General features: G+C 42.8%; 1 protein-coding gene across 6 annotated transcripts; it reads left to right on the forward strand.

Moving 5' to 3' along the window:
• The first annotated feature begins 52,883 nt into the window (after positions 1 to 52,883).
• On the forward strand, positions 52,884 to 113,312 carry CD36 (CD36 molecule (CD36 blood group)). 6 transcript variants are annotated; one of them, XM_074952635.1, is made up of 14 exons: positions 52,884 to 52,982; positions 70,578 to 70,799; positions 82,702 to 82,862; positions 84,707 to 84,851; positions 86,629 to 86,808; positions 88,294 to 88,385; positions 91,232 to 91,278; positions 93,843 to 93,912; positions 96,158 to 96,345; positions 97,183 to 97,301; positions 99,843 to 99,916; positions 102,892 to 102,946; positions 104,104 to 104,263; positions 109,539 to 110,332. In XM_074952635.1, exons 2-14 carry the CDS (start codon positions 70,680 to 70,682, stop codon positions 109,559 to 109,561), a joined length of 1,434 nt encoding a protein of 477 aa, XP_074808736.1. In that variant the 5' UTR covers positions 52,884 to 52,982; positions 70,578 to 70,679; the 3' UTR covers positions 109,562 to 110,332. The 6 variants fall into 6 exon arrangements, with proteins under 6 accessions (XP_074808736.1, XP_074808711.1, XP_074808719.1 ...); XM_074952610.1 differs by lacking the exon at positions 52,884 to 52,982 and adding an exon at positions 54,064 to 54,234 and having other exon boundaries at positions 70,575 to 70,799; XM_074952618.1 differs by lacking the exon at positions 52,884 to 52,982 and adding an exon at positions 54,064 to 54,234.
• Positions 113,313 to 114,043: the final 731 nt, after the last annotated feature.

Genomic DNA, 114,043 nt, shown 5'->3' on the forward strand with positions numbered 1-114,043 from the left:
TGCCGATCATGCTGACCAACATTATCCCCTTATTTCCTTGTTCCCCTCTGTCTGTCTGTCTGAACTCACCAGTTGTCTCTTGTCTTATAGCTAGACTGGAAGCTCTCTGGGGCAGGGACCATCTTTTTCTTCTGCATTTGTATAGCACCTAACGCAATTGCATCCTGTTCCACAAATAGGGTTCCTAGGAGCGATGGTAGCACAAATAAATCAAGTATTTCAGGATTTGCCCTGTAAATAATAGCCAAGGGAAATACCAGTGACCAGATAGAAGCAGGTGAGGTTCGCTATGTTTTCAGACAAGATGTGAAATGAGAATGAGTGCCGAGGGGGCAGAGAGACGAACAGAGGCCTGAGGTCAGGAGCAGCAGAGGAGAAGTTTGTGGCACCCGTAGTGGCCAGACTGTCAGCAGTAAGAGGAAGGAGGCCAGTGCTGGATGAGGTGAATGTGCAGAGAAAGGAATAAAGAGAAAGCAAGCATGGTATCAATTGGCTACATTCCCCTTGGAACAAAATGGGGAAATGTCTTAATTGAGGACTAGATCCTTTCCTCTGTGCAGGTCCCATTAGGTAATAGGCATTATCCCCATACATCAACAAGACAATATAACCCGGTGCAGAGGTCTGCAGATTTGGCTCCTTCATTATATCCTTGTTACTCACTGGTGTAACTCTACCAGAAAACAACATATTTAATGACTCTCTGCATTGCTCTTCTGTAGGCGTGGAACCAGTTGCTAAGTGTCAACAACTGAGTTTTGCATATTTATTTGCACAGCCAAAAAACACTCTGCTGTGTTAAGTCAACATTCCTGCTATATTTATTCTTTAAAATAGCAGGTAATAAGATCTCTGTGCATAACCAAATCTTTCCAGTATTTTTTTAAGAGATGAAATCACAGAGTCACATCACTGAAAGATTTGTGCCAGGCATTTGTTTATCAGAATTCGAGCTCCGATTAACTTCAGAGCATTAGATTTTTAGAGCAATACATCTATATATATATAAAGTGACTTACAATTTAAATGATAAAGTCACAAGCCTAGAGGGAAGAATTGTCTCAAAACTATGGGCCTAATTCATCACTGTGTTACTCCAGCTTTATACTGATGATACACATGCATAAAACTGGAATAGGGAAATGGTGAACTGGACCCTATAATGGTTCTTCAGTTCCTTGCACCTTCTGTTGTCATGTATAGCAGCACAAGGTGAGTGTAAATAGGTCAGAATGAGAGTGTTACATCCTCTTTGCACTCAACTTGGCACAGGAGCAAGGCAATCAAAAATCAGGTCTATAATTTCCACAGCATTTAAAATACAATTTTCCCGCTAACTCTAGTTGCTAGTGTGATTATTTACAACAACTCACTTCAATTAAATTGCTAGCTTAGGGGAACTGTAATGAAAGTCAGTAAAGATAAAAACAAATACTGGTATTAATTAGGTGTTATTTGGTATATTATAACTATAAAAGTAACATTAGACCTGTGTACTGCCTGTCTCCCAAATCGTATCAAAATATTTCATTAAAAACAGTCTTACTACTTTTTATTCATATTAGCCAGTACAGCTATGGGAGAATAAAATGGGTTTATTCTGGCTTGATCTCTAAACTAACTACATTTGATATCAAATTTACTGGGAAACAATAAGCTTTTGGACTATAACTGCTCATTAAAAGGATAAGTAATTCAATTTATGTTACTGGATTTGTGCTAGGAATGCACAGTAGATGGTGCTAGTATTCAAAGCAGTGTGTGGTAATGGTATTATTTTTTTGGCAATAAGGGAAATGATAGAGAAGAGACTTTTTACATTATTTTTTTAAGGAATAGGATCAGTTTGAAAATTTGGATCTGTATCTGGATTCTGAACATCCCAAAATAAAGGGCTGTTCAGATCCAGGGTTCTGATTTGGCAAATAATAAGAGAGTCTGCAAACTTTTGCAGTGGATCCAGTTTTGAATTTCAAAGTTCTTCAGCATTCTTTTCTTCCTAATCAGAGAGAGAGAGCCAGGTGAGGAAATCTGCCCCCGCATGGCTTTTCTTTCTTTCTTTCTTTCTTTCTTTCTTTCTTTCTTTCTTTCTTTCTTTCTTTCTTTCTTTCTTCATATTGTTACAGTAAAGAATGACATTTTATAGACTGGAGTCTGCTCATAATTTCCGCTATCACTAATGTTTTTCCCAACCATTTCAATGAATATCAGTGAGAAGAGAAGGAAATTTAATCAAGCAAAACAATTGAGTAAGTCTAGGATCTGTACGTTTTATGGACCTGATTCAATGCACATTGGACTTAATGGAAGTGTTATAAATCACGTTAATGCACATTGGATTGTGACCTATATGATTGTCCCAGGAACCATGCACATGAGAAAATGGAACAACTCCAAAGTTATTTGGATCATGAGGATGGTGAAAGTTTTCTATCATCCTGCTGAAGGATACCACAGCTTTATGAACCTACCTGGCAATTGTGTTCTTTTTCTAGTATTAAAGCATTTAGGAGATATATGGTTTTTCATATTGATTGTCTTTAATTTGATTTAATTGCTTCCATCTTTTGTATTTTAAAATTTAAAACACTGAATGCAGGTTTGGTTCTATATCAAGATGAAGTGCTGAGCTCCCCACTCTTCTCTTCCTCACACTCTCCTCTCCCTTAAGGAGCACTCAAATGCCAGCTCCGAGAAGGGGGAGATTGGAAACACTTCTGCTCCTTTTGGAACAGTCTGATAGCCCCTTCTAACCCCTAGTAACCATGCAGTAGTGTAGCCCAGTGGGCTAGCTTGCCCACAGGGGATTCTTAAATATTCACTGCTTTGCATTATATTCTGCTTTTATTATATTCAGCAGTAATGCAAGGAACCTGCAGGCCTGTATCCTGTAAGACATTAGCTTCAGCAGTTAGCATAAGGCTTAAGGCCTATGAACTTTGAACAGATAAACTTTGAACAGATAAATGAGCAACAGAAACCCCAAGTCTTGGGGAACTGAAAATAGAGTGTTTAAGGGGAAGTTCTGACCACAGGAACATGATCCAACCACAAGAGCATTGGGGTAACGCACTGATGTATATAACAGGTACATGAGCTACATCCGCAGATACCTAGCCACAAGAGGGCCATGGTACGGAATTGAATTATATGATAATAAGTTGAGATCATTGATATACTAACCTATAGTAAAGACACTCCAACATTAGTAAGGTGAGGAATAAGGAAAAGGGGAAATGATCCTACTGAATGTGCATCAAACATAGTGGCGTCAGCATAACATATAAAAGTCACATCCCAGCCTAGGGGCAATCAGAGGAGATATAATCATTGGAAGGTGCCAAAATGAGGGCCAGTGGTGGTGAGGAGGAAGGTGATGGTGATGAGGAAAATGATGGCTAACATTTCAGGTTGTTCTGCGAGGGATGGTGTGATTATATGAATGTGCAGATGTACGTTCTGTCTACCTTACTGAGTTGGGGTGTTTGTGACTGTGCTAAATGTATTAATAAACTATTGGTAAATATAGAGGAGTTCCTCTATATGTTCCCAACTATATAATAATTTGTATTATACTGGGCCTGATCTTGAGACAAGAACCTGTCAACCCTCAAAGTAATAACTGGGGATTCTTAAATCTATCTATCTATCTATCTATCTATCTATCTATCTATCTATCTATCTATCTATCTATCTATCTAAATAGATATAGATATAATCTATAGATTGGGCTCAAGTAGTGATATGGGACTTCACTTTTGTGGCATGTAGTTATAAGGAAATCCATGCTAGCATTTATAGTGCTTCTCTGCATCCTTGGTATCTTCACCACTGTTTCAGCTGTCAGGTGAGTGTCATAAACATACAGTCCCCTAGAGACACTTCATGGGATGGAGAAACAGTGGCCCATATTAGGCACCCACCACTAATGTTGGGTGAGATATCCACAATAAATTGCAAACCTACTTGAAATTGAAAGTTTTCTGATACTGACACCTTTTTCCACAGAAAAGTTTGCCAAGTTTCTTGGATTTCCCAAGCAAAAACATTTCAGAATCAAGGGCCCTCAGACAAATTTGAAATGATTAGGTCTTACTTTTTATATTTGATTAATTCTTGGTAGATGGAAACTGTGATGTCATTCTTCTTTCCCTTCTCTGCCCCTCCCTTCCCATTCCTTTACTTTTCTGCTTTTTGTGGGTTCTTTTTTCTGTTCTCCCCTCATTTTGGGGGGAAAATCAATAAAATAAAAACACATAAATAAAAAGATATCCCTGTAAAAATGATCCAGTTTTCAAGTAGGAACAGGTCAGTTACTACAACTATTAATACCCTCCTTACATTATTCCTCTTGTTGTGACATCTCTTCCTTGTGCAACATGTTTCCCATGAAGCTTAAGAACTATGTTATCTAACATGTTAGCCTCTTCTGGACCTGCTGGCTTTAATCGCTGGGGTCTAGATTAGCTTTCGTCTACTGATTAAGCCTGCTTTCATCCTGCTGCTGCTATCGGGACAACAAATCTACTGCATTCAGCTCTTGACTCTGCAGAGATTAGCTTGAGTGTTTCTCTAACATAGCTTTTTCAATACAGTTGTAGGTGTACTAGTCCAGAATTGAATGCAATATATAATTAGATTTCAACCCATCCATGCAGTGAGGAGCTGTCACCTTCACACTCCATGGTATGACACCACTGCCAAAATAACTAGAACAAAGTGGAGAAGAATATCCTTGCACTGTGTCTCTAGAGCTGGGCAGAGGAAGGGAATCCTGTTTCACAGAGTATTGCAAAAATTGTGAAATTTGGTTTGTTGTAGAATGAAAACCCAAAATTCGGCATGAAAGGGAATGGAGTCCAGATCCACAGCAGATCCTGCATGCTCTGACAGCCTAGGCTGCTCAGAAGACAGGCCCTTGAAGTTTAGGCTCCATTGTTCCCAGAGCTTCTAGTCCTGGCACCTTGGCAGCCTTCCCTGCAACCTTTGGAGGAGCCCAGGCAAAGCCAAGGAGTGTTGGAGCCACAGCTCCCAGGCTTCCAGCTCCCTCGCAACTCAGCTGGGGGCCTGAAGGGGAAAAAGGAGCCTATAAGCACCAGCAGAGTCTGGAGCCTTGGAGCTTGGGAGCCACAGTTTCCACACTCCTGGCTTCCCACCAGGAGAGCTTGGATGCCAAAGCCCCAGGGCTTCAGGTTCTCAGCTCCCTGTCAGTTCACCAGGCAAGCTGCTGAGGAACCAGATAGGCAAACTGGTGGGAAACCGATTAGGTTTCAGATGGAATCCTGCCTGTGTTCCATCACAACTTTGTCAAACTGGAACCATCTCAATGAAACATTTTGCTTTAAATGAATCAGTATTTTGAAAAAAAAAAAACACATTCAGTTGGAGAATCTCCAACCAGCTATAGTTTTAACTAAGTAAACAAAAGTGGATGTTATTGAGACTAATTGGAAAAGTTTAATTTATTTGCATCCTGATCCTGCACAACTTTGCCTTCTCTCTCTACGTGCTGCAATGGTTTGATAAAAGCACTTTTGACGTTCCAGCTCCTTTTTAACTGTTGGTACCTAGCAGGTACCCACACCCTTTTCCTGTTACCACACCTTGCTCCCGCTTCCTCGCCCTAACACCAGCTACTGACTCCAGTTTGACCTTTTGTGTGGCTTGTGACTCTGGCTTTGACCCCTTACCATGACCCTGCTCTGGGCTCCAAGCACTAGGTCAGACTGCCCATGCTATGGGCTCTGACAGACTGTGAGTGGCTGCTCTTCTGCCTGGAGGGTTCCCTTATGACAGGTACCAGTCCTCATCAATGTTAGCTCACTGAGACTGTTAGGAAAGTTAAGCCACACACCAGCCAAAACATAATGCAGTGTGATGAACAGTGGGAGAACCCTGCAGCTCCTGAGCCATTTGCAGGTTTACTATTATGACTATGGGTTGATGCTGCTCCATTCCTTATAAGGCTGTTTGACATTTCCCCCAGTTTACTACTGCTGTGGATACAGCTTGTATTTAGAAAACATAGGATGTAGACTTTCAGAAGGAAAAGTGATGATCCTTGATGTCTAAGTTGAAAAGTTCATTTGCCAAGTACAGGGTGGACATAGTACATGAAGGAACAGCTTAAAACAATGAGAACATCTTTCTGTCAACATCCCATTCCGGCTTATTTCAATTCCCCTGGGAGCAAATCTTTAGAACCAATTTTCATGTGTTGAGTAGAGCCCCCCATTTTAACCTTTCCCTCCTAGACCCAATTAACACAAGAGCAAATAAACAACAGATTAAAGCACACATTTTTCCATGGTGCTCATGAGGCAGCAAGCTCCTCCCTTCCAATTCAGTGAGCACGTTCCAGCAGGCTGACCTTTGAACAGCATTTAAGCAGCATTTAAGTGACAAACAAGGGTTAGGACTTACAGATGGAAAGCACTTGTATGCAAGAGTCCTCAGAGGACAAATACGCCTGATGGGCCCACTTCCTCATGGGATGGATGAGTCAAATAAAAAATATCCCTGAAAAAGCAGCTCTGTTCAGCATAATTGTTTCTAAAGAGTTACTGAAAAACATTTTACTGCCAGATTTTCAGGTCACATGTATGTGCAATGTAGTCTTGTGCTATGTAATCAGAGGGAGAAGTCTATGGCTTAAAAAGTTACGGACTGGGTGACAACTTGCTGCATTAAGAGTAGGTCCTTCTTTGCCTTTTTTCTCTGGAGGAGCTGTGGAGATGTTGACTATAATCCCCACCCAAGGGACTGCATGTTCTTCAGAGACAAGGAACTGCCCCGGGTGTCCTGTGCTGCAGGGATCTTTACTACTACCCTGAGTAGAAGCACTGCCAGTGGTGGTAGTCTAAGTCTTTTCTCAAAAAGAAAAGGAGGACTTGTGGCACCTTAGAGACTAACAAATTTCTTTGAGTCAAGGTTCCTTCCCCACCCTCAACTCTAGGGTACAGATGTGGGGACCTGCATGAAAGACCCCCTAAGCTTATTCTTACCAGCTTAGGTTAAAACTTCCCCAAGGTACAAACTTTTGTCCTTGGACCTTAAGCTGTCACCACCAAGCCTGTTAAACAAAGAACAGGGAAAGAGCCCACTTGGAGACACCTTCCCCCGAAAATATCCCCCCAAGCCCTACACCCCCTTTCCTGGGGAAGGCTTGATAAAAATCCTCACCAATTTGCACAGGTGAACACAGACCCAAACCCTTGGATCTTAAGAACAAGGAAAAAGCAATCAGGTTCTTAAAAGAAGAATTTTAATTAAATAAAAGGTAAAAGAATCACCTCTGTAAAATCAGGATGGTAGATACCTTACAGGGTAATCAGATTCAAAACATAGAGAATCCCTCTAGGCAAAACCTTAAGTTACAAAAAGACACAAAAACAGGAATATCCATTCCATTCAGCACAACTTATTTTATCAGCCATTTTAACAAAACAGAATCTAATGCATATCTAACTAGATTACTTACTAAGTTCTAAGACTCCATTCCTTTTCTGTTTCCAGCAAAAGCATCGCACAGACAGACAGACCCTTTGTTCCCCCCACACCAGCTTGGAAAGTATCTTGTCTCCTCATTGGTCATTTTTGTCAGGGGCCAGCGAGGTTATCTTAGCTTCTTAACCCTTTACAGGTGAAAGGGTTTTGCCTCTGGCCAGGGGGGATTTTATAGTTCTGTATACAGAAAGGTGGTTACCCTTCCCTGTATATTTATGACAATCCCTGACTAAGAGAATCCTCACGTACCATTCAGCTGACTGAATGATTTCTATGCCACCCTCCTTCCCGGAGCCCAGTGCAGGGAGAGAATGTAGCTTGAGGAAAAGCCGAAATGTCCCTACATCCTGGTGATACCCCACTGTCATTACAGTCCCTTGAGGAAATAGGCAGACAGCTGTAAGAATGGGTGATCTTACACCAGGGAGCAGTCTAGTTCCTGGCCATTCCCAAGATTTGTGGGCTGAAAGTGTGACTAAAGCCGCCTTTACATGCCCCCTGCTCATCTTGCACCAAGCCCATGTTTGCTCAGTCCAGCTATTCTGCATAGACAACACAGAGTTCCACATTATGTATTGCCACCCTGAATCAGGACATTCTGATCAATGCCTGTGTGATCCTGAACTATTCAGAGCTACAAGCTCGATAGGCCCCATCCACACAGATGCAGCACACAGGGGCATTAGTAAAGCCTGTCACTGTTTGGTGATTTTGAGAATAAGAATACAATGGTACTGATACCATATTAATACCCATATCGCTTATGCTGCAGCATCCTGCTAGCTGTCCATAGATCTTGCTGACACTTTCCATAGAAAGGAAAGTATTCTCCTGCAAAGGACTCTGGGAGAAATGGAGGATTACCTCGTCTCTCCTTCCCCCATACTCAAAGGAGGAACTTTAAGAGCTAAGTATTTCCACTTGAATGGGACCGTTGCCCTCAAATGTTCTTTTTCCAGCATCAGAAAGGGAAAGAAAAAAAAAACTAACGTCTCTTCTGAATGTAATTAGTGTAGCTCTGAGGCTCCCTAGATCCTTAGGGAAAGGGAAGGGAGTTCCTGTCCATATGTTCAGGAAGCTTCACCCACAGATTAACAAAAATAGATGGGAAAAAAGCTCTTCATCCTCCTCACGTCCTCTCTCCAGGAAATTTCAAATACACTTGCCCTGCACAGTTGGTGAAAATAGTGAATAGGTTCAAACATGAATCACATTTATGGATGAGGAGATTGTTCTTTCCATGCCCATCTGTATGTGTCCTACCATTAAGGGTGACAATTAGTGCCACTTGTGGCAGTGGTTTTGAGACATGGACACATCTTTAATAGAACCTGGACTGGCGCCTCCAACTGATTTCACCGAACAAACAGCCATGAGCTGGTAACAAATTTGAGTCAATATCAGTCTGGATGGTAGTAGAATAGTTTCATCTTTCTCTCCTTCTGCATTAAATTCAGGATCCTCAGCCACATATTCAAGGTCTCACACAACTTTACCCTACTCCACATTTGTGGTTCCATTTCATGTTACCTCCCTCCTTACCTGTTTCTCTTCTAACTGTGCCTTGTGCTACATTCTCACACTCTCAACTATGTGCCTCCTTATACTCGCACCTGTACTTGCCAAGCCTCTTTAAATCCAGCAGAGCCCCAGCAATAAGAGCACTGCCTCTTTTCACACCTGGCCTGGGCAGGACAGGGCAGGTTATAGCAATCTGAAGGCTGCTCTAATCCATGCCAATAGCCAATGGTGTCAAGTTTATTCCTCTGAGCTTTTGTGGAGGGTTGGAGGTGAGATATGTGTGTGGGCAGGTAAGTGACCCACTGACTTCTTATGTATTCTGTAGAGCATAATGTCTATTTACAGAACTACAGATGTTAGTTGTAAATATGGCTAAAATCCCATCTTCAATCCCCTCAACACAACTCAAAAGTTTTCTTACTGGGATCTTTGTGATGATCTTTTTCTTGTCCTTCCATTTTTATTTCTAATTCTTTTGGTACTTTCATTTTAGAGGATGTTGGTATCATACAAAATTGGGCAGTTCCCGATAACTGGTTGTTTTATGCCTCCATCAATGAGATCTCCTGCAGTACATTAGTTCATTAAAATAGTTATGTTTGCTTTGAAAATAATGATGAACATAAGAATTTCCATAGCAGGTCACAACTGGTCCATCTAGTTCAGATCCTGTCTTGGAGAATGGCCAGTTCTAGATGCTTCAGAAGAAGGTGCAAGACACCCCATATCAAACAATTATGAAATAGCCTATCCATCCAAGCATCTTCCTAATTCCTGGCAGCTAGCAGCTATCTTATACGCAGAAGCATGACAGTGTAATTACTTGAACAAATGTTCTTTAATGTAACCAGTTATTACATGATTGCACAGGGCTATAACTTTGAGTCAAATGCCTGCTTATTCTGCAGACACGAATGGGCTGACCCTCCTTTCATTTATGTTGGCTTTATGTCAGTGCAACTCCATTTGATTTCATGTCTGTCTGTCCATTTAAACTATGTTCATCACCAGTAGTGGCCTGAGCATCGAATTTGCTCTGTGAATTCATCTCTAATTAAACAGCGAGGCTGCAAGGTCTTCAGGGCAGGGACCAAGTGTTCTTGTTTGTGCTGTAAACACCTTGTACTCCCCTGGGAGCTGTAAAAATAAGGAACATTACCCACTGCTGAAGTGGGGGTTGCAAGTTGCTATTAGTGCTCCTTAATCCTGGGGCTAGTATGCGCTGTGCTAGTCCCTCAGAACAGGTTATAGCAGTCTGAAGGCTGCTCTAATCTGTGCCAATAGCCAATGTCCTCAAAAAGCTGTTACAGCTGCCTCCTCAGGAGGAGGGCGCCCGAAGTCATGACTGCCTTTTCCCTGGCTACATCCTCTGTGCTAGCAAGGGGGAAAGTAGTTCCTTAAAAGCTGCTACATCTCTAAGTCTCCCAAGGATCACTGTATGCAGACAAGATCTGCTGGACATCAGATCTACTGGGCTAAGGTCCACTTTGTCCTAGTGAGATAGTGCAAAGCACTTGAAGTGTGGCTCAGGGAAAGAGCATTTAAGCTGAAAAGCCTAGTCACGTCTATAAGGATTTGTTACTCATAGGAATTATCTAGACTAGGCAAGAGGTTGAGTTCAAAATGGGCTAACTAAACCCGACCTAAACTTTACTTTTCCTAGTGCAGATACAAAATAACACTTTACCTTGATTGTAGAAGGTTGTATTATAGCATATATTAAACAGATGTTTTTTAAAGTAATGTAATAGGGAAAGGGAAAGATCCTATATTCTAGAGGAAAAGACATTTCCCTTTCAGAATTACATCAATTTTTTGATTAATAGAAAAATCCCCCTCTTTTTAATTAATAATGTCTGTTTATTTTAAAGGCCTGTGGGAAACACTGAAGTAAAATCTCTTGGCCAGAAAGCATGATTTTCAGATGAAAATGGAAACCAAAACAAAACCACTGTCTCCTCCAGCTAAAGCAGTGATATGAGTTAGATGCATAGCAGTTAATTCCAACTACCACATGTTATCTTGTCTGTGAGTCATGCTGCCAGTGGAAATGGTTTGCGGTACTGGAGTTGTAAAGTTAACTGGTACATGGCCCCTCTTTTTTGAGTCTTTATTTTTCCCAGATGTGAAACACAGAATTTGTGTAACATATAAAGTAAATAACCAGGATACCAGGAAATATAGAGTTAAGCTTCAGTTACACTATACATTAAAAAAATTCATACTGCATTCAGGCACATGCTACAAACTCCTCTTCACTCATAATATACCAAGTTTACTTTCTACATATATTGTGACCTAATACTTTTTCTGCTGCTTCTTGTTTTCTGCTTTGTTAATGACCTTCTGATATTGCCCAGAGCATGGCCACGTTCATGGCTATGAAAATGTGTAGAAATGTCTGCCTTGTGCCAGTGTGGAAACCTGCTCATGGTCTAACCTCATCTGGAAAAGTGGCAGATATTGGAGAGTGTACTCTGGGAGATGGGAAGAACAATGGCAATCCCAGCATGGTTCAGTGAGCGTCATATGAGTGAATGCTCAAAGCACTTCCACATTTGGGCCTCAATAAGCATCCTAAAGACTGGGACAGATGTAATAGGAGGACATACACCTCTTAGGCTTGAAGAAAGAATGGGAGTGGATGGGTCATTACACAAAGTAAAACTATTTCCCCATGTTTATTCCCCCTCCCCCCCACTGTTCCTCAGACATTCTTGTCAACTGCTGGAAATGGCCCACCTTGATTATCACTACAAAAGGTTCCCCCACTCCCCCCGCTCTCCGGCTGGTAATAGCTCACCTTACCTGATCACTCTCGTTACAGTGTGTATGGTAACACCCATTGTTTCATGTTCTCTATGTATATAAATCTCCCCACTGTATTTTCCACTGAATGCATCCGATGAAGTGAGCTGTAGCTCACGAAAGCTTATGCTCAAATAAATTTGTTAGTCTCTAAGGTGCCACAAGTACTCCTTTTCTTTTTGCGAATACAGACTAACATGGCTGCTACTCTGAAACCTGTCATTTAGAGTATGTTTACACTGCAAAGAAAAACCCATGGCATCAAGTCTCAGAGCCCAGGTCGATTGACTTGGAGTTGCACGGTCAGGCTGCAGGGCTAAAAATTGTCATGAATTTGTTCAGCTGTGGGCTGGCACCCAGACTCTGAGACCTTCCCCCCTTGACAGGTTTCAGAACCTGGGCTCCAGCCCAAGCTGGAATGTCTACACTGCTATTCGTAGCCCTGCAACTTGAGCCTGAGTCAGTTGATCTGGGTTTTGAGAGACAGTGCCACGGGTCTTTTATTGAAGGATTACACATACCCTATGACTCTTCCTCTGCATGTTAAATGCTTCTCAGATGACAGTGTTAGCAGTTCCCAAAGTGCATTTAATTAAGAATGTCAAGAAACATTAAATGTGCACAAAACTACCACTTGTGAAATACGCACTTCCAGAAGAAACAAGGTGTCAGATGAGTCCACTGAAGAACAGACCTCCGCAATAAAGCTAAGGCATGTAGATTCAACCTGTTAATATATGAATTAACTAAAGTGACATATTAAGGTTATTACAAGAAATTAATTTGATGCTGCAAAATTATTGCAATGTATCTGCCTAGCACAATAATGTGATTATTGCTAAATAAATCCTTGTATGTTAGTACTCATATTAGTGTGTGTTTTGTTTTTTAAACATTAAAAAAAACAGGAGAGAGAAGGGGAGGAAGGTTACTGTGTATAAAAAACTGTTCTGTCTGTACTCATAGTAATCAAATAAAGACAAGGTAGTCTAAGCATTAGAAAAGAATTAGCATACACAGAGTGTATCATTATCATATTAAAAGTTAACATGTCAAGCTGAGCACCCAAAATTAGAGGCCTCCTTATAGAATTCAGTAACAAAGGCCAAATCCCTTAGAAATTCTAGGATTTTCCTTTTGCATTGCATGGTTTCTCTCCCTCACACCCAGGCTTGTCCGTGGAATGGTATACCACTATACCACTCCACATATTTAGCCCGTCCACCAAAATAGTCCTTTCGGCTACTCCCAAAGCTCCTAAAAACAGTTTCTCTCTGCTTCCTGAAATTACAGTGAAATGGTGCACCACAGTGCCTGGTAGTGTGTGCCAGATTACAGCAAAGCCATTTAGGTACTTTACAGAAAATTACAGGGATTTCAGAGACATTTTTTTCCAGTAGGGGACTTATCCTGCAACCTTTAATCATGTGGGTAATCCATTGTCTTTATTTGGACTTCAGGACTGAAGCCTATGAGTGGCAAGAGTGCTGAGGAGAAGAATTGTAACAACAGCAGGACATGAAATTCATTCAGAACAATTCATAATGGTTTGTCTAGTTACTGCGGAGAATTTGAGGTCAATATATTTTTTTTTGTATTGTGAAAAAACAAAAAGTCTATAGCAACTGTGATTCACATTAGTGCTGAATTGAACTTTTCTCCACAAATGCTTTTCCCTCAGGATTTTTGGGAATGGGACATGTTTGTCCTCAGAGACTTCCCTCCAGCCACTAATATGAGGTAATTGTTTGGCCATTCTGTGTTTGTTTCCATCTTAATGGCGTGTGTCTAATCAAAGAATTGGAACATTGACAAGGCAGTGATATAAAAGGCAGGTGATAAGCTGTGGTCTCTGCTTATTGTATGGCAACTTGCTTATTTTACTGCTCCTTGTCCACCTTTCTGCCCCATCTCCCAGTTGTTTGATTCATTAACACTTTGCATCTTGTCATAATCTGAACCGTGAGCTCTCTGGGCCAGGAACTTTTTAATGCATGTCTGTTCAGTGTTTGGCATAATAAAGCACTGATCCTTCACTGGTGCCTCTAGGTGCTACTCCACTACACATAAGTAAAACCTAATAATTAATGGCAGAATCTCTAGCAATGCACAGAACTTTTAAAAGTCAGTAGCCACTCTCACCATTCATGAAAGTAATAGCAGTATCTATGTGCATGTGTACTTAGCATTTCATCTGTAAGAGAGTTTATAAAAAATAATTAATGACAATACCTCTGAGGTAGACAGGTAAGTGTTTGTATTCCCATTTTACAGATGAGGAGTGGATTGTCCATTCCCTCACACCAATTTTACACCATTGACTTCACTGGAGTTACTCCAGAGTAGACAATAAGGCCCAAGGACTCTGACAGGCCAGAATTAGAAATTAGAGTTCCTGACTCTCAGCCCTGATCTCAGACCACGAGGCCACATTCTTGTCCCTTTCTCTTGATGGGCCAGACTCTCTAAACTGGCCAAACATTGCTTGGCACAAGTCTTGATGGGAGGAAAGAAGCCACAGCTCCTCGTGGGATCCCCCTTAAAGGAGATTCCTTGTCCTGGAGAGGGCTTTATGGAAGAGGTAATACATTTCCCCTTCGAGGGCTGTGGGGGAATGATGTGTTTCTCTCAGCTCCATTGCCCTAACTTCAACCTGCCCATATCTCCTCTAGACCACTCATTCTTCACTCACCTGGGATAGAATACAGACCAACACATTGACCTGCTGGGTCATAATGGTTCACATTCAAAACCTCCTAATTGATCAACATCATAGAAACCCAGCAGAGACCTCTGGTCAAACAAAGATTCCTGAACCATCCTCAAGCTCATCCCAGCTCCATGAGATGTGGGTCTGATGTCAGCTCTCACAGGGACTCATAATAATTATTAATAATTATTTCTTTGCTAGACATTGGAAATATCATATACTCCAGTTTATTATTCCGAGAAAGGCAACACTCCCATTACAATCAGTAAGACCGGAGTAAGGATGAGAGAGAATCAGATCCTTAAAGCAATATTTTAAGAGTGCACCTTAAGTTTGTGCAGATGTTGTACAATGCACATATCACCTTTGGTTCTTTTACATATTGCCTCTCTTCATACATTCTTCTACTCCACCTTTCTGAGTCTTAAAAAAGAAAATAAGCATTATGTGTTCTAGATATAAAATGATTTCACGCCAGTGGTGGTTCTGTTGCTGGGTAATCAGGACACAACCCACTCAGAAAAAAGAGGAATCAAAAGAAATTTGCCCCCAGTTGTGTGTGTGCTGCACTCACCTGCTAATTTAACCAGAACTCATTCTTATAACCTAGACGAAAGCAGGGCAAGCAGAGGCTGTTGCTGTGTAGCATACATTCCACCAGAGGTCTCCAAAGCTATAGCTGAAAGGATTCAAGAAAAGTGTTCTCACAGCATGAACAGCAGCACAACCAGCCACAGCACTGTAGATGGCCCTTACTTATGGCCTGGTGCCAAGAGGAACTTAGCATGTGGAACTCCCAATGGGTGACAGTCACCCCTGTGCATATGACAAGCACAAGAGTTATTCACCACTTAAGCACTTGTGCAGGCCCCGTGTGCAGCAGGGAATTTCACCCTTTGAGAACATCCACTGTTACATAACGTTTGATTTTTTAAAAAATACAAGGGACATATGCAATTATGCTTCAAGACATAACCCATCCAAAAACAGATGGGAGTCAGGAATAAAGTTTCCCTGTGGGCAGGTCATACCATCATGCTCTATTATGGAGTTTCTTGCATCTTCTTCTGGAGCATCTTGTATTGGTTTCTGGGCGATAGGATGCGGGAGTAGATGGACTGATCCAGTATAGCACTTCCTAATCCTAGGACACCAATGGGAGTTTCAAGGTGCTCAAGATCAAGCCTTTAATGAGGCTCTGTATGTTTCAAGGGCAAGTTGCTGTGTCTCAGTTAATGTGTTTGCAGCTGGAAGGTTAAATAGCAAATTAAACACGTTTGATCTAAAATGACAGTACCAATTAAACTTAGTGGGACATGCTGAAATGTTGAAAAGGCAGCTTAGGGAGGGGGAGAGGGGGCTCTCTTAATATTAACTTTTTTAAAATTTGCAACAAAATTGAAATTAAACTGAAAATATATATATAAAAAAAGTCTACAAACTTTAAAGTCATGATGAAACTTTAAAGCTGTTGGTGTGGACTTTTGAATACATTAAGTGTATTAGCCAGTACATATATGTTAGGTGTAGTATACACAACATTAATAGGTATTACTTGCATGGTATTAATATCATATACATTCTACATATGGGTCGGGAAGTTATATTAAATGAATGTTTTATGTTTTATTCACAACTCTGTTTACCCATGTGAAGCATCCTTCAACACTTTGGAAAATAGGAACCTTGTTAAAGCAAAGATGCATAAATACTTTGTACCAAGTACAGTTGGGGAGTACTTTCAAGTGGGATGTAGTATTCAGAATAAGATATGTAAAAGTATAGGGATGTACCTTCGCAGACCAGTAGCTGAAATGCTAGTATCCAAAACAAAGATAAGGAAGGTCCAGAACAACAGGTTAAGGAACTTGTACAAACTGGTAAGTTGGATTTTAATGAAGCATAAAAAGTTTTGTAACTTGTAAAATCATCTTATAAATATTACTAGCTGAAATGTGTATCTTTGAAGCATCCCTTCAGTGTAAGAGGAACAAGCTGTGAAAATTTGCTTCTTGGATGGAGGGTACATGTTATCTCCTTTTCATATAGTACTGTTTTGTCTTTAGACAAACCGTGTAGCTAAGTTCAGTTATTTGGTCTCTTCTTTTTAAGAACAAACTGTTGGTGTACTCAAGCCAGTGATCCTCCACTTGGTAAGGCAACTTCCATTTTTTCATATGCTGTGTATTTATACCTCCCTACTGTATGTTCCCCTCCATGCATCTGATGAAGTGGGTTTTAGCCCACAAAAGCTTATGCCCAAATAAATTTGTTATTCTCTAAGGTGCCACAAGGTCTCCTCATTGTTCAAGCCATTGGTTCACTTCAAGTCAATAAGTGTAAATAGTTGGGAGCCTTCTAGTGGACACCTCTGTCCCCTGTTTGAGTAGCTATGCCCTGCCAAAGATGCACTGTAGATATGTAGCTAGGTCTTCTGTATTTGTGCATAGTTAATAAACAATTGGACTCCAACTGTGCCTGTGTGGTTATTCCCATATTTGTAATGTTTTGTAAAGAGGAAGGACACAATGTCATATAATAGGGTTGGGTTAAACCCAGCGTATGAAACAATTAACTGAAACCAAAGCAGGGACTTCAGGAGCTGCACCTGGACCACTTTTGTTATAGTTACAGAACTGGGGTGCTGATTCTGATTTTCATACTAGTTTTAGACTGGTGTTACTCCACTGAGTCCAATGGAGTTATTTCAGATCTACACTGGTGTACAAAAGAGTAGAATTTCTGCTCATGGACTTAAAAGCAGGTGGAATGAAGTCTTTGTAGTACTCTGAAGAATAACAGCGAGGTGCCAATGTCTTTCATAGGAAAAGAGTACAGGCCTCTTTAAATAGTTTGTGAGACCTCTAGTGGGGCTTACTATGGTCTATGTTGCAGAGCCACCACAAACTTGTCAGAGTAGCAGTAGGTATGTACTACACATCTCTGTGTTTATATAATAAACATATTTATTTGGGACCACGTGGTCCCTGTGGTTTCTTCATATTGTTTGTAGTTTTTAAAGAACAAAAGACAACAATTGGCTACACCCCAAAGTAAATCTTTAATCTAATTACAATGTGTATGGAGTAGGAGGGATGATGATTTAGCACCAGGGCATAAGCAAACAATTCTTTGTGGTAAGTGTTCTCATTATCACATGTCCTCCCAGCTGGTCTGATTTCCCTACTTCTCCTGCAGTGATGTCTCAGCAAAACTCTAGCATTTTGCAACAGAGCAGTTCATAGAATAGAATCATAGAATATCAGGGTTGGAAGGGACCTCAGGAGGTCATCTAGTCCAACCCCCTGCTCAAAGCAGGACCAATCCCCAATTTTTGCCCCAGATCCCTAAATGGCCCCCTCAAGGATTGAACTCACAATCCTGGGTTTAGCAGGCCAATGCTCAAACCACTGAGCTAGTTCCTTCAGTTAGTTACCCCATGGTCATTTTCCACTTCTGTGCCTCCTTTTGACATGCACAAAAAAGTGAATATTCATCGAGCTGCAGGAAGACTCAGAATTGGAGGGGACGAAAAATACGGAATTTTGAAATAAAAAACAGGGACAAATTATTTGCAAAAATGTTTGTGAGAAATGTCCCTGTTTTTCAACCTGGGATGCAGCTGTGGGGGTAGCAGAGTCACAGGGCTGTAGGAAGCACAGAGGAGGAGGGGAGCCCTTGCTAAGGATAGCCTGCGCCCAGGGAGCATTGCAGAAAAGAACGCCCACTTTAAGGGCTACAACAGGCATGTATGAGACTCTTTTTTTTTTTACGCTTAATTAGAAGAGTTACATTTTCATAGTGCAGTTTTGAGAGTTCCACCTTAAAAAGGTCTCATTTCAGTACAAATGCAACTCTTCTGTAGTCCTGAAATCACTCATTTCCGAAACCTCTGACTCAGCACTAAATCTCAGCTCAGAATCAACTCTTCCCTTTCTGATGCAAACAGTACTTGAAAGCCAAGTTCTTCTACGGACAACAGGAAACTCAAGGGCCAGTCTCTGTGCCCTTGGACAGCTTTTGCTAATTACCGATGCAGCAATACAAGGAGAATATTATCAGGCATGTACAACTATCTTGAGAACAGTTCTGGAGCCATGCATACTAGCCACATACTTTGGGAATAATGATCACATTCAACCAATAAAATACCTTTTAATGGTATTTCATCTATTCTAAACCTAGTGCTCAGTAGATCTGATGGTGCCCTGGAAGAAATAATTGACAGAATGGAATGTTTAGAATGGGTTGAAAATTTTCCTAGAAAATAGTTTTTCATTGGAAAATGTTGATTCAACAGACATGCAACATGCTGTGACAGAGCAGAGAAACCCCACACCAGCAGAGAAAGGGTTAAAGAGAGCCTGTGGGTCCAGCTAGCCCTGCCCCGCTCTGCCTGCAGCCAATGTCAGGACTGGAGGGGGAAGAAAAGGAGAGAACCTGACGCAGTTCAGGGCTAACAGGCAAATATTTGGGAATATGTAAATATTTGTGATCAAATAATAAGTATCCAATAAAAATAGCCAGCAACATTCTGAGCCCACCTGAATCCTTCCCAATGTCATTATTCTCAGGAAGACTGGTTAAATATTGGAAACATTTATTTGAAATTCTTTTAGCTAGATTATGCTATCTGACCTAAATTAGGTGAATCTTAGGGAGGGTTAAGGTGTCCACTGTATATTTCAAAGTGTGTTCTTTAAATATCTATTTATTTAAGAAATACTTGATTAGAGCAGCCACAATGAAAATAAAAGATGGGCTTCTAGTCTGATTTCCTGCATAAGACAAGATGCAAAATTACAGCCAGCTACTGTATTGAGTCATTTTGTATTAAGTTACTGTATTAAGTCATCCAGTAACTAGTGTTTGACAAAAGCATATCTTCAAACACAAGTTATTGGACTAGATCTGTATCCAGGCTTCTCAGTAGCATTTGGAGCCAGGGCTTTGTTTATGCCCATCTCTGGTGTAAATGAGTGCTGTGCACCAGCCAAAGTTGAGCTCCAAGGTAGAGATGAGGTGCAACTAAAAAGTGCAAACTATATCTTATCTGACGTGTGTACCTCAGTAAGAATAAGGGAGGGTGATTGGTGCTGACCTTATTAAAATAAAAAGAGATGAATTCCAATATGTGTATTGCTTGATTGAAAAAACAGAAGTTCATAGTATGTACATGTTAATGCATTTATAGCAAATCATGATACATTTTTGATTTGAAGCTCTGCTTTTGGGCTGACCAATTAACACCTCCTTGTCCAGTGTTATATTTTTAAATAGGCCTCTTGTTTGTCGTCTCCCTAGGTGATCTATCAGGATTGGACAGACCTACAGGGAAATTCTCCAGGGGCACTTAAGGCTTGTAGTACTCCCAAGACCTGGCAAAGCAGTGGCAAATGAAGTGCAGATCCATTTTTTCTGTCGACCCAAGTCCTTGCTGTATGGGGTCCTAAAGTTGAAGAGAGTTTAGCTCCTCAGATCTACCAGAGGGTCCCACTGCTGGAGAAGGAGGTGGAGAAGGTAAGGATTTAGGTGGGGTGGGAGCCAGCCTTGATTGCACTGTTTCCTCGTATTTGATTTCTGCTCACCACCAAGTTATATATTTTGAGTATGGTCTGAGAATACTCCATAATGACACCCTACATTCAAACACAAGAGACAGCAAATGTTAGGAGGGTAGTGTGTTTGTCAGGCCAACCCCTGAGGCAACTGCACCCATCAAAGAATCACAGTATGAAGCTTTAGCAATGGTCTGGTTAAGCTTCATGCATTTCCAAGTACCTCATGCTTGGATGAAAGCTGCATTCTGACCACATACAGTGTGATTCAACTCTTGTAATTATTGCCAGCAAATGCAAGTAAAGCCAACCTGTTCACTACCAGGGATATAGTCAGACATGAATACGTAACACCCATTGCTCAGGTTTCTGCACTGGCAGTCTGCTGGCTCCTGGTGCAATTCCAGGTGTCTGTTGCTCTCTCCAAAGCTGTGAATGGTGTGGGGCCCAGCTATGTGAGATACTACCTCTAACCATATACCCTGCCACTGCAGTTAAGATCAGTCCGGGAGCATTTGCTAGCAGAACTTAAGCTTAAACACTCCAGTCCCAATTTAGAAATGATCGGGGTGTGTCCTTCTCTGGCTCCCGCTGGAGGCATCAGTGCCCTGACCTCCCCCACCCTCTGATCAAGGAAAACCCACTCTCATCAGGCTACCACATGACTTTAGTGCTCCAGAGGCCCAGAAAAGCTAGGAGGAGACACTGGCCAACTGGGAGCCAACAGGCCAGTTAAGAAGGCTTGCCTGCTGCTTGTCATGGGCAGTGTGGGGTGAGGAGGAGGTTCAGAGGAGGTTTTCCTCATTGCTAGCCCCGAACCCCAGAGCCAGGTCAGAACTTGCCTTGGGGGTGTTTTTGTTTGCTTAAAGGCAGACAGCCAGATTCTGAGTTTTGTTAACCGTTCAGAGACTGATGCTGAGCTTTTGGCACTGACTGCCCTGCTTCGAGCAGGCAGCCTCAACCCATGACTTATGCAGGAAGTGCCTGCAACACCACACTTGGCCCTGCAGGAGGTGCTATGGAACAGCCCTACCTGTGACAGCCCTACCTACACCCTACTGTATCCTATGCTTTCTTAAGCCCTCCTGTTGGTTACTTTATCCTACACCTTTTTACCCCCCACCCCACTGGTTCCTTTATTTACTACAATTCTGCCTTTCTACCCCTTCGATGTGAAAATTACAGCATGTTATGCCCACATTCCAATGTGTCACTATCAGCACATATAACTAAGAATTTAGCTGATACACCCAGGCTCTGCCTGGAAGTATGGCTTCCTCTGCTGAGGGCCGTGCTTTTAGAATATGCTCCCCTTAGAAGGCCATTGAGGCACGATGCAGACGCATGCATATTTTGATTAGCTTTTTATTAAATGGTTTTTGTGACCCTTATTTTTGTGCTTGAACTTGCATTCCTCAGCCCCTGCAGCTAAGCTGATTTAGGTCCTATGCTTATTAGTAATAAACCATCCTAAATACAGGTTTCAGAGTAGCAGCCGTGTTAGTCTGTATTTGCAAAAAGAAAAGGAGTACTTGTGGCACCTTAGAGACCAACAAATTTATTTGAGCATAAGCTTTCATGAGCTACAGCTCACTTCATCGGATGCATTCAGTGGAAAATACAGTGGGAAGATTTATATACACAGAGAACATGAAACAATGGGTGTTACCCTACACACTGTAACGAGAGTAATCAGGTAAGGTGAGCTATTACCAGCAGGAGAGCGGGGGGGAAAAAACCTTTTGTAGTGATAATCAAGGTGGGCCATTTCCAGCAGTTGACAAGAACGTCAAAGGAACAGTGGGGGGGGAGGGATGGGGTGAATAAACATGGGGAAATAGTTTTACTTTGTGTAATGACCCATCCACTCCCAGTCTCTATTCAAGCCTAAGTTAATTGTATCCAGTTTGCAAATTAATTCCAATTCAGCAGTCTCTCGTTGGAGTCTGTTTTTGACGTTTTTTTGTTGAAGTATCCTAAATTCGTTTCTTTTGAAAAAAGAAAAGGAATTTCTAAACATTTTTGAATTTTCCTTTAATTAAAATTTATTTTTAAAGTTTGAAAATGCAGCTCCGGCTATCTGCGTTCTGTCCCACAGGTACCTGAGCTGCTGATGCTGCCCCTCCTGGGACAGGGGAGCATCTGGCAGATCCCTTCCAGCAAAGATGAAATCCACTCCCCCTGCATGGAAGCTGAGGATTCAGGCTCTGTGCAGGTGGAATGCAGAGTGTCTCAGGTGATGAAATCCAGACTCTCAGCCAGAGTGAGAGGCTGCCTATGCCCCTTCATAGCTACTGTTCAATTCTATGGGCTGGAATAGCATTTGCTATTCCCCTCTGTGCCCGGAGTACGAGGCCACTGAATCCATATAGATGTGAATGTGCAGCCCCTCCTCAGGCCTGCCCTATTGTGGCTTTCCATGCCGGACTACGCAGACCCAGAGACCCTTTTGTAGCACACAAGGGGCGTGCAGGCAGCCTTGTTGACTGCTCTGCTATGGACCCCCATCTGCTGTGAGGCCTCAGTGGTGTTAAGAGAGACCCTGGTGTTGTTCCTCCTAACCAGGGTGCATTTCATCCTTAGTGACAACCCAGTGCATACTCTGGTCAGCGCTTTGTTGCTCCTCTTTGCCACATTCCTCCTTATTTCTCCTTGTTCCTCCTTTCCCCTTTGTTCTACCACTTGCTGCTTTCTTTGCTATTCCCCCTTCTACTTTTTGGGCAAGCAGGCCAGTTCTCCCAAGCACTGCTCATGTGACCTACAGTACTAATAGCATGTGATCTATAAAATTAATACTAGAAACATGTAAGAGGAAACCTACTGAGGTTTTGGTCATGACTGCCCTATAAATCGTATCTTAAGGGTTTTTTTTGTTCAAATTCAAAACTTCCGGAGCTGCTACTTCCCCTTTTGTGCAGATGGGAGAAGTCTTGGCTCCACTTCCCACTGTTTACCAGTCATGATATCTGCATCAGTGCATCAGAAGAAATCCCCGTGCTAAAAATGACACCTTCATTTCCTGTGTAGACATATCATCATAGGTAGGTCATTTGCCCAAGGTCAAGCAGCAGGTCTGTGGCAAAGTCAATGGCTGAAACTAGATTTCCCAGCTCCTTGACTTGTGCCTTAAGTTTGTTTCTACTCCTATTCAAGTCAATGGAAAAATTCCTACTGATGTTGATTAATTTAATCAATTTAATAGTATACATTAAATAGTAATCAATAATTAGATAAATTCATGGAGGACAGGTCCATCAATGGCTATTAACTAAGATGGTCAAGAATGCAACCCCATCCTCCGGGTGTCCCTAAACCTCTGACTGCCAGAAGCTGGGACTGGATGACAGGAGATGGATCACTTGATAATTGTTCTATTCTGTTCATTCCCTCTGAAGCATCTGTCACTGGCCACTATTGGACCACAGGATACTGGGCTAGATGGACCATTGGCTTGACCCAATATGGCCATTCTTATGTTAATGGAACAAGCTCTTACTCACTAGACCATGGTTCTTTGGAAAGGTACACACAGACTTGGAGACACACACAAATTCCCTCCACCAAAATATCACTTGATTGTTCTTTATATTGAAAGCGTGCTGATAAATAAACTTGTGCTGGCCAGACTCTCACATAATCATTGAATTAGAGCAGTGGTTCCCAAACTTGTTCTGCCGCTTGTGCAGGGAAAGACTTGACTGCCGCTTGTGCTTCCTTGCACAAGCAGTCGAACAAGGTTCTGAAGATTCAGAGCAGGCTGCGCAGTGGGGACAGGAGGACGGTGAAGAAATTTGGCAACATGTGACCTCCAGAAGAAGAAGGGGGAATGTCCATGTACCAGCAACGGAGATACAGGTAAGTAACCGTTTTCATGTTCTCTCCACAGGTACCATTGCAGGGAGTGGCCCAGATGATAAGTCTGGGGGAAGGGAGCAGAAGGAGACTCCACCAGTTGAAAGGCATGAGATGCACTGTCCTAAGGCTGGGGGTTCCACGACCACCACTCCCAAGAGAAGGAGGCAGGTGGTGGTGGTCGGGGACTCTCTCCTCAGGGGGACTGAGTCATCTATCTGCCGCCCTGACCGGGAAAACAGAGAAGTCTGCTGCTTGCCAGGGGCTAAGATTCGCAATGTGATGGAGAGTCTGCTGAGACTTATCAAGCCCTCGGGCCACTACCCCTTCCTGCTTTTCCACGTGGGCACCAATGATACTGCCAAGAATGACCTTGAACGGATCACTGCAGACTACGTGGCTCTGGGAAGGAGGATAAAGGAGTATGAGGCGCAAGTGGTGTTCTCGTCCATCCTCCCCGTGGAAGGAAAAGGCCGGGGTAGGGATCGTCGAATCTTGGAAGTCAATGAATGGCTACGCAGGTGGTGTCAGAGAGAAGGCTTTGGATTCTTCGACCGTGGGTTGGTGTTCCAAGAAGGAGGAGTGCTAGGCAGAGACGGGCTCCACTTAACGAAGAGAGGGAAGAGCATCTTCGCAAGCAGGCTGGCTAACCTAGTGAGGAGGGCTTTAAACTAGGTTCACCGGGGGAAGGAGACCAAAGCCCTGAGGTAAGTGGGGAAGTGGGATACCAGGAGGAAGCACGAGCAGGAGCGTGTGAGAGGGGAGGGCTCCTGCCTCATACTGAGAATGAGGGGCGATCAGCGGGTTATCTCAAGTGCCTATATACAAATGCACAAAGCCTGGGAAACAAGCAGGGAGAACTGGAGGTCCTGGCAAAGTCAGGGAATTATGATGTGATTGGAATAACAGAGACTTGGTGGGATAACTCGCATGACTGGAGTACTGTCATGGATGGGTATAAACTATTCAGGAAGGACAGGGAGGCCAGAGAAGGTAGGGGAGTTGCACTGTATGTAAGGGAGCAGTATGACTGCTCAGAGCTCAAGTATGAAAGTGCAGAAAAACCTGAGAGTCTCTGGATTAAGTTTAGACGCGTGAGCAACAAGGGTGATGTCGTGGTGGGAGTCTGCTATACACCACCGGACCAGGGGGATGAGGTGGACGAGGCTTTCTTCCAGCAAGTCGCAGAAGCTACTAGATCGCACGCACTGGTTCTCATGGGTGACTTCAATCATCCTGATATCTGCTGGGAGAGCAATACAGCGGTGCACAGACAATCCAGGAAGTTTTTGGAAAATGTAGGGGACAATTTCCTGGTGCAAGTGCTGGAGGAACCAACTAGGGGCAGAGCTCTTCTTGACCTGCTGCTCACAAACCGGGAAGAATTAGTAGGGGAAGCAAAAGTGGATGGGAACCTGGGAGGCAGTGACCATGAGATGGTCAAGTGCAGGATCCTGACACAAGGAAGAAAGGAAAGCAGCAGAATACGGACCCTGGACTTCAGAAAAGCAGACTTTGACTCCCTCAAGGAACTGATGGGCAAGATCCCCTGGGAGAATAACATGAGGGGGAAAGGAGTCCAGGAGAGCTCGCTGTATTTTAAAGAATCCTTATTGAGGTTACAGGGACAAACCATCCCGATGTGTAGAAAGAATAGTAAATATGGCAGGCAACCAGCTTGGCTTAACAGTGAAATCCTTGCTGATCTTAAACACAGAAAAGAGGCTTACAAGAAGTGGAAGACTGGACAAATGACCAGGGATGAGTATATAAATATTGCTCGGGCATGTAGGAATGAAATCAGGAAGGCTAAATCACACCTGGAGTTGCAGCTAGCGAGGGATGTTAAGACTAACAAGAAGGGTTTCTTCAGGTATGTTGGCAATAAGAAGAAAGTCAAGGAAAGTGTGGGCCCCTTACTGAATGAGGGAGGTAACCTAGTGACAGAGGATGTGGAAAAAGCTAATGTACTCAATGCTTTTTTTGCCTCTGTCTTCACGAACAAGGTCAGCTCCCAGACTACTGCACTGGGCAGCACAGCATGGGGAGGAGGTGGCCAGCCTCTGTGAAGGAAGAAATGGTTCGGGACTATTTAGAAAAACTGGACGTGCACAAGTCCATCGGGCCGGTTGCGTTGCATCCGAGAGTGCTAAAGGAATTGGTGGATGTGATTGCAGAGCCATTGGCCATTATCTTTGAAAACTCATGGCAATTGGGGGAAGTCCCGGAAGACTGGAAAAAGGCTAATGTAGTGCCCATCTTTAAAAAAGGGAAGAAGGAGGATCCTGGGAACTACAGGCCGGTCAGCCTCACCTCAGTCCCCAGAAAAATCATGGAGCATGTCCTCAAGGAATCAATTCTGAAGCACTTAGAGGAGAGGAAAGTGATCAGGAACAGTCAGCATGGATTCACCAAGGGCAAGTCATGCCTGACTAATCTAATTGCCTTCTATGATGAGATAACTGGTTCTGTGGATGAAGGGAAAGCAGTGGACGTGTTATTCCTCGACTTTAGCAAAGCTTTTGACACGGTCTCCCACAGTATTCTTGTCAGCAAGTTAAAGAAGTATGGGCTGGATGGATGCACTACAAGGTGGGTAGAAAGTTGGCTAGATTGTCGGGCTCAACGGGTAGTGATCAATGGCTCCATGTCTAGTTGGCAGCCGGTATCTAGCGGAGTGCCCCAAGGGTCGGTCCTGGGGCCAGTTTTGTTCAATATCTTCATTAATGATCTGGAGGATGATGTGGATTGCACCCTCAGCAAGTTTGCGGATGACATTAAACTGGGAGGAGTGGTAGATACGCTGGAGGGTAGGGATAGGATACAGAGGGACCTAGACAAATTGGAGGATTGGGCCAAAAGAAATCTGATGAGGTTCAACAAGGACAAGTGCAGAGTCCTGCACTGAGGACGGAAGAATCCAATGCACCGCTACAGACTAGGGACTGAATGGCTAGGCAGCAGTTCTGCAGAGAAGGACCTAGGGGTGACAGTGGACGAGAAGCTGGATATGAGTCAGCAGTGTGCCCTTGTTGCCAAGAAGGCCAATGGCATTTTGGGCTGTATAAATAGGGGCATTGCCAGCAGATCGAGGGACATGATCGTTCCCCTCTATTCGACATTGGTGAGGCCTCATCTGAAGTACTGTGTCCAGTTTTGGGCCCCACACTACAAGAAGGATGTGGAGAAATTGGAGAGAGTCCAGCAAAGGGCAACAAAAATGATTAGGGGTCTGGAACACATGACTTATGAGGAGAGGCTGAGGGAACTGGGATTGTTTAGTCTGCGGAAGAGAAGAATGAGGGGGGATTTCATAGCTGCTTTTAACTACCTGAAAGGTGTATCCAAAGAGGATGGATCTAGACTATTCGCAGTGATAGCAGATGAGAGGACAAGGAGTAATGGTCTCAAGTTGCAGTGGGGGAGATTTAGGTTGGATATTAGGAAAAACTTGTTCACTAGGAGGGTGGTGAAACACTGGAATGCGTTACCTAGGGAGGTGGTGGAATCCCCTTCCTTGGAAGTTTTTAAGGTCAGGCTTGACAAAGCCCTGGCTGGGATGATTTAGTTGGGATTGGTCCTGCTCTGGGCAGGGGGTTGGACTAGATGGCCTCCAGAGGTCCCTTCCAACCCTGATATTCTATGATTCTATGAACCACTGAATTAGAGACAGGTCTGAACCAGAATGCTGACTCAAAGCTTCCCAAACACTAGCACATTTCAAGTGTAGATCTGATCTTTGGAAATGGGCCTTGTTTATGCAACAGGCTGAAACAAACCCTGGATCCAAACACCCTCAGAGTTTTCATCTGGATCTGCACTGTAGACATCCATTTTAAGGTAACCTCTGTCCTTTTTGCATAAATAGAACATGTCATTTGTGTATATGGCAAACACTTTGCACTGCACAAGGCTCAGTGATATGAATATATGATTTTTGACTGCAAAGAAGTCAGTGGGGATGCTATAACTCTGAATACCATTGAAGATTACATGCTGTTAGGGGGCTTATTCCTTCACCCACTTACTTCCCTGGTCCTTCTCGCATGAACAGAGAGCAACAATACCCGAAGTCCAAAGGTGCAAACAATTCGATGTTTATTGGGGTGAACTTCCAGCAAGCATGATTCCAGTTTCCTTCCTTAGTGTCCCCCTTCCCAGCTCTGACACCACAGAGCCTTACACCTGTGTCCCTGTTCCCATTCCTGCCCTTAGCCAAACATGATTCCAATTTCCCCACCCCCATTCCCTGTTCCCATTTCCCCCTTTAGCAAAACATGGTTCCAATTTCCCCACCCCCATTCCCTGTTCCCATCTCCCCCACCCACACACCCACTCACTCACTTCCTGATTGACTGCAGGCTATATAGTAAAACTTGAGTTCTGCTTAGCTATACCTTAACCAATCATTTTCCTGAAATTTAACTAACCAATCCTAACATATTGTAACATGATTATGTAACCAGCTATATCCCACCACCTTAATTAGTTTACACTCAGCAAAATTAATGATACAGCAGACAGAAACAATCACAGAACCAGACAGAGGTTATACAGACAAACAATAGCAAAGTGGGAACTATAATAAGACAATACAGAAGTGAGGATTTCACATCCCAGCTATTGATAAGTGAGTTCTTGCCAGACAGGATGCTATCAAACTAAGTTTCCTTTTACATTTTCTAGGCACTTCGCTTTCTCTGGAGGTGATAGGCATTATCAGGACAGGACTGTATTCCTAAGAGCCCAATAGCACCTTCTTTCAATGTGACTAGTTTGGAATGTGAGGATGTGACGGTTCGCTTCCCAGCTTATGGCTGCCTCTGCTGCTTAGCCAAAGGCCTTAGCCTAAGAACAGGGCCTCAGACTGTCACAGTAAGAGAAGGCCCTTATACCGGCAGACGGTGATTTTGATTCTTTTATATCTCTATAACTAGCCAAGTGATAAGAATACACCTAAATTCTTAAAATACAGGCCTTTGCAGACAGGCCTGAATATCTATATCCTAACACATGCCTGTTATCTTCTATATGTGAAAAATACAAGCATCCACCATTATGTAAGTATCCACTTAAGGAGGGTACTTCCTTCACAGGGGCTGACTTCTCCCAACACACATAACTACAACTCGTGCCCTTTTAGCTGTCACTGCCTCTTGCCACTAACTATACCATTGGTTATAATGAATGGGAAAAGAAACTCCACTAAATCTAAAAACTGCATCCACAAATAGAAGAAAGGAACCGAGACAACAGGAATGCAACTAAAGCAGAACTCATGAGCTGCAGTCACCTCTGTCCTAACTATTCTCTCCATCCTTGTCTGTTTCTTATTCTTTGTCTAAGTTATAGTGTAAGCATCTCAGAGCAGGAGCAGCTCCTTTTCCAGGCCTGTTAAGCACTGACAGTCCATTACTGAAGAAGTAAATAATACTACTAACCTCTCTCTAGTTCTGTCAGCTAGTTTATGCATTGTAGCACTACGCTGAGGATTAACTGTTTGCTGAACTTGATCTGGACACGTATTTCTGCCATATTTTAACTTCACAATCTGTTGGTATTTGAGATGATGTATCCAATTTCCCTCATGCTGTTTAAGGCTTTTCCTTCTGTCTCTGGGAATACTTTCACATCTGGGGACAGTCCATAGTTGTTTTTTTTTCCTGCCATGACCCCAATTGCCCAAATATACCCTCTTTGTACTTTCTGATCAGGTCCTGCGATATCAGAATGTGGCCTCTCCTTTTCTCTTCAGCAGCCCTGTAACAATGGCCCTCTAAGGGCTGTGCTCAAAGTTTGCCTATTGAGACCACTAACTCCCCATGATGCTGTACCCGCAGTCTGCCTCTCATATATATGGACTTCTCTTGGTGATATCATAAGGTTAAGAACATAACATAAGAACGGCCATATTGGGTCAGACCAATGTCCATCTATCCTAATATCCTGTCTTCCAATAGTGGTCCGTGCCTGGTGCTTCAGAGGGAATGAACAGAACAGGTTATCGTCGAGTGATCCATCCCCTGTTGCCCATTTCCAGCTTCTGGCGAACAGAGGCTAGGGACACCATCCCTGCCCATCCTGGCTAATAGCCATTGATGGACCTATCCTCCATGAACTTATCTAGTTCTTTTTTGAACTCATTTATAGTCTTCATTAGTTTGGATCCACCACATTTTGGGTGAAATTCACCCCCTCACTACAAAGCTTATGCCTTGCTTGGGTCCTGAAAATAAATGGAGCTTAGTTCAGTCCTGTGTCCTAGAAAGCAAAAGAAGACAAGCACACACAAAAGGGGAAAGATAAGAATAGCAAAGATAGAAAATGAAGCTTAAGTCTCTGGTGTTGACTTTCACTTGCAGCCTCCCTATTGGAAAAACACAAGCACAGCATATCGTCTTGTCAGCCACACCAAGACCTGGCAAAGTTATACCAAGGCTGTTTGGGCTATTGCTTTTAGCTGCCTCTCTGGTCATAGGCTTACAGCAGGATTGCAAAATATAGTCTTGGCTGGCTAAGCCAGACTTTTATTAGACAGAAGGCAAAAAGAAAGGGATAGGAAAGAATAGAAATAAGATGGGGGAAGAGAAAGGACACACTGGGAGTGGGGGAGAAGATGTGACAGGGTCTTACATGCCAGGTGGTGTTCAGGAATCAGCCTGAGCCACTGGAGGTGGTGACATCATCTGCATCCCTCACTTTGCCCTGGTTCAGTCAGAACATCTCTCAGGATCAGGATGACGATGGCACAATTGTGTCATGCCGAATCCCAGGGTCCCAGGAGGTGGTCGGGGTAGCAGCCATGAGGGTGAAGCTTGGTCCTTCCCCTTTACACTTAACCCTTTACATATTCAAAACAAGGGAATGACTGAGGGAGTAGAGAAAGGTGAAAGCAGAGAGGGGAATAGTTCTTGGGGGCAGAGAAGGAGCTAATAGAGAAGGTGGCAAAATAAGTTATTTGGGGAAGAAAAGGAGGAGATCTTGGGGTAGAGAAGGGCAAGTTGTTTGGTACAATGAAGCTGGCAAACAGGGAAGCTATTGGGGGCATATATTTACAATCTTGGCAACAATGGAATGTACAAACGCTTCATTAAAGTGGCCTACGTGAGCTTGTTCTCCAAACCTAGAAATCTAGATAAATGTGTCACTGGTTGGAAGCATCTTAAGTTTCAACAAAGTTGACCACCAGACTCACTGTGAAGCCTTCCACTTAGTTAGTTTAAATATATCTAATCCTATCTCCAGGGGTTTTCCCCATAAGAATAATCACCCCAATACAAATAAATAATTACATACTGGACTGACAATAACATCGATCCATGAAGCCAACCCTAGCAAATCCTTGTATGTCAGTCACCACACTCTCCTTCAGCCAAACCCTTCCCCAAACAGCCAGGAAATGAAGTGGGTTTTGCTGCATGACCATGATGTTAAAAAGCCTGGACTCTGTTGGACTACAGCTACAAACACATAAATTGAGTTCCTCTCCCTGTTTATCAGATGTGAGCTCAATCCCTTGACCAACGCTCCCTCTCGCTTTCTCATTCTCATCACCATGGTATCCGCATGCTGCCTGCTCATGCCATATGCTGTTTCTAGCAGTTTAGGGAGCCTTGTTTGGCTATTACCTAGTTTTGCATTGTTGTGGTTTCTCATTTTAATCATCACTAGTGTTTCCTCCTCCTCTGAGTTGTCATGATGAGTCAGTTGTGAGCTTCAGAGTCAGTTGTGAGCTGTCATCGGCCACCTTCCTTGGTTGCAGAACAGCTAGACCTAAACTTCAGAGGCTGTGGCTTCCTGTCCTTTGCTTAACACTGAAATCTGGCAGAGGGTGGACTACGCCAGACTGTATTTCTCTGCAACCCTTGCATAAACGTAACACTCAGTAGTTATCAGTTCACTTCATTGTCCACGTATGGAATTGTTTCAGTAGCACTCACAGTTAGCAAATGTCTGTGTAATCAGTGAATTTTTATTCGACTATTTGCATTGCATTAATGCCTAGCAGCCCCTGCTGACATCACAGCCCCATGACACTAGGCATTGTACAAATGGGTGAAAGCTAATCCCTGCCTCAGAAAGCTACCAGTCATACAACCTAGACAAAGGGTGGAAGAAAGAGAGTACTACTTTCCCTCGTTTACAGATGGGAAACTGAGACACAATTGTTTACATACTGTGTTCCAATTCCTGAAGTCCTTGCTCCGCTTTTCTGATGTCCTTTCTCAGAGAAACTCCCATTGAGTAAGGATTGACTTTGCCCTACAATGTCCTTGTGGACTCTTATGAAGAGGATTCAGTTGTTCATTATTAAACACTGTTATATTGCAGTAGAGCCTAGACCAGGGGCACATTTAGGTCAGGCAAGGGGGGAACTGTCCTCCTTCCCCCCGCCCCCCCGTGCTTCCTATAGGCCCTGTCTTCCTGTCCCTTGTCAACGAGAGAGAGAAACTGAGCTGCCTCTCCCCCTTTTATGGATCCCAAAGATTGTAAATGCTGACTGCCTGCTTAGACGGTAAACAACACGCCCACTGGGGGAGCAGCACCGAGATACAGCACAGGGTCAGACTGCAGGGCTGGAGAGAATCAGGAAGGAAGCCTGATAAGGCTTTTCCTGGGCAAGTTTGTAAGTACCGTGCATGGCTCTCTGGAGAGCCCAGATCTCCAAAGGAAGCTTTTTAAACTAAAATCTGTATGGAACCTATGGATACCCAGAGGGCTCTGAGATCCACTGCTTGGATTCACCAGTGAAATGCCTGAAGCTGGGTGAGAGAACGTGTTCTTTCCCTTGCTCTCACCCACTTTCTTTCCCGCCTCCTTATCCCCCAGTGTGCAGCCCTCCCTGCTATCCTTCATGCCGTGTTTCCCACTGTTCCCCTAACCCCAGTGCTGTGCACCTGCCATCCTTCCTGCAATGTGTCCCACTGTTCACCCTCAGTGTTTTTTCCCTCTGCTCTCAGCCACAACCTGCTTGGAGCAGTTTGCCCCACTCATGCTGGGGTTCCACTGTTCACACTCACTTTCTCGTCTCTCCTCCCCTTGCTGGGACTGTTCCCCCTCTCTGTTCTCCCTTCCTGCTTGGATTACCTCCTCTTCACCCCTCCAAACTCTGGGGCTATTCTCCTTTGTCATCCCTCATTTTCTTTCTTTCTCTCTCTCTCTCTCTCTCTCTCTCTCTCTCTCTCTCTCACACACCCTTCCTATGCTAGGGAAGGGGGAGGAAAAAGAAAACATCCTGTGCAGGTGACTGAGTGGAGGCCAAAGGTACGAGCCACCTTTCTCTAAAGGAGATTGGATTTCAGGACTTCTTGGTTTTGCTTTATAATAAAAAGGGGCTAGTGGGTTAAGTTTTCAAACTGGATTATCTATGGTTAGGCACCTAAATCCATGTTTAGACACCTAAATAAGGGCTTGACTTTCAGGGAGCATTCAGAACTTTCACCATCGTCCGTAGAAACTTCAAAGGGACTCATAGCTATGACTTTGCAGGACCCAAATCAGCAACCTCAGCATTTGTTTTCTTGCTCCGTCTAGGGCAATGAATTCCAGAGCTGAGTAGCACATCAGTAAGAACACTCTGCCTATACACGTTCAGACTGAAGGTCTATTAACAAAAGTAGCCCGGATGATCTTAAATGTTATGGCTGAGCATAAGAAAAAAAGGAGGAAAGTGGTCTTTCAGCTAGTTATTAGAGAGAGACAGAGAACAAAAGAACCAATAAACTCAAGGGTTCTATTTTATAATTTCATCAATTGCATTATTACTAAGTTCTTGCCTTGTTTCTTTAACAGGGTAAGCAAGAACAGCTCTCCAATATAGTAGGTTTGGGGAAGGATTGAGTTGGTGGTTGTCTGGAAGGACGAGAAGAGAGGAAGGAAAGGAACCCAAGTGAGAGTTGTGGTCAGCACAGGAGCTATACTGTTAGTTGAATTCATCTGTTACAGTTTATAACTTGGTGACGATCCAGGTTCTTTAGATGCCATTGGAAAGAGGATAAATGGCAACACTAGAATCCAGTAACAAATGTCTGAACACTTTGGTTAAGATAAGCATGATTTGCACTAAATAAATATTTAACAAAGTATCGGAAAACAGAGCTTTATGGCAACTCGGATTGCTTCTGCTCTCCATGAAGAAACAAACCTCTGAAAGCTCTGGCTGCGTGGTGATTTTTATTAAAGGAGTAAACAAAATGTCAGAAAATCTAAACAGAAACCAAAAGCCCTATTTGCTACCAACCCTCCATGCCCCCCTCCATTCCCTGCTGGAGTGCCAGCAGTACCTGCAGTACAAATATGCATACATGGCTTCATCATCATGGATGCAAAACTATCCTTCCCAGACAGCCATGGCCAGTTGAATAATCAAGTAAATGTAAATTGTATTCATGTGTAGAAATGTGCTGAACTTAAAAGTTAGTAAACACCTTCAACAATCAGTTATATAGCTATTTAAGTTTGCTTTTCTCATGCAGCAGCAAACAATACCGAGTTGGATCATTTTTCAGCTAGCGTGCTTAGAAGTTTCTCTTCAACTGTAGGATTCAACCTTTTTTTTTAAGCTATTCTCAGTTGGATTAACCAAGTTAAATTGTTTATCAGAAAAGTAGCAACACTAAATATATCCAATTTGACGGGTAAATGTATGGAAGTAGCGGGTAAGATAATAACAAGAGGTATTGATGTTCTGTGTCTACAGAAAACATGATGGACAGGGAATGCAGCAAAGGAGTTGGGCTTAGATTGGAAACTCTTCTACATGGATGACAAAAGGGGCCACAATGGAGTCGGAGAGGAGAGATGAGGAAGACGGTATTTGAAGTTATTAGAGCAAATGACAGACTGATGGCTGTATGAGTGCAAGTTAAAGAGTGTATCATGTTTCTGATATCAGTGTATGCATGTCAACAGAGAAGGAGAGTTTCCGTCAAGACTTGAAGGCACTAATGGACACAACAGCCCCTGAGGAGGTGCTGTTGGTGCTGGGCGACTTGACTGCACACAAAGGCAAAAACAGAAGGGTGTGTGAAATAGGTTTAGGCTCTATGAATTAGGAAGGGAAAGTGCTTCTAGACCTGTGTATTGCCAACCAATAGATGACAGCCAATACACAGTTCCAAAAGAGGGAGAGTCATTTGGTTATGCACATTAATGGTAGAAAACCAGATTGATATGATAAAATCTCAGTGGTGTCAAATTATGGACTGCAAAATGATACCTAGAGAGTGGGTAGTACTGTAACACAAAGGCCTTGCAGCAAAGATTGCTGCAGAGTGTTGAGCAAAGAGGTAACTCAGCTGAAAAGAAACAAGGTCAAAGTACAGACAGTTAGAGGGAAGTGTGGCAAAGATGTTTTTGCAATCAGTACCGATAGATGTCTGGAAACGGATTTGGCATGAGCTGAAGACAAGTGGAGCCACCTCAAAAGAACATGGATTGCAGTGATTGAAGAGGTTTGTGGATGAAGTAGATGGGAAAAAATAAAGGAAAGAGAGGAGTGGAGGTGGTCTGATGGAATATAAATAGTGATCCAAACTAAGAAAATTCTGTGTAAAGAAAAAGGAAGTGAATCCATTGAATGGAAATGAAAAGGAATACAAAGAAACAAGTGAGCTGCCAAGCAGGCAGTGAGGAAGGCCAAAGACAGTGCCCTAGATGGTTTGTACACCAACCCTGTAAATGACTCAAATCTGGATGGCAAAAAGATCTGTAACGTTGCAAAAATAAGACCCAAAGAAAAGGGGGATGATATTATAACATTATTTGTAAATGATGATGTCAAGGTTCCTTCCCCACTCTGAACTCTAGAGTACAGATGTGGGGACCTGCATGAAAACCTCCTAAGCTTACTTTTACCAGCTTAGGTTAAAACTTCCCCGAGGTACAAACTATTTTACCCTTTGCCCTTAGACTTCCACCATCAAACTTTATGTGGGTTCCTGAGAAAACGTTGTTTGGAAACGTCTTTCCCCCCAAAATCCTCCCAACCCTTGCATCCCACTTCCTGGGAAAGGTTTGGTAAAAATCCTCACCAATTTGCATAAGTGACCACAGAACCAAACCCTTGGATCTTAGAACAATGAAAAAGCATTCAGTTTTCTTACAAGAAGACTTTTAATAGAAGTAAAAAAGAATCACCTCTGTAAAGTCAGGATGGTAAATACCTTACAGGGTAATTAGATTCAAAACATAGAGAATCCCTCTAGGCAAAACCTTAAGTTACAAAAAAGACACACAGACAGGAATATTCATTCTATTCAGCACAGCTATTTTCTCAGCCATTTAAAGAAATCATAATCTAACGCATCTCTAGCTAGATTACTTACTAAGTTCTAAGACTCCATTCCTGTTCTGTCCCCGGCAAAAGCATCACACAGACAGACACAAACCCTTTGCTTTTCTCCCTCCTCCCAGCTTTTGAAAGTATCTTGTCTCCTCATTGGTCATTTTGGTCAGGTGCCAGCGAGGTTACCTTTAGCTTCTTAACCCTTTACAGGTGAAAGGATTTTTCCTCTGGCCAGGAGGGATTTTAAAGGTGATTACCCTTCCCTTTATATTTATGACAGATGATCAGGGGAGATGGCTAGTAATGCCCAAACAAGTGAAGGAGAGGTGGAAAAATATTTTGAGAGTTTCTCAAATGAAGCAAAAGTGGAGTTGCCAACATGTGATACCAATGTGGTGCCTGAGCCTGACATAACAGAGGAGGAGGTGAGAAATGCAGTCCAGGAAATGAAGAATGGTAGGCAACGGGACCTGATAAAGTGATGTTGGACCTGGTGACAGGCTTGGGTGAGAGAGACATAAAATGGGCGAGCAGAGTGGTGAAAGCTTATGGCAAAATAAGAATTCCTGAAGACTGGTGCAAGTCTATCCTGGTCTCAATACATAAAAAGGGAAGTATCCAGGAATGTAGAAACTATTGAGGGATAAAGCTATTGTCACATGGGATGAAGATTGATGGGATAAGGGGAAGAAGAAGAAGAAATTGCTTGCACTCTTCTTTCAGGTACTTACCGTGCCTTAGGCTGGGATTGCAAGTGCTGGAATCCTCTGATTGCTGATGGTGCCTAAGTGAGAAGATACCATGGATGAGGGATAAAAAAGTGGAAAATTCGTATCTCCATTTGACCTCATCTTGGCTGTCTGCTTTGGTAGTCAAGTGCTTGCTTCTCAGATGATGACTCATGTCCCCATGTCAAAGAAATCTGGTACCATATCAAGAAACTAGGAGTAGAGCCACACTACAGTTCTATGAACAGGACACTTTCCTCTCAAGTGAGATTGTTTATTTGACTTTAAAAGCAATGAGGAGTCCGGTGGCACCTTAAAGACTAACAGATTTATTTGGGCATAAGTTTTTGTGGGTAAAAAACCACTTCTTCAGATGCATGGAGTGAAAATTGCAGATACAGACATAAATATGTATTGGCACATGAAGAGAAGTGGAGAAACAGTGTTGAAGGCCAATTCAGTCAGGGTGGATGTAGCCCACTCCCAATAATTGATGAGGAGGTGTCAATACCAAGAGAGGGAAAATTGCTTTTGTAATGAGCCAGCCCCTCCCAGGCCCTATTCAAGCCCAAATTAATGGTGTTAAGTTTGCAAATGAATTGTAGCTCTGCAGTTTCTCTTTGAAGTTTGTTTTTGAAGGTTTTTTTTATTGAAGAATGGCTACTTTTAAATCTGTTATTGAATGTCCAGGGGGATTGAAATGTTCTCCTACTGGCTTTTGTGTATTACCATTCCTGATGTCTGATTTGTGTCCATTTATCCTTTTACGTAGAGACTGTCCAGTTTGGCCAACGTACATGGCAGAGGGGCATTGCTGGCACAAGATGACATATATCACGTTAGTAGATGTGCAGGTGAATGAGCCCCTGATGGTGTGGCTGATGTGGTTGGGTCCTCTGATGGTGTCGCTAGAGTAGATATGTGGACAGAGAAGGGAACGGGGTTTGTTACAGGGATTGGTTCCTGGGTTAGTGTTTCTGTGGTGTGGTGTGTAGTTGCTGGTGAGTATTTGCTTCAGGTTGGGGGGCTGTCTGTAGGTGAGGATTGGCCTGCCTCCCAAGGTCTGTGAGAGTGGGGGATCGTTTTCCAGCAGGGTGGATTTGATTTAAATCATTATTTAAATCACTAGTTGGGAAGATTTGATTTAATCATGGATTTCTACATAAAAGTGCATTCTTGTTGGTTGTTATAACCTTAATAGATATTCTTCACAACTCAGTGATAGATGTAGGTTTCATTTTTACAGAAGCCCCTGGAACCTCATAAAATTGGGTCCCTAATCCATGAACTATTGGAACTCATTTACAAAACTTTTCTTAAACATTACATGAATATATTGTCTCATACTATAGAATTAGAATATATAATCCCTATTCCATGATGAGTTACCTTTGAGCTGTAATGTATCTTAATTAAAACTATCTTTAGATAGGTTTTTTTCCTCAAAAAGCATTTTATCAAAAAAATCCGATTTAAATAAAAAAAATCTGATTTTTAATTTTTTTTTAAATCATTGATTTTTATCCACCCTGTTTTCCAGGATAGGTTGTAGATTGTTCATGATGCGCTGGAGAGGTTTTAGCTGAGGTCTGTGTGTGATGGCTAGTGGCATTCTGTTATTTTACTTGTTGGACCTGTCCTGTAGTAGGTGACTTCTGGGTACCCATCCCGCTCTGCTAATCTGTTTCCTCACTTCCCCAGGTGGGCATTGTAGTTTTAAGAATGCTTGATAGAGATCTTGTAGGTGTTTGTCTCTGTCTGAGAGATTGGAGAAAATACGGTTGTATCTTAGGGCTTGGCTATAGACAATGGATCATGTGATGTGTCCTGGATGGAAGCTGGAGGCATATAGGTAAGTATAGTGGTCAGTAGGTTTCCAATATAGGGTGGTGTTTATGTGACCATCACTTATTTGCAGTGTAGTATCCAGGAAATGGATCTCTTGTGTGGACTGGTCCAGGCTGAGGTTGATGGTGGTGTGGAAATTGTTGAAATCATGGTGGAAATCTTCAAGGGCCTCCTTCCTGTGGGTCCATATGATGAAGATGTCATCAATGTAGCACAAGTAGAGGAGGGGCACTAGGGGACAAGAGCTGGGAAGCGTTGTTCTAAGTCAGCCATAAAAATGTTGGCATACTGTGGGGCCACGTGAGTACCCATAGCAGTGCCGCAGACTTGAGGGTATAAGTTGTCCCCAAATCTGAAATGCTTGTGGGTGAGGACAAAGTCACAAAGCTCAGCCACCAGGTGTGCCGTGGCCTCATCAGGGATACTGTTCCTGACAGTTTGTAGTCCATCCTTGTGTGGAATATTGGTGTAAAGAGCTTCTACATCCATGGTGGCCAGGATGGTGTTTTCAGGAAGATCACCAAAGCATTGTAGTTTCCTCAGGAAGTTGGTGGTGTCTTGAAGATAGCTAGGAGTGCTGGTAGTGTAGGGTCTGAGGAGAGAGTCCAAATAGCCAGATAATCTTGGTGTAAAAGTGCCAATGCCTGAGATGATGGGGTGTCCAGGATTTCCAGGTTTATGGATAGTGGGTAACAGATAGAATACCCCTGGTCAGGGCTTTAGGGGTGTGTCTCTGTAGATTTGTTCCCATGCTGTAGCAGGGAGTTTCTTGAGCAGATGGTGTAGTTTCTTTTGGTACTCCTCAGTGGATCAGAGAATAGTGGCCTGTAGAATGTGGTGTTGGCGAATTGCCAGGCGGCCTCCTGTTCATAATCTGACTTGTTCATGATAACTACAGCACCTCCTTTGTCAGCCCCTTTGATTATAATGTCAGAGTTGTTTCTGAGGCTGTGGATGGCACTGTATTCTGTACAGCAGAGGTTATGGGGCAAGTGATGCTGTTTGTTCACAATTTCAGCCTGTGCACATCTGCGAAAGTACTCTCTGTAGAAGTCCAGTCTGTCTTTTTGACCGTCAGGAGGAGTCCATGCAGAATTTTTCTTCTTGTAGTGTTGGTACGAGGGTTCCTGTGGGTCAGTGCTCTGTTCAGTGGTGTGTTGAAAATATTCCTTGAGTCGGAGATGGTGAAAGTAGACTTCCAGATCATTGCAGAACTGTATCATGTGCGTGAGGGTGGTGGGGAAGAAAGAGAGTCCCCAAGATAGGACAGACTCTTCTGCCGGGCTAAGCGTGTTGTTGGCTAGATTAACAATATTGTTGGGTGAGTTAAGGGTACCACTGTTGTAGCCCCCTGTGGCATGTAGGAGTTTAGATAGTTTACTGTCCTTTTTCCTCTGTAGAGAAGTAAAGTATGCATTGTAAATGGCATATCTTGTTTTTGTAAAGTCCAGCCATGTGGAAGTTTGTGTGGAAGGTTGGTTTTGTATGAGAGTCTCCAGTTTTGAGAGCTCATTCTTGATTTTCTCCTGTTTGCTGTACAGGATGCTGATCAGGTTGTTCCTCAGTTTCTTTGAGAGTGTGTGGCACAATCTCTCTCCATAGTCAGCGTAGTATGTCAATTGCAATGGATTTTTTTACCTTCAGTCCATTTGGTATGATGTCCATCTGTTTGCACTTGGAGAGGAAGATGGTGTCTGTCTGTATCTGTGCAATTTTTTTCATGAAGTTGTTAGATTTCCACTTCATATGGCTAAATTCAGTGCCTTGCATGGTACCAAGTATCAGAGGGGTAGCCGTGTTAGTCTGTATCCACAAAAATACAAAAACACTTGTTTCACCTGTGGGGATCCAGGACATGTGAGGAAGCAGTCACAACAGAACAGTAGCCCAACGAAGAGCAGAGTCCCAATGGGAGATGAGAAAAAAAGAGACAAGCCCGGAGAAGGGCAAGGGGTCCAGAAAGGACCAAGAGGAAGTGCCAGATAGCCAGAGGGGGTGCACTAAGATGGTGGAGTAGGTGAAGGGGCCAAAAGGGAGAAGAGAAAAGAGAGATTGGAGAGAAGGAAGAGTCCTTCATAGGTCCAGTTGAAGGTTATGGGAACTAATGGAGATTAATTGAGGCGAGCTGGGAACTCAGACTCTGGGAGAAGAGCCTCCAGAGTAAGGGCCAGGTCTATAGGAGAAACTGAAAGCCACCAAGCTGACCTTGTGAGCACTGCGTGAAGACTCAGAGTTCCAGAGAGTGACATTCAGGGATACCATGGAGGAGAATGGCAAGTTGCTCCTCATGGTGAGAAACCTGGAGCACAAGGAAGATGAACTGCAGGCCCAGCTGTGACAGCTCCAGGGGAGAAGGTACCTGCCCACCTGAGAGTTGCAGTCTTGAGGGAGAAGGTATGTGATGGAGTGTTCACCCCACATTTGCCCTGAAAGGGTTAATGAAGATTAAGAAGGGGGCTCATTAACCCAACAGGCCACGGCTGAGAAGAATCAGGTGGCTATGAAATCCTGGGACTGAGGGAGACAGCCCAGCTGTGGAGGAATGAGCTGGGCTGCACTTATAATGACAGGAAGTTGGCAGCAGAAAGGCGGCTGTTGGGAAAGGCTGCAGTCACTCCCTGGGAGGCAGGAGAAGCAGTGTTTGGCGCCTGCAGAGTTATGTAGCCTACAGTTGCTCCCTGGGAGGAGGGAGTGGTGACGCTGGCAGATCCAGAGAAGGAAGGGAGAGACAGAAGGTTAGGAAAGGACTGTGGGAAATGCAGCAACTTCTGGGGTAGAACTGAGCTTGACTGCTGACTAGAGGGTCCTTGAGCTGGAATCTGAGTAGGGGGGTGGTCCCGGGTTGCTCAACCTACCAGTGGGGCAATGAATAAGAAGACTGCCTTAGCCTGTTTGTGGGAAGGGACTTTCACTGTTTGGTGAGCTGGCGAGAAGGTCAAGTCACAAAGAGGCAGCAGCAGCTTGTGGAGTGAGAGAGGGGCCACAGACCCAGAGACAGAGGTGGAGGATGGCAACCATTGGAAGGGGTGCAACCATGGGAAGGGGTGTTGACCTTGTGAAACAGAGTGGCCAGGAGGAGGCACCATCCTAGTGGTGAGTGGACCTCCCTGTCACAGGTATCTATTTAAGCTCTTCTCCATAACCATGATGGCTAGAAACTTACCTTTTTTTCAAAAGAAAGCTGAGATTCTCACTTGAGTGTGTGAGCTGGGGCCTTTAGGAAACAAACCAGATATTTCAAGGCTTGCAATAAAATCATGAGGTGGTAGTGGCAACACTGATTATTATAGAAATGCTTCTATTAACTTTATTTTTTTATTGGTTTTACTCCAGGTTTGGCAAATGCCATGTGTTACAATGTCTAAATTTTGGGCCACATTTGCTCTGATGACTTTAATATCTCCCTTTCCTCCTTCTCCTTTCTTAATTTTGTTTGGCATTTTTAGTGTCTGTTTGGACTTGTGTCTTTACTTTTCTTCTGATTTGTCCCTGAAACTTGGGTGCTTCAGAGCTTTCCCTTTGCTGACTGCCCAATCCACTGATGATATTCAGATAGTGTTTCTTACAAGGCTGTTTCCTTAATCTTTTCTTTTACCCTTTCACATGCTGTTTTGGAATTTAATACTAAAGAGTGCCAATTTTTCCCAATTAATATTCTTTCTACATGCTCAGAACAAGACGGTTAAAAGATGATGACAAAAGCCAAATAACTGTGGCCCACTTTCTTGGTGTTCTTCTGAGGATGGCTTGTGCAACTCCAAAAAATAGCCCAATGTCTTCTTGCTCTGCAGAATCTGGCCAGCTGCTATTTTCTATTTGCACAACAATGGCCAGTTACATTAAAGAAGCCTAGTGCTGTTAGTATCAGAGTTGGACACCAGCTCCAAAGGTCAGATTCAGATCTGGGTCCAGGCTTCACAAAATTCAAGGAGTGTTCTTGTGACACACCGCTCAGTTTCTGTATGATCTACAGAGGATGAGATTCTGGTACAATTGCAAGCTAGGGGATGTGGTTTATATTCTTGAACCTAGAGTTTGTGGGTGAATTCATATTTTGAACTCAGGATTTAATCATGATAGTTTACTTATTCCATAAAGGGGAAATTCATCCCTTTCCAGAGAGACAGCATAAGAACTGTGAACCAAATCAAGGCTTAACTTGGATTTAAGTGTCCAGAGGACACTTTCTATAATACATAAAATGTGTGCAATCTTGGTGTCTACCAGGTTGCCTTTATAGATGTTTCTTTCCCTTTTGTGAGTACTGAGCAACACTTGGGAATATGAATATAACAAATACCTGTTATTTGGGGAAAATGCAATAACCAAACCTATCTACAAATAAAAATGAGCCAAACCACACAGTTTGAGGCCCAACTATTATTTGCAAGTTAATCCCCACTCATCTAAAACCTCACTCAATAATCCAGAAAGACTCAGTGATGGCCAGATGAGCTCTCCTGTGCCTGCTGGCTCCAGTCCAGCAAAGCCAAAACCACCAGGGCCTGCTCCAACCTGTGGCTCCCCAGTCCAATTTCACTGACTGCTCCTCCTGCTTAGCTCCTGCCCAGTGCAGTCCCTCAGAGTCAGCTCTGCTGCCTCCAGTCTGATGACACAAAGGTCCAAGACAGACCCACAAGGTCAGCTGTACACAGGGTTCTGTCCTTCTAGGTAGGAAACCCAGGGTAAAACAGAAGCCCTGCTCCCTCAGACTCCTTTGTATTTGGGCTCTTTACCCAGCCAGTGACTACTACCGTCAACTCAAGGTGAGCTACAGGGTATATTTTACACAATTTATCTTCCTTTCACTAATACCAATATGTTAAGAAACTAGTATCATTCATCACATCAGATCCTAAACTCCAAATAATGCAGCACAACACACTATTGGAAACTATGGGTTAGCAAAATTTTGAGTTAAGTGAATTAATCTTGATAGCAACAAGACTTTCCCCTTTCTCCTATAGGGTACAGCAGAGTTCTATCCATCTTAAGCCACACAATCTCAGTTATTAAACTGTTTCAATTTCAACACATCAACTTTATTCTTCACTATTTCAGCTGCTTTTTGGAATTCATACAGCTTTCACTCTGCAAAAAAATTAGTCACTTTCACTTTTGTTGGTCAGTTTCTAGTAATTTTTGGCCAACATTTTTTAAAACCACCAGTAATTCTGAGTGTCTCATTTTTTGGGTGTGCCCAGCAAAGTCACCCTAATGGCACAATTTTCCAAAGGTGGGAGTTCAGCACTTTTCTGAAAATCAGGCCCTTTTAAGGTGTCAAGTTGGGCCACTAAAAATTAAGGCACCCAGAATCACCAGCCACTTCTGAACATCTATGCTTTTTGGTTTGTATATATCTGTGTAATGCTGCAGTGTTTGGGTTGTGAAACTCAGCAAGGAGACATTTCATTTGGGGCAGGATCAATTCTCTGCAGGATTAATTCTCTGAACAACAATGGGTCTTGCTGTGACTTGGAAAAATTGAGTAAAAGAACAAGACTCCCTGAATCCATTTCTCCTCTTCCTGCTGCTGGTATAACTAATTACCTGGATGAGTAATTCTTTATGTGCACTGTAATGAGAAAAAGAAAAATCAGGCCCTATGTTCTTTTTCCCACCCATCTTGCCATGTACTCAAAAGTGTCTCTCATTGACCATCCGCCTTTGCAGACACTGTACTCTGCCATACTCCACCTGTGTGAGACACCTAAACAAGGCACCAACATAAGGTATCATTCACAGCAGATTGTGCAGCTCTTTGTAGGATCATTCCTTTTCTTTTTTGTATGCTGTGCATGCAGTGACAAAAGTAGCTTTTCATCTCTCTTCTTTCTTGGGTGCTTTGATCATTTAACAATACCTGTATTGATATTTTAATCATTCTCCTTAGGCTTTAGACTTAATATCATATTGTTTACACCTTTTAGAGCTATTGATCCAAGCTGTTTAGTTTGGTTTATGCCTACTTCATAATTTGATAGGGTGTGACATTCTGTACCTCATGGGAATACCCTACACCCCCATGTTCATCCTAATAATATGATTGTGTGGTATCTAATGCATAGTTTGTCATATCGGCTGTGTTCAGAAGGCTCATGATGTACTGAGCATTGATGTTATGGTAATGTTATAGTAATCGTTGTTATAGTAATGTTATAGGTTGTAATTTCATGTATATAGTTATGAGGCTGAAAATGTGTCCTCATGCCTTAAAGCAATCCCAGGCAAAAACTCCCCAAGAGCAGAGGGACAGTTCACACCTCACCAGGGCACATATGGGACAAACCCAGCCCATCCTCATAGGAACAAAGGACACTGGCCTAGGCAACAACAAAGGATCCGTTGGACTCAGTGAGTCACCCCTCTTTCTTTGGTCAGTTTGGGACTGCGATGAGGTAATGCTCACCTGCCTCTGAAGGGCGGGGGGGGAGCCAAGAGGGAAGAAAGAACATGATAAAAGGGAGAGACGTTTTCCATGCTCTCTTTGTCTTCTACCTCCATCTACAGACATCATCACCAAGCAACTGAAGCGCTGATCAAATTGGAGAGTCTGGCTGAAGGGCAACCAGCCAGCCTGTGGTGGGAAGCATCTAAGTTTGTAAGGGCACTGAAAGTGTTAAGATCAGCTTAGAATGCGTTTTGCTTTTATTTCATTTGACTGAATCTGACTTGTTATGCTTTGACTTATAATCACTTAAAATCTATCTTTATTCTTAATAAATCATAGAATAGATCATTAGGGCTGGAAGAGACCTCAGGAGGTCATCTAGTCCAATCCCCTGCTCAAAGCAGGACCAACACCAACTAAATCATCCCAGCCAAGGCTTTGTCAAGCCAGGGCTTAAAACCTCTAATGATGGAGATTCCATCACCTCCCTAGGTAACCCATTCCAGTGCTTCACCATCCTCCTAGTGAAATAGTGTTTCCTAATATTCAACCTAGACCTCCTGCACTGCAACTTGAGACCATTGCTTCTTGTTTTGTCATCTGCCACCACTGAGAACAGCCTAGCTCCATCCTCTTTGGAACTCCCCTTCAGATAATTGAAGGCTGCTATCAAATCGCCCCTCACTCTTCTCTTCTGCAGACTAAGTAACCCTAGTTCCCTCAGCCTCTCCTCGTAAGTCATGTGCCCCAGGCCCCTAATCATTTTCGTTGCCCTCCGCTGGACTCTCTCCAATTTGTCCACATCCCTTCTGTACTGGGGGAACCAAAACTGGACACAATACTCCAGATGTGATCTCACCAGTGCCGAATAGAGGGGAATAATCACTTCACTTGATCTGCTGGCACTCTGCTGCCCCCCGAATAGAGGGGAATAATCACTTCACTTGATCCTTCTAATACAGCCCAATATGCCATCGGCCTTCTTGGCAACAAGGGCACACTGCTGACTCATATCCATCTTCTCATCCAGTGTAATCCCCAGGTCCTCTTCTGCAGAATGGCTGTTTAGCCAGTCTGTCCGCAGCCTGTAGCGGTGCATGGAATTCTTCCTTCCTAAATGCAGAACTTTGCACTTGTCCTTGTTGAACCTCATCAGATTTCTGTTGTCCCAATCCTCCAATTTGTTTAGGTCACTCTGAACCCTATCCCTAAGCTCCATCATATCTACCTCTTCCCCTAGCTTAGTGTCATCTGCGAACTTGCTGAGGGTGCAATTAATCCCATCATCCAGATCATCTATAAAGATGTTGAACCAAACTGGCCCCAGGACCGACCCGTGGGGCACTCTGCTTGATACCAGCTGCCAACTAGACATTGAGCCATTGATCACTACCCGTTGAGCCTAACAATCTAGCCAGATTTCTATCCACTTTATAGTCCATTCATCCAATCCATACTTTTTTAACTTGCTGGGAAGAATACTGTGGGAGACCACATCAAAAGCTTTGCTAAAGTCAAGATATATCCCATCCACCGCTTTCCCCATATCAACAGAGCCAGTTTTCTCAACATAGAAGGCAATCAGGTTGGTCAGGCATGATTTGCCCTTCGTGAATCCATGTTGACTGTTCCTGATCACCTTCCTCTCCTCCAAGTGCTTCCGAATGGATTCCTTGAGGACCTGCTCCATGATTTTGCCGGGGACTGAAGTGAGGCTGACCGGTCTGTAGTTCCCCAGGTTCTCTTTCTTCCCTTTTTAAAATATATTTGCCTTTTTCCAATTGTCCGGGACCTCCCCTGATCACCATAAATTTTCAGAGATACTGGCCAATGGCTCTGCAATCACATCAGCCAACCCTCAGCACCCTTGGATGCATTAGATCTGAACCCATGGACTTCTACATGTCAATCTTTTCTAAATAGTCCTTAGCGTGTTCTTTCACCACTGAGGGCTGCTCAGCTACTCCCCATGCTGTGTTGCCCAGTGCAGCAGTCTGGGAGCTACCCCTTGCCTGTGAAGACCGAGGCAAAAAAAGCATTGAGTACTTCAGCTTTTTCCACATCATCTGTCACTACGTTGCCTCCCCTATTCAGTAAGGGTCCCACACTTTCCTTGACTACATTCTTGTTGCTAACATACCTGTAGAAACCCTTCCTGATACCCTTCATATCCCTTGCTAGCTGCAACTCCAGTCATGCCTTGGCCTTTCTGATTACACCCCTCCATGTGCTAGCAATATTTTTATACTCCTCCCTAGTCATCTGTCCAAATTTCCACTTCTTGTATGCTTCCTTTTTGAGTGTAAGCTCACCAAAGATTTCACTGTTAAGCCAAGCTGGTTGTCCACCATATTTTTAGATACATAGATATTAAGGTCAGAAGGGATCATTATGATCATCTAGTCTGACCTCCTGCACAATGCAGGCCACAGAAACTCACCCACCCACTCCTGCAATAAATTTCTCACCTATGTCTGAGCTTACTGAAGTCCTGAAATCATGGTTTAAAGACTTCAAGGAGCAGAGAATCCTCCAGCAAGTGACCCGTGCCCCATGCTACAGAGGAAGGCGAAAAACCTCCAGGGCCTCTTCCAATCTGCCCTGGAGGAAAATTCCTTCCCGACCCCAAATATGGCTATCAGCTAAACCCTCAGCATATGGGCAAGATTCACCAGCCAGATACCCAGGAAAGAATTCTCTGTAGTAACTCAGATCCCACCCCATCTAACATCCCATCACAGGCCATTGGGCCTATTTACCATGAATATTTAAAGATCAATTAATTGCCAAAATCATGTTACCCCATCATACCATCTCCTCCATAAACTTATCGAGTTTGCTATTCTCTCTGCACTTTGGGATGGTTTGTTCCTGCGCCGTCAATAAGGCTTCTTTAAAATACAGCCAGCTCTCCTGGACTCCTTGTCCCCTCATATTAGCTTTGCAGGGGATCCTGCCCATCAGTTCCCTAAGGGAGTCTAAAAGTCTGCTTTTCTGAAGTCCAGGGTCTGTATTTTGCTACTCTCCTTTCTTCCTTTTTTCAGGATCCTGAACTCAACCATCTCATGGTTACGCTGCTTAGGTTGCCAGCCACTTCTACTTCCCCTACCAAGTCTTCCCTGTTTGTAAGCAGCAGGTTAAGAGAAGCACGGCCCCTATTCAGTTCCTCCATCACTTGTACCAGGAAGTGGTCCCCAACACTCTCCAAAAATTTCCTGGATTGTCTGTGCACTGCTGTATTGCTCTCCCAGCAGATGTCAGCATGATTGAAGTCCCCCATTAGAACCAGGGTCTGTGATCTGGAGACTTCTGTTAGTTGTCCGAAGAAAGCCTCTTCTACCTCATCCTTCTGATCCGGTGGTCTATAGCACATGCCCACCACGACATCACCCTTGTTGCTCTCACTTCTAAACTTAACCCAAAGACTCTCAACAGGCTTTTCTCCGGTTACAAACTGGAGCTCTGAGCAATCATACCGCTGTCTTACATACAATGCAACTTCTCCACCTTTCGTCCCATCCTTCCTGTCCTTCCTGAATGTTTATACCCATCCATGACAGTGCTCCAGTCATGTGAACTGCCCCACCAAGTTTCTGTTGTTCCCATCACATCATAGTTCCTTGATTGTGCCAGGACTTCCAATTCTTCCTTCTTGTTTCCCAGGTTTCTTGCGTTCAAGTACATTGTGGGTCTGCACAAGTTCAAGTGCATGGGGTCAAGTGCAGACCCCATGCACAAGTTCAAGTGCATGGGGTCTGCACACTGGAGGGTGGAATTGTCCCCTGTGCAGAAGACTATCACATGGCCAATGCATAACTAGAGTCCCACATAAGATATCAAAATAGTATCTAAATGGTACAGGGGCCTGGTAGTGGCTTTTTTCACCCTGAGAAGGGCAGGGTTAAGTAGAAATACCATAGTCATCACTTATCTAGCTGTTTACATTTACCAAGTACAATGCAAGCATAAATTAAGTCTCTCACCACTCTCACAACTGGAAAAGTAGATAAATACTAATCCCCCTATTTTACAGGGAGGAAAACGAGACCTAAAGGCTAAGGACTTTCCTATGACTCACTAGTCATGACTAAATTTTCAAAAGCTTGTGTGGGCATAAATCCCTATGTGTGTGTATTTCAGGATGCAAGAGAGGGAGGGAGGAGTTTCTAAAGGGGGTGGCTGTGCATGCTCAGGGTGTTTGTGCAATGGAAGATGAAAATGATACAAATGGGTTATGAGCATGGCCATAGACTTCCAATATCTTTGGAACAGGCACTGTGTGTGTGATTATCCATGAATCTGCATATTTGCTTATTTGCTTGGTTGGATTAAAGCCAGAGTGTCAGTACCTTGCAGAATACAGCCCTAAACTTTATTTTGTTCTTGACTTGGGCACAGGAAAGTAAAATATACACAAAAACATCTGTTTATTTTACCTTAAACACAAATCTTCATCATAAACGGGACCAATACGTGAGGCAGCATCACTTGGCAATGCATTTAGATTAAGTGCCCTTAACTGGGAATGTTTATAACATGCTCATTAATCATAAATATACTGTAGCATGGTGCCTATATGTAGACCTGTGCAAATAATGGATTTTTTGGTTCTCTGGTAATTAAAACATTGTGGTTTGGGGTCAACCTAACAATTTGTTTTGTTTTAAATTTTTGGCAAATCAAAAAAGTCAAAATAACTTCATTTTTGGTTGAACTAAACGTTTTGTTTCATCTAGAACGAAATGTTTCATTCCAATTTTGACCATTTTAATATACTGGGATTTTTAAAGGAAATTTAAAAACAAAAATAATTCTGAACTGAAAGATCAAAACATTTTTATTTTGAAAATGTCGAACCAATTTGACACTTCTGGAATTTTTGTTTGTTTGTTTTAACCAAACAACTTGGTGAAATTGACCCAAATTCACAAAATGTTTCGGTGTCCCAGAATCTACATTTCTGTTTGCTGAAAAGAGCTTGCTTGAAAAATTTTTCTCAGCTCTACCCACATATGTAACCAGAAGGTGGGTGGTGATAAAAGTCTGAACCTCCTATCAGACATGATCTGTCACTTAGTGCTATCTTAAGGAGCATTCCAGAGGCAAACAACTTGCTCTTTAGTAGTAATTTCATGACCCTCATGGAGGAGGCCTCTCTTCCAGGAGTCATTTACTAGTCTCCATCAGGGATAGGGATATAACCAAACTCTTCCATCCGTTAAGTGGCAGAACTTTAAAAGGATGTTCCTAAGAATCATCTCCAGCACGTTTGTACCCATCTAGTTCTAAGAAGACTTTTAGGTGTATGTGTATATATATCTTGAGACATGAAATTCTGGCAGGCCAGGGATAAATAGATATAGATGTCCATGCAGAGCAAACGAGACTTTTGCATCCTCAGATGGGCGCATGCACTTTTGCACATGTCTGTGCACACTTGTGTTTTCAAGAACTCATCAAGCCATATGCACTTAAAGTACAACCATAGAATCACAGAAGTGTAGGACTGGAACGGACCTCAATAGATCATCTAGTCCAGCCACCTGTACTCTAGGCAGGACTGCGTAATAACTAGACTGTTCCTGGCAGGTGTTGGTTTAACCTTGTTCTTAAAAACCTCCAGTGATGGAGATTCCACAGCCTCTCTAGGCAATTTATTCCAGTGCTTAACTACCCTGACAGTTAGGAAGTTTCTCCTAATGTCCAACCTAAACCTCCCTTAATGCAATTTAAGCCCATTGCTTCTTATCCTATCCTTGGAAGTTAAGGAGAACAATTTTTCACCCTCCTCCTTGTAACAAATTTGTATGTAGTTGAAAACTGCTATCATGTCCCTCCCTCATTCTTCTCTCCTGGAGACTAAATAAACCCAATTTTTTCAATCTTCCCTCATACGTCATGTTTTCTAGACCTTTAATCATTTTTGTTGCTCTCTTCTGGACTTTCTCCAATGTGTCCACATCTTTCCTAAAATGTGCCTCACAGAACAGGACACAATACTGATAAGGCCTCAGCTGGAGTAGAGCAGAAGAATGACTTCTCGTGTCTTGCTTACAACACTCCTGCTAATACATCCCAGAATGATGTTCACTTTTTTTGCAACAGCGTTACTCTGTTGACTCCTATTTAGCTTGTGATCCACCACAAGCCCCACATTCCTTTCTGCAGTACTCGTTCCAGGGCAGTCATTTCCCATTTTGTATGTGTGCAATTGATTGTTTACTCCTGTGGAGTATTTTAAATTTGTCCCTATTGAATGGCATGCAATGTCCCTCTGTGAGGTGAATGGCTGAGTTGACAATCTGAACCTTCAATTCCAGATATTTCAAACCTGATGCTCAGGCATCCTGTGGGAGAAGGCAGACAGTCTGGCTGCAGTGCTGCAGAGAGTGGCGAGGAACTCTGTGTTAGCGTGTGGCAGCTGAAGGGAACTACAGTGAAAGAAAAACTGGCATATAGCTGGCAACATCAGACTGGAATGCACAGCACAAGAAGCTGTTGCCAGAAGCTGTAGGGAACTGGCTTTTGTACAGTTGCTGCCCTGTGCTATGTGATCTTGCTGTTGTCCCTGCCCAAGGTGGCTTGGGATTGTCCTGCTGCAGCTTTTCCAATATCCACTTGAAAGCCTAAGTGCTTATTTGTACAGAAAGGAGAGGCGTGTGTTGGTTGCATGGGCGTAATTACAGGGAGTGATGAATGCAGCATCACAAGCAGGACACACACGGTCCATGTCTGGAATGGGCTGTTTATAATTCTGCGAGCTCTTCCCTATACACTTTTTAAAATTATTTTTAAATGCTAAACTTAAAAGAAACCCTTGTTAATTTTTCTATTGAAAACACAGAGGTGGGGGGGTGGTGGTGGTGGTGGTGTCATGCTTCCAGCTATGCCAAGGGCAGAGGGGATAGAAGTGTCTTGGTCATTCCAAAGGCTGCAAAAGACCCCTGTGTGTTTATCTCTGCCTCATTGCTATTCCCACATCTGCTGAAGCTTGAGCTACTTCACACTCCCCCCCCCCCCGCGCACCATCCCATAAACCACTAAAGTCTGCCCTCTCCTGGCAGCTTGGCAGGTGAGTGGCCAGGAAGTGACTGACTCTCTGCCTTGCCTATCCAGACTTCCTTGTCTAGGCAGATCTTTCTCACAGTTGAACCCAGTCTTTCCAGTGAGGCTGACTGCAAGGACAGTGCTGAACTACCATCGGGGCAGAAAACAAAATCAGGTGGATAGGGGAGCAGCAGCAGCCTCTCCTCTCCTTAGGGAGTTAGGGAGGGAAGACCAGGGTTGGGGAGGGATATTAGAAATGGGAAAGAGTTAGACAATCGGGTTTGAGAGACAGGGAGAAGGAGTAGGGAAGGGAGTTAAGGCTGGGTGGAGCAAGAAGGAAGATATGGATGTATGTTTGGGGGAAGGGCAGTGACTGGGGCAGGGAGCAGAGTGAATGAGGGGAGGGCTGTGAGGCTGCGGGTCTGGGGGGAGGAGAGGACAGGCTACAGGATATGGTGGTGAGGGAGGGGAACAGTAGGAAGGGGAGACATTGGATGAAGGAGTGACTAGGAGGATTTCAGGGTGGGAAGGGGAACTGGGGGGACTGGAGGCTGGGAATCAGGAGGACTGTGTTGGGTGGGAAGAGAGTGAACCGGCGTGCTTCGGGGAAGGAAGGGAGAGGCATGGCAAGAAGCTGAAGGAAGCTACTGGGAGGCCAGGTGAGGCTCAGGCAGGGAGCTGACCAACAGGATCCCAAGGAGGCCAGACAATGAGGAACAGCGTCAAAGTAAGTAGAGCTGGTTGGAGAATTTCAACACCAGTGAAAATCTCTAGGCAAATGGAACTCAAATTCCATGAATATTTTTTCTCTTTCCTTGCCCCTATCTTCTGACTAGCTCTAAAAGTCAGCGATGAGGGGGAAAGCTCATAGGAAGTGGGATGAGGAACTCATCATGCTCCTGGGAACCTCCTGGGGAAGTAGAAGTTTCCTAGTATAGCTGGGAAGCAGTTTTATTTCCCCAGTTCTCTCCCTGCCTTGGGGCTTGATTATCTCTCTGAGCAAGTTTTATCCTAATCCCAAAAGGCTTGTAGTTTAGGGGCTGCAGTGTCTGCTCGCCATCACGGTCCTGGGGGAGTGGAGTGAGGCAGGTGCCCTAGACCTGGAGTGCCAGTCTGAGACTGGCAGAACGTTGGAGAAGCTCAGTGCTTGTGGTGGAGAGGCCTAGCCAGTGAGTTGGGCCAAAAGAGACAGACAGAATGGATAGCACTGATATATTGGCCTACATTTTCTTTGTCTAGCCAATAAGGTCCCAATCCAAAGCCCACTGAAGACTTCCATTAGCCTGAGTGGGTTTTGGATCAGCCCATAAGTGTAACCCTCCTCTAGGTCCACATGCATGAGCCCACATTCTCCTAGCGGACCCCTGGCCTATCACTGTATTTTATACATAGCTATAAGAATTCCTGTGGAGCTGTAGAGATTTAGTAGTGATATCTCCCCACCTAGCTCCAGTGAGTGTTGTGAGGACTAGTTAGGATTAGTTTTTGTTTGCAAAGAGCTTTGGAGATGAAGCACCACATAAGTGCTAAGTATCATTACCAAGGTTTTTTTTCTCAATTAAACCTGTTCTCCTGGATAGTCCAATATATACCTGATACATTGCTTCTGAGCTCAGTTATTGTACTGGGGGAAGAGATCAGATACAGGGGCTGGTGTGGAAAGGGTTTCTCTAGGCTGGTGTTTTATGTGAAGGGGAAGTGGAAAAATGGGTTGTCTTTGGCCACAAGGGTTCTTATGTTTCCATCTCTCATGAGACAGCTTCGTCACAAGGGGGTTTAAAAGTTCTCTGCAACTTGCTTTTCTTTCTTTGTGGCTGATGAAAGATCAACGGACTCTTAGTGGACTGGCCAGCCTGGGTTGCTGTATGGTTGCTACAGTAACAGATTTCTCTGTGAATAAGGAGCTAACTTTGCAGGCTCTTCTGCAACAATCCCTTTCTGCTGATGGGGGTATTGAGAGTAGCTGTCTCACCATACAGGTATGTCTGTACCTTAATAAATTAAGTACAGTTTCAGAGCATGCCATTTGTCAGTGTGTCAGTTCCTTTGGGAATAGCTGTCAGTGAACCATGTTGCCAGAAAATGCATTTCTATATTTAATGGCATCTTCAGCAAAAGTTATTCACCTCATGTTTCTTGTCTGTTTAGCTCTCTATGAATTGCACATTTTCTAAGGCAAAGTTTAGGAAATAATAAAACACATTTGTATGTAGTGCTACTTAAATGAGTTACCATACATGTTAATGAATAATATTTTGCTAATATTATAATTACTAAAGTTGTGTATGTATATATAATATACTATATATACACCCCAGAGTACATAAATTATTTTGCTGCATATCATAAGTGTGTGTGCATGTATAGTGTAGTTAGGATTGCCAATGGTCCCATATTACAAGGGACGTCCCTTATTTAAATGGAAAATTGCCTGTTCCATACTAAGTTAGTATGGGACACCTTTACCCCGTATTTCAACAGTAGGGGGCCAGTACTCACTGGTATATCTTTCCACTCCCCTCCTAACCCTGGCCCATGAGTGTGGTCCCGTCTGCTTTCCCTGCGCAGCACTGAAGGGCCAATGTCACGAGGGGAATGGAAAGATGTACCTGCGAGTACTGTCTCCTGACTGGACAGGGCCCTCTGCTGACTCCAGCCCTTGAGTGAAGCCCTGTCTGCTTTCCCTGTGCAGGCTCTGTCTGGCAGGACAAGTGGACAAGGCTGTATGCCCTGGACTGTGCTGAAGGGCCAGGGTCAGAGCTCTGTCTGGCAGGGGAGTCAGTACTCCTAGGGTGTAGCCTCCTTGCTCACAGATTCTCTGCCAACATCCCCAGCAGAGGGGCATAAATGCTGGTTGGTGGAAGCTGCAGCAGTGGGGAGCAAGAAGCGCAGGGAGCCTGGTCTTGGCAGCCGAGACCACCTGCACAGAGCCCTGTCCACTTCCCCTGCCACACAGAACCCGCTCCTCAGTCTATCCTGCAAAGATTTCTTCATCTCTGTACAACAAGATCAGGAGGTGCTGAGTGCTGCAAAAGCAGCAAGAAATACCTCTGGCGAATGTAGATGAGTACTAATTATTAAGTGCTAAGCAGAGGTGCTAAAAAAATACAGCATTGGCAACCCTAACTGTAGTGTATACTATAGCTACACTATATGTATTCATATATGGGTGTACATTACATATAGTGTGTGTGTGTGTGTGTGTGCAAAACTTAAGTAATTATGATCTACTGCCAAATAGTATAAATACTGGGTTGTATGTTACATACATTATTATATTTAAGTTTATTAGTATATTTGATAAATATGTTTATGTAAACAGTTAGTGGGGGTTTTTTTTTTGATGTACAGGTCCCAGGTTCAACCTAGAGAGACTGCTGAATTGGAATTAATTTGCAAACTGGACAACATTAAATTAGGCTTGAATAAAGACTGGGAGTGGATGTGTCATTACACAAAGTAAAACTATTTCCCCATGTTTATTTTCCCCCCCTACTGTTCCTCACACATTCTTGTCAACTGCTGGAAATGGCCCACCTTGATTATCACTACAAAAGGTTTTTTTTCTCTCCTGCTGGTAATAGCTCACCTTAACTGATCACTCTCGTTATAGTGTGTATGGTAACACCCATTGTTTCATGTTCTCTGTGTATATAAAATCTCACTATTGTATTTTACACTACATGCATCCGATGAAGTGAGCTGTAGCTCACGAAAGCTTATGCTCAAATAAATTTGTTAGTCTAAGGTGCCACAAGTACTCCTTTTCTTTTTACAACCAAAAGTGTCATTATAGTTAGCACAATAGGTATCTTAAACTGTGGACAGATAGCTAGATAATGGTTTTCTTCTTTTGTCTCCCTAATTCATCGAGATTGCTAATAGATCACACTATCAGAAAAACATCAAATTCATAATAACTTGGGATGTTTTCATCATCTGATTCCTTTTAACAACCCAGCATTAATTAAGATAATGATTTTGTGCCTGTAAAAATCTTATAACAGCAGTGAATTGTAGTAAACAATGTAAAATAACTATCTCCAGTTATTTTGTTACATTGTTTAAACATGACTTACAGCACCCTTTCATCATTTTTCGTGCTAGGAATATAGACAGTGGTGTAGGTTTTTCTCTATTCTATTATTACGTTTTGGAACAACTCAAGGCATAACTGATAGTTATGATACAGAAATATGTCAATGGTTTGATGTAAAGAGATAGGGACAGTTCTTCAGTTTATGAAAATCACTGTAATTCCAATGACCATAAGAAAGCTACTCTGATAAACTAAGTAAGTATCCAGCTAAGTATCTAGCCCATGTCTTTCACAAAGATCATAGAAGTCAGAGTTATTACACACCTATTAGGTCAGCTGCTCCATCCCTTTACAGTGCAGGGCTGTCCCTGACAGTATATTTCCTTGTGGTCTGTCCTGCATAGTTTGAAATGTCTCTTTTTCTACAATAATTCTTCACATATTGCTCTTAATCTGTTCTATGCCCTTTGGGACTTCATCTGATGCCAAGACGGTGTTTCACAGGGCAAGGGTTAATTTTATTTATTCTAGTCTTCTTTTCTCTTGTGACTTGGGTTCTTGTACCTTGTTTTGTTTGCAAAAGCAAAGCGTCTTCTCAATGGGAAAACAAAACAAACAGGAAGCTTTCCTTTTTCATTTTTGTAAGGAAGAAGATGTTATTGCCTGGTGCAAGGTGGAGATGGGAAAAATCCTCCTTTTGCATAATAAAAGGCATTAAGCTGTAGGACACTGTCTCCTCTTCAAGTACATGATGACTTGGGCTCTGAAATATCCATGGGAAGAGGACATGGAAGGGGAAAAACTCCATAGCAATCCTGTCACAGACTTTTTTTGGAGTCATATGGGTAGCATTTCAGAGTGATCAGATCCCAGGAAATCTACAGGAGGCCTGGAACCCCAAGCTACCCTGGAGAACCCCTGGCTTCCCACAGGCTTTCTAACGGTGTGGCTTCACTGTTGCCATGACTTCCCTCCAGCTCCTGTCTTCTCTGGGATTCCCCACAAATGAACTTAGCATGGAGGGATCTTGGGCTATATTAACTCTCCCCATGGCTTTCTATAAGGCTTATACCCAAATGATGTGCTTGGCTATCCTGTCTGTCACCACTTCTGTAGTCACTAGATCACTTTCACATATTTCTTTGTTCTGTGCTGGGGGCTATGTAGCTTATCTAGACCACTATTTGCTTCTTACATTTTTATGAGCCAGCAAAGGCAGACTGGACTTCCCTCTCCTCATGAATAGTACAAATTAGAAGCTATGCTAGTGGGCATGGTGGCTTGCCAGAGGATAGTTCCCTGGGGAGAGGGAGGGAACCCAGCCATTAATTCTCTGCAGAGGAGTTAGCAATGGGCAGTTGCAGTGAGGAACCCAGCACAGCATGACTGGGGAGATGACTGTGCCTCCAGAGGAGGAGACCTGAAGGACACATGGAGGGATAATTATTAATAATAATAATAATACTGTGTGGAAAAGGGAATGTTGCCTTGGCAGCATCATTTATCTAACTTCTCGCAATACGGCAAAATGCCTCCAATTGGATTTGGCTCTATACTTGGGGGCAGATGGAAAGGTATTTGGTGCACCCACGCAGGATGTGAAACTGAGCAACATTGTGGGCGTCAACAGCTGGTGATGACCCACTGAAAACAAGTCTTATACAGGCCCAGCTCTAGCCCTCTGCCCTTTTAACCCCCAACCCAGGGAAAAAAAATCCTTAGCAAATACATGTAAGCAGTGTCAGGATGAGCTTCACCCTTACATCTGGTGGTGAGGTGTGGCAAGTTGTGGAAAAGAACTTCAGGGGCCGAGCTCATTGCATAGGCACACCCACCCCGCCTAGACTGAGGCCATAGCTGCCCAAATGGTCACTTTGGCTGCTGTGGGATCCCCAGTGTCTCTGTTATTGGGGCAGGAAGAATAAATTGTTATTACCCTGATTATGGGAACTGTGCTTGGAACTGTACTTGGCCTTTTGTTATGATGGAGGGACTCACCATCAACTAAGTGGCACTCGCTAGGCAAGGGTCATGGGTTCCAAAACTCTGTGAATTGAGAGAGGTTGGGGACAAGTATTAATACTCGGTGGCATGGGCCCCTTGGTGAGGGCCTTACATGCTAATTGCACTTCTTCCTCTCTCCACTGTGGAATATCAGAGCTAATTTTGATTCCATCAGGAGTCTAGTTACAGGCTGCTGAGCTCACTTTGGGCTAATGGTGCACCAGCACTGGGGCTCCCCTACTACAAGCTGAATTCACCAAAGAGCTGAACTGACTAAGAGCTGAAATCACTGAGCGTTGTGTTAAGTAGTGGGGGAGCCTGAAGATATATTGTGGAGAAGTTTGCGGGACGGCTGGAGTGCCTTGTGGACAGGCTGATGGAGCAGTTCATAGGACGGTGGGAGCTGCTGGTGGGACACGGAGCAGTTCGTGGGACGGCGGGAGCTGCTTGTGGACCGCAGAGCGGAGCTGAGCAAAGCAGTTCGTGGGGCGGCTGGTGGAGCGGAGCGAAGGCCTATGGAGCTGTGGGGCGGTCAGCTTCAGATCACGTAAGGTGCCTTTTACCCCCGCCCCCATCTCCACCCAGGTTGGGAGGTAAAGCTCTGCAGATAAACTTTTGAACTCTGGGGCTGCCCTGACCAGGGACAGAGACTTTTGGGTCACTGGACTTTTGGGACTTTGGGTGAGTGGGGTTGCTGGACTCAAGAACCAAAGGGAAAGGGCATGCCCCGATTTGCTTGGGGTGGGTTTTTTGCTCATGGGTTGTGTTATGAATCCTGTTGGTGGTGTTTCCCCAACATAATGCCACATTGTTTCTCTCTGTTATTAAAAGGCTTTTTGCTACACTCAGACTAGGTGCTTGCAAGAGGGGAAGTATTGCCTCTTGGAGGCGCCCAGCGGGGGTGGTATATATTTGTCCCAGGTCACTGGGTGGGGGCTCGAGCCGGTTTGCATCATGTTATTGGAATGGATCCCCTAGATATTGAACCCGGCCCTTGTTGCTGCCAACTCTGACGGGCAGAAGGGTTACATACAGATCACAAAATAGTGTCCCTTTTCATATCTCTCAACCTTAAAACCTGCCACTATGCGACAGAAACAGCTGGACACATAGCAAGTGGTCGAAACACTTGGGTTTTGTTGCATGTTGTGCTGTAATTGGCAGATTATGATGATCTTGAACTATGACACTTGTTGTTCCAGATGTTTTCTCTCTGTGCAAATAAACCAGATTTTTAAAAAGAGAAGTGGGAAATCAGGCATTCCATCATGTGCACCAGTCACCAGGGTCTTTTTTTAAACAACTGGTTGGTTTGACTCACAGACAAGGTACGTCTACACTGCACACTCCTTATTGCAACATATATATATATGCTGCACGTCACCCTAGGAATGTAGACAGTAAGGCACTGCTTAGGCAAGACATACCCTGCACGGCTCACTATGTGCCCGAGACATGTCTCCCCCTTCTACACTGCTACTTTTAGCAGTATAGTGCCCCCCTACTGGAGCCTTTCCCCTACTCAGGGAACAGCTGTGGCATGGGGGGGCGGGGCAGGCAGAGATGAAAGGCTCCTTGCTGCCAGAGCCTTTTTCTGCTGCCTCCCCCCGGCAGAGCCGTTCACTGATGCGTGCTGCGGTTTGCTTTTCACTGAAGCTTACAGATACGCATACCCTACACCCTACCTCGGGGGGTGGGGGGTGCCGTGTAGACATCTCCACAGAGAAAACATCTTGAGACAGAGATTTTATAGTTATAGTTGTCAGTTATTAACAGGAATTGTGCTGACATGGTGATAGAAAGAGCCAAGGAACCAGTGCAGAGGAACAGGCTTCCCCACCCCCCGTTGGACGGCCTAGTCTATGCGCTTCTCCAGCTCCACACACAACCCAGGGGTTGGCATCACTCTGATCCGTGATGGCCACTTGATAAAAGTACCGTACTTAGTGACGGACATTGGGACGGGGTGGGGGGTGGGGTTTGTCATTCAGTCATTATATTTTTTGAAAAATTATCATGGACCTCAACATTTTTCCCACTGACACTTATGTCCGTATCTGGACACACTGCTGACCCCTGACACAGCCTGCAGGATCTGTTGTGGGGAGAGGAGGGCAGATCCCTGTTATTTCATGGGGAAAGGAGTCCAACCATGGCCCCTGAGGAAAACATTTAAAGTCATGTAATTTCCTGGCCCTGTGTAGGGTCCTGTAGTGCTTTTTGAGACTAACACTGATTTTAAAAAAATAAATTGGTTAGTCTCTAAGGTGCCACAAATCCTCCTTTTCTTTTTGCAGATACAGACTAACATGGCTGCTACTCTGAAAACTGATTTTTTTAAGGGCAGTAGCTAAAGAAAGTTTGTGATACTACTTTGCTTATGTTGCAGTGCACAAGAAAGAGGCTGCAGCCTACAGTGGGAAAGAAAGCACCCAACTTGTTGAACTCTGACACAAAACTGTCCATAGAAATAACAGCCTGCCTCCTGTTCCTATTATTTCAATATAATAAGGGGAAAGGATACAGATAAAGATAAGTAAAGAACACATCAGAGCTCTTCTGACTAATTTGAACTCAAATCAGTGGGGCCGGATGCTGTTCACCCGAAGGAACTGAAGGAATTTTCTGACGAAATCTCGGAGTTACTGTCAATAATATTTACAAGCTCATGGATGATAGGAGAGGTCCTGGAAGACCGGAGAATGGCTAGTGTACTGGAGAGGTGGTGGGGGGAGGAGCAGCCAGGGAACTATAGACCAGTCAGCCTGACTTCAATACCTGGGAAGCTACTAGAGCAGTGTATAAAACTTGCAATTTGCAAATACCTGGAGGGTTAAGGGATGATCACTAGCAGCCAGCATGGATTTATCAAGAAAAAATCCTGCCAAACCACTTGGTTTCCTTTTTTGACAGGGTAACTGGTTTGGTGGGAGTGAGGTGGACATACTATACCTGGACTTCAGCAAGGTTTTTGACACAGTACCACATGACATTCTGATAAGTAAGCTGGAGAAATGTGGGCTTGACAGAACTAACATTAAGTGGATACAGAATTGGTTAAACAACTGCAAACAATGAGTAACTGTTAATGGAATGATGTCGGACTGGAGGGAGGTCTCAAGTAGGGTTCCACAGGAATCTGTTCAGGGACCAGTGTTTCACATTCTTATGAATGGCCTGTATGTTGGCATAGAGAGCAGACTGATCAAGTTTGCAGATGGCACAAAGCTAGTGGGGTTGCCAACACTTTGGCAGACAGAGCTAAAATTCAGAGTGATCATAATAAATTGGAGAATTGGGCTGTAGGCAACAAAATGAAATTCAGCAAAGACAAATATAAGGTGTTACGCGTAGGGAAGAAAATGCACCAATACAGAATGGGGGAAAACTGGTGTAATAAATATAAAAGGAAGGGTAAACACCTTTAAATCCCTCCTGGCCAGAGGAAAAATCCTCTCACCTGTAAAGGGTTAAGAAGCTAGGATAACCTCGCTGGCACCTGACCAAAATGACCAATGAGGAGACAAGATACTTTCAAAAGCTGGAGGGAGGGAGAAACAAAGAGTCTGTCTGTGTGATGCTTTTGCCGGGGACAGAACAGGAATGGAGTCTTAGAACTTAGTAAGTAATCTAGCTAGAGATGCATTAGATTATGATTTCTTTAAATGGCTGAGAAAATAAGCTGTGCTGAATAGAATGGATATTCCTGTCTTTGTGTCTTTTTGTAACTTAAGGTTTTGCCTAGAGGGATTCTCTATGTTTTGAATCTAATTACCCTGTAAGGTATTTACCATCCTGATTTTACAGAGGTGATTCTTTTTACTGTTTCTTCTATTAAAATTCTTCTTGTAAGAACTGAATGCTTTTTTTCATTGTTAAGATCCAAGGGTTTGGATCTGTGGTCACCTATGCAAATTGGTGAGGATTTTTATCAAACCTTCCCCAGGAAGGGGGGTGCAAGGTTTTGGTGAGGATTTTGGGGGGAAAGACGTTTCCAAACAACGCTTTCTCAAAAATAAACCCGGTTAGACGTTTGGTGGTGGCAGTGGAAGTCCAAGGGCAAAAGGTAAAATAGTTTGTACCTTGGGGAAGTTTTAACCTAAGCTGGTAAAAGTAAGCTTAGGAGGTTTTTATGCAGGTCCCCACATCTGTACCCTAGCGTTCAGAGTGGGGAAGGAACCTTGACAACTGGCTTAGCAGCAGCACTGCTGACAAGGATCTGGGAGTTGTGGTGGGTCACAGTCTTAACATGAGTCAGCAAAATGAGATGCTGTTGCAAAAAAAAGCAAATGCAATTTTAGATTGCATTCAGAAAGGCACAGCATGCAAGTCACGGGAGGTGAGAGTACCGCTCTACTTGGTGCTGGTTAGGTCTCAGCTGGAGTAGTGTGTCCAATTTGGTCACCAATGTATAGAGAGGATATAGAGAAACTGGAAAGGATCCAGAGGCGAGCGACAAAATGGTCAAAGGGGTGGAATGCAAGCCATATGAGCAAAGGCTGAAGGAATAGGCTATGTTTAATTTGGAAAAGAGGCGATTAAGAGGGTTTATGATAGTGGTCTTCAGATACTGGAAAGGCTGCCATAAAAAAGATGGAGAAAAGTTGTTCTCTTTTGCCACAGAGGGCAGGACAAGAAGCAATGGATTCAAATTACAGCATAGCAGATTTAGATTGAATCTCAGGAAAGAAAACTTCCTAACCATAAAAGAGTAGGACAATGGAACAGACTCCCTAGGGAGGTTGTGGAAGCTCCTTCACTGAAGGCTTTCATAAAGAGGCTGGATAGCCATCTGTCTTGGATGATTTAGACACAACAAATCCTGCATCTTGGCAGGGGGTTAGACTAGGTGACCCTTGCGGTTCCTTCTAACCCTATGGTTCTATTATTCTAATTCCACCCGTGACAGTAACACGTGTGATTAAATTTGAGTTATAACTTGTCTGGCATTATGACAGCCCACTGCCTGTAATTGTTTGTATAACAAAACAATGACATCCTAAGATTGTTTTAAAAAATGATGAGTATGCATATACTTTATTTATTATTATCTATTTATTATAAGAAGTATGGAATTTATTATTTTTATTACTCAGCTCCATTCTTTTAATCTGGCAAATGGGACAGGCTGCAGAACAGATTACAGGCAACTAAATAAGTGAGTTCCCCTTTATCTCCCTGACCCCTGCCTTACTTGGATCAGAACTTGACAAAAAATACAGCTGCTGAGTATTTTACCACCAGATATAGGTAATGGGTTTTAGTCAGACTGTAAAAATAGATCCCATACAGCAATACTACATCACTTTTCCTTCTAGCAAATGATAATATTCAGGGAGGTGACATATTCTGGAATATATAAACCCTCCCACAAGTTTGTGTTTTCAGTGCGGGGATTTAGATGCTTATGTCCTGGTAACACTGAAAGTCATATGCTGAATCCTGGTGTATTTAGCTGAAAATCAACTCACTCTCTTTCAAGGTAAGTCATATGATGGAAATGTAATAATGAGAGGAATCTCCACCTATACAGTCCTTGGTTTAGTGGGAGAAGAGATCCCCAGGATATTTACTTGTAACTTGGTGGGGGGAGGGAGAGAGCAGATTTTGAAAAGTTCTACTTATTTAAATCACATTGTCCAATTAATCGTCTATTAAAACAAACATTTTTTCTTCCCCGTTACTAGTAACATATGTTCAAGGTTGCCAACTTTCCTCATTTTATTGCAAGTGCTGTGATATTTGGTGATTTTATTAAAGCTCCAGTTCCTTGTCAAGTGAATATGTGGGAATCACAGCTTTCATTTTTTTAACTAAATGTAACATTGTAGCCCTCAGTTGTGGAGAAAGCTTGAAAACATGACTTTAATGCACACCAAAGGATCAAAAAACAGAAGGCAAATGAAAATAGCTCCTAAAGTAAATTTTTTAATCATCATGATTTTTAAGACATGACTCATAATTTTTGAATACATGAGGTTGTCAGAACTGTTTATTATTAACACTGAGATGTTTCAGAATCCATTTCACTTTTCACTATTTATGCTATTTGTTTCCCATTTGTATTTCCCTCTGCTGGGACAATGACCATACAGCAGTGGTTCCCAAACCTTTTACCTCACTCTCCTCCTTACCCCTGACCGCATCCCCACCCCCACCGGGACCAGGAGTGGGGCCGCAGTTCCAGGAGGGGGGGATGTGGACAGGGGCAAGAGGGCCAAGGCTGGGGCCACAGCTGGGGGTGGGGGCGGGAGCGGAGCCTCGGCCGTGGCCGGGGGCCCAGTGCGTGCGGGGCCGGGGCCAGGAGTGGAACTTGGTGATGTTCCCTCCCTGCCCCCACATAGGGGCTGGTCTGGACCCCAGCCCTGCCTCCTGATTGTTTCTCCATGTCCCCCTGTGGGGCATGCCCAACAGCTGGGGACCTCTGACATAAAGGATGTCAGTTTTGCTTTCAGGAACATAGGGCTCCAGTGTCTGGGTTGCTAAAAATTGTAAGGCAGTGCTTATTTGTTTAAAAACAACTGTCTGAGAGAATGCAAAGAACACCCTAGGAAAAGTCTGACACAGTTCTTAGGTTTTTGTAAAGGCTTTTTTTTACGCAATCTAAATTTTGGGCTAAACTTGATTAGGCAGTGTACCTTTAGACTGGCATTCATAACACATAAATAGCCCTACTAAATGAAGCCAATGAACAAAGTTGTAAGGGCATTTTTTTGTTTCCCCCACTATTCACAGGGGTTTGAAAAGATATTTAAGCTGTTCTCATAAAATAAAGAGGATTTCAAAGATCAACTTCATAGACAGCAAAAAGTAAAAAGACTTAAATGATCTTCATGCCCAGCATTGTAGAAGGGGATCACTGTTGGATAGTGTTGCTAATGCTAAAATCAATTTGTTAATACTAAAATAAAATTGTTTCATGGCATTATATATAATATTCTGTTTTGCACAATACATATAACATAATGATGGAGTGGGTGTGCTCTGAACTGGAACTTGTTTTATCAATTGTTATGTCATATTTTTATCTTCATGTTATTTAGCTGAAAAATGATGATAGCTAAGGGTTACATACTTATTTCTATCTGCAGTTGAAGGTTGTCTGTAACCTTGTTATCTGAAAGTAATTAGCCATTACACAAGATTTCTAGATTGCATAACTTGGGATGCATGTAGACAGTTATTGCATTGTGTTTGGTAGGAAAGTGGTGAATGCTTTAGAGTTACAAAAGTAGGGAATTATGACAAAAGTTATTACTAACAATTGGCAAATCGAGTTTGCTACTTTCAAAAATGCATAGATTTTTAAGGCCAGAAAGTAATTTTAGATCACCTAGTCTGACCTCTTGTATAACGCAGGCCAAAGAATTTCACTAGAATTGGTCAGAAAAACTTTGATGGAACAATATTCTGTTTGGATATGCAGTTCTGTTGAAAGTGAAATACCAATTGGAATAAAAGAAGTTCAGACAACGTTACAATGTCCTGTTTCAACAGTTTTGGAAAAACACATTATAGATTATGCTATAATGCAAATAAAAAAAGTCAAACTTGAAACAAGATGATATATATTTTAGAATTTTTCTTCACAATTTTGAAATATAAGGATTTAATTCAGATTGAGAACAAAGCCAAATGTCAAAATCTTGACATCCTTTGCAATATGGACTTTTTGTCCTCTGCAGAGCTCCAAATTAACCCAGTTTCCCCTGTTCTGAGGCCAGTGGCTTGTGTTTGACTAAATCATATCTTCCAGAAAAGCATCCAATCTTGATTTGAAGATATCAAGAGATGAAGAATCCTCTGCTTCCCTTGGTAGTTTGTTCCAGCGGTTAATCACCCTCACTGTTAAAACTTTGTGCCTTATTATTAACTTGAGTTTAGCTCCCAGCCATTGGTTCTTGTTATGCCTTTCTCTGTTAAACTAAAGACCCTTTTAGTAACTTGGTATTTTCTCCCTGTATAGTGTATTTATACGCTATTAGCAAGTAAACTCCCACTCTCCTTTTCGATAAACTAAACAAAGCTCCTTAAATCTCTTTGTTACCGGGGTCCTAGTGGGAAGCCAGTTGTGGTCACTCAGTTAGGGTGAATGGCAAAGAATGGGGCAGCCAAACCCGCAAAAGCTCGTCGATATTCCAATACTTAGATTCACCAAGCCAGCCTAAAACAGCTTCTTTATTACCTTACTGGTTACTCAGAAGTCCGAACAACACAGTTTCCTTAAAGTGATCCAACCTCAGGCCTTCATCCAGGTACCCATGTCAAATATGATGAAAATTTCTGTAAATCTTATTTCATCATATAGAAGAAAAGGTTCTACCAATCCCAAAGGATTGGACACATTACCTCCCAGGTTAATGACTGTTTCAGATCTTACCCAAATATACGCTACAGCCAATTCTTATTAACTAAACTAAAATTTATTTAAAAACAACACAGAGAGAGTATGGTTGAAAGATTAATATACATACAGACATGAGTTCAGTTCATTGAGGTTCAGATTCATGGCGGAGATGATGAGCTTTGTAGTTGCAGAGTTCCTTTTTAGAATTCAGTGCATAGGTCATAATCCAGTGTCCAAATATCATATTCAGGGGTACCAGCATAACTGGGACCTCAGTCCTGTGACTCAAACTTCCCCGATGAAGCTTAAGCAGATCTGAGATGACAGAATCAGAACCCAAGGATCTTTTATATAATTTCATGTCCTCTTTGACAAGTTGGGATTTCCTCGGGGAACAAAAGGTAATTAGCATGACTTTGAAGAAGGTCCATCACGGTACTTAGCTATACAAATTAACGTAAGGCCATTTGCTTGTTCCTCCACCATTCACAGTACATTTCAAAGAGAGATGAATACTGAGATATCCCGTGTTTACAATTCATTTACATGATAGGATGTTCTTTTGACCTCTGAATTATCAGAATATAGCATAGACAGGGACTGTTGATTACATTGTCCACCCTGCTCATACACAGGTAAACATACAAAAACACAAATGTCTCCCCACATGTCTTCCGTGGGTTATATATTTTGTAGGATGTTTAACCCTTTCTAGCCATGTGTCACACTCTTACTGTAAGGTTTTTTTTCCAACCCACAAATCATTATTGTGGCTCTTCTCTGCACCATCACCAATGTGTAAACATCCTTCTGAAAAGGACACCAGAACTGGACACAGTGCTCTCATATCAGTCTTGCCGATGCCATATACAGAGATAAAATTGCTGCCTTACTCCTGCTTGCTACTCCATAGTTCATACATCTAAGGATTGTATTAGGCCTTTATGCCATTGTGTTGCACTGGGAGCTAATGTACGTCCGCTATGGCCCCTAAAATCCTTTTGATAGTCTCTGCTTTCCAGGATATAGTCCCCCATTCGGTGGGTATGGCAAGCATTCTTTGTTCCTAGATGTTTGATCACGTATGTTTACTTAACCCTAAAAGAAAGCAACCGCTTTACAATTAATGTAGCCTAGATAATTAATATCGTATTAACAGAAACCGTTAAGAATACAAAGTAGCACAGGCAGCAACTTGCAACATGCAGGAAAGAGCAGCATTGCTCTTACCCTGAGGTCTCAGGTGAATAAAATTTGGCAAGTTCTGTGACAATGGTGAGCTCTGAAACTAGTATAAATTAGGAACTAACCCACTTTCTTTCTCTTTAGTTCTGCTGTATCTGGCACCAAATGCAGTCATAGGGCCCAATCCTGCGTTGTGTCAATGGGAGCTGAGGGCTCACCACACCTTGTAGAGCCATATTTTTGTACACATACTTGTCAAGATTGGCCAGACCCTAACCTGTGCTAGCACCTGCTAAAAGCCAGGATCAGGTCCCATTTGAACATTGGGGACCTTCCTGTTTCTAGCACTGAATGGTGATGGTTTAATGCATGTAATCATATATTAAACCTGCCATGGATTGAAGACTGCAGACAGCACTTCCTTCACTGCCTACCAAGGCACTATAATGAGAGTGTTGGAGGTCAGGGAGAGATGAGGGAAACATTTTTCTAGCAGGCAGATTTTCTAAAATGGCAGCTGTACGAAGCTGCTCGGAAGTTTGGAATGTTAAAATTAACCATGGCATGGATGGATTAGTGGGCGAGTGCAGAGGAGCTTCATCACGAAGTAAATATATCACATGGCTCTGCTCTTTACCACCTTATCACAGCATTTGTGGTATCTAATCTCATCCTATTTGATCTGTCCAGGTATTTAGAACATACCCTTCCTGGTGGTATATGAGCACCCGTCATATGGTATCATTCTACAGGTAGGACTCCTGCTGACATCTCCAATGCCCTGGCATGCCTATTCAGAGCACCGCACATGCATTTGCTTAACTTCAAGCTCCTGCTAAATGCCACTGAAGTCAGTGGTCAAATTAAGCATGTGCTTAAATTCTGTCATAAATATAGATGGATGGAAGCATGTGCTTAAGTTCTTCCCTGAATCAGCATCTGGGAGTATTCTTCAAAGGCACAATAATAGCATATGATTTAATTATTATTAATAATATTGTTTATCGTATTGTTACCCCGAGGGGTAACATAAACTGATATCAGGGCCCCATTGTTCTAAGTACTGTACAAACAGTACATAGTAACAGCCATCCCCTGCCCTGAACAGCTTACAGTCTAAATAGACAAGACAGACAATGGTTGTGGGGGACAGGACATAATATAAAAGCCGAATGAACAATGGGATGGTGACATATGTCATGTCAGTTCTATGATTCAGAAGGTTTTCAGTAGCAGGAAATTAGAGAAACAGAAAGATGTGTGAAGAGTGGGCAGGGGATAAGAGGGAGAGATGAAAGGAGAACAGGTGCGGGGGAAGAGCCAGAAGGGCAGATTGAAGTGAAGAGACTATGAGAGAAGGAACTGGGGTGAACAACTAATCAGCAGAGCGGAAAGAATGCCCATTGTAAAAGCTGAAGTATATACCCCTTTATTTCTAAAGTACTGCCCTGCTCCCCTGTCAGCACATGCACACGCCTAGGGACTTGGGACACTGCACAAACACTTACAAATACATTACAGTTAAGAACATTAGATGGTTTAAAAATGTAAGAACACCAGATAAACTATTTTAACAGTCACACACTGCTTATGAGGCTTTAACACTGCTTTTACTGAGCTCTAAAGGAATCTTCTGTTTGTGGACCTCCTAAGCCTGGCCTGCAGCAAATGCAAATCTGCATTCTTTCAGGGAAGCTGTACTTACACCAGTTGAGGACCTGGCCCACTTGTTTTAGAAGAATCTTTTTTCACTGAAGCTTTTATTCAAGTATATCAATTTCCTGACTCTCTTACTTTTTGCAGGAATCACTGAAATTATTAATTTTTGTAACTCCTAATTCAGCAATTCTGACAATTTCTTGTTTTATGCTGGCATTATTTCACTGACTTCATTAGATTTACTCCTGATTTACACTAGTGTAAGTGAGAGGAGAAATCAAGTCTAAGGGGAAAGGTTCTATGGACACACATCTGCTCTTAGAGATACATGCATGTTTGCCATTTGCCATTTGCCCTGGTTCAAATAGCCTTATTTATACTGCTGTAAATCCAGAGCATGCTGAAGTCAATGCAGCTACATAGGGAGCAAACCTGTCAGTTCAAGCAGAATTAGTGCTAACTCATGTCTTCATTAATTTACCTAAGGGCAGGACAGAGTTTGGTTTATTCAAAGTTTATTTTTAGGTTGTTTTATGCATAGTAGATATTTTCTGCATGAAAAGTAAAGGATTCAGTCAAGATGTAGCTTATCAGGACATAAACTTACAGCTTGTTGGAGTCACAAAGATATGGTATTATCAACCATGCACAATTTGCTAGAGGCATTATTAAGGACTTTAAAACATCGCCTTTCTTTTTCAGTACCTGGTACTGGCCACTGACAGAGGCAGGATTCTAGAGCAGATGCCTCAGTGGTCTGATCCAGTGTGGCTAATTCTTTAGTCCCTCATTGCAGTCTCAACACTATGGTAGGAGTTTTGACTGAATAATGATGGAAGGATTTGGTTGAATGAAATGAAAATAAAAATGAAAAAAAGTTCCCAGTGTTGCACTGCAGTAGGACTGTCAAGATAACTTCATGCAACCAATAGATAAAGTGCCAAGGAGTCTAGAAATAACTTTTCCCCACCCCTCATAGAGGGGGCTAGTTTTATCATGCTAAAACTTCTTCCTATTTGTTTCCTCTTATGTACTTTGGACTTTGAGCTCTTGATAATGATTTTTTCTCTGTCCTGTTGTATTAGCAGTTTCTGTTGGTAAGATTGGTTGATGCATCGGGACCACACAGCCATACAAGGACCTGAAGCCTAGAAAAAAGCTGCCAACGCACAAGCTGAAAAAGAAGCAGGATGGGCTGTAGCAGAAACTGTGGGCTACTCACGGGGGCTATCATTGGCGCAGTGCTGGCTGTATTTGGAGGTGCCCTCATACCACTTGGAGATTACGTTGTTAACAGGACAATAAGAAAGGTACAAGTTATAGTCTCCTTTAAATCTCATATGATTTGGGGTTATTTTAAGTCTCATAACTTTGGTTGGAAATACTTTTTTTTCCAGTTTTGAGAAAATTTGCACAATACTGGAATTAGACCTGAGGGCTTTTCTTGATTGTGAACGTGAATTCAGGGTGATCCAAGCTTTTAGAATATTGCACATGCCAAAAATTGTTTTTAGTATTTCAACATAAATTAGTTTGTTTTTCTTCTATTCTCCCTCTATTACATGTTTAGCACGAGGGGAAAGTGGTAAGAAATAGAATCAGAAATGTAGGGCTGGAATGGACCTTGAGAGGTCATCTAGTCCAGCCCCCGCTTTGAGGCAGGACCAAGTATACCTAAACAATTCCTGACAGGTGTTTGTCCAACCTGTTCTTCAAAACCTCCAGTGATGGGGACTCCACAACTTCCCTTGGAAGTCTATTCCAGATCTTAACTATCCATATAATGAGAAACTTTGCCTAATAGCTAACTGAATCTCCCTAGTTGGAGATTAGGCCAATTACTCCATGTTCACTGAAGGTAGGACAAGGAGAACAATTGATCACCATCCTCTTTATAACAGCCCTTAACATATCTGAAGACTTTTATCAGGTCCCCCCTCAGTCTTCTTTTCTTAAACTAGCGTGGCCAGTTTTTTTAACTTTTCCACATAGGTCAGGTTTTCTAAATTTTTTCTTATTTTTGTTGCTCTTCTCTGGACTGTCTCTAGTTTGCCCACATCTTTCTTCAAGTGTTGCACCCAAAAAATGGACACAGTACAGCAGCTCTGGCCTTACCAGTGTTGAGTAGAGAGGACAATTACCTCCCATGTTTTACATACGACAATACTGTTAGTACACCCAAGAATATTAGACTTTTTCACAACTGTATCACAAATTCAGCTGGTGATCTGCTATAACCCCCATATCCTTCTCAGTACTGCCTTACCAGTTATTCCCCATTTTGTATTTGTGCATTTGATTTTTTCCTTCCTAAATGTAGTACTTTGTCTTTATTGAATTTCATCTTGATTTCAGACCAGTTCTCCAATTTGTCAAATGTTATATTAAAGCTGAGTTTTCTGATCAAATAATTTACAGTTAAGCTGCTCTGTGTATAGCTAACACAGAATCTGGCAACATATATTGTCGTTAGCACTGGCCAGAAAACAAAAATTCCAGTTTGCAAAAAATAGTGAGCTTTCATCGTCTTTCTTTCTGCACCTATCTCTGGCTTCATGAATATTTAGTTACTGTGGAACATCTTGAACAGGAGAAATGGAGAGAGAGACTCTACTTTGATGGTTAAAGTATTCATAAGGAATGTGGGGACCTTGGTTCAAGTTCTTGTGCTCTCCCACATTTGAATCTTCATTGGAAGTGAGTGATATGGTCAGTTGGTGTAAATCTGCATAGCTCCACTGACTGTAATAGAATTGCCCCAATCCCACAGCCCACTTTATCCCAGTGGCTAAGGTTTAGCATGAGCATAAGTCTTTGCAAGAGTGAGGATCTGGCCCAGGCAGTTTTGGAAGCTAGTATTTTTTTACTGTTACTTTATTTCCTGTGTTTTTTAATGCTCAATTGCTTACTAATCTCTGAATCTTTTTTTCACATATGCCCCAATTCGGCGACAATGTAGCCATGCACTTAGCTTTAGCTAGTAGGAGTATTCCCAGTGATGTTCAGTTCTGATCCTGCAATGAAATGCCTTCTGGTTGACCCCTGTGCCTGCAAAGAGCCCCTTCAAAGTCTACAGGAGTCCAACTGTGCCCACCTCCTTGCATGATCAGGTCTACTTACATACTAGCAGGACAGTGTGCAGAACAAGGGAAGTGGTGCCTAATAGTGCTGGGTGGAGAAACATATTCCATTTTGTGGAGGATTTTGCTATTTTGAAACTTTGGTTTCATTCCAGTTTGGAACAAAAAATAAAAATTTCAAAATTCTCCATGGAAGGGGATGAAGCTCTAGGGTCCCTGGCTTTGGGATGGTTTACATGGTGGACTGTCCCAGAGCCGCAGGCCCTGGAAGATCAACTTCCCCAGCAGCCCACCAAGCAGCTTCCAAGGAACCAGGTGAGTGAGCTGGCAGGAAGAAAGACACGTTTCCACTGGACCCCTGGTTGACTTCCAGAGGAATTTCATCAAAATCAAACCTTCTCCACAATATGTTTTGATTTTGATGCATCAGCAAATTCCAACAAAAAACCTGGTATTTTTACAACCAGTTCTATTACCTAGTTTTGTTCAGATGCAGGGAGAAGCCACACAATAGCTAAAAACACTGGTGTATCTCTCTAGGTAATTAACCATATGCATCTATCAACATTTTAGGAGATAGAAATCATGCAACAAACATTTTCACAAACATTTTATAATTGATTGAAACTTGGAGGAACATGTAATTATAAACTATATATCACTGATATAATCTTGAGCTATACTCAGATTTCTGGACATTAAGTATTTACTTTGGATTAGACCAGAACATTCTTTTAATCTCCTTCAGTTTTTTCAACACTTGTGGCAATGATGCATATGTTAAAATTCGTAACTTGTGAATTTTAAATGAGATAATCGTTAGCGTCTTTCTGAATTATTTCTTTGTGATAATTTGTTTCAGATGCTTGAATTTTTCACTATTCAGCTTCTCTGATTAAGAGAGAGCACCACACTGAATTACAGGGGCTAACTGAAAAATTACTCTGTTAAATGCTACTGTAGGGTTCCATTTTCATTATTACTCTACATCTAATATGCACAGTTGAAAATTGAAAAGATACTGCTAGTCCTGCAAACTCATATTGAGCCTGACTCAAGATGGATTCCTTCTTCCTTGTGCATCATCATCACCAGTCAAACCAGTTTTGATGAAAATTTCTTCAGGAAAGTTTCTCAGGTTCAGGACCGAATATTTGGAAAATAGAGAGGATGCAGAATAACTAACAATCTGGTGGTTTAGAGCATTCAGCTGGGATGTGAGAGATCTAGGGTCAAATCCCTACTCTTTATGATTTAGAGTAGGAATGTGACCCTAGGTCTTGTACACCCCAGGCGTACCCACTGCATTATTGTGGGGGTCTCTAGTTATCTCTGCTGTTTTGGGGTATCTGTGGGGGGTTTTTAAATGAAAAATGTATGTCTCTGCTTAATTCTAGAAATGGAACAAAAACCAATTTTGAAACCAACACTTTTTTCAGAAAATGGAATTGTCACTTTCAGTCCAGCTCTACTGCTGAGAGTGAAAATGCTATTTTTACAACGTTGCTTTTGAGAATAGAATTATAGATCCCTATTTCAAAGTTTTTCACACTGGACTCAGATCTGGTGGGGGGACACTGGCAGTACCATTGCCTATCCTAGCTCTGTGTTAATCCCTGGGGTATGTAGAGGTTCATGGCAGCTCTGGGAGATGTAATTTGATATACAACCAGGTTCAATTAATTTGTCTTAAACTCTTATTGCTGGGATTAAGGAAGCAATGGTTTAACAAATTAACTTGCCCTTTCAGCTGTTGAGGGTTGAGATCTGACACTTCACAACTACGATGAATAAAACAGTCACAAACTAACTGCTTATTGACATTTATCTGCATTATGCAATTACTAGGAACCTATACAGTTCACCCCAAACAAATCCTATTACAGTAAATGGGACTTTGACATGAATAAAATAGGAAAGTTTTGGCTCCACAAATGAACACCATTAAACAAGCCTTGCCAAGAACAGCTGAATTATGTCTTGCTGGTCTGGACTGGGGTACACAGATAAAGCCATGAACAGAAGCCTGACTAATGCCAGTGCTTCACGTGTTTCTGCCCTCTGGGCCAAACCCTGCAGCCTTTACTGAAGTCAGTATGAGGTTTGCCTGAGTAGACTGCAGGATTTAACTTCATGCCAGTTCTTCGCTTTCACTAAACATATTTATTGCCATTTCAAATGTTTTTGTTTTTACTTCAATACTTCTGAGGATAATAAATCCCAAACCAGACGCACTTAGTAGTTTGACCTCTAACTCCACCATTATCTCCTAGATAAGGATCTGTGGGCAGGTGCTTATCATAGCCTGCTTTAAAACAAAGTCCACACAATACGTGGAATCAAAAAGTCACCATTCCTGCAGTTCAGCTTTCTTAACAAAAACATGACAATAGCAAACTTCAGCTTAAACGTTCTCCCCAGATTTTGCTGTCTCTAGGGGCCCTAGCCTGCAGAAATGGCAGGCATCCAGGACACTATAATCAGGGTAAATGCAGGACTGTCTTTATTTCCTGTTTACATGGACGCTTACCTCTTTACTATATGCCCCCTGGCCTGTGCCTATACTGCAGCTGGGAGAGCCTCCCAGCCTGGGTAGACAGACTCATGCTAGTTCCATTCAAGCTAGTTCACTAAAAATGGCTCTGGTGATGTTGCGGCTTGGGCAGCAGCTCAGGCTCTCGAGCCCACCTGACCCCCTGGTTCTGTGCATGGGTCGCTAGCCCGGGTCTCTGGCAGAGCTGCACTGTCCACACTGTTAGTTTTAGTAGGCTAGCTCGAGTGACATTAGTGCAAGTCTGTCTGCCCATCCTGGGAGGCTCACTCCCAACCACAGTGTAGACCTGCCCCTGGTTGTGTTTCTAAATATAGTGGTTCTAAACCAGAGGTGGGGAACCTCTTTTCTATCAGAGGCCACTGGCCCATGGGAGGACGCGGAGGCTCAGAGCTTCCCTAGGCTCTGGGGTGGGGCCAGAAATGAGGGGTTCAGGGTGCAGGACGGGGCTCCAGGCTGGGACAGGGGATAGGAGTGTGGGAGTGGGCTCAGGGCTGGAGCAGGGGGCTGGGGTGTGGGTGGCGGTGCGGGGCCTGAGAGGGTCTTGGGGTGCGTGACGGGGTTCTGACCTGGGGCAGGGGGTTGGGGTGCGTGTGTGGGGTCTGGGAGGGAGTTAGGGTGCAGGAGGGGGTTCTGACCTGGGGCAGGGGTTGGGGTGCAGGAAGGGGTTTGGGGTGCGGGCTCCAGCCAGGTGACACTTACCTCAGGTGGCTCCCGGTCGGCAGTGCAGTGGGGCTAATGCAGGGTCCCTGCCTCCCCTGGCTCTGCGCATTCCTGGCCAGTAGGAGCTGAGGAGCCGGCGCTGGGGGCAGGGGCAGTGCATGGAGCGTCTCAAATTGCCCCTGCTCCTGGGGGCAGCAGGGACATACCGGTCACTTCCGGGAGCTGTGTGGACTTGACCAGACTTTTAACGGCCTGGCAATCCCAGCTTCCCCCTGCAGCAGCGTGAGCTGGTGCTTGTGGCTCCAGCCCCACGGAGGGTGGAGGGGTAGAAGGCACCAAGGCTTGAGGCTTCCAGCCTGTGGCATGGACAGCTGCCGCGGGCTGCATGAAATGAAGCAGCGGGCCGTATCCGGCCTGTGGGCTGTAGATTCCCCACACCTGTTCTAAACATTCACAACTAACATCACATAGCCCCGACTGATTAGCCTACACCCTGGATCCTCTCTTTGTATAGTGCACTCCCATCCAGGGCTGGTGTGGTTTTTTTAGGCAGAGGCCTACTGCAGGCATCTCCACCCAGGCTGCCTGGCTCCAGCCCTTCATTGTCTGGGAGCTGTACTGGTGCTACTGTGGCCAGGGAACTCTCAAAAACAGCAGCCACAGCCAGGACCTTACAGCAACAATGCAGTTGGGGCCCAGTCACCCCCCAGCACAGCTCTCAGGAGATCTGTGCCTTTACATGCACTCCCACAGACACACCAGCAGCAGCAGCCAAGCAGGAGCTGAGATCCAGTGCCACTCCAAGTCAGCTCCAGTGAAGCTGTCAGAGAGGGGCATTTCCCCTTTTAAAGGTACCTGCCGCTGCCTCAGTAGGGCTCTGGTTTAGTTCCCCCTAACATGAGAGCTTGTGTGGTGAACAGAAGTTCCATTTCACGAAGGATTGTGAGATTTGGGAAGCTGGCTCTGTTCCAGTTAGGAATGAAGCCCAAACATTTTGAAATTCTCCACAAAAGAAATTCTGATTTTTTAAAAAAAAGTTTGGCTCAATCAAAATGTTTTGTGTTTGCTTTTGACTTTTAAAATGTTACATTATAATATAGAATGAAACAAGTCAGTTCAAAACAGAACATGAAAATGTCTCATTTAGAAAATGTCTAAACAAGACTTTTTTGATGTCATTGGATCTTCTTCTCCCTCCCTCATCCCTACAGGTTTGGTGAAATGACAGGATTTTGCAAAGCATTTTGATTTCAGCAGAACAGCATTTTATGACAGAAAAAAGGTTCCGTGGAAGTTTTTCGTAGCAGCTCTACTCAGCACCTCAAAAGCTGTTTTAAGGGGATGCTTAGGCCAGCAAAATCTCTAATTCCAGCCTTCTAACCAACGCACCTTAAGCACCTGGGGGTAAAATCAGCTGCCTCAGTGAGTTGGTAGAATCCAATGTTCCTTAGCCTTCCAACTCCTGATAGTAGGGATAACCCTGATAACAGGTTGGCATTTTTTAGGTAAATGCTACCAGCCTGCCACAGGCTCATAACAACACAGTATTGAAGTGTTCCACTTACATCTTGCTGTGCAAGACTCACATTGCCAAGATTAATTTCCTGCATCTGAAGCAATAAACGGATCATTGATAACGATTACGGTACTCAGGAGTTTGACTCTCTGACTATCTATTATCTATCATAGGCCTGATCCTCCTCTCTTTTATATCGGTGGGAAGAGATGGCACCTGATTAACAACAGTGTATTTGGAAGGAGAACTGGGCCCTGCTTACCTGTCCATGTCAGTGATACTAGCTAAACTCCTGGCTTTGAGCCACACACAGCTCTATACATAATAAGTAGTAATAAGGGACCTAATCCTGCAGTGCGTAGTCAGGGCCTAACTGATAACAAACCTTCGTTGACTCCAATAGAAGTTTTTTCACATGCAGAGACTGAAAAAGGACTGCACGATTTGTCCTGATAAAGCCTGAATAAGGACTTTAATCTACATAAGCCTCATCATCGTCGTCATCACTTAAAAGTAGTAAATAATTAAGGCAAACTACTTTTAGGTAGAAAACATAGCCCTGAGAATTAGTCTTTCCCTGGGAATATATTTTATGTAGTTTTACAGAATTTCGAATGCACATTTTCCGTTGCACAAGGCAGCCGATATACTCATAAAATGGCCAGGTGTGTGACAAAGCTGAGATAGGCCAATGGTAGCTTTGCTACAGCCTGAGGTGTTCACAACATGGGCATCTTGAGCTGCCCAGAAACCAGCATCTTTTGGCGGCCTGTTCGGAGATATTGCCAAACAGCAACTTCCCTTGTTTTAATTTTTTCATCACCAAATATGTCAATTTGATTATTGTGAGGCTTCAAAATGAAGCCAATCCCCACTACTTTTGATTCTCATAATTCCCTGTATTTTCCTCTGCTAGCTAACCTATGGAAGGTGGAGATAAAAGGGGTAGGTTCAATCTAGGAGTAAGTGAGTGAAGGTCCCATTGGTTTTTCACATTTAGGCCATGGAGAGAATTTAATCCTGTGACAAGTACCTTACAGAAGCATTAAATCTTGCGTTCAACACACTATAATCAATAAATATGATATTAGAAATGGTCAAAAACTTTCCATTGAAATGTATTTTGGGGGGGAAAATGGCTTCTTGAGTAAATGGAAATATTTGCAGAAAAAAATCAGCTTTCATCAAAAAATTTTGGGTTTTAGTTTTCAAAGTCTGTTTCAAAGTTTTCAAATGTTCAAAGTCTGATTTTTTTTTTGATGCAAACCCAAAATATTTTCCAAGAAAATTATGCACGAAAAGAAAAAATATATATATTTGTATTAAAAGTTTTTGCAAGAAAAAATTATCATTTCCCGACCTCCTCTATATGAAATTGTCTGGGCTCTGAGTTACTGCAGAGAATTATTTCCCGGGTGTCTGGCTGGTGGGTCTTGCCCACATGCTCAGGGTCTAACTGATCACCATATTTGGGGTTGGGAAGGAATTTTCCCGTGGGTCAACTTGGCAGAGACCCTGGGGTGTTTTTTTTTTTTTCCTTCCTCAGCAGCATGGGGCATAGGTCATTTGAAGGTTTAAACTATTGTAAATGGTGGATTCTCTGTAACTTGAAGTCTTTAAATCATGATTTGGTGATTTCACTAACTCAGCCAGAGGTTATGGGTCTGTTACAGGGGTGGGCGGGTGAGGTTCTGTGGCCTTCAATGTGCAGGAGGTCAGATTAGATGATCATGATGGTCCCTTCTGACCTTAAAGTATATGAATTTATCTCAGTCTGTGGAGTCTCATCCATTTATCATGGATAGCAATCAAGCAAGTTCCTTCACTCATTCCGGGTCTTCGGCGACACTGAAAAACCCGCCGCCGAAGTGACGCTGAAGACCCGGAGCGAGTGAAGGACTCTCTGGAAAGCATATTGTGGGTTGCACTTGATTTCCCAATATCCTAATTTGAGCTGACAAATATGAGAGATAGAAGAAACTGCTGAGGCTATAGCCAAAGCCTGGAGTCCCTGTCTGACATTTCATTGTAAAGGCCAGCCAAGAAAACAAGACAATGGAGAATGTGGTAAGCTGGTCTCTGTGATCTGCAAAGTCCCCAGCCATGCCCTCTAGCCCCAGTTCTGAGAGGGTATGAATGTAAAGGACAATACCAGCTTTCATTTAAAAAAAGAAATCTCTAGCTCTTTTCTTGCAAAGGCTCCTTTGAAAATACAAACTGATGTAGACAGTAAACAAAACATTGTAAACAAAAGATTAACGTTTTCTGCTTTGTTAACTCCCCCTTTCCCTCTAGCCACACAGGGCTGGATTTTCAGAACTCCTGAACATATAGGTGAACATACAGTGTTGCGTTCGCTGAGCTATATCATGGCAAAAACTACAGGTGCTTTATCTCCACTAGGATTTTACAGCAAGAGAGCTAATGTGCATTCGTTATCCTGTGGTCAAAAACATGCCTTTTTTGGCAGTGATGATATAGCCACAGCCTGCCTTTTATGGGACTAGAACCTCTGCCAGCTTTCTCTTAGCTGGAGGCTGTGGCAAAGCCAGTGTGGCCTCTTGGATACAGCCTAATAGCATGAGAAGTAGCTTGGCATTGTGTAGTAAACATGGGGCTGAAAGCAAGGGCCTCCTGCATTCTAATCCTAGCTCTGACACAGTCTCTTTAGACAAAAATCAGACTATTTTAACTATATGGTATAATGAGAGTGGTACGACCTTCCTAGTGGATGTAGTTATACTGGTACAGGTACCATTATATTGGTATAACTGTGACTACACCGGGGGTTGTACTAGTTTAATGATCACAGCCCTCTCTGAAATTGTTATACTAGTACAAAAACTGTGCATAGACCAGGCCTTAGTCAAGTCACTTAACCTTTCTGCCATTGTCTACCCTTCTGCAAAGTTGGCAGAGTACCTAGCTCCTGGGGGCCGGGGAGGGCCAGTGTGACCATTCAGCACTAAATGTTTGTAAACCATTGCTCTATCTGTTCTACAAATGAAAAGAATGGCAGGTATATATGGGGTCAGCACTGAATCCCCACAGGTGAATCACCTCCAGTCCTAGAGGACGATGAATACAGGCAACAGCTCAATTCTGAGCAGAGGGAGTTGTACGGCGCTTACATGAACTCCTTTCTCCTGGTCATACGGGGAATTCTCTGTGAACATCATAACCAGGATTCCCCACTTTCTCCCCTGCCCAAGAATATGAAGACAATTATTAACCTTAAGGTCCTCCCTTGGGAATTGGTGTTCTACTGAAATCTCAGGGCCCTCAGCTGCCTATGCTCTGGCCTGCCTCTCCTGCAAATGGCCTCATAATGGAAGGTCGATCTTTCCCCGGGATTAATATATTGCTGTGCCAGCATCCCTGGCCTTCTGGGGCTTGCACAATATTAAAGGCTCCATTTTCTTTTGTTTTGGGGTTTGTTTGTTTTTTCACTGACTCAGACTCTCCGTGCAAGAGCACAATCTGAAAAGTTAGATCTGTTGCTGCTGCGTTTCTGTTCCCTCTCACACAAATATCTGTGCACATAAATTACTGCAGAGCTTCAAACAGCAGGCCCAGGCTTTTAAACTATCACCAGTGTATTTAGGAATCAGAGTATCAGAGTACAAACCGGCTGTATTTACACAAAGCAGTTATTTTAAGCAACTTCTTTATGTAGCACTCTCTAAGGCAAATTCTAAATGAAGTGGTTCCTAATGGCTGCCACTCTTTCTTTACGCAGTTCTGGTTTGTGCCGGGCAAGCTCAAAATGGAAAAAATTGCGACGCAAAGAAAATCTGGAGAAGTTTAACCCAAAAGCCCCTTCTTTCTTTTACAACACTCTGAACTGATGCCAGCATTTTAGTTTCTACAGCTAGTGTGGGTGCTGCAAATTTACTAATTAACATTGCAGGAAAATAATCCATTTGGGGTTGACCCAAAATAATTTTTTTGTTACTTATTTTTTGGTTCAGTGACCAAGCTGAAAATTCAGTCAGCTCTTTGCTAAGTAGTTTTGTCTTCGCTATATGCAAAATAATTTACTGAATATCTAGAGCTTGATTCCTTCACTGAACAATAGGCACAGGTAAAGATTTTCTTAAACAATATGCTAAGGATAGTTTGGTCATATTTTAAACTTTCTTGTCCAGAATACTCAATGGATGTGGTATTGGAACCTAAGCCAACTCCCATTAAAGTCAATGGTAAGGTTCCCATTGACTTCACTGGGAGTTCTATCAGGTTCTTGATGACTTACATCAATGACCAGATTATATCCTCATGTACATCTGACTCCATAGTCTGGCCAGACCACTGTTTTTAAAGATTCATCAGAAATGGTTGCGACAAGCCTCATATGAATGATGAAATGGCTTTTGCCACCCATTTGCAGATACTTTACTATCACATGTTGCTAGATTCGGGGTTTTTTTTCCATCTGTTTAACAAAAGGCTAATCTGCCTATCTTAGGCTATGTCTACACTGCAATTAAACTCCCATGGCTGGCTTGTGTCAGCTGACTCACGCCTGCAGGGCTTGGGCTAAGGGGCTGTTTATTTGCAGAGTAGACATTCATGTATGGGCTGAAGCCAGGGCTCTGGGACACTGTGCAGGGGGCTGTCCCAGAGCTTGGGCTCCAGTCCAAGCCCCCACATCCAGTGGTGAACTGGAGCTGGTTCACACCGGTTCACGCGAACCGGTTGTTAAATTTTGAAGCTGGTTTAGAACCGGTTGTTAAAGCGGTGGGCAAACTCCGGCCCATGGGCCACATCCGGCCCACAGGACTGTCCTGCCCGGCCCGCCTGAGCTGTCGGCTGAGGAGGCTCCCCTGAGAATCCCTTTTTAATTTTTACTCACCCGGCGGCGCTCTGGGTCTTCGGTGACACTTCGGCAGCGGGTCCTTCCCTGGCTCCGGGTTTTCGGCAGCACTTCGGCGGCGGGTCCTTCAGTGTCGCCGAAGACCCGGAGCGAGTGAAGGAACTGGTTCTTCAGCTTTTGGCAGCTCATCACTGCTCACATCTACATTGCAATTAAACAGCCCCTTAGCCTGAGTCCCTTAGCCCGAGTCAGCTTACACGGGCTGGCCATAGGTGTTTAATTGCAGTGTAGACATACCCTTAGGTACTCATCACTATTATATTTGAGTGCCTCATTATCTTATGTTTAACTTCACAATGCTTCTGTGACTTAGTACTATTCTCCCCATTTTACAGCTGGGTACCAGAAACACAGAGAGTGGTAAGTGACTTACCCAAGATCATAAGGAAGTCTGAGGCAGAATAGGGAAAGTGGGGTTCAATACCTGTGTCCTAGGCTACTGCCCTAACATCATTCCTCTCTATCCTGGAATGCTGAGAGCAACGATTTTGCTGTGGTTAATTTTAGTTTCGCTTTGTGCTTACAGGAAGATGTCATCGAAAATGGTACAATAGCTTACGAAAACTGGGTTGTGCCAGGGAGTCCTGTTTACAGGCAGTTTTGGTTCTATGATGTGCAAAACCCTCTGGAAGTGATGAACAATGGATCACGGCCAATACTCAGACAAATTGGACCTTACACATACAGGTAGGCAAATGCTTTCAAAATATGCTATATGGCATATTAGGAGTATTGTAAAAGTTACTGAAAGTTCTTCTGAATGAGACACTGTTCATGAGAAAGAGCTACAGACATAACAGGTATGCCTTAAAATCTGCGTACACCCATTGCACACGCAACCACATTACATTCATGTGCACAAATTGGGTAAAGGCACATATAAATAAGAGGTGAAATGCAAATTAATATGATTTTCATGTGGGAAAGCTTGCTTGATGCCCTGATCTAGCCTGGGATTAGGCATGCTGGATCAAGGCCTGAAAGCATTTGGGGATGTATAGGCATAACAGGGGCATCCACACTTTGTGGATGTACCGTTTGTAGTATTATTAACACCAAGCGTATCCAGAATAAGGACCACTACAATCATGAGGTTGGCTTAAAAACCATAAGAAATTTAAAAAATAATTAACGTTGCATTCGTTTGATTTGTCTCCTGGTTTGTGAATCTTTAGGGGTCCCATTTCCATGCTTTTCTCTGCAACCGTCAGGGCTAGAAGCTTTCTTTTGGAAAAAAAAAAAAAAGACCACTGGGATTCTCACATCTTCATATAACTCCGGGATATAATGCTTTAAGAAAAGCATCAGTTATGGTGAGATTCACAATAAAATTGAGAAAGTTGGCAATGCTGTTGTATCTGTAACTAAAATGTTGGCCCTGAAGCTTCACCAGTACTGTTAATGTAGTCTGCAAAACTTAAACCACCAAAATATTCCTTTCCCCAACTTTGTTAACCAAGGCCCAGATTCAGCAGCTCATCCCTATTCAGCAAAGCATGTAAGTAAATAATTAACTTTAGTAGGGTGACCAGATGTCCTGATTTTATAGGGACAGTCCCGATTTTGGGGACTTTTTCTTATATAGGCACCTATTACCCCCCACCCCCGTCTCGATTTTTCACACTTGCCCTCTGGTCACCCTAAACTTTAGTCACGTCGTTATGTCCAATTCACTACAGGCGACAGGCCTCTTCCACCTCAGTGTCTTCTGGAGACACACTCTCTCTCCCTCTAACATAATGGCTGAGGAAAACAAATTGTAATAGCTTCTACTGACCTCCCTGAACACATGAGAGAGGTTTACCCAATCAGAGAACCTGAACAATGTATGATATGATGAATTCCAACTAATTCAGATCAAAATTTGAAGAGCTGCATAATAATATTTGTTGCCATCCAAATAGTGTGTGTGTGGCGGGGGACTATCTACTCATGCATTGAGGAAATTAGTGAAGAGGCAAAAATGGTATTCACAGGAACCATAGTATTTTCACAGATACTCCTGGGATTCTAAGGCTGTATATACAGTGCAACTGGGGTGTCTGTGCGCAGCACATGTAGGTATACCCAAGCTAGCTTAAATCTAGCTAGCACAGATGCCAATAGCAGTGAAACTAGGACAGCATGGGCTTCAGCGAGAGGTGTATAAGCCCACCTGGGACCATGGGTGCTTACTCAGGCTTCTAGTCCACAACGAAGCCAGTGCTGCCATGTCTTCCCTACTATTGATACCCAAGTTACCAAGATTAAAGACAGCATTGGTATATCTATACATGCTGCTATCACACCTCTGGCTGTGGTGCAGGTGTTCCCCGAAAGGGACATCTTTACAATCTTTTCACTGTCACAGTTAGAGCGGGTTGGAAAATGGCGCAAATTTTCCTTGAGGAAGTTTTGAAATTCCTCAGGAAATCTTTTCAGCAACGTTTCAAACAAGAGAAACCAGCTCTCGTCATGTCCGGTGAGCCCTATGGCTCTAAAATCAACATTAAATTATGCTTGGGTTTTGTTTTTGTTTTTTGTATTTTAAGGATGCGATATTTACCCAAAGAAAATATCACTCAACATCCTGACTACACGGTGTCCTATATGCTGCCAAATGTTGCTCGCTTCGAGCCTGATATGTCAGTTGGGCCAGAAAACGACACCTTTACCTGCATCAATCTCGCTGTTGTTGTAAGTAAAGAAAGGAAACAATAATATCCCAGCTTGGGTATTGAAGGATTAAGGGCAAAAGGAGAGAAGTTATAGCTAATAACAAAACTGCAGGGTCGGCTCCATTGTCCTAAAACACAGGGGGCTCGATTCTTTGCACCACTCTGGCAGTGTAAAAGCAGCTTGAAAGTGGGCATGTATTCCATGTAATTTAAGGCTCCTTTACACTCTTGATGTACCGTGCTCTTAGTGTCAATGCAAGTCAGGCTCAGGGACTGATTAGTGTCAACAAAACACAAAGCCAGCAGCAGGTGGGATTTATTCACAAAGGGTAAGAGGAGTTTATTGGCCAGTTTTAATGTGAAATTAAACTGATTATCTTGGAGACTGGAGTTCTTGCTCTATCCAAGATACAGTGCAAGCAGTGCATTGCGGGTGTTACACAGTGTTCTGGCGGTCTCCTCAACCCTGCTCTGGAGGGAGAGGCTGGAACAAATCCCGTGCTCATTCGATACTTGGCCTCTCTACTACAATTAGTGCCAATGTGGTAATGTCCCCTGAGCCATCCAGTCCTGTTGAGATCACAGTCCTGTTAAGAAAAAGCATATTGCCCAAGAAGCCTGGGACCTGATCTGTAAAGTGGTAATCTACTTGTTTTTGTCTGCCTGAATTATTTGTGTATTTTCATATCATTAGAACATTCAGCTTTGACTAAAGCTATAAATGCATGTTCGTATTGGCTCTTGACTTTGTTGCTGAATTATCTTGAGTTAAGACAAATACTTTGCATTATTATCTTGTCTCCAGATTTTAAGCAGAACTGCTTTAAAACTGATGCTATGAAACAGCCCCTTATTAAAACAACTACCATTTATTAATTATTATTATTATTACAAACACTAGTACACTTGATGCTGTGCAATTCAGAGAGGAAGAATCAGGAGTCAAATGATAGTCCTGTAGCTAAGGCACTGGACTGGCACTGTCAAGATGTGGGTTTAATTTCCAACTTTTCTACAGACTGTCTATGTGACCTGCGCTTGATTTCTCTGTGCTTCAGTTCCCCATCTGTGCAATGAGATAACAACACTCTGTTTCCCCCACCCTTTGTCTGTCTTACCTATGCAAGCTACTAGGGACTCTCTGGCTATGTCTTTATACAGCACTTTAAAAAAGAGGCCTTCATGCTGTTTGGTACCTTGAGGAGCTCCTGTAATTATAATGCTAGTAACAGCATGGTTACATTCTGCATTTGAAAATGTTTGAATTTCAGTGTTTATTGACCAAAAGGAGACAATATTTGGGTGTGTATGACAAAGCTGTGGGTTTTTTAAAACCAGCTCTAATTCCAAATTAAATAAACATAACTCCTTTCAATTGAGAGCATCCAGGTGCTTTAGCAATGTTAATCAAGGCTAATATTTTTGAACCTGTATGCACAAAGTTAAGCACCTAAATTCGTATCAAGGCCCTAATTCCACAAAGCATAGCTAACTTGAAAGCTCTACCCAGTCCCGAACCCCCGTGCACCCGTCCCACCTGCTTTCTTGCAGTGTGGGAGCAGTGATCCGAACATCTTGCTCTTATGCCTCATGTCTTAACTTGAGCTCTGGACAGGCTGCGCAGAGGGCTAGGGAAATGTTTCCTTATATCGCCTTACTCCACTTCACAGCCTCATTAGTCCCAATCCAAATCTGTCCCCAGTACACATATATAAATAATAATAATGAATACATCTTCTTTGGCACTGAATGTGTCTGCCAGATTATACTAACTGTTGTTGTTATTATTATTGCAGGCCGCACCTGCCCTGTATCAAAACTCTTTTATACAGATATTGCTAAATACATGGATCAAGTCATCTAAATCGTTTATGCTACAAACCAGAAGTGTGAAAGAAATTCTTTGGGGGTATGAAGACCCATTCTTAAAGAAAGTGATATTTCCTGTGGAGCGAACAATTGGTGTCTTCTACCCTGTAAGTAACTCTGTAAGGAGAAACACCTTTAGTGAATGTCCTGTGGAAAGAGACTTGGACAACCTGACAATGGCAGTTTAGGGAGATAGCATCTAAGGGTAAGTTTGCACTGCCTTTTAAAACCTGCGGCTGTGAGTTTCAGAGACTGGGTCCATAAAATCTAAGCTTGTGGGGCTTGTGCTAGGGCGCTAAAATGTGTAGACATTTGGGCTTGACCCGGAGCTCAGGTTCTGACACCCAGGAAGGGGCCTGGGTTTCAGAGCCCAAGCTGCATCCAGAGTGTCACTGTCTATGCCGTTGTTTTCATCACCGTGGTGCAATTCCAATTCAGTAGGCCTTTCCTCTGAGATGCGCTGCCAAGGGTTTGAAAACGCAGTGTAGACATACCTTAATATGTCCCACTATTCACAGATATCGACATTCTCTCATGGGAAGCAAAAAGAGGAAAGAAATGGCCATAATCAATGGAAGTGACTGGAGAGCATCAACACCATTCCATATGATCCTGATCCTGCAAAAATACCCCCACATGTGGACCCTGCTTCTTTACAGAGTCCCACTGGAGTCACAGGGACTCTGTGCAAGAGTCCATGTGTGTGTGGACTCTGTTTCAGGAATGGAGTCTCTGATGACGATGGTTTGGAAGTGGGGGCAGAGAGCTTCTCAGTGGCATTCTTGTACCTGATAAAATCAGCAGAATGTGCTCTCTTCTGTTTTGTTACACTATGGCACAGTCATGGGTGGGAGGGGAGGGACAGCGAGGCAGAGTGGCATAGGTCTAAGCCATCCAAACATTTCAAGGATAAGTGTGTAGGTGGCTAGAGTTGGAGAAAGTGTCCTGTTGCTAGAATACCTTTGGGAATTACTATGTATTTGTCTGCTTCTCTACTATGAGGCAGCAGAGAGAAAGATAGATACCCAGCAAGCATGTCAGCAGACAGCAAAATTTGTACTAGCCAGATGGGCTGGCACCCACAGATATGGGAAGAGATCCACCTTCCTAGTCTTTCCTCTAGCACTTAGTTGGTTGGAATCTTTCCCAGCTGCTTAGAGAATAAGAAATACTTTATACCGTCTCTCCACACTAGTGCACCTATGCACTGGGGCCAGGATCTGACCCTTTAGGCCCCGATTTAGCAAAGCACTTAATTCAAGTGCTTAAACTGAGGCTAGTTAAGTCCCCATGGAATTATTCATGTATATCAAGTTTAGCACATGCTTAAGTGTTTTGCTGAATCAGTTTCTTAGTTTCTGTTTGCTATTAGCAGTAACAAATCGGTGATTCCAAACATCAAAATCTCCATCCCAACCATAACTCCAAAATGTATGAGGACAAAACCCCACACCTGATGTTTGCAGAGAGAAGAAAGCATAAAGTCCATAGAGGTTAAGAACATAAAGGAAGATTATACATATATGATCTCACTAAAAGTCCTGAGAGCGGTAAAACTAAACTGTTGTTCTCTGTTCTTGTGTCTTTTGCAGTATAATGGCACATCTGATGGACAGTACAGAGTCTTTAATGGGAAAGATGACATAAGCAAAACTGCAATAATTCAATCCTATAAAAACAAAAGGTACCACAAGTACTGTTTATAAGAGAAATGTGCATATTCTTTATGCGTGACTCTATACAAGACATTACAGGCTTGATTCAGAGCCCATTGTACTCAGTGGAAAGACTCTCATTTACTTCAGTGAATGCTGGATAAGGTCTAGGATCAGCAAAACCATATTCTCTCTTTTAGTCCACCATGGCTCCGTTATGGTCTTGAATTTCAGGGAGTTATGGATCGTGTAATCTAATGAGTTGCTGCTGTTTTCCCTTGCAAGTGATTGGATCCCATTAATCCCTTTCCCTATTCCACTGGTTTCACAGGATATGATTGAATACAGTTTGGCCAGATAAAAATACCAAAAGAAATTGGCACTGCTTTCTATTCTTGCACCTTCTTCAAAGCATTGAACAAGTAACTACTTCATTGTGGAGCCAATAAAGTTAGAAAGTCATAGCTACACTAGACAGTGATCATCATCCATTACAATATAAAACAAACCCGGTAAAGTAAATCGGGGAGGTGGGAGGGGGCAGATTAATCTGCTGATCCTTGTGAATTGCCTGCTCTGGAGAAGTCAACTGTAACTTCTTAGGGGGCTTATTCCTTCACCCACTTACTTCCCTGGTCCTTCTCGTATGAACAGAGAGCAACAATACCCGAAGTTCAAAGGTGCGAACAATTCGATGTTTATTGGGGTGAACTTCCAGCAAGCATGATTCCAGTTTCCTTCCTTAGTGTCCCCCTTCCCAGCTCTGACATCACAGAGCCTTACACCTGTGTCCCTGTTCCCATTTCTGCCCTTAGCCAAACATGATTCCAATTTCCCCACCCCCATTCCCTGTTCCCATTTCCCCCTTTAGCAAAACATGATTCCAATTTCCTTACCCCCATTCCCTGTTCCCATTTCCCCCTTTAGCAAAACATGAGTCCAATTTCCCCACCCCCATTCCCTGTTCCCATTTTCCCCACACACACCCACCCACTCACTTGCTGATTGACTGCAGACTATATAGTAAAACTTGAGTTCTGCTTAGCTATACCTTAACCAATCATTTTCCTGAAATTTAACTAACCAATCCTAACATATTGTAACATGATTATGTAACCAATTATATCCCACCACCTTAATTAGTTTACACCCAGCAAAATTAATGATACAGCAGACAGAAACAATCACAGAACCAGACAGAGATTATACAGACAAACAGTAGCAAAGTGGGAACTATAATGACAAAACAATACAGAAGTGAGGATTTCACATCCCAGCTATTGATAAGTGAGTTCTTGCCAGACAGGATGCTATCAAACTAAGTTTCCTTTTACATTTTCTAGGCACTTCCCTTTCTCTGGAGGGGATAGGAATACAATCCTGTCCTGATAGTGTCTAACAGCCCAATATCACCTTTTTTCAATGTGACTAGTTTGGAATGTGAGGATGTGACTGTTCGCTTCCTAGCTTATGGCTGCCTCTGCTGCTTAGCTAAAGGCCTTAGCCTAAGAACAGGGCCTCAGACTGTCACAGTAAGAGAAGGCCCTTACACTGGCAGACAGTGATTTTGATTCTTTCTTTTATACCTCTATAACTAGCCAAGTGATAAGAATACACCTAAATTCTTAGAGTATAGGCCTTTACAGACAGACCTGAATATCTATATCCTAACATAACTATTGTGAATTCTGTCCATGTCCATACATCTAAATACTGCTCTAATGCACTGTCACAGGAGACATTTCTGAGAAGATACGGGGATTTTGTGTCTAACAGCAATCTTTATTATTCCTTTGTCCCCAAAATAATATGATCTGTCAGGCCTTCTCACAGGGAGTTACAAGAAGAACAACTAGTGGAAGGATTGTTTGGGTTGTGTGGAAATTTAGAGATTTTCCGTTCCATTTGTTTTCTTAGATATTGTTTATATTTTTCATCTAGAAAATTTGTTTTTGGTAGTGAATACTTATGAAGCACGTGTTTAAGTCCATATAGTCCATCTCACCTGAACTCTGTTTAAGACAAGTCTCTATACACTACCAAATATCCTACCAGAGTTAGGAAGCAGGTGGATTCAATAGCATGTAAATAAAAATACCGTTGAAACTTTTGTACCTACACTTCAAAGACTTCCATTTCAGTAAACTGACATTCTTATTTCCATAAGTGGCCATTGAGCCTTTTGTGCTTTTCTTCTTAACCAGGAAATCTCATCAGATTTCTTCATTATGTTTCCCTATTTGCAAAGATCAAAATTTGCACTTTTCAGCTTAGATTACATTTATTTCAGATGAAAGGAAACAGCATGCACAGGAAGAACAAATTCAGAGCCCTTTTCTCCTTACACTTACATCATGAATAGTTACAATAAAGTCAGTGGAGCTATAATGGTGTAACTGAGGTAAGGAATGGTGTCCCTAGCCTCTGTTTGTCAGAGGGTGGAGATGGATGGCAGGAGAGAGATCACTTGATCATTACCTGTTAGGTTCACTCCCTCTGGGGCACCTGGCATTGGCCACGGTCGGTAGACAGAATACTGGGCTGCATGGACCTTTGGTCTGACCCAGTATGGCCATTCTTATGTTCTTCTTATGAGGAGATTCAGGCCAAAAACCTCTATGAGAAAAGCACGTGAAGTGGTTAACTCTGTAACATTCTGCATCTGAACTGAAAACCAAAACAACAGCTCCCTGCCTCAAGGAGGGGACTTCTCTCTTTTGAAAGCATCCCTGTTCAGTTACATAGGCCGTACTTCAGTAGTGAATGATTGCAACTGTATAGCAGGGCCTATGTAGCTAATTGGGTTGAAATAGGTTACATTAAACAATACATGGTATGTGGTATGACCAGAAACTGTTTTTGTTTTTCGTTAAAGCACTCTTTCCATCTGGGCTGACCAGTGTGACATGGTCAATGGAACAGGTGAGTCTATCTCTCTCTCTGTTCATAAGAGAATTCCCATCTTAGTGAAAGCACTATGGGCCGCAGAAAGTATTTTCCCTTTTAATTGTGTGCACAGTGTAATGCAGCAGAGTTTTCTTTTTGTGTAATATATGAATACAATCTGAGTCCCAAAATGCTACAAAGAGTTAAGTAATGCACTCACGGAAAACTACACTAGAGAAAGTATTATACTACAGGTGCTGCAATCTGGTGAGCCTGGGCTTGTGGAAGCCATACAGAAGGCTCTTGCAATAGTAAACGTGTTATAGATATGGACAGTAGCGGCAAAGGGGGGGGTCTGAGCAAAGAGTGGTGACAGATGATACAGCGTTACATTGGAGGATATGTGCAATGTTTCTCTCTTTGACGCAGTTAGATGAAGGAAGTTCAGATGAAGCCACAAATTCATTTGGTCAAAACAAGTAGCAAGGGTAGACATGGAGGTGTCAAAATGTATGTACAGTTGTGTTATTGTTGTCATTGTAAAGGCAATAGCTAAGATTAAAGATAGACCAAGATGAACAAAAGGAGGAAGGTAGACAGGAAGGAGCAGAGGGCCAAGAAATTAATTCAGTGGGACTCTAGGCTAGCAATAGCACAAGGGGACACAACAAACTTTGAACAGTTTATCTTGCAGGTTGTGTGCACCTGCAGTTCTCTTCCCAATAGGTCTTAAGCCAGAGAGTGTGAAAACAAGCTGGTTTATTTGCACTGTACCGTACTAGCTAGAATAGAGCATTCTCCTTACAGTAAAGCACACATAAGTGATTCAGACATGATAACACCTTACTAGTGCTTAAGCTTCTCATGAAGGCTGAGTCAGGAGGGATTGATGCTTCATTGCAGTCTGTGCTAGTGATTATTTGTTAAGCAGTATTCTTAGCTCCTGGGACATTTCTTCATCTCTTTCGTCTTTGACTTGAACCTTTCCCCCATTCTCGGCCTTCTGTTTTGCTCTTCCTTCCTTGCGATGGTGAAATCAGGCTTGCAGACTGTAGACTATATGCATTCTCTGGTAAATGGATTCAGTGGCTCTGGTGTGGTATAAACTGAAGTTAATCAACCCATGCTTGATGAATAAAAAGGATTTTACATTTACATTCATAATGGCTGTTCAAGAGAGATTATGACCTTGGAGAATTAAACAGGACCCTAAAATCCTGTCAACACCTGTGAGAGCTGCTTCTTAGTCAGGTATTGTATCTGAGAGGATATGGATGGAGAATGAAGGAAAGTATTTTGTAGCCAGACATGGAGCTGAACTGATTGTGTCTGTTCTAATTCTTTTTCTTTCTCCCTTTTATGGTTGTTAATCTGTCCTCATCCTAGAATGAAATGTAACTTTGGTAACTGGTTTAAAGAGGAGGCTTGCTTGCATTAAAGTGTCAAAGGACACTATATTTGCCTTTTAAATTCCCAGTGCTCTAGCAAAAGAACAAGCTTTTTAACAGTAAAATTAGCAGCCTCCAGAGATGACCAGTAGTCACTGTGTGATCCAACTCAGTGTTTAATGGATATTCAGTTTGTTGTCACAACAAGCACTATGTTCAGCTAGGCCAACTGCAAATCAGAGTTCTGTATGGCAAGAATTCCTCCTTCTCTTGTGGACTTTCATATCATGGGGTGGAGGGGTTTTCCCTTACTAGATAAAATGAAGTGTTTGGATAACTAAATTAAACACCACAGGCAACATTCTCATCCAAGGATTTGAAAGTCAGTCAGGTTTTGCCAACCCATTTCCTAGGCTGTCAGGATTTAGGAATAGCACACAGACATGTGGTTGGATGGAATCTGGGCTTGTATGAGAAAAGCCCCTGCTGATAACAGAGGTCACATGATGGTCTGTAAGAGAATCTCCTTGCTCCTGTCATCTAGGCTGAGGATGCTAAGATACCAGAGAAGCATTTATAACTCTGTGATGGGTGCTGTATAAAACCTAAATAGAAGCTGTTACAGGCTCCAGAGAATGAACTGGTTAGAGGTTTGTTACAGCATCCTGCTGAGCAGGTGCCATCTTCAGACGGATGGTGGAGGTGGATATTGAGTCAATATGTAGTTAGAAACCCATGTTCAAAAGCCTAAGGCTATGATGTTTGTAAGTGCTGAGCATCCATAATTCCAGTTAAGTCAATAGGTTGTTCATCTCTGAAAATCAGTTCTCAACCCTTCTAGCTACATAAACCCTGGAGCTGAATCTACTAGGCAGCAGGGAGCCAAAATTAGTACTTTTCTGTGCCCCATATCTTCTATGGCACATACCCTCACCTTTGTTAAAGATATTGCCTGCTCGCCACAGACTATATATGCCAAATTTAAGATTAAAGGACTTATTAGGGACTTTAGAGAGGGTTCCAAAATTAGGCCTATAATAGAAAACAAGACTTGGCCACTACCTTGCATAAAACTTTGTGTGTGCAAGCACTAGATTTGTCTTTCTTTGTTCTAAATATATGGAGAAGACCACAGCTGAGTGTGGCATTATCAACGATCTCATGTCATAAAAGTGGAATTGCATTCAAGCTCTTATTTTATTTCATCCACAGATGGTGCATCATTTCCTCCTTTTGTAAGGAAGGACCGGATCCTGCACTTCTTTTCCTCCGATATTTGCAGGTAGGACACTTGGAGATATCCATATTGTGCTCATATTCCTATGTGTGCTCACCAAAAATCATGTTCTTTGAAAAACTATTTAAGACAGTTGCTGAAATTGCTCTGCTTGGTCTCAGGTCATTGAAGCAACTCAATAAACAAATCTTTGGTTTTAACCATATGAATTTGCTGTGTTCATGATTGGCTACTTAAAGCCTGATTCTGCCACCCTTAGTTGTACTGAATAGCGAGTAGTTGCAATGCCTCTGAATCTCTGATCCTTTGCACTGGTGTAATTCAGGAGTAACTCCACTGAAGATCATAGAGTTACAGTGGTAGATGTGAGTGGAGACTCAGGCCCATTGACTATTCATACAAGTAGTACTCAGTATTAGGGTTGCAGAACTTGACCTATAGGGTGCATTTACATGACAAGCAGCAGCCATGGCAATGAGTCTCAGAGCCCGGGTCTACAGACTTGGGCTTGCGCTACAGTGCTAAAAATAGCAGTGTAGACACTTAGGCTCAGGCTGGAGCTCAGGCTCAGAAACCCACCACCCTCAGTGTCAGAGCCCAAGCTTCAGCTCAAAAGGTCTACACAGCTATTTTTGGTGCCATAGCATGAGTCCTGTGAGCCCGTCTACAGACCCAACTCTGAGACTCACTGCCACAGGTTGGGCTAGCACGAGGTATTTAAGCATTATTTTGAGGGCTTATGTGGAGCTTAACGGATGCACAGGCCATCTGTACAGGTGTGTATTTCACCCTTCATAGCTAAATACACCAAACTGCTTTCTCTCAGAATATGATACGTTTTACCCAAAATAAATAAATACATAATAAAAATTTTAAAAATCTCCTTGCAGTTTTTCTTTTCAGTCTGTCTTTTCTGCTGTTGCCATACAATGTCCCTGAATACTCCAGTGGGATAGTTACAAACACTGCTCAATAGATTTCAAGGGAACGGAAGTGTAATTCTTCCAGGAGATACATTTACAGGCTCAACTTTGATTTTCAGTGCTGGGAATGAGCTTTTTCGTCTTTAAAATGCATCATTTATTTTAAAAGTTGCATTAAAAAGGATCAAGTTTTATAAATCAAATTCTTATCATGGAGCAGCCTGGACCCCAAAACTGAAATATGCCAATCACAGCAAAGGACTTTTCATGTACCTGGTGAAGAAGAGAGAAACTGTTTCTTCATTCAGGCAGTTGGATGCAGACAGACCTTGTCTGGTTCTTTAGTTCTCAGATCAAGTAATCATAGCCGTTTCTTTCTAGTAGTACCACACAGGGTCTCCCTAAATTCTGACCTAGTCTTAGCAGTCAGGGAAGGCAATGCTTGACATAATATAGGACATGGCAACACTCAAAACACTGCTTTCTTCTAACGGCTTGTCTACACTAGAATGTTTTGCCGCTTTAACTACACCAGTAACACCTTTCCCCACCCCAAGCATGGATGCAGCTATATCAGTATAAAAGGGTTTATACCAGTATATCTGATTCCAGTTTGCCAAGTGAAATAAGTTCTACAAGTATAAGACACCTTTACACTGGTAGATCTACGTCCACACTAGGGCTCATACTGATATCACTAAATCATTAAAAAAAAAATCACACCTCTGACATAGTAATAATATTAAAACTTTTCTAGTATATAGCCAGGCAGAAACCACTCTGAAAGACTTAAAACATCCCAACACCACAGGCACTGTAGATCTTTGCCTGGGGAGGAGTTGTTTCTACATTTACTTAACTGTATATTGTTGTCTGTGTTTCTGTATTGTATAGAATAGAATCATAGAACCATGGGGCTAGAAGAGACTGCAAAGGTCATCTAGTCTAATACCCTGCCTAGAGGCTTGTATCAAAACCATCCAAGATAGCTGGCTATCCAGCCTCTTTTTGAAAACCTCCGATGAAGGAGGTTCCATGACTTTCCTCAGCCATTTGTTCCATTGTCCTATTGTTCTTACAGTTAGGAAGTTTTTCTTGAGATTTATAAAGTCACCACTGCCTGTGTCTCTTTTTTGGAAATGTCATGTACTCTTGTTCATAGTCTGGGCAGTTCCACAAACTGCTAATCCAGGGCTAACAGAGCCTGGAATCATCTGAGCAGCTGCCAAGAGCACATTATCATTTAAAAAATGAGAAAGGTAGGGCGTCTTTATAATGCATCAGACATGAATGTGTATTAGCAACCAAAACACCTGTAAATACACTATAAACTAGAGACAAATGAAACATTTCTCTTTTATATTCAGATCTACCTATGGCATATTTGACAGTGAGCAGATTGTGAAGGAAATCCCCCTGTATCGTTTTACAGTTCCTCGTGCAGCATTTGCATCTCCATTAGAAACTCCAGAAAATAAATGCTTCTGCACAGAAGAGGTTCATTCAAAGAATTGCACAACATCTGGGGTCTTGGACATTAGCACCTGCAAAGAAGGTAGAGTAGTAAAATGTCACTCATCCAAACAAGCCATTTGGCCTGGGGGAAAGGATGGTTTTGTGGTTAAGGTACTAGACTGTGATTCAAGAGACTTGGATTCAATTCCTGACTCTGCCACAGATTTCCTGTGTGATCCTGGGCAAATAACTTAATCTCTCTGACACATCGATTCCTTAAACAGGGATTTGAATACTTCTTTACCTTCATGAGATGTTGTGAAGATAAATTTATGAATGCTTCAGAGCTGCTCAGAGACTGTGGTGATGGGGCTATATATCTAGCTTTGGAGATGGTACAAATGCACGTAATAAAAATGTGAGAGATGCATAAGGAAGAGTGAGAGAGATGTAAGTTTCAATATCATTTACACATTCAGGGCTAAATTATCCCTTTTCTCTGTGGGGGGAAGCATAAAAGGAGCTTCATCCACTGCATAAAAGCTTTGGACACTCATAGTTCCTGTGTTCATGAGATCTCCTATACATGGTGTGATAAGTGTATGTGCATATATAGGATGATAGCAGCAGCTGTTTTAACTCAATGTAGTTCCACTGGAGTAAATTTACAGCTGGGAATTTGGCCCATATGCTGTAATTTTATTAGCAATTAATTTTACTCATGCAAATTATCTACATACCAATAGGATGGTAGACACTACAGAATCTCTCTCTGCTTTAGGTTTAGTAAATCTTCACAATGAATGTGTATATTTGTGTGCATATCATAGATATTTATTTATATATAAATAAATAAAATGTCCTCAGGTGAGGTACTTCAATAAGAGAAACCAGACTAAGACTTGACTTTCCAATTTTGCTTGTCTTTTTGTAATAGGAAAACCTGTGTATATTTCACTTCCCCATTTTCTGTATGCAAGTGAAGATGTGTCCAAGAATATTGAAGGATTGAGTGCAAATAAGGATGAACACGAGACCTTTTTAGATATAGAGCCTGTAAGCCAACATTTATAGTATTTGTTTCTTGATAACCATGCACAGTATTGCTTTGCAGTGTAGTTATAATACTGATTCATTTCAGATATGATCAGAAGAACCCATATCTTGGTGTTTGGGTTCTGCAGAACCCCATCAAATCTTATTCTGACCTCCAAAGTTTCGCAACTCACATAAAAGTGTTAATTTTGCCTCATCTGTATAGTTGACAGATTGGGGTCAATTTGGTTTGGCAAAATCTCAGTCAGGTTTTGGTTTTTACAAAGAGTCCATTTTCTACGGATCATCAACATTCAGAGAGAGTTGGTTCAAAGAGTCTGTTTTTGCACACTCTCACTGAAAAAGGGATACTTGAAGATGCTCTCAGAATAAATTAAAGTTACACAGATCATGCTTTTTAAACACTTGCTACTTGCCATTCTAAATTGCCAAACTGTCTTTCTTCCAGCACAAAATACAAACATTTCTTCACAATACTGTTCAACTTCCCAATCTACATGAAACCAACTCAATTGTACATCATAAACAGATATGTAGAGCAGCATAGGATCAGATGACCTTTTTTAGGCAAACATATGCCATATGTAGCACCACATAGTATGACAGTTTGGTGACCACAATCTTTGCTATGAATTATGGTGTCAAGTATGATCATTGTCTTGTTCTGTGATCGCTGTTCGATGTACGTAGAATGTACAATGATGAAAGTGGCGTCCATGTGGTCTTATAGTTGTATGCCGTACATTTCAAAATTTCATCCATGGTGGGTGAAAAACCTATTGGGGCCACATTTTCAGCTGATGTAAACCAGTGTAACTCCATTGGAGTCAATGAGATTACTCTATTTTGCACCAAACAAGATTGTGTTTGAGCCAAAGTTTTTATATTCCACTCTAAGTTATCCCTTACAGAGCTCATCTATTTTTGCTGTGTTTTAAACATGTTTTGATTTTGTTGGTTTCATTAAGTAGTAAATCTCATCTAAATTATACTCACAGTTTAATTAAGTTGACCAAGTAACTGCAGTACAGCCTGTTCTGCCTTCCAAGTGAATGACTGTAACAATGAAGCCTCCCGTTTATCTGATTCCATAGTACATTTGATTGTCACACTGTGCCGCTGTGATAAATCCCTAAATAAACATTGTTGTTGAACATCTGATTTTAATCAGCTTCAGTTTTTCCTCCACTTGGGTCCTAGTCCCGCAAAGCATGTGCTTAACTTTAAGCATGTGAGCAGTCCCACTGAATTATTTAAATCCAGCTATTCAAATTTTTCAAATTCAACACTTTTTATACTGAATTGGAGCCTGGCTGAATCATTCAAAATACAAGTTAAAGTGGGGGAAAACTGAACAGATAATATCGAAATGTTTAACCTTTAAGATGAAGTTTAAGATTAACCTATGTGTCCGAGAAAGTAGTTGTGAGTCTCATGCATCTTCCTGGTACAGATGTTCACAACAACAATCTCTGCAATTGGTATTAATTAGAGGTGGTCAAAAAATGGAAATTCCACCCCATGGAAAATCTGAGATTTCAAAATTTGTTTTGACCTGAATCGGGATGGAAAGTTGAAATCCTGGAATTTTTCACAAAACAAAATATCTAGAAATATTTGGTTTTGAGCTTATACATTATAACATAATGTAATATAACAAACATCAAAATGCTGAAGGCTAAATGAAATATTTAGACTAGGGCTAGTTGGGAATTTTCTGACAAAATGTTTTTTTGATTGGGACTGAAACTTTCCATGGCAATGTATCCATTTCTCAGGTTCAGGATGGGATTTCTGGGGAGTGAATGTGAGACCAGAGTAGTCAATAGCATGGTGGTCAGTGTACTCCCCTAGGATGTGGGAGATGCAGTTTCAAGTCCTTGATACAAATCCGAGAAGGTAGGGACTTGAACGTGGATGAGTGCCCTACTCATAGGTCCCACAGGTCTAGGGATTATCCTGGGGGCAAAGAGCCTCTCTCTCTCTCTCTCTTTTTTGTTTTGTTTGTTTGGTTTTTGGTTTTGGCTACAAAATTTGAGTGGTTTCATTTTCATTTTGATGAAGACTGAGAGAAATTTCAAAAACCTCAGTTTTCATGAAATGGAATTCTTGTTTTCTGGCCAGCCCTAGTTTTCACCTTATCAGAATGAAACATTTTGTCTTTATTGAAACAAAACATTTCAATTATTTCCTGCCAAAAATTTTGATGAAATTGATATATTCCTGCAAAGTATTTTGAATTAATCAAATCAGCATTTTCGGATGGAAAATGGCTCTACTATTAAATTTGCAACCTTGCTAGTTGTCTCAATAAAGACACAAGAACAGAATGGGCATGAAGAATGAAATGACCCTTTGACCCCTTGAGGTAATCCCAATGGTAAACAAGTTCATGAACAGTGTTAATTCAAGTTTCTCTGATGTGCCTATTCCAGACTTAAGCTTGTAGTGGCCACTATCATGAGCATTCAATTCATTGTGGTTGTTTTATTTATTTTGTTTTATTTTGTGTTTTCTCCTTTTCTACCTTTCTGGCTTTAGACCACTGGGTTTACATTACGATTTGCCAAAAAGCTGCAAATAAATTTACTGGTGACGCCAGCACCAAAAATCGAGTAAGTGTTTTCTCTATCTTTTGTTTCTAAAACATAGGTACAATATTTTGTTTGTTAGCCCTTTTGCAATTAGGGTGACTGGCTCTACAAAAATGCTTGGTAGGGTTTCAATAAATATAACCTAAATATTAAATATACATTTCATAATGACAGTATTATGATAGTGTGTCTCAGTTCTGCAGTATGACATCTATGTGTTTATACTCCTAAACCAACCCATTGAAGAGCCCCAGCATTGAGGAAATCCTTGGGTAGAGTAAAGGAACGAAGTAGTTCCTATACAGCTCACATCTCAGCAATTGGCACAGGATACACGATGAGGTATCCTGTGATCCCTGAGTGGTAGAACATTCCTTGGAAATTGGTGGGGGTAAGGGGAGACAAGGAATAGTTGAGGACCTGTGCCCACAATATTACTATTAATGAAAACAGCAGTTAATACTTAATCTCAGTGTTCCCCGAGACTTCAGAAGAAGATTCACTTGGTGATTTCCCCTCCCTCCTGGGCTCTGAACTTAATAATTGATCAAGCCCAAAGTGAATACAATTTACTTTTATAATTATCATTTAATTATGTTACTGGAGACTTAGGGGTCTGCCCTTCAGGATGATATATACTTTGGCCCTGATCCTACAAATGCACTTAAACATGTATGTGCAAAACTTTCAGCATGTGAATTGTCCTATTGATTTCAGTGAGGTTACTCAGGTACTTAAAATGAATCACATGCTTAAGTGTTTTGCTGGATTAAGGCCAGAGTGCTCTGCAACTTGCAAGATCAAGTCGCTAATTCTTTTCCTACATTTCAGTATTTTCTATCACCCAAAAGGGAGCTTTTCGAAATAAAATATTAGAACACTTTCTAACAAGCTTGTAAGTCCATTTCAGTCAGAAATAAATGTAAATATAAAAGGTGTGAAATGTTGTAAATAAAATCTTAAATATTTTCCAATTTGTGAAATTTCAAAATGCCAAAAATTTCAACCTGCTCTGTAGCTCATAAAAAGGCCAAATATTTGTGAATGTCATGAAATGTTCCATTTTTGATTGAAAAAAATTGCTGATATTTACATTTTTTTTAAAAATGTCCTTCAACTCCAACATTTGCACATAGAAGTCAAATTTCAGATTTCTTGGGAATGTCTGGCAGGCACTGGGGGCCTGATCCAATGCCCATTGAGGTCAATGGAAAGACTCTACAGTGGGCATTGTATCAGGACTTAGAGTCATTTTATGAATCTATAAACAATAAATGAGATGAGAAGCAAAAGCAGAATTATATAGTGTATTGAGATTGTGAATAATATAATCCTTCCAAAACTAATGCCAATGAAAAAGATAACGGATACCATACTGTGAGACTGTTGATGCAGCACATTACACAGGAGACACACAGTGTGCTTTCTCAAAGAGGGTCTTTACTTTTGTTCTTTTGTTTTATTTAACTTAATTTAAAACAAAAGTCATTATGACTGAAAACTGTATGGAAAAAATATATACGCATGCACTAGTCTTGGAATGATCCCATTATTGTGCATGCATATATACAAATGTTTGGGCTAGGAGAGAAATGGATTTCCCATCAGACAAAAATGTTTGAAGCTTCAAAATGTTTTCTTATCTTGAAATATGATGAAAAACTGAAATCTCAAACATTTTTGAAAAACAAAAATCCAAAACATTTTTTCATTTGGATTATCCAAAATGGTTTGCTTCAATAATTTTGAAAAATTTCATTTCAGTGCCAACCTTTTTTCCTTTTTCTTTACCTTTATTTTAAATTTAGTAAAACTAAGAAATTATTTGAAATCCCAAAATGGAAACTTTCTGGTTCCATATTGTCAAAATAGGATGTTTTGAAAATCTCAGTACTTTTTTTACCAAATTTTTTGAGTCAGCTGTTTTGTTGAACTTGTCACTGTTTGACAAATAGTTTCACTTTCAACAAATATGTATTTTTGACAGAAATGATTTGTTGAAAAGTTCCCAGTCAGTGCTAATAAATACACACACACGTACTTAATATTTTGAAAGAGACTACTGGTTCCATTCATGGTCCCTATTTTAAGTATAAAGTATATTCTTCAAGCTAGTAAAGTCTTTTTAAATGGAAGAAACCTTTTAAATCTATCCACTCTATGTACACATGTACATTATCATAATTATTATTTATATGTGGTGGCAGCCACAGGCCTCAATCAGGGATCAAAACCTTATTGCACTCTAGGTACTGTACATGCATTTCATTTAGAATACAGTCAAAGAGCCACCTTCCACCCCACAAGAGATTGTAATCTAACTATATGATGAAAGACAATAGACAGAATTGAAAAACAGATTTGGGAAGGGCAAGGTAGGAGAGAAACAACTATGTTATAACCATATAGATGATCATACAGACATTATCAATCTAGCTACTTTCTCATACCCAGAGTACTAAACAGAGGATGGTGTGCATAATGGCTGTAGTCATAGGTGCCCACTCCGTGGGTGCTCCGGGACTGGAGCACCCACGAAAAAAAAACTAGTAGGAGCTCAGCATCCACCAGCCGCAGATGTTTAGCGGCTTGGAGAGGGGATTGGGGGAGGGCAGAGACCAGCAAGCAGCAGATGGGTGGGGCCTCAGGGAGGGGGAGGAGTGGGGCAGGGGTGGGTGGAGCAAAGGAAGAGTCTAGGGGAAGAGTTGGAGTGGGGGCAGGCCTCGGGGCAGAGTGGGGGTGGAGCACCCCCGGTGGAAAAGTAAAAGTTGGCGCCAATGGCTGTAGTTACCTATATAGTTTTTACAGAGGAATGCTGTAGTTTGAATTTACTGGAGGTTTGCCACCTGAACACATACAAATTGTACTGCCTGTCAATTTCAGCAAAGTGGTAGAGTATAGGGGTATGAGAAATTGCTAGATGGAAAATGTGAATCTGCAATGTGCAGATAATGTGTTGTGGCTGTTTCAATTTTTTATTTCAATATTTGTTGCAGTGCTTTATCAAAACTTACAAGATCCTATATCTTTCCTATTCTTTGGCTGAATGAGGTTAGTATGTTTTCTGTCTATTAAATCATTCTAATTATTTCATCTTTATTAGAAATAATCTAGGAGATTTACCAAAAAATAGTCCGGAGCCAAAGTTTTCAGTCTTGTTTGCCTGAAATTAGGCATCTACAGCTAGAGCCACAAAAGCAGTTAGACACCTAACTTCCACTTTAGGTGCCTAAATCCAACAAGAGGGGTCACTGACATCCTCAAAACCCCCACTCAGCTGCTGCCTAACCCTGTAAGCACCTAAACTCCCTAGCTGCCTATGTTTCTTCCAGTGAGCATGAGCACAGCTACCTCAGGCTAGGGCCTCAGGTTCTTATCTCATACCTGAGCCTCAGCAGGTTCATCAAAGTAGATGCTAAGCAACCTGACTCGCTAGTGGGGCCCGATCCAGCAGGCATTTTGAGCGCAAGCCTCCAGCTATACAAAAGAGCTGGAGGAGGTGATGGAGGTTGTGGTTAAGGCACTCTCCTGAGATGGGGATACCCTTCTCCCCAAATCCCTTAGAATCCTAGAATATTAGGGTTGGAAGAGACCTCAGGAGGTCATCTAGTACAATCCCCTGCTCAAAGAAGGACCAACACCAACACTTTCTCCACATCAGGCAGACAGAAGACTTGAACCCAAGTCTCCCACATCCTTGATGAGTGCTCTAATCCCTGGGCTAAAACTTGTTTGCAAGTCAGAATTTAGGCTTATGCACTTTTCTCCAGGAGAGGGTACAACAGCTGAGAATCCCAGTTGGTGACAGGCTCCTAGACTTAGCCCTCTCGCCTAGACTTAGGTGCCTAAGACCCTTAGGGGGAGGAGCTTAAGACCCACTCCTCGGTATTTCCTATTGGCTATTTCCTATTTCCTTCCTGCTCCTCAAGCTGACTTTTGCAGATCCCATGCTTAGATGCATATCCTTCCATAGGCACTGTGTAGGGAGCCTGGGCACCTAACTCAGGGCTGTGGATTCCACTGGGTGGCAGGGCAACAGTTCGGCACTGCAATGCTGAACATTGCAAGGCCCAAGTCCCTTTGTGGATCTAGCCCTTAAATCCATGTATATGATAACATTATATGCAATCACACTGTCTATAATGTGCATATGTTCCATGAGAAAGGACTTGCATACTTCAGCTGTTAATGCTCTTGCACTGTTTCAGACGGCGACTATTGATGATGAGAAAGCAGCAATGTTCAGATCGAAAGTGATCTCTCCAATCAAACTGCTGCACTTGCTGCAGGTGGTGCTGATCATAGTCGGTTGTGTGATGTTCCTAGTGTTCACAGTCTCATATTTCATATGCCGATCGAATAAATTAAGTAAGTAGATCTCTGGTGCAACTTGTGCAGCCCTCCATGGGAGCTTCACTAGAGTAATGACTTCAGCCGAGGGTTGGATGGAGGTTGGATGGAGGTTTCATCACATGGCATAATCTTTAATGAAAGGTTCATCTTTAAGCCCTGCCTGGAGACTCCAGGACAACCCTAGAGGATTGGCAACCCTATGGTTACAGCCCCAAGAATTATTGTAAATTCCAATCAACCTCAACACTTTTCCTTTCAGTTTCACTTCTCGTCTTTCGTTTTGTAAAGGTCCAGCATTTTTCAGTTGACATTTACAAATTCTGCTCCTAGCCCTATTCAACCAAGGTGCTATTGACAGATTGAAATTCATGCAAGATAAGACTTTGGGAATTGGGTGACTCCAAGAGTGATGTCTTGTTTTCAATGAGTCAGTGGGGCTTCTGTGACCTGAAAAAAACCATATGTGTTGTCCAGAGCTATTCCACAGATCAGAATGGCCTCCCTGGCTGCTCCACTGTCCATCTATCTGGTAGAATGTCAGGTGAAGCCACACAGTTGCAGATCCACATGATCTCCTAGCAGCAAGTCCCTGCTGGAATCCCTAAACCTCCAGTGCACTGCAGTGCAGGCCCCCACTCTAAGCAGAGTGATCAGGATCCATGGATCTCTTCCATAGAATCATAGAATATCAGTGTTGGAAGGGACCTCAGGAGGTCATCTAGTCCAACCCCCTGCTCAAAGCAGGACCAATCCCCAATTAAATCATCCCAGTCAGGGCTTTGTCAAGCCTGACCTTAAAAACTTCTAAGGAAGGAGATTCCACCACCTCCCTAGGTAACGCATTCCAGTGTTTCACCACCCTCCTAGTGAAAAAGTTTTTCCTAATATCCAACCTAAACCTCCCCCACTGCAACTTGAGACCATTACTCCTTGTCCTGTCCTCTTCTACCACTGAGAATAGTCTAGAACCATTCTCTCTGGAACCACCTGTCAGGTAGTTGAAAGCAGCTATCAAATCCCCCCTCATTCTTCTCTTCTGCAGACTAAACAATCCCAGTTCTCTCAGCCTCTCCTCATAAGTCATGTGTTCCAGACCCCTAATCATTTTTGTTGCCCTTCGCTGGACTCTCTCCAATTTATCCACATCCTTCTTGTAGTGTGGGGCCCAAAACTGGACACAGTACTCCAGATGAGGCCTCACCAATGTCGAATAGAGGGGGACGATCATGTCCCTCGATCTGCTCGCTATGCCCCTACTTATACATCCCAAAATGCCATTGGCCTTCTTGGCAACAAGGGCACACTGCTGACTCATATCCAGCTTCTCGTCCACTGTCACCCCTAGGTCCTTTTCTGCAGAACTGCTGCCTAGCCATTTGGTCCCTAGTCTGTAGCGGTGCATTGGGTTCTTCCGTCCTAAGTGCAGGACCCTGCACTTATCCTTATTGAACCTCATCAGATTTCTTTTGGCCCAATCCTCCAATTTGTCTAGGTCCCTCTGTATCCTATCCCTGCCCTCCAGCGTATCTACCACTCCTCCTAGTTTAGTATCATCCGCAAATTTGCTGAGAGTGCAATCCACACCATCCTCCAGATCATTTATGAAGCTATTGAACAAAACCGGCCCCAGGACCGACCCCTGGGGCACTCCACTTGACACCGGCTGCCAACTAGACATGGAGCCATTGATCACTACCTGTTGAGCCCGACAATCTAGCCAACTTTCTACCCACCTTATAGTGCATTCATCCAGCCCATACTTCTTTAACTTGCTGACAAGAATACTGTGGGAGACCGTGTCAAAAGCTTTGCTAAAATCAAGAAACAATACATCCACTGCTTTCCCTTCATCCACAGAACCAGTAATCTCATCATAGAAGGAGATTAGATTAGTCAGGCATGACCTTCCCTTGGTGAATCCATGCTGACTGTTCCGATCACTTTCCTCTCATGTAAGTGCTTCAGGATTGATTCCTTGAGGACCTGCTCCATGATTTTTCTGGGGACTGAGGTGAGGCTGACTGGCCTGTAGTTCCCAGGATCCTTCTTCTTCCCTTTTTTAAAGATTGGCACTACATTAGCCTTTTTCCAGTCATCCGGGACTTCCCCCGTTCACCATGAGTTTTCAAAGATAATGGCCAATGGCTCTGCAATCACAGCCGCCAATTCCTTTAGCACTCTCGGATGAAACACGTCCGGCCCCATGGACTTGTGCACGTCCAGCTTTTCTAAATAGTCCCTAACCACCTCTTTCTCCACAGAGGGCTGGCCATCTACTCCCCATGCTGTGATGCCCAGTGCAGCAGTCTGGGAGCTGACCTTGTTCGTGAAGACAGAGGCAAAAAAAGCATTGAGTACATTAGCTTTTTCCACATCCTCTGTCGCTAGGTTGCCTCCCTCATTCAGTAAGGGGCCCACACTTTCCTTGGCTTTCTTCTTGTTGCTAACATACCTGAAGAAACCCTTCTTGTTACTCTTGACATCTCTTGCTAGCTGCAGCTCCAGGTGCGATTTGGCCCTCCTGATTTCATTCCTACATGCCCGAGCAATATTTTTATACTCTTCCCTGGTCATATGTCCAACCTTCCACTTCTTGCAAGCTTCTTTTTTATGTTTAAGATCCGCTAGGATTTCACCGTTAAGCCAAGCTGGTCGCCTGCCATATTTACTATTCTTTCGACACATCGGGATGGTTTGTCCCTGTAACCTCAATAGGGATTCCTTGAAATACAGCCAGCTCTCCTGGACTCCTTTCCCCTTCATGTTAGTCCCACAGGGGATCCTACCCATCCGTTCCCTGAGGGAGTCGAAGTCTGCTTTCCTGAAGTCCAGGGTCCGTATCCTGCTGCTTACCTTTCTTCCCTGTGTCAGGATCCTGAACTCAACCAACTCATGGTCACTGCCTCCCAGATTCCCATCCACTTTTGCTTCCCCCACTAATTCTTCCCGGTTTTTGAGCAGCAGGTCAAGAAAAGGTCCCCCCCCTAGTTGGCTCCTCTAGCACTTGTACCAGGAAATTGTCCCCTACATTTTCCAAAAACTTCCTGGATTGTCTATGCACCGCTGTATTGCTCTCCCAGCAGATATCAGGAAGATTAAAGTCACCCATGAGAACCAGGGCGTGCGATCTAGTAGCTTCTGCGAGTTGCCGGAAGAAAGCCTCATCCACCTCATCCCCCTGGTCCAGTGGTCTATAGCAGACTCCCACCACTACATCACTAAACAGACACTCAGGTTTTTCTGCAGTTTCGTACTGGAGCTCTGAGCAGTCATACTGCTCCCTTACATACAGTGCTACTCCCCCACCTTTTCTGCCCTGCCTGTCCTTCCTGAACAGTTTATAACCATCCATGACAGTACTCCAGTCATGTGAGTTATCCCACCAAGTCTCTGTTATTCCAATCACGTCATAATTCCTTGTCATCACCAGGACCTCCAGTTCTCCCTGCTTGTTTCCAAGGCTTTGTGCATTTGTATATAAGCACTTGAGATAACCTGCTGATCGCCCCTCATTCTCAGTATGAGGCAGGAGCCCTCCCCTCACAGACGTTCCTGCCTGTGCTTCCTTCCGGTATCCCGCTTTCCCACTTACCTCAGGGCTTTGGTCTCCTTCCCCCAGTGAACCTAGTTTAAAGCCCTCCTCACTAGGTTAGCCAGCCTGCTTGCGAAGATGCTCTTCCCTCTCTTCGTAAGGTGGAGCCCGTCTCTGCCCAGCACTCCTCCTTCATGGAACGCCATCCCATGGTCAAAGAATCCAAAGCCTTCTCTCCGACACCACCTGCGTAGCCATTCGTTGACTTCCATGATTCGACGGTCCCTACCCAGGCCTTTTCCTTCCACGGGGAGGATGGACGAGAACACCACTTGCGCCTCATACTCCTTTATCCTCCTTCCCAGAGCCACATAGTCTGCAGTGATCCGCTCAAGGTCATTCTTGGCAGTATCATTGGTGCCCACGTGGAAAAGCAGGAAGGGGTAGTGGCCCGAGGGCTTGATGAGTCTCGGCAGACTCTCCATCACATCGCAAATCTTAGCCCCTGGCAAGCAGCAGACTTCTCTGTTTTCCCGGTCAGGGCGGCAGATAGATGACTCAGTCCCCCTGAGGAGAGAGTCCCCGACCACCACCACTCGCCTCCTTCTCTTGGGAGTGGTGGTCGTGGAACCCCCAACCTAGGGCCGGGCATCTCATGCCTTCCAACCAGCGGAGTCTCCTTCTGCTTTCTGCCCCCAGACATATCATCTGGTCCACTCTCTGCAATGGTACCTGTGGAGAGAACATGAAAGCGGTTAGTTACTTATGTCCGCGTTGCTGGAACCCGGACATTCCCCCTTCTTCTTCTGGAGGTCACATGTTGCCAAGCTTCTTCACTGGCCTCTTGGCTCCGCTGCGCAGCCTGCTCTGAATCTTTAGAGCTTTGTGCCCATAGAAGCATATCCTGACTTTTGTCCAGAAAATCCTCAGATTCTCATATGCAACGCAGGGTCGTTATCTGTTGCTCCAGACCTTCAATTTTCTCTTCCAATATGGAGACCAGCTTGCACTTTGTACAGACAAAGTCGCTTCTGTCCTGTGGAAGAAAGACAAACATGGCACATCCAGTGCAGGTCACAATAGCTGAACCCCCCCCTTCCATATCACCTTCCTACTATGAGCTTCCTCAGAGAAGTTGGCAAGATGTAAGCCTCACTGGGCTCACTCCAGGCGAACTCCCAGGCAAACTCCTGCTGTGTGCTGCTCTGCTGTTCCCTGCTGCTCAGCCGCTGCTCAGCTGGTTCGCGGAGCTCTGGCTATTTTTAAACAGCCAGGCTTCCCTGAAACAAACAAACAGACAGCCCCAATGCCCGCCCCCTGCAGGCTACCACCCAATCAGGCACTCGTTCAGGCTTTCACACACATAGCATTCCCAATTCTCCCTGATCACCATTCTGCATCAGAACCACACCAGTTTCTCTGGGTCTTGGCCCTATGTAGCCATGGAGAATAGGACTGGACATGGTCCTATAATGCACAAAGAGGTACAGCAGAGTAATCCAAATAATGGCAGTGGATTTGATATAAGAGTTTAGATGGGGATTTTTTGGGTGATTTGAAGGAAACGAGGGAGTGTATAACATCAACGTCTATCAATAATATCAGAGTACAAATATCATATCATAGTATAGAACAGTGGATCCCATAATATAAAACAGGAGGTTTTCAGTTCCCACAGTACACCTTTCTCTCAGGTCAAATGGGATAGCCATTTTGTAGGCCACATGCTTCATTAACTTTTGACTTTTTCCATTATAGGTAACAAAGAAGTTTACTTGTAAGTGATAATTACTTCAAATTTCACACAAGGAGTTTGTAAAATTCAGTGGCAAAACAATCTGGTCTTATGTTATCGTTTATACACATAAACACACTATGGAATGAATGTGTCTTTCCTTTCTGTGAAGAATGTACAGAATCCAGCTTCTCAACCAGCAACACCTGACGTTTCAAAAAGCCCATTTTTACAACTTCATTCTGAAACCACTATCATGGTACAAACCTCTATTACAAATAGCATATTAACAGGTGAAAACTGAAATCCAGTTTGGAATCCAGTCCACTTTCTGCCATTTATACAACTTGCTAGTTCGCTTCTCTTGAGACTGTGAGAATAGGAGTAAAAGCCAGTTGCTGATGTTCTGGTTCTAAGTATGTGAGATGGTGACCTCATCAAGCTCATGCAGTGCACTAGAAGTTATTCTTTTTCCCATTCCTTCAAGCAGTGGAAGTTGCTGCAGTAGAACTGCTCTCCTCTCTTCAGAGATGTGAATTTTAATGACTATAAAGTTTATTATGTAATGTGGTTAACCATAGTATCTGAATGTCAATAAAGGGTTTCTGAAAAGCTTTATTTTAAACTATGCATGTACAGACATCAACAAAATACATGCATGAATGCTAACAGTGGCTGATGCATACCGACAGACGGCTTCCTTTCAAAACATTTGTGCAGCAGCCCCATCCCTGTCCTTGGTCTGCTGTGCTCTCCTCCACTCTTTTCACTGGAACTGCTGCTTTTCTTTCTGGCACTTCCTTGGCCAATAGCTAGGACCCTACCAAATTCACGGCGGTGAAAAATGCATCACGGACCGTGAAATCTGGTGTCCCCTGTGAAATCTGTATAGTATAGGGTAAAAGTACACAAAAGACCAGATTTCACGGGGGAGACCAGCATTTCTCAAACTGGAGGTCCCAACCCAAAAGGGGGTTGGGGGTGGGGAGGGGGTCGCAAGGTCATTGTAGGGAGTTTCCGGTATTGCCACCCTTACTTCTGCGCGGCCTTCAGAGCTGGGTGACCAGAGAGCGGTGGCTGCTAGTTGGGCACCCAGCTCTGAAGGCAGTGCCGCCGCCAGCAGCAGCGCAGAAGTAAGGGTGGCGATACCACGCCCCTCCTACAATAATCTTGCGGCCCCCCTGGACCTCCTTTTTGTTTCAGGACCCCTACCGTTTCAACATGGTGAAATTTCAGATTTAAATACCTGAAATCATGAAATTTATTATGGTTTAAAATCCTATGATCGGGAAATTGACCAAAATTTGGTAGGGCCCTACCGATAGCATTTCCCCCTGCAAAATAAATTCTGCTTCTCTCAGTCCCTTTTGTCAAGTGTCCTCCGCCACTAGCTTAACACTTAGGGGACAAAGGGACTCTTGCTTCTTCTCAAATTTCCCCAAAACGAGCAGCAGATTCCAGGCCTGCTTCATCTCCTCCACAGGCAGGAGCAGATTCTAGAGAAGACCGGCAGACCCGCTAACATCACCATGACCCATGGCTTTGGTAGAGTATCAGGCAGTCCCACTCTCCAGGTGTAGAAGAACACAAAGGAAGGAGGTGTCCACAAGCCCATTCCCTTTCAGGCTACGTGTTACAGCTGTTTAACAGGAAAATTCAACCTGGGTGCTCATCCTGTAGCCACTGAAGTCAAGGCAGGCTGTTGGATTGACTTCAGTGGATGTGGATCAGGTGTCCGGTGAGCTCCCTACAACTCACTGTGACATCAACAGGTCAAATCCTGAGAGGCACTGAGCACTTGCAACTCTCATTCCCTCACTGGATTCAATGAGAGCTGCGTGAATGCTCAGCACTTCTCAGGACTTGTTTGATTTGTCCTCGAAGGTGACTTGCAAAGGAAAAATAAATACTGAGGTCATATTCACAGAAATAGAGCCTAAAATGTTTAACACCTGGGTCTGGCATGCTGAAACATTGCTCACAGCTGGTGGTGGGAAGGGAAAGAAATTGATTGAAATGCTATTGTATGTTTACAGAATATTGTGCTTGGATTAAAACATTTAGCTCCCACTGAAGTCAGCAAGAACTGACCAGGTACATTGAATGGTACAATCTGACCCTTTGTACCATGACCCTTTTTAACAGATGTGCAATAAGCTATCAATTCTAACTTTACTTTAGCATTTGCCCAAAAGTGCAGTAAGAGCTGTATACATACAATACTATTCTTTCCTTTGAGGTTAGCGTATGTTAATATTGATATATAATATATCAAACACTTGGAGATTTTTTTTTTGTCAGTATCCTGGAGTCAGAGCCATGTGGCTAGGTAAAAGCAAGCCCACTAATGAAATACTGAGAAAAGCACACAGTGTGCATTGGTAACTACAATAAACATAACCACAAGGAATTAGAGCTGGTAGAATTATTAACTTCTAATGGTGGGCCAGATCCTCAGATGGTGTAAACTGATGTATGTCCATTGAAGTCAAGAGAGGCAAATTGCTTTACAGCAAAGGAGGCTCTGTCCCAATGATTCTTGAACAATTTCACTCTGCTCCTCTTTGCTAAACATTTGCATCCTGATCTTGATTTCTGGTAACATATTGCTTTGTGTAAGTTCTTCCTCAATAGGTTTTGTAAGCAAATTGCAACCCATGTGTCTCCCATAAGCTGTTTAAGCTGAGTCTGCTCTCCACTGCTTTGTACCTTGTGTACTCATTTAAGTCTGCAAAATTATCGGAAAGAGGCTGCCCTGCCAGATCTTGAGCTATAGCCAGGGAATGTTTCCAGAAGCTCAGGATCAGGAAGCAGGGAAAAAGGTGCCTTTAAACTACTTTCATATCTCCTGATCCTGGAGCAGTCTGTGTATTGGTCGGGACCTAGGCACAAAGTTAACTTGCACTAGTTGCTAACAACCCTAAGGAGCTGTTCTGGCAGCAAAGGATTGCTGAGGTCCAGGGACTCCATTATCATACTTCCTTTCCCCGCACTTTGAATGCTACACTAATTTCTTTGGGTTATTCATTGTGACAGACTGGCCCTTTGGACAGTTGGATGTAACTTACAACAGTCCTAAACTGCTCTAATTTACAGTAGAGACTGGCCAAGCACCAGGACAGGATCATGGGGACATAAAAGTTGCTGGAAGCCAGTAAGATACTTTTACCCCTTCTCTTGAGCTGAACCAAGCTCAGCTCTACCATAGCTCATGCTCTGACCCCAAGTCCCACACAACAACTAGTCTTTTTGTGCCATAGTCTAAGGGTGAAATTCCAGCCCCTTTGAAGTCATTGGCAAAACTCCTGTTGACTTCAATAGGGTAAGGATTTCACCCTAAAATGTTGGCTTGATGTCTATTGCCAGCAAGTCAAATTTTCCAAGCTTAGTGTCTGTTGCAGCTGTGGTCTAGAATGCCATCCCATGGTTTTAAAATCTTAGGGCCCAGTCTTACATAGACATAAATTGCTTTAATCCCATTGGTCTCAATGCAAGATTGAGCTGTTAGGCGATATTCACCATCTAGCCTGCACTTGGAGTATGATTAGCAGTTATTTTGGTCAGGGCACTGTTTACAGAGATTCTAAATTAATGTACTGAAAACAATGTTCATAAGTTAATTATATATGTTTGTACTTGAGTTACCGATAAGCTCTCCATTTCTCCTTGTTAAGCCACATACCGAATATGCATTTATGACCAGTGTTTCCAACCCTTACAAGTGGAAAATAAAGCTCACCATGTAATGAACACCCGCTTTCTGAAATTCATGCCTGGAGTTATAAATTAATACAGAAAGGAGATAAGGGTGAGGCTCATTTCAAGATGGATGGAATTACCTAGTCTGTACACGTCACAGTGTTTTAGAAGTGCATTTCACTCTCACATGTCTACAGTACTTACCATACCATAATACTGGTTCCATTCAGTTTCTATAATATACATGATTATAAGGGCTAGATTGTGCCTTTAAGTACACTCCCGAGCAAGGGAGGAGTGTAAGATGCATCCCCTCAGAAGCAGCCCCAGGAGCTATTGTGCCTCAAAGACACCCCTTCTTGCTTCCCTCTGGACTGGGAGGAGTAATAATTTGTAGCTAGCCTATACCAGTAACAAATTACAACATCTCTCTTCTGGCTCAACTGCATAGCATGGCTGTGTTGGAGAGCGGAGCCTTAGATTCACCCATTCCACTGTGTTTCTTGCTCACCTGCTCTAACTCCTTAATTACTCCTGGTCTGGGTGACCCAGACATTCTTATTCCCAGCACAGGTGTGTCATCAGAGTCACAGTCTAGCTCATGATTTCAAACTGCATTTATTCTTTCAAATATTTCCTTAAAGCTTTTCCCAACAGCCTTACCAATGTCAGTTCACCTAAATTAGATGTGCTGTTACACCCCACTAAAAACCAACTGCAAGCTCTTAGACACCCAGGGCGATTTGAATTATTTTGTCTGGCCATTTAGACTGTAGTGGGAAGAGGAACTGTACTTTATACATGGCTGAGAATACTGTCAGCATTTAAT

The sequence above is a fragment of the Natator depressus genome, chromosome 1 (assembly GCF_965152275.1).
Source record: "Natator depressus isolate rNatDep1 chromosome 1, rNatDep2.hap1, whole genome shotgun sequence".
NCBI lineage: Eukaryota > Metazoa > Chordata > Testudines > Cheloniidae > Natator > Natator depressus.

Coding starts and splice junctions, on each gene's coding strand:
- CD36 (XM_074952635.1), top strand. CDS start 70,680: ATGGGCTGTAGCAGAAACTGTGGGCTACTCACGGGGGCTATCATTGGC. Junction 97,302..99,842: donor CCTTTTTAGATATAGAGCCT/GTAAGCCAACAT, acceptor TTCTGGCTTTAG/ACCACTGGGTTTACATTACG. Junction 99,917..102,891: donor ACGCCAGCACCAAAAATCGA/GTAAGTGTTTTC, acceptor TATTTGTTGCAG/TGCTTTATCAAAACTTACAA.